Source organism: Vicugna pacos, unplaced genomic scaffold, assembly GCF_048564905.1.
Source record: "Vicugna pacos unplaced genomic scaffold, VicPac4 scaffold_119, whole genome shotgun sequence".
In the NCBI taxonomy this organism is placed as follows: Eukaryota; Metazoa; Chordata; class Mammalia; order Artiodactyla; family Camelidae; genus Vicugna; species Vicugna pacos.
This window is the reverse complement of record NW_027328799.1, coordinates 428223-572401: the sequence shown is the minus strand read 5'-3', so window position 1 is coordinate 572401 and position 144179 is coordinate 428223. Positions and strand designations below refer to the sequence as shown.

At 43.4% G+C, this 144179-nt stretch overlaps 1 protein-coding gene and 2 long non-coding RNA genes across 4 annotated transcripts; all 3 read right to left on the bottom strand.

The window, feature by feature from the left end:
• Window positions 1–28443: 28443 nt before the first annotated feature.
• On the bottom strand, window positions 28444–81988 carry LOC140695008 (trafficking protein particle complex subunit 9-like). The gene is made up of 3 exons (XM_072957984.1): window positions 81930–81988; window positions 42146–42216; window positions 28444–28971 (listed from the first exon to the last, which is right to left on the bottom strand). The coding sequence occupies exons 2-3, from the start codon at window positions 42191–42193 to the stop codon at window positions 28723–28725; spliced, it is 297 nt and encodes a 98-aa protein (XP_072814085.1). The 5' UTR covers window positions 42194–42216; window positions 81930–81988; the 3' UTR covers window positions 28444–28722.
• On the bottom strand, window positions 52494–77549 carry LOC140695011 (uncharacterized). Its single transcript, XR_012070687.1, has 5 exons — window positions 77275–77549; window positions 61708–61795; window positions 55299–55485; window positions 53352–53412; window positions 52494–52821 (listed from the first exon to the last, which is right to left on the bottom strand). It is a non-coding gene; the product is annotated as an uncharacterized lncRNA (long non-coding RNA).
• Window positions 81989–105436: 23448 nt separating the features above from the next.
• Window positions 105437–132218, bottom strand: LOC140695010 (uncharacterized). Of its 2 annotated transcripts, XR_012070685.1 has the most exons (6): window positions 131952–132218; window positions 109070–109255; window positions 108376–108518; window positions 107122–107182; window positions 106369–106593; window positions 105437–105697 (listed from the first exon to the last, which is right to left on the bottom strand). It is a non-coding gene; the product is annotated as an uncharacterized lncRNA (long non-coding RNA). The 2 variants fall into 2 exon arrangements; XR_012070686.1 differs by lacking the exon at window positions 107122–107182 and having other exon boundaries at window positions 105474–105745.
• Window positions 132219–144179: the final 11961 nt, after the last annotated feature.

The window sequence follows — 144179 nt, the reverse complement described above, 5'->3', positions numbered from 1 at the left end:
ACTGAAAAGAAACTTTGTGTTCCCTTCAAGCTAGGTGAAGGACGGCTTTCACACACACTTATATCTCAGAACTGAGCATGTGGAGAGACGTTCATTCATCCAGCACAAAGGGAACGGTTTGCAGGAGAAACCCTTACTCTGGTTTCTCAGTCTGTTTCCTAGTGCCGGTTTGAAGTGCCTGCCGTTTTCACTGTAAAGACGAGTTGGAGCTTGTACCTCCCCATATATATGTATGGAGTGGATTTTGCAACTGAAAAGAAACTTTGTGTTCCCGTCAAGCTAGGTGAAGGACGGCTTTCACACACACTTATCTCTCAGAACTGAGCATGTGGAGAGACGTTCGTTCATCCAGCACAAAGGGAACGGGTTGCAGGAGAAACCCTTACTCTGGTTTCTCAGTCTGTTTCCTAGTGCCGGTTTGAAGTGCCTGCCGTTTTCACTGTAAAGCCGAGTTGGAGCTTGTACCTCCCCATATATATGTATGAAGTGGAGTTGGCAACTGAAAAGAAACTATGTGTTCCCTTCAAGCTAGGTGAAGGACGGCTTTCACACACACTTATCTCTCAGAACTGAGCATGTGGAGAGACGTTCGTTCATCCAGCACAAAGGGAACGGGTTGCAGGAGAAACCCTTACTCTGGTTTCTCAGTCTGTTTCCCAGTGCCGGTTTGAAGTGCCTGCCGTTTTCACTGTAAAGCCGAGTTAGGGCTTGTACCTCCCCATATATATGTATGGAGTGGAGTTTGGAACTGAAAAGAAACTTTGTGTTCCCGTCAAGCTAGGTGAAGGACGGCATTCACACACACTTATCTCTCAGAACTGAGCATGTGGAGAGACGTTCGTTCATCCAGCACAAAGGGAACGGTTTGCAGGAGAAACCCTTACTCTGGTTTCTCAGTCTGTTTCCTAGTGCCGGTTTGAAGTGCCTGCCGTTTTCACTGTAAAACCGAGTTGGAGCTTGTACCTCCCCATATATATGTGTGGAGTGGAGTTTGCAACTGAAAAGAAACTTTGTGTTCCCTTCAAGCTAGGTGAAGGACGGCTTTCACACACACTTATCTCTCAGAACTGAGCATGTGGAGAGACGTTCGTTCATCCAGCACAAAGGGAACGGGTTGCAGGAGAAACCCTTACTCTGGTTTCTCAGTCTGTTTCCTAGTGCCGGTTTGAAGTGCCTGCCGTTTTCACTGTAAAGCCGAGTTGGAGCTTGTACCTCCCCATATATATGTATGGAGTGGAGTTGGCAACTGAAAAGAAACTTTGTGTTCCCGTCAAGCTAGGTGAAGGACGGCTTTCACACACACTTTTCTCTCAGAACTGAGCATGTGGAGAGACGTTCGTTCATCCAGCACAAAGGGAACGGGTTGCAGGAGAAACCCTTACTCTGGTTTCTCAGTCTGTTTCCTAGAGCCGGTTTGAAGTGCCTGCCGTTTTCACTGTAAACCCGAGTTGGAGCTTGTACCTCCCCATATATATGTATGGAGTGGAGTTGGCAACAGAAAAGAAACTTTGTGTTCCCTTCAAGCTAGGTGAAGGACGGCTTTCACACACACTTATCTCTCAGAACTGAGCATGTGGAGAGACGTTCGTTCATCCAGCACAAAGGGAACGGGTTGCAGGAGAAACCCTTACTCTGGTTTCTCAGTCTGTTTCCTAGTGCCGGTTTGAAGTGCCTGCCGTTTTCACTGTAAAGCCGAGTTGGAGCTTGTACCTGCCCATATATATGTATGGAGTGGAGTTTGCAACTGTAAAGAAACTTTGTGTTCCATTCAAGCTAGGTGAAGGACGGCTTTCTCACACACTTATCTCTCAGAACTGAGCATGTGGAGAGACGTTCGTTCATCCAGCACAAAGGGAACGGGTTGCAGAAGAAACCCTTACTCTGGTTTCTCAGTCTGTTTCCTAGTGCCGGTTTGAAGTGCCTGCCGTTTTCACTGTAAAACCGAGTTGGAGCTTGTACCTCCCCATATATATGTATGGAGTGGAGTTGGCAACTGAAAAGAAACTTTGTGTTCCCTTCAAGCTAGGTGAAGGACGGCTTTCACACACACTTATCTCTCAGAACTGAGCATGTGGAGAGACGTTCGTTCATCCAGCACAAAGGGAACGGGTTGCAGGAGAAACCCTTACTCTGGTTTCTCAGTCTGTTTCCTAGTGCCGGTTTGAAGTGCCTGCCGTTTTCACTGTAAAGCCGAGTTGGAGCTTGTACCTCCCCATATATATGTATGAAGTGGAGTTGGCAACTGAAAAGAAACTATGTGTTCCCTTCAAGCTAGGTGAAGGACGGCTTTCACACACACTTATCTCTCAGAACTGAGCATGTGGAGAGACGTTCGTTCATCCAGCACAAAGGGAACGGGTTGCAGGAGAAACCCTTACTCTGGTTTCTCAGTCTGTTTCCCAGTGCCGGTTTGAAGTGCCTGCCGTTTTCACTGTAAAGCCGAGTTAGGGCTTGTACCTCCCCATATATATGTATGGAGTGGAGTTTGGAACTGAAAAGAAACTTTGTGTTCCCGTCAAGCTAGGTGAAGGACGGCATTCACACACACTTATCTCTCAGAACTGAGCATGTGGAGAGACGTTCGTTCATCCAGCACAAAGGGAACGGGTTGCAGGAGAAACCCTTACTCTGGTTTCTCAGTCTGTTTCCTAGTGCCGTTTTGAAGTGCCTGCCGTTTTCACTGTAAAACCGAGTTGGAGCTTGTACCACCCCATATATATGTATGGAGTGGAGTTTGCAACTGAAAAGAAACTTTGTGTTCCCGTCAAGCTAGGTGAAGGACGGCTTTCACACACACTTATCTCTCAGAACTGAGCATGTGGAGAGACGTTCGTTCATCCAGCACAAAGGGAACGGGTTGCAGGAGAAACCCTTACTCTGGTTTCTCAGTCTGTTTCCTAGTGCCGGTTTGAAGTGCCTGCCGTTTTCACTGTAAAGCCGAGTTGGAGCTTGTACCTCCCCATATATATGTATGGATTGGTGTTTGCAACTGAAAAGAAACTTTGTGTTCCCGTCAAACTAGGTGAAGGACGGCTTTCACACACACTTATCTCTCAGAACTGAGCATGTGGAGAGACGTTCGTTCATCCAGCACAAAGGGAACGGGTTGCAGGAGAAACCCTTACTCTGGTTTCTCAGTCTGTTTCCTAGTGCCGGTTTGAAGTGCCTGCCGTTTTCACTGTAAAGCCGAGTTGGAGCTTGTACCTGCCCATATATATGTATGGAGTGGAGTTTGCAACTGTAAAGAAACTTTGTGTTCCATTCAAGCTAGGTGAAGGTCGGCTTTCTCACACACTTATCTCTCAGAACTGAGCATGTGGAGAGACGTTCGTTCATCCAGCACAAAGGGAACGGGTTGCAGAAGAAACCCTTACTCTGGTTTCTCAGTCTGTTTCCTAGTGCCGGTTTGAAGTGCCTGCCGTTTTCACTGTAAAACCGAGTTGGAGCTTGTACCTCCCCATATATATGTATGGAGTGGAGTTGGCAACTGAAAAGAAACTTTGTGTTCCCTTCAAGCTAGGTGAAGGACGGCTTTCACACACACTTATCTCTCAGAACTGAGCATGTGGAGAGACGTTCGTTCATCCAGCACAAAGGGAACGGGTTGCAGGAGAAACCCTTACTCTGGTTTCTCAGTCTGTTTCCTAGTGCCGGTTTGAAGTGCCTGCCGTTTTCACTGTAAAGCCGAGTTGGAGCTTGTACCTCCCCATATATATGTATGAAGTGGAGTTGGCAACTGAAAAGAAACTATGTGTTCCCTTCAAGCTAGGTGAAGGACGGCTTTCACACACACTTATCTCTCAGAACTGAGCATGTGGAGAGACGTTCGTTCATCCAGCACAAAGGGAACGGGTTGCAGGAGAAACCCTTACTCTGGTTTCTCAGTCTGTTTCCCAGTGCCGGTTTGAAGTGCCTGCCGTTTTCACTGTAAAGCCGAGTTAGGGCTTGTACCTCCCCATATATATGTATGGAGTGGAGTTTGGAACTGAAAAGAAACTTTGTGTTCCCGTCAAGCTAGGTGAAGGACGGCATTCACACACACTTATCTCTCAGAACTGAGCATGTGGAGAGACGTTCGTTCATCCAGCACAAAGGGAACGGGTTGCAGGAGAAACCCTTACTCTGGTTTCTCAGTCTGTTTCCTAGTGCCGGTTTGAAGTGCCTGCCGTTTTCACTGTAAAACCGAGTTGGAGCTTGTACCACCCCATATATATGTATGGAGTGGAGTTTGCAACTGAAAAGAAACTTTGTGTTCCCGTCAAGCTAGGTGAAGGACGGCTTTCACACACACTTATCTCTCAGAACTGAGCATGTGGAGAGACGTTCGTTCATCCAGCACAAAGGGAACGGGTTGCAGGAGAAACCCTTACTCTGGTTTCTCAGTCTGTTTCCTAGTGCCGGTTTGAAGTGCCTGCCGTTTTCACTGTAAAGCCGAGTTGGAGATTGTACCACCCCATATATATGTATGGAGTGGAGTTGGCAACTGAAAACAAACTTTGTGTTCCCTTCAAGCTAGGTGAAGGACGGCTTTCACACACACTTTTCTCTCAGAACTGAGCATGTGGTGAGACGTTCATTCATCCAGCCCAAAGGGAAAGGGTTGCACGAGAAACCCTTACTCTGGTTTCTCAGTCTGTTTCCTAGTGCCGGTTTGAAGTGCCTGCCGTTTTCACTGTAAAACCGAGTTGGAGCTTGTACCACCCCATATATATGTATGGAGTGGAGTTTGCAACTGAAAAGAAACTTTGTGTTCCCTTCAAGCTAGGTGAAGGACGGCTTTCACACACACTTATCTCTCAGAACTGAGCATGTGGAGAGACGTTCATTCGTCCAGCACAAAGGGAACGGTTTGCAGGAGAATCCCTTACTCTGGTTTCTCAGTCTGTTTCCTAGTGCCGGTTTGAAGTGCCTGCCGTTTTCACTGTAAAGACGAGTTGGAGCTTGTACCTCCCCATATATATGTATGGAGTGGATTTTGCAACTGAAAAGAAACTTTGTGTTCCCGTCAAGCTAGGTGAAGGACGGCTTTCACACACACTTATCTCTCAGAACTGAGCATGTGGAGAGACGTTCGTTCATCCAGCACAAAGGGAACGGGTTGCAGGAGAAACCCTTACTCTGGTTTCTCAGTCTGTTTCCTAGTGCCGGTTTGAAGTGCCTGCCGTTTTCACTGTAAAGCCGAGTTGGAGCTTGTACCTCCCCATATATATGTATGGAGTGGAGTTTACAACTGAAAAGAAACTTTGTGTTTCCTTCAAGCTAGGTGAAGGACGGCTTTCACACACACTTATCTCTCAGAACTGAGCATGTGGAGAGACGTTCGTTCATCCAGCACAAAGGGAACGGGTTGCAGGAGAAACCCTTACTCTGGTTTCTCAGTCTGTTTCCTAGTGCCGGTTTGAAGTGCCTGCCGTTTTCACTGTAAAGCCGAGTTGGAGCTTGTACATCCCCATATATATGTATGGATTGGTGTTTGCAACTGAAAAGAAACTTTGTGTTCCCGTCAAACTAGGTGAAGGACGGCTTTCACACACACTTATCTCTCAGAACTGAGCATGTGGAGAGACGTTCGTTCATCCAGCACAAAGGGGACGGGTTGCAGGAGAAACCCTTACTCTGGTTTCTCAGTCTGTTTCCTAGTGCCGGTTTGAAGTGCCTGCCGTTTTCACTGTAAAGCCGAGTTGGAGCTTGTACCTGCCCATATATATGTATGGAGTGGAGTTTGCAACTGTAAAGAAACTTTGTGTTCCATTCAAGCTAGGTGAAGGACGGCTTTCTCACACACTTATCTCTCAGAACTGAGCATGTGGAGAGACGTTCGTTCATCCAGCACAAAGGGAACGGGTTGCAGAAGAAACCCTTACTCTGGTTTCTCAGTCTGTTTCCTAGTGCCGGTTTGAAGTGCCTGCCGTTTATACTGTAAAACCGAGTTGGAGCTTGTACCTCCCCATATATATATATGGAGTGGATTTGGCAACTGAAAAGAAACTTTGTGTTCCCTTCAAGCTAGGTGAAGGACGGCTTTCACACACACTTATCTCTCAGAACTGAGCATGTGGAGAGACGTTCGTTCATCCAGCACAAAGGGAACGGGTTGCAGGAGAAACCCTTACTCTGGTTTCTCAGTCTGTTTCCTAGTGCCGGTTTGAAGTGCCTGCCGTTTTCACTGTAAAGCCGAGTTGGAGCTTGTACCTCCCCATATATATGTATGAAGTGGAGTTGGCAACTGAAAAGAAACTATGTGTTCCCTTCAAGCTAGGTGAAGGACGGCTTTCACACACACTTATCTCTCAGAACTGAGCATGTGGAGAGACGTTCGTTCATCCAGCACAAAGGGAACGGGTTGCAGGAGAAACCCTTACTCTGGTTTCTCTGTCTGTTTCCCAGTGCCGGTTTGAAGTGCCTGCCGTTTTCACTGTAAAGCCGAGTTAGGGCTTGTACCTCCCCATATATATGTATGGAGTGGAGTTTGGAACTGAAAAGAAACTTTGTGTTCCCGTCAAGCTAGGTGAAGGACGGCATTCACACACACTTATCTCTCAGAACTGAGCATGTGGAGAGACGTTCGTTCATCCAGCACAAAGGGAACGGTTTGCAGGAGAAACCCTTACTCTGGTTTCTCAGTCTGTTTCCTAGTGCCGGTTTGAAGTGCCTGCCGTTTTCACTGTAAAACCGAGTTGGAGCTTGTACCTCCCCATATATATGTGTGGAGTGGAGTTTGCAACTGAAAAGAAACTTTGTGTTCCCTTCAATCTAGGTGAAGGACGGCTTTCACACACACTTATCTCTCAGAACTGAGCATGTGGAGAGACGTTCGTTCATCCAGCACAAAGGGAACGGGTTGCAGGAGAAACCCTTACTCTGGTTTCTCAGTCTGTTTCCTAGTGCCGGTTTGAAGTGCCTGCCGTTTTCACTGTAAAGCCGAGTTGGAGCTTGTACCTCCCCTTATATATGTATGGAGTGGAGTTTGCAATTGAAAAGAAACTTGGTGTTCCCTTCAAGCTAGGTGAAGGACGGCTTTCACACACACTTATCTCTCAGAACTGAGCATGTGGAGAGACGTTCGTTCATCCAGCACAAAGGGAACAGTTTGCAGGAGAAACCCTTACTCTGGTTTCTCAGTCTGTTTCCTAGTGCCGGTTTGAAGTGCCTGCCGTTTTCACTGTAAAGCCGAGTTGGAGCTTGTACCTCCCCATATATATGTATGGAGTGGATTTTGCAACTGAAAAGAAACTTTGTGTTCCCGTGAAGCTAGGTGAAGGACGGCTTTCACACACACTTATCTCTCAGAACTGAGCATGTGGAGAGGCGTTCGTTCATCCAGCACAAAGGGAACGGGTTGCAGGAGAAACCCTTACTCTGGTTTCTCAGTCTGTTCCCTAGTGCCGGTTTGAAGTGCCTGCCGTTTTCACTGTAAAGCCGAGTTGGAGATTGTACCACCCCATATATATGTATGGAATGGAGTTGGCAACTGAAAACAAACTTTGTGTTCCCTTCAAGCTAGGTGAAGGACGGCTTTCACACACACTTTTCTCTCAGAACTGAGCATGTGGTGAGACGTTCATTCATCCAGCCCAAAGGGAAAGGTTTGCACGAGAAACCCTTACTCTGGTTTCTCAGTCTGTTTCCTAGTGCCGGTTTGAAGTGCCTGCCGTTTTCACTGTAAAGCCGAGTTGGAGCTTGTACCTCCCCATATATATGGTATGGAGTGGAGTTGGCAACTGAAAAGAAACTGTGTTCCCTTCAAGCTAGGTGAAGGACGGCTTTCACACACACTTATCTCTCAGAACTGAGCATGTGGAGAGACGTTCGTTCATCCAGCACAAAGGGAACGGGTTGCAGGAGAAACCCTTACTCTGGTTTCTCAGTCTGTTTCCTAGTGCCGGTTTGAAGTGCCTGCCGTTTTCACTGTAAAGCCGAGTTGGAGCTTGTACCTCCCCATATATATGTATGGGGTGGAGTTTGCAACTGAATAGAAATTTTGTGTTCCCTTCAAGCTAGGTGAAGGACGGCTTTCACACACACTTATCTCTCAGAACTGAGCATGTCGAGAGACGTTCGTTCATCCAGCACAAAGGGAACGGTTTGCAGGAGAAACCCTTACTCTGGTTTCTCAGTCTGTTTCCTAGTGCCGGTTTGAAGTGCCTGCCGTTTTCACTGTAAAACCGAGTTGGAGCTTGTACCTCCCCATATATATGTATGGAGTGGAGTTGGCAACTGAAAAGAAACTTTGAGTTCCCTACAAGCTAGGTGAAGGACGGCATTCACACACACTTATCTCTCAGAACTGAGCATGTGGAGAGACGTTCGTTCATCCAGCACAAAGGGAACGGGTTGCAGGAGAAACCCTTACTCTGGTTTCTCAGTCTGTTTCCTAGTGCCGGTTTGAAGTGCCTGCCGTTTTCACTGTAAAGCCGAGTTGGAGCTTGTACCTGCCCATATATATGTATGGAGTGGAGTTTGCAACTGTAAAGAAACTTTGTGTTCCATTCAAGCTAGGTGAAGGACGGCTTTCTCACACACTTATCTCTCAGAACTGAGCATGTGGAGAGACGTTCGTTCATCCAGCACAAAGGGAACGGGTTGCAGAAGAAACCCTTACTCTGGTTTCTCAGTCTGTTTCCTAGTGCCGGTTTGAAGTGCCTGCCATTTTCACTGTAAAACCGAGTTGGAGCTTGTACCTCCCCATATATATGTATGGAGTGGAGTTGGCAACTGAAAAGAAACTTTGTGTTCCCTTCAAGCTAGGTGAAGGACGGCTTTCACACACACTTATCTCTCAGAACTGAGCATGTGGAGAGACGTTCGTTCATCCAGCAAAAAGGGAACGGGTTGCAGGAGAAACCCTTACTCTGGTTTCTCAGTCTGTTTCCTAGTGCCGGTTTGAAGTGCCTGCCGTTTTCACTGTAAAGCCGAGTTGGATCTTGTACCTCCCCATATATATGTATGAAGTGGAGTTGGCAACTGAAAAGAAACTATGTGTTCCCTTCAAGCTAGGTGAAGGACGGCTTTCACACACACTTATCTCTCAGAACTGAGCATGTGGAGAGACGTTCGTTCATCCAGCACAAAGGGAACGGGTTGCAGGAGAAACCCTTACTCTGGTTTCTCAGTCTGTTTCCCAGTGCCGGTTTGAAGTGCCTGCCGTTTTCACTGTAAAACCGAGTTGGAGCTTGTACCTCCCCATATATATGTGTGGAGTGGAGTTTGCAACTGAAAAGAAACTTTGTGTTCCCTTCAAGCTAGGTGAAGGACGGCTTTCACACACACTTATCTCTCAGAACTGAGCATGTGGAGAGACGTTCGTTCATCCAGCACAAAGGGAACGGGTTGCAGGAGAAACCCTTACTCTGGTTTCTCAGTCTGTTTCCTAGTGCCGGTTTGAAGTGCCTGCCGTTTTCACTGTAAAACCGAGTTGGAGCTTGTACCTCCCCATATATATGTGTGGAGTGGAGTTTGCAACTGAAAAGAAACTTTGTGTTCCCTTCAAGCTAGGTGAAGGACGGCTTTCACACACACTTATCTCTCAGAACTGAGCATGTGGAGAGACGTTCGTTCATCCAGCACAAAGGGAACGGGTTGCAGGAGAAACCCTTACTCTGGTTTCTCAGTCTGTTTCCTAGTGCCGGTTTGAAGTGCCTGCCGTTTTCACTGTAAAGCCGAGTTGGAGCTTGTACCTCCCCATATATATGTATGGAGTGGAGTTTGCAATTGAAAAGAAACTTGGTGTTCCCTTCAAGCTAGGTGAAGGACGGCTTTCACACACACGTATCTCTCAGAACTGAGCATGTGGAGAGACGTTCGTTCATCCAGCACAAAGGGAACAGTTTGCAGGAGAAACCCTTACTCTGGTTTCTCAGTCTGTTTCCTAGTGCCGGTTTGAAGTGCCTGCCGTTTTCACTGTAAAGCCGAGTTGGAGCTTGTACCTCCCCATATATATGTATGGAGTGGAGTTGGCAACTGAAAAGAAACTTTGTGTTCCCGTCAAGCTAGGTGAAGGACGGCTTTCACACACACTTATCTCTCAGAACTGAGCATGTGGAGAGACGTTCGTTCATCCAGCACAAAGGGAACGGGTTGCAGGAGAAACCCTTACTCTGGTTTCTCAGTCTGTTTCCTAGTGCCGGTTTGAAGTGCCTGCCGTTTTCACTGTAAAGCCGAGTTGGAGATTGTACCACCCCATATATATGTATGGAGTGGTGTTGGCAACTGAAAACAAACTTTGTGTTCCCTTCAAGCTAGGTGAAGGAGGCTTTCACACACACTTTTCTCTCAGAACTGAGCATGTGGTGAGACGTTCATTCATCCAGCCCAAAGGGAAAGGGTTGCACGAGAAACCCTTACTCTGGTTTCTCAGTCTGTTTCCTAGTGCCGGTTTGAAGTGCCTGCCGTTTTCACTGTAAAACCGAGTTGGAGCTTGTACCTCCCCATAAATATGTATGGAGTGGAGTTTGCAACTGAAAAGAAACTTTGTGTTCCCTTCAAGCTAGGTGAAGGACGGCTTTCACACACACTTATCTCTCAGAACTGAGCATGTGGAGAGACGTTCATTCATCCAGCACAAAGGGAACGGTTTGCAGGAGAAACCCTTACTCTGGTTTCTCAGTCTGTTTCCTAGTGCCGGTTTGAAGTGCCTGCCGTTTTCACTGTAAAGACGAGTTGGAGCTTGTACCTCCCCATATATATGTATGGAGTGGATTTTGCAACTGAAAAGAAACTTTGTGTTCCCGTCAAGCTAGGTGAAGGACGGCTTTCACACACACTTATCTCTCAGAACTGAGCATGTGGAGAGACGTTCGTTCATCCAGCACAAAGGGAACGGGTTGCAGGAGAAACCCTTACTCTGGTTTCTCAGTCTGTTTCCTAGTGCCGGTTTGAAGTGCCTGCCGTTTTCACTGTAAAGCCGAGTTGGAGCTTGTACCTCCCCATATATATGTATGAAGTGGAGTTGGCAACTGAAAAGAAACTATGTGTTCCCTTCAAGCTAGGTGAAGGACGGCTTTCACACACACTTATCTCTCAGAACTGAGCATGTGGAGAGACGTTCGTTCATCCAGCACAAAGGGAACGGGTTGCAGGAGAAACCCTTACTCTGGTTTCTCAGTCTGTTTCCCAGTGCCGGTTTGAAGTGCCTGCCGTTTTCACTGTAAAGCCGAGTTAGGGCTTGTACCTCCCCATATATATGTATGGAGTGGAGTTTGGAACTGAAAAGAAACTTTGTGTTCCCGTCAAGCTAGGTGAAGGACGGCATTCACACACACTTATCTCTCAGAACTGAGCATGTGGAGAGACGTTCGTTCATCCAGCACAAAGGGAACGGTTTGCAGGAGAAACCCTTACTCTGGTTTCTCAGTCTGTTTCCTAGTGCCGGTTTGAAGTGCCTGCCGTTTTCACTGTAAAACCGAGTTGGAGCTTGTACCTCCCCATATATATGTGTGGAGTGGAGTTTGCAACTGAAAAGAAACTTTGTGTTCCCTTCAAGCTAGGTGAAGGACGGCTTTCACACACACTTATCTCTCAGAACTGAGCATGTGGAGAGACGTTCGTTCATCCAGCACAAAGGGAACGGGTTGCAGGAGAAACCCTTACTCTGGTTTCTCAGTCTGTTTCCTAGTGCCGGTTTGAAGTGCCTGCCGTTTTCACTGTAAAGCCGAGTTGGAGCTTGTACCTCCCCATATATATGTATGGAGTGGAGTTGGCAACTGAAAAGAAACTTTGTGTTCCCGTCAAGCTAGGTGAAGGACGGCTTTCACACACACTTTTCTCTCAGAACTGAGCATGTGGAGAGACGTTCGTTCATCCAGCACAAAGGGAACGGGTTGCAGGAGAAACCCTTACTCTGGTTTCTCAGTCTGTTTCCTAGAGCCGGTTTGAAGTGCCTGCCGTTTTCACTGTAAACCCGAGTTGGAGCTTGTACCTCCCCATATATATGTATGGAGTGGAGTTGGCAACAGAAAAGAAACTTTGTGTTCCCTTCAAGCTAGGTGAAGGACGGCTTCACACACACTTATCTCTCAGAACTGAGCATGTGGAGAGACGTTCGTTCATCCAGCACAAAGGGAACGGGTTGCAGGAGAAACCCTTACTCTGGTTTCTCAGTCTGTTTCCTAGTGCCGGTGTGAAGTGCCTGCCGTTTTCACTGTAAAACCGAGTTGGAGCTTGTACCTGCCCATATATATGTATGGAGTGGAGTTTGCATCTGAAAAGAAACTTGGTGTTCCCTTCAAGCTAGGTGAAGGACGGCATTCACACACACTTATCTCTCAGAACTGAGCATGTGGAGAGACGTTCGTTCATCCAGCACAAAGGGAACAGTTTGCAGGAGAAACCCTTACTCTGGTTTCTCAGTCTGTTTCCTAGTGCCGGTTTGAATTGCCTGCCATTTTCACTGTAAACACGAGTTGGAGCTTGTACCTCCCCATATATATGTATGGAGTGGAGTTGGCAAATGAAAAGAAACTTGGTGTTCCCTTCAAGCTAGGTGAAGGACGGCTTTCACACACACTTATCTCTCAGAAATGAGCATGTGGAGAAACGTTCGTTCATCCAGCACAAAGGGAACGGGTTGCAGGAGAAACCCTTACTCTGGTTTCTCAGTCTGTTTCCTAGTGCCGGTTTGAAGTGCCTGCCGTTTTCACTGTAAAGACGAGTTGGAGCTTGTACCTCCCCATATATATGTATGGAGTGGAGTTGGCAACTGAAAAGAAACTTTGTGTTCCCTTCAAGCTAGGTGAAGGACGGCTTTCACACACACTTATCTCTCAGAACTGAGCATGTGGAGAGACGTTCGTTCATCCAGCACAAAGGGAACGGGTTGCAGGAGAAACCCTTACTCTGGTTTCTCAGTCTGTTTCCTAGTGCCGGTTTGAAGTGCCTGCCGTTTTCACTGTAAAGCCGAGTTGGAGCTTGTACCTCCCCATATATATGTATGGATTGGTGTTTGCAACTGAAAAGAAACTTTGTGTTCCCGTCAAACTAGGTGAAGGACGGCTTTCACACACACTTATCTCTCAGAACTGAGCATGTGGAGAGACGTTCGTTCATCCAGCACAAAGGGAATGGGTTGCAGGAGAAACCCTTACTCTGGTTTCTCAGTCTGTTTCCTAGTGCCGGTTTGAAGTGCCTGCCGTTTTCACTGTAAAACCGAGTTGGAGCTTGTACCTGCCCATTTATATGTATGGAGTGGAGTTTGCAACTGTAAAGAAACTTTGTGTTCCATTCAAGCTAGGTGAAGGACGGCTTTCTCACACACTTATCTCTCAGAACCGAGCATGTGGAGAGACGTTCGTTCATCCAGCACAAAGGGAACGGGTTGCAGAAGAAACCCTTACTCTGGATTCTCAGTCTGTTTCCTAGTGCCGGTTTGAAGTGCCTGCCGTTTTCACTGTAAATTCGAGTTGTAGCTTGTACCTCCCCATATATATGTATGGAGTGGAGTTGGCAACTGAAAAGAAACTTTGTGTTCCCTTCAAGCTAGGTGAAGGACGGCTTTCACACACACTTATCTCTCAGAACTGAGCATGTGGAGAGACGTTCGTTCATCCAGCACAAAGGGAACGGGTTGCAGGAGAAACCCTTACTCTGGTTTCTCAGTCTGTTTCCTAGTGCCGGTTTGAAGTGCCTGCCGTTTTCACTGTAAACCCGAGTTGGAGCTTGTACCTCCCCATATATATGTATGAAGTGGATTTTGCAACTGAAAAGAAACTATGTGTTCCCTTCAAGCTAGGTGAAGGACGGCTTTCACACACACTTATCTCTCAGAACTGAGCATGTGGAGAGACGTTCGTTCATCCAGCACAAAGGGAACGGGTTGCAGGAGAAACACTTACTCTGGTTTCTCAGTCTGTTTCCCAGTGCCGGTTTGTAGTGCCTGCCGTTTTCACTGTAAAGCCGAGTTAGGGCTTGTACCTCCCCATATATATGTATGGAGTGGAGTTTGCAAATGAAATTAAACTTTGTGTTCCCGTCAACCTAGGTGAAGGACGGCTTTCACACACACTTATCTCTCAGAACTCAGCATGTGGAGAGACGTTCGTTCATCCAGCACAAAGGGAACGGTTTGCAGGAGAAACCCTTACTCTGGTTTCTCAGTCTGTTTCCTAGTGTCGGTTTTAAGTGCCTGCCGTTTTCACTGTAAAACCGAGTTGGAGCTTGTACCTCCCCATATATATGTGTGGAGTGGAGTTTGCAACTGAAAAGAAACTTTGTGTTCCCTTCAAGCTAGGTGAAGGACGGCTTTCACACACACTTATCTCTCAGAACTGAGCATGTGGAGAGACGTTCGTTCATCCAGCACAAAGGGAACGGGTTGCAGGAGAAACCCTTACTCTGGTTTCTCACTCTGTTTCCTAGTGCCGGTTTGAAGTGCCTGCCGTTTTCACTGTAAAGCCGAGTTGGAGATTGTACCTCCCCATATATATGTATGGAGTGGAGTTTGCAATTGAAAAGATACTTGGTGTTCCCTTCAAGCTAGGTGAAGGACGGCTTTCACACACACTTATCTCTCAGAACTGAGCATGTGGAGAGACGTTCGTTCATCCAGCACAAAGGGAACAGTTTGCAGGAGAAACACTTACTCTGGTTTCTCAGTCTGTTTCCTAGTGCCGGTTTGAAGTGCCTGCCGTTTTCACTGTAAAGCCGAGTTGGAGCTTGTACCTCCCCATATATATGTATGGAGTGGAGTTGGCAACTGAAAAGAAACTTTGTGTTCCCGTCAAGCTAGGTGAAGGACGGCTTTCACACACACTTATCTCTCAGAACTGAGCATGTGGAGAGACGTTCGTTCATCCAGCACAAAGGGAACGGGTTGCAGGAGAAACCCTTACTCTGGTTTCTCAGTCTGTTTCCTAGAGCCGGTTTGAAGTGCCTGCCGTTTTCACTGTAAACCCGATTTGGAGCTTGTACCTCCACATATATATGAATGGATTGGAGTTGGCAACTGAAAAGAAACTTTGTGTTCCCTTCAAGCTAGGTGAAGGACGGCTTTCACACACACTTATCTCTCAGAACTGAGCATGTGGAGAGACGTTCGTTCATCCAGCACAAAGGGAACGGGTTGCAGGAGAAACCCTTACTCTGGTTTCTCAGTCTGTTTCCTAGTGCCGGTTTGAAGTGCCTGCCGTTTTCACTGTAAAACCGAGTTGGAGCTTGTACCTGCCCATATATATGTATGGAGTGGAGTTTGCATCTGAAAAGAAACTTGGTGTTCCCTTCAAGCTAGGTGAAGGACGGCTTTCACACACACTTATCTCTCAGAACTGAGCATGTGGAGAGACGTTCGTTCATCCAGCACAAAGGGAACAGTTTGCAAGAGAAACCCTTACTATGGTTTCTCAGTCTGTTTCCTAGTGCCGGTTTGAATTGCCTGCCGTTTTCACTGTAAAGCCGAGTTGGAGCTTGTACCTCCCCATATATATGTATGGAGTGGAGTTGGCAAATGAAAAGAAACTTTGTGTTCCCTTCAAGCTAGGTGAAGGACGGCTTTCACACACACTTATCTCTCAGAACTGAGCATGTGGAGAAACGTTCGTTCATCCAGCACAAAGGGAACGGGTTGCAGGAGAAACCCTTACTCTGGTTTCTCAGTCTGTTTCCTAGTGCCGGTTTGAAGTGCCTGCCGTTTTCACTGTAAAACCGAGTTAGAGCTTGTACCTCCCCATATATATGTATGGAGTGGAGTTGGCAACTGAAAAGAAACTTTGTGTTCTCTTCAAGCTAGGTGAAGGATGGCTTTCACACACACTTATGTCTCAGAACTGAGCATGTGGAAAGACGTTCGTTCATCCAGCACAAAGGGAACGGTTTACAGGAGAAACCATTACTCTGGTTTCTCAGTCTGTTTCCTAGTGCCGGTTTGAAGTGCCTGCCGTTTTCACTGTAAAGCCGAGTTAGAGCTTGTACATCCCCATATATATGTATGGAGTGGATTTTGCAACTGAAAAGCTCTTTGTGTTCCCGTCAAGCTAGGTGAAGGACGGCTTTCACACACACTTATCTCTCAGAACTGAGCATGTGGAGAGACGTTGGTTCATCCAGCACAAAGGGAACGGGTTGCAGGAGAAACCCTTACTCTGGTTTCTCAGTCTGTTTCCTAGTGCCGGTTTGAAGTGCCTGCCGTTTTCACTGTAAAGCCGAGTTGGAGCTTGTACCTCCCCATATATATGTATGGAGTGGAGTTTGCAACTGAAAAGAAACTTGGTGTTCCCTTCAAGCTAGGTGAAGGACGGCTTTCACACACACTTATCTCTCAGAACTGAGCATGTGGAGAGACGTTCGTTCATCCAGCACAAAGGGAACGGGTTGCAGGGGAAACCCTTACTCTGGTTTCTCAGTCTGTTTCCTAGTGCCGGTTAGAAGTGCCTGCCGTTTTCACTGTAAAGCCGAGTTGGAGCTTGTACCTCCCCATATATATGTATGGAGTGGAGTTGGCAACTGAAAAGAAACTTTGTGTTCCCTTCAAGCTAGGTGAAGGACGGCTTTCACACACACTTATCTCTCAGAACTGAGCATGTGGAGAGACGTTCGTTCATCCAGCACAAAGGGAACGGGTTGCAGGAGAAACCCTTTCTCTGGTTTCTCAGTCTGTTTCCTACTGCCGGTTTGAAGTGCCTGCCGTTTTCACTGTAAAGCCGAGTTGGAGCTTGTACCAGCCCATATATATGTATGGTGTGGGGTTGGCATCTGAAAAGAAACTTTGTGTTCCCTTCAAGCTAGGTGAAGTACGGCTTTCACACACACTTATCTCTCAGAACTGAGCATCTGGAGAGAATTTCGTTCATCCAGCACAAAGGGAACGGGTTGCAGGAGAAACCCTTACTCTGGTTTCTCAGTCTGTTTCCTAGTGCCGGTTTGAAGTGCCTGCCGTTTTCACTGTAAAACCGAGTTGGAGTTTGTACCTCCCCATATATATGTGTGGAGTGGAGTTGGCAACTGAAAAGAAACTTTGTGTTCCCTTCAAGCTAGGTGAAGGACGGCTTTCACACACCCTTATCTCTCAGAACTGAGCATGTGGAGAGACGTTCGTTCATCCAGCACAAAGGGAACGGGTTGCAGGAGAAACCCTTACTCTGGTTTCTCAGTCTGTTTCCTAGTGCCGGTTTGAAGTGCCTGCCGTTTTCACTGTAAAGCCGAGTTGGAGCTTGTACCTGCCCATATATATGTATGGAGAGGATTTGGCAACTGAAAAGAAACTTTGTGTTCCCTTCAAGCTAGGTGAAGGACGGCTTTCACACACACTTATCTCTCAGAACTGAGCATGTGGAGAGACGTTCTTTCATCCAGCACAAAGGGAACGGGTTGCAGGAGAAACCCTTACTCTGGTTTCTCAGTCTGTTTCCTAGTGCCGGTTTGAAGTGCCTGCCGTTTTCACTGTAAAGACGAGTTGGAGCTTGTACCTCCCCATATATATGTATGGATTGGAGTTTGCAACTGAAAAGAAACTTTGTGTTCCCTTCAAGCTAGGTGAAGGACGGCTTTCACACACACTTATCTCTCAGAACTGAGCATGTGGAGAGGCGTTCGTTCATCCAGCACAAATGGAACGGGTTGCAGGAGAAACCCTTACTCTGGTTTCTCAGTCTGTTTCCTAGTGCCGGTTTGAAGTGCCTGCCGTTTTCACTGTAAAGCTGAGTTGGAGCTTGTACATCCCCATATATATGTATGGAGTGGAGTTGGCAACTGAAAAGAAACTTGGTGTTCCCTTCAAGCTAGGTGAAGGACGGCTTTCACACACACTTATCTCTCAGAACTGAGCATGTGGAGAGACGTTCGTTCATCCAGCACAAAGGGAACGGGTTGCAGGAGAAACCCTTACACTGGTTTCTCAGTCGGTTTCCTACTGCCGGTTTGAAGTGCCTGCCGTTTTCACTGTAAAACCGAGTTGGAGCTTGTACATCCCCATATATATGTGTGGAGTGGAGTTTGTAACTGAAAAGAAACTTTGTGTTCCCTTCAAGCTAGGTGAAGGACGGCTTTCACACACACTTATCTCTCAGAACTGAGCATGTGGAGAGACTTTCGTTCATCCAGCACAAAGTGAACGGGTTGCAGGAGAAACAGTTACTCTGGTTTCTCAGTCTGTTTCCTAGTGCCGGTTTTAATTGCCTGCCGTTTTCACTGTAAAGCCGAGTTGGAGCTTGTACCTCCCCATATATATGTATGGTGTGGAGTTTGCAACTGAAAAGAAACTTTGTGTTCCCTTCAATCTAGGTGAAGTACGGCTTTCACACACACTTATCTCTCAGAACTGAGCATGTGGAGAGACGTTCGTTCATCCAGCACAAAGGGAACGGGTTGCAGGAGAAACCCTTACTCTGGTTTCTCAGTCTGTTTCCTAGTGCCGGTTTGAAGTGCCTGCCGTTTTCACTGTAATGACGAGTTGGAGCTTGTACCTCCCCATATATATGTATGGATTGGAGTTTGCAACTGAAAAGAAACTTTGTGTTCCCTTCAAGCTAGGTGAAGGACGGCTTTCACACACACTTATCTCTCAGAACTGAGCATGTGGAGAGACGTTCGTTCATCCAGCACAAAGGGAAAGGTTTGCAGGAGAATCCCTTACTCTGGTTTCTCAGTCTGTTTCCTAGTGCCGGTTTGAAGTGCCTGCCGTTTTCACTGTAAAGCCGAGTTGGAGCTTGTACCTCCCCATATATATGTATGGAGTGGAGTTTGCAACTGAAAAGAAACTTTGTGTTCCCTTCAAGCTAGGTGAAGGACGGCTTTCACACACACTTCTCTCTCAGAACTGAGCATGTGGAGAGACGTTCATTCATCCAGCCTAAAGGGAACGGGATGCAGGAGAAACCCTTACTCTGGTTTCTCAGTCTGTTTCCTAGTGCCGGTTTGAAGTGCCTGCCGTTTTCACTGTAAAGCCGAGTTGGAGCTTGTACCTCCCCATATATATGTATGGAGTGGAGTTTGCAACTGAAAAGAAACTTTGTGTTCCCTTCAAGCTAGGTGAAGGATGGCTTTCACACACACTTATCTCTCAGAACTGAGCATGTGGAGAGACTTTCGTAAATCCAGCACAAAGGGAACGGGTTGCAGGGGAAACCCTTACTCTTGTTTCTCAGTCTGTTTCCTACTGCCGGTTTGAAGTGCCTGCCGTTTTCACTGTAAAACCGAGTTGGAGCTTGTACCTCCCCATATAAATGTATGAAGTGGAGTTGGCAACTGAAAAGAAACTTTGTGTTCCCTTCAAGCTAGGTGAAGGACGGCTTTCACACACACTTATCTCTCAGAACTGAGCATGTGGAGAGACGTTCGTTCATCCAGCACAAAGGGAACGGTTTGCAGGAGAAACCCTTACTCTGGTTTCTCAGTCTGTTTCCTAGTGCCGGTTTGAAGTGCCTGCCGTTTTCACTGTAAAACCGAGTTGGAGCTTGTACCTCCCCATATATGTGTATGGAGTGGTGTTGGCAACTGAAAAGAAACTTTGTGTTCCCTTCAAGCTAGGTGAAGGACGGCTTTCACACACACTTATCTCTCAGAACTGAGCATGTGGAGAGACGTTCGTTCATCCAGCACAAAGGGAACGGGTTGCAGGAGAAACCCTTACTCTGGTTTCTCAGTCTGTTTCCTAGTGCCGGTTTGAAGTGCCTGCCGTTTTCACTGTAAAACCGAGTTGGAGCTTGTACCTCCCCATATATATGTATGGAGTGGAGTTTGCAACTGAAAAGAAACTTTGTGTTCCCTTCAAGCTAGGTGAGGGACGGCTTTCACACACACTTATCTCTCAGAACTGAGCATGTGGAGAGACGTTCGTTCATCCAGCACAAAGGGAACGGGTTGCAGGGGAAACCCTTACTCTGGTTTCTCAGTCTGTTTCCTAGTGCCGGTTAGAAGTGCCTGCCGTTTTCACTGTAAAACCGAGTTGGAGCTTTTACCTCCCCATATATATGTATGGAGTGGTGTTGGCAACTGAAAAGAACTTGGTGTTCCCTTCAAGCTAGGTGAAGGACGGCTTTCACACACACTTATCTCTCAGAACTGAGCATGTGGAGAGACGTTCGTTCATCCAGCACAAAGGGAACGGGTTGCAGGAGAAACCCTTACACTGGTTTCTCAGTCGGTTTCCTACTGCCGGTTTGAAGTGCCTGCCGTTTTCACTGTAAAACCGAGTTGGAGCTTGTACATCCCCATATATATGTGTGGAGTGGAGTTTGTAACTGAAAAGAAACTTTGTGTTCCCTTCAAGCTAGGTGAAGGACGGCTTTCACACACACTTATCTCTCAGAACTGAGCATGTGGAGAGACTTTCGTTCATCCAGCACAAAGTGAACGGGTTGCAGGAGAAACAGTTACTCTGGTTTCTCAGTCTGTTTCCTAGTGCCGGTTTGAATTGCCTGCCGTTTTCACTGTAAAGCCGAGTTGGAGCTTGTACCTCCCCATATAAATGTATGGTGTGGAGTTTGCAACTGAAAAGAAACTTTGTGTTCCCTTCAATCTAGGTGAAGTACGGCTTTCACACACACTTATCTCTTAGAACTGAGCATGTGGAGAGACGTTCGTTCATCCAGCACAAAGGGAACGGGTTGCAGGAGAAACCCTTACTCTGGTTTCTCAGTCTGTTTCCTAGTGCCGGTTTGAAGTGCCTGCCGTTTTCACTGTAAAGCCGAGTTGGAGCTTGTACCTCCCCATATATATGTATGGAGTGGAGTTTGCAACTGAAAACAAACTTTGTGTTCCCTTCAAGCTAGGTGAAGGACGGCTTTCACACACACTTATCTCTCAGAACTGAGCATGTGGAGAGACGTTCGTTCATCCAGCACAAAGGGAAAGGTTTGCAGGAGAATCCCTTACTCTGGTTTCTCAGTCTGTTTCCTAGTGCCGGTTTGAAGTGCCTGCCGTTTTCACTGTAAAGCCGAGTTGGAGCTTGTACCTCCCCATATATATGTATGGAGTGGAGTTTGCAACTGAAAAGAAACTTTGTGTTCCCTTCAAGCTAGGTGAAGGACGGCTTTCACACACACTTATCTCTCAGAACTGAGCATGTGGAGAGACGTTCATTCATCCAGCCTAAAGGGAACGGGTTGCAGGAGAAACCCTTACTCTGGTTTCTCAGTCTGTTTCCTAGTGCCGGTTTGAAGTGCCTGCCGTTTTCACTGTAAAGCCGAGTTGGAGCTTGTACCTCCCCATATATATGTATGGAGTGGAGTTTGCAACTGAAAAGAAACTTGGTGTTCCCTTCAAGCTAGGTGAAGGACGGCTTTCACACACACATTTCTCTCTGAACTGAGCATGTCGAGAGACTTTCGTAAATCCAGCACAAAGGGAACGGGTTGCAGGGGAAACCCTTACTCTTGTTTCTCAGTCTGTTTCCTAGTGCCGGTTTGAAGTGCCTGCCGTTTTCACTGTAAAGCCGAGTTGGAGCTTGTACCAGCCCATATATATGTATGGAGTGGGGTTGGCATCTGAAAAGAAACTTTGTGTTCCCTTCAAGCTAGGTGAAGGACGGCTTTCACACACACTTATCTCTCAGAACTGAGCATGTGGAGAGACGTTCTTTCATCCAGCACAAAGGGAATGGGTTGCAGGAGAAACCCTTACTCTGGTTTCTCAGTCTGTTTCCTAGTGCCGGTTTGAAGTGCCTGCCGTTTTCACTGTAAACCCGAGTTGGAGCTTGTACCTCCCCATATATATGTATGGAGTGGAGTTGGCAACTGAAAAGAAACTTTGTGTTCCCTTCAAGCTAGGTGAAGGACGGCTTTCACACACACTTATCTCTCAGAACTGAGCATGTGGAGAGACGTTCGTTCATCCAGCACAAAGGGAACGGGTTGCAGGAGAAACCCTTACTCTGGTTTCTCAGTCTGTTTCCTAGTGCCGGTTTGAAGTGCCTGCCGTTTTCACTGTAAAGCCGAGTTGGAGTTTGTACCTGCCCATATATATGTATGGAGTGGAGTTGGCAACTGAAAAGAAACTTTATGTTCCCTTCAAGCTAGGTGAAGGACGGCTTTCACACACACTTATCTCTCAGAACTGAGCATGTGGAGAGACGTTCGTTCATCCAGCACAAAGGGAACGGGTTGCAGGAGAAACCCTTACACTGGTTTCTCAGTCGGTTTCCTACTGCCGGTTTGAAGTGCCTGCCGTTTTCACTGTAAAACCGAGTTGGAGCTTGTACATCCCCATATATATGTGTGGAGTGGAGTTTGTAACTGAAAAGAAACTTTGTGTTCCCTTCAAGCTAGGTGAAGGACGGCTTTCACACACACTTATCTCTCAGAACTGAGCATGTGGAGAGACTTTCGTTCATCCAGCACAAAGTGAACGGGTTGCAGGAGAAACAGTTACTCTGGTTTCTCAGTCTGTTTCCTAGTGCCGGTTTGAATTGCCTGCCGTTTTCACTGTAAAGCCGAGTTGGAGCTTGTACCTCCCCATATATATGTATGGTGTGGAGTTTGCAACTGAAAAGAAACTTTGTGTTCCCTTCAATCTAGGTGAAGTACGGCTTTCACACACACTTATCTCTCAGAACTGAGCATGTGGAGAGACGTTCGTTCATCCAGCACAAAGGGAACGGGTTGTAGGGAAACCCTTACTCTGGTTTCTCAGTCTGTTTCCTAGTGCCTGTTTGATGTGCCTGCCTTTTTCACTGTAAAATCGAGTTGGAGCTTGTACCTCCCCATATATATGTATGGAATGGAGTTGGCAACTGAAAAGAAACTTTGTGTTCCCTTCAAGCTAGGTGAAGGACGGCTTTCACACACAATTATCTCTCAGAACTGAGCATGTGGAGAGACGTTCGTTCATCCAGCACAAAGGGAACGGGTTGCAGGAGAAACCCTTACTCTGGTTTCTCAGTCTGTTTCCTAGTGCCGGTTTGAAGTGCCTGCCGTTTTCACTGTAAAGCAGAGTTGGAGCTTGTACCTCCCCATATATATGTATGGAGTGGAGTTGGCAACTGAAAAGAAACTTTGTGTTCCCTTCAAGCTAGGTGAAGGACGGCTTTCACACACACTTATCTCTCAGAACTTAGCATGTGGAGAGACGTTCGTTCATCCAGCACAAAGGGAACGGGTTGCAGGAGAAACCCTTACTCTGGTTTCTCAGTCTGTTTCCTAGTGCCGGTTTGAAGTGCCTGCCGTTTTCACTGTAAAACCGAGTTGGAGCTTGTACCTCCCCATATATATGTATGGAGTGGAGTTTGCAACTGAAAACAAACTTGGTGTTCCCTTCAAGCTAGGTGAGGGACGGCTTTCACACACACATATCTCTCAGAACTGAGCATGTGGAGAGACGTTCGTTCATCCATCACAAAGGGAACGGGTTGCAGGAGAAACCCTTACTCTGGTTTCTCAGTCTGTTTCCTAGTGCCGGTTTGAAGTGCCTGCCGTTTTCACTTTAAAACCGAGTTGGTGCTTGTACCTCCCCATATATATGTATGGAGTGGAGTTGGCAACTGAAAAGAAACTTTTTGTTCCCTTCAAGCTAGGTGAAGGACGGCTTTCACACACACTTATCTCTCAGAACTGAGCATGTGGAGAGACGTTCGTTCATCCAGCACAAAGGGAACGGGTTGCAGGAGAATCCCTTACTCTTGTTTCTCAGTCTGTTTCCTAGTGCCGGTTTGAAGTGCCTGCCGTTTTCACTGTAAAGACGTGTTGGAGCTTGTACCTCCCCATATATATGTATGGAATGGGGTTTGCAACTGAAAAGAAACTTTGTGTTCCCTTCAAGCTAGATGAAGGACGGCTTTCACACACACTTATCTCTCAGAACTGAGCATGTGGAGAGACGTTCGTTCATCCAGCACAAAGGGAACGGGTTGTAGGAGAAACCCTTACTCTGGTTTCTCAGTCTGTTTCCTAGTGCCGGTTTGAAGTGCCTGCCGTTTTCACTGTAAAAAAGAGTTGGAGCTTGTACCTGCCCATATATATGTATGGAGTAGAGTTTGCAACTGAAAAGAAACTTTGTGTTCCCTTCAAGCTAGGTGAAGGACGGCTTTCACACACACTTATCTCTCAGAACTGAGCATGTCGAGAGACGTTCGTTCATCCAGCACAAAGGGAATGGGTTGCAGGAGAAACCCTTACTCTGGTTTCTCAGTCTGTTTCCTAGTGCCGGTTTGAAGTGCCTGCCGTTTTCACTGTAAAGCCGAGTTGGAGCTTGTACCTCCCCATATATATGTATGGAGTGGAGTTGGCAACTGAAAAGAAACTTTGTGTTCCCTTCAAGCTAGGTGAAGGACGGCTTTCACACACACTTATCTCTCAGAACTGAGCATGTGGAGAGACGTTCGTTCATCCAGCACAAAGGGAACGGGTTGCAGGAGAAACCCTTACTCTGGATTCTCAGTCTGTTTCCTAGTGCCGGTTTGAAGTGCCTGCCGTTTTCACTGTAAAACCGAGTTCGAGTTTGTACCTGCCCATATATATGTATGGAGTGGAGTTGGCAACTGAAAACAAACTTTGTGTTCCCTTCAAGCTAGGTGAAGGACGGCTTTCACACACACTTTTCTCTCAGATCTGAGCATGTGGAGAGACGTTCTTTCATCCAGCACAAAGGGAACGGGTTGCAGGGGAAACCCTTTCTCTGGTTTCTCAGTCTGTTTCCTAGTGCCGGTTTGAAGTGCCTGCCGTTTTCACTGTAAAACCGTGTTGGAGCTTGTACCTCCCCATATAAATGTATGGAGTGGAGTTGGCAACTGAAAAGAAACTTTGTGTTCCCTTCAAGCTAGGTGAAGGACGGCTTTCACACACACTTATCTCTCAGAACTGAGCATGTGGAGAGACGTTCGTTCATCCAGCACAAAGGGAACGGTTTGCAGGAAAAACCCTTACTCTGGTTTCTCAGTCTGTTTCCTAGTGCCGGTTTGAAGTGCCTGCCGTTTTCACTGTAAAACCGAGTTGGAGCTTGTACCTCCCCATATATGTGTATGGAGTGGTGTTGGCAACTGAAAAGAAACTTTGTGTTCCCTTCAAGCTAGGTGAAGGACGGCTTTCACACACACTTATCTCTCAGAACTGAGCATGTGGAGAGACGTTCGTTCATCCAGCACAAAGGGAACGGGTTGCAGGGAAACCCTTACTCTGGTTTCTCAGTCTGTTTCCTAGTGCCGGTTTGAAGTGCCTGCCGTTTTCACTGTAAAACCGAGTTGGAGCTTGTACCTCCCCATATATATGTATGGATTGGAGTTTGCAACTGAAAAGAAACTTTGTGTTCCCTTCAAGCTAGGTGAGGGACGGCTTTCACACACACTTATCTCTCAGAACTGAGCATGTGGAGAGACGTTCGTTCATCCAGCACAAATGGAACGGGTTGCAGGAGAAACCCTTACTCTGGTTTCTCAGTCTGTTTCCTAGTGCCGGTTTGAAGTGCCTGCCGTTTTCACTGTAAAACCGAGTTGGAGCTTGTACCTCCCCATATATATGTGTGGAGTGGAGTTTGCAACTGAAAATAAACTTTGTGTTCCCTTCAAGCTAGGTGAAGGACGGCTTTCACACACACTTATCTCTCAGAACTGAGCATGTGGAGAGACGTTCGTTCATCCAGCACAAAGGGAACGGGTTGCAGGAGAAACCATTACTCTGGTTTCTCAGTCTGTTTCCTAGTGCCGGTTTGAAGTGCCTGCCGTTTTCACTGTAAAACCGAGTTGGAGCTTGTACCTCCCCATATATATGTGTGGAGTGGAGTTTGCAACTGAAAAGAAACTTTGTGTTCCCTTCAAGCTAGGTGAAGGACGGCTTTCACACACACTTATCTCTCAGAACTGAGCATGTGGAGAGACGTTCGTTCATCCAGCACAAAGGGAACGGGTTGCAGGAGAAACCCTTACTCTGGTTTCTCAGTCTGTTTCCTAGTGCCGTTTTGAAGTGCCTGCCGTTTTCACTGTAAAACCGTGTTGGAGCTTGTACCTACCCATATATATGTATGGAGTGGAGTTTGCAACTGAAAGAAACTTTGTGTTCCCTTCAAGCTAGGTGAAGGACTGCTTTCACACACACTTATCTCTCAGAACTGAGCATGTGGAGAGACGTTCGTTCATCCAGCACAAAGGGAACGGGTTGCAGGAGAAACCCTTACTCTGGTTTCTCAGTCTGTTTCCTAGTGCCGGTTTGAAGTTCCTGCGGTTTGCACTGTAAAACCGTGTTGTAGGTTTTTCCTCCCCATATATATATATGGACCATATGCCGACACAAAATAAGAGATTGTTGTAAAATGAAGTGGCTGAAATCAATATCCTGAAAACCTAGCTAAGTTTCCTAAATGTCCCAACTTAACTAACCACAGGTTGCCGCATCAAGAGTGGGGCAAATAGTACCTTGTGGATTTTTTTTTAATAAATTAATAATGATCCACTTCCTACCACCGGCAATTATGATAAGACTGATTATATGTTCTTACAGCAAATAGTGTAGAAATCATAATTTCTACTTGATTCAAACCAATTCTTCTATAAAATTTGAATCTTTTTTCTTCAGACGGATTTTTGCCATTTGACCTAGTGATAAAATTTTCAACTGGCTTTTATTAAAAATATTCACCATAGTGAGAGTTTATTACATCAACTATTCCTTTATGGGAATCCCTTGTGCCTTGTCACTGTCTTTCATAATATTTTCTGTGGAAAATTCAATCCTTCATTCAGGAAAATACTGAGCAATATTTCTCATGGAAATCCGTCCTAAACTGCAACCCAAGAAAATGAAATTGACACTGAGCAGCCCGTGAAGCCGGCAGACACATGCAGTGCACTGTTGTGTTCCCGCCTCGAATTTCTGTAACCAGCAGGGAAATTTGTATCTCAAGAAATAGACATAAACTATTTTCAGGACCTCAGCACACAGTTTCCCTTTCAGGGTTTAGTGGGCTTCCATTTAATTCTATGAGAAATGTTTAAAACAACAGAACAACAGCTGAGATAGGGTTTAAAATAACTTTTATTTCAGTGAAAATATAGCCAACTGACTGTTATCATTTTTACTTTATTTGATCTCACTCTCTTACTTTACCTTCCCAACCTCCTCCACAAAATGATGGTGAACATCCCCTCCTGGGTCAGAAATCTAAGTAGAAATTACCAATCACATTGAGGTGTGCTTTGTTGTTTTATTTTTCAAAACAGCCAAGTTTCATTCATATGATTTAATAATTAAGATCAGAAACAAAGTCTACTCAATAAATGGTAGACAACACATGTCGTCATAGCTGCTCATCAGGTTTGGCCCCACGTTACACACTTTTACATGGACATGTGCCATGTGCTGTCATGGGAAACGGTGAGTGGGGACAGGGCCTCTGCTCTCACAGGGCACACAGCCTGGTGGGGCAGGCGGTGTTCAATCATTGCCCTTTTCTCTTTAATATACTTACAAATTATGGTAAATGCTATTTTAAAAGAACAAAATGAGTCAATGAAAGTGAAAAATACAAGGACAGTATTTAGGCTGAGGGAAGACAGGGAATCTCTTTGAAGATCTGACACTCCACTGAGACCCAAAGGACAACTCTGGCACTGAAGATGAAGGGCAGGGACACACTGATAAAGGGCTGAAATCCAGAATATAACAAAATTTCTTTACACTCAACAAGAAGGATGAATAACCTGATTAAAAAATGAGCAAAATGCCTGAACACACACCTCATCAAAGAAGAAATCTGGATGCCAAAGAAGCCTTTGGAAAGATGCTCCACAGCACCTGTCATCAAGGGGATGCAGACTGAAACAGCGAGATACCACTGCACACCTGTCAGAACTGCCAAAATGCAGAACACTGACAGCACCGAATGCTGGTGAGGATGTGGAGCACCAGAAATTATAATGCATTGTTGGTGGGAATGAAAAATGGCCCAGGTACTTTGGAAGACGGTCTGGCAATTTTTTACAGAGCTAGACGTAATTCTAACATATGATCCGTCAACTGTGCTCCTTGGTGTTTACTCGATGAAATGGAAACTTATGTTCACACACAAATCTGCATACAGATGTTAATAGCAGCTTTATTCATACTCAACAGGATTCAGAAGCAACTAAGCTCTTCTTCAGTAGGTGAATGGATAAATAAACTGTGGTCCCGCCAGAAAATGGACTATTATTTGGTGCTAAAATGAAATGAGTTATCAAGGAATGGAAAGACATGGAGGAACCTTAAATGCATATTACCAAGTGAAAGAAGCCAATCTGGGAAGTTTCAGCAACTGTCTGATTCCAACTGTATGGTGTTCTGGGAAAGGGAAAAACACAGAGACTGAAAGATCAGTGGCTGCCAGAGGCTAGAGGGGAAAGAGCAATGAATGAGGTGCAGCACGGAGCATTTTAAGGTCACTAAGACACACGACTCTGTATGATGCTGTGATGGTGGATACATGTCATTGTACATCTGTCCAAACCCACAGAGTGCACAACACAATGTGTAAATCCTAGTGTCAACTATGGGCTATGGGTGATGATGACATGTCAGTGTAGGTTCACCCATTGTCACAAATGTACACTCTGGTGCAGGTGTCAATATTGAGGAGGCTGTGGGGGCAAACTGCAGTTCATACACCCAATCCAGCCCCAGCCACCGCTGTTAATAAAGCTCTATGGGTGTGTGGACTATCTGGCTGTTCTGGCATCTAAACAGTAGAGCTGAGCAGCTGCACCAGAGATCAGGAGGTTTTCAGACCCTGAAATATTTACCCCCAAGCCCTTGAAAGGAAAAGTCTGCTGAGCCCTGTTCTAAATGAATCAAGATTCACCCTGATGAGGCAGGACAGCAGGGCCCAAACCAGGCATGGTTAATGGGGCTGAAGCAATGTTTTAGTTCCAACACATTTGCTGAAGTCCTGCAAGTCCAGTGACAGACTGTAGCCAGGAAGCGTCTGCAGGAGGAGTCGGGAGCAGGCCTTCCCGCCAGGCTCCGGGATGCCGGGGGCCGCGTGCCGCACGGGGGCCACCCGCTTGAAGAAGGTGGACTTGCATTGGAAGCCGATCAACTCGTAGAGCTCGGAGAGGATGCTGCACGGCTGAATTTTCTCCTCAGAACGCTGAAGCACAGGGAGAAAAGCAACAAGCATCTGAATGAAACACGTAAGTGAAAAAAGACCCATAAAAATGGTTTTCCCTTAAAACAGAGACCCGATGACACAGGAAGAAAGAGGAAGGCTGACTTAGTGCACTGATGGGACCGGATGCAGAAACGCAGGGAAGCAGCACTGTGCAGACACTCCAGACCCCCTCTGGGCCCCACCTCTCCGCAATCCACCTGTCCCTTTACTAGAAAAGCCCGTATTCCCTGAAATAGAGGAATCTGCTACCTAAACATGGGACACAGAGAAGGGAAAGAGGAAGAGGAAGGGAAAGTAAAGGAACAAAAGTTCATCTAGACCCTAGGGTCTGGGCGGGACTTTCACCAAACACACAACTTCTCAAAGCACAGAGCGCACAGGGAGAGGCTGACAGAGTGACTGCGACTTCTGCTCCTAAAGCACCCAGCTACCTGTCAGCACACGCTGCGCCCATTACTGAATCATTACAATCATCTCAGAAACAACTACTACCCCGGCTCACAGGCAAGGAAATCTGAAACTCGGGGAGGAATTATTATCATCCTGGACAAAGTCCCACAGCCCAGTAGTCTCAGAGCCTCCGGCAGACCCTGGGCTAAAATGCTCCTCATCACCACGGGCCCTGAGACTCAGGCTGAGGCCACGTCAGGTCTGCACGGGCCCAGAGCACAGTCTGTGGGACAGGGAATGCTCCCACTCGAAGTGCCAGGTCAAGGCCCTCAGGAACTTGTGTAATGAAACCAAATCCCCAAACTCATTTCCAACCCACTGCCCTGTCCGGGAGGACTGCTCGGCACAACTGCGCTGTCACCTGTGCACAGGCTGAGCAAGGGGCCCAGACAGTGATGTGACATCCCAGTGGAAGTGGCTCGGAGACCACTTCATCACAGGACAGATTCTCCCGGCTTCCAACGTTAACTCTCCATTCCATTTCCAACTGGAAAGTAAGTTTAGACTTGTTTTCCTCTCTTAGAAACAAAGAGAGCGGTAACATCAGAGGGAAACTCAAGACTGAGGAAGATTCTCCTGGTCATTTGCAAGGATAGGCCGGGGAGGGAACAGAGACAGGGATCAGAAAGACCCGTGTTCCAGTCCAAAGTCTGCACGTCACTCGCTTTGACAGTTTCCCTTTTAATACAGGTGATAAAATCTAATTATGATTTTTGGGAAAACTAAATGAAATAACGTATTCCACTAGCATAGGTGTAAAATCCTCCATGAGTGTTCCAGAAATGGACGTGATCGTGGTTAGTTACTGTCTGCCAATTCTTGTGTTCTCAGCTCACATCACCCAACCAGAGATGTGCGAGAGAATGCCTCACCAGCCAGCAGCCTTCTCCAACTTGGAAACTTACAGTGTCCGAAGAGCAGGCAGTGTTGGATGCTTTGCGGCACTCTGGAGGTAGCACTCCAGTGATGACTTTAAAAAGCTGGGGAGAATTTAGGGGACCATACAGTTCAAATACAAAGTACTCATTCCATGTCTACAAATATTCATCTCTAGCCATGATGAGTAAGAGAGGAAATACATATTCAAACATACATCATTTTCCCACATAAGTGCATCAAAACAATTTGGAAAGAGTGTAACTTTCTTCTCTAGATCACACAGCGGGGATTACAAGGTTTGTACTGACAGCCCTACTTGTAAATCATCTGCAAACGTAACTGGGTCCACTATCAGTCATCATAATTTGAAGGGAATGTTAGAAAAGAAAAAAGCCAAGCTAATACTCTCCAATCTTTTGTTTGGTTACGATGTCACAGAGGAGATGGACAGCTCAATAAGGAACCACTCTGCCGTGATCACGGAGCCGGGGAGCGGGATGTGCGGCAAGATGTATGACGCAGCCGCAACTGTGCCCATGATTCTAGGCAGGTACCCAAAGTCACCTTGACAAGGTGTGAAACGTTTATGCCCACGTCCTCATAACCTGACATGTATTAAGGAGAAATGGAAACTTATAAACGGCCAATACCCTTGGTGGATACACCGTCCAAAGAGCAAAGTCACAGTTTGACAACTGGCCATCCCGGTACCTTGGGATTCATTCTTGAAGAACCTTAAAAACCACTCCTCTGTCCTCAAGAAGTGCTGCCTACTAGTCCTATCTTTGGCTCATGGATACCACATGTTGAAGTGAACTTCAATGTCTGCACAGATTTGACTGTCTTTCTCCAGGTTCACTTGCCCATTCTGAAGAGGCCTGAGTTAAGTCCAAATTCCTTAAGATTAATTCCCTCCAGTGATAACTCAACGAGCCTGTAATTACAAGCCAACTGAACAGGACTGTCCTCAGCGAAAAATGTCACCAACCCTTCACTGCTTTCTTAAACTCCTCTCCTGGTTAATTGCAACATACTAACACCACCATCCACCAAGTTCCCCAACTATGTCAAATAGAAAGTAAGGTCCATAAAAGAGGAGACAACTCCATAGTCACCTTTGAATTCCTAGCATAAAGTAATGTCAATAAATAGAACTATGATTATGTCTTCTTTCCTTTAAAACCTTTCTGGTTATTTAAATGAGACCATGGAAGGGAGGTGTTTGAGTCCAGTATCTTGATCCAGAAGACTCTGGAGGCCTTTTTCAGAATGGCTGTCCACTGATTCATTCAAAACACACCTTCTCTTTCTGGGAGGAGCTGTGATTTTCTGCCATGGGTTTGTGGTCACTCTCATGCCAGAACAGCTTTAAACTAAATCCTTACTTTGGATATGTTATTTTTTCCCGCTTCCAAAAAATTTTACTTTCCTTACTTCCTTGCCTTGAGGAATGCTTTTATTCTTTTCTTTCTAATTCAACCTTTTATAAAGCAGGATTCTCAGGATGTGCTTGGCCTTATATAAGAACAGCCATCCAACTCCCAGTGTGAGAGGCCACAGGCTCACCTCCTGCCCTCCTGCCAGGGCAACTGAAACTCAGTTCAGGAGCCAACCGGCACCCCAGGGCTTCTAAGGCTCACGTATCTCCCAGAATCCCTGCTTTCTGGTTTGTCTTGGCTTCTGAGAATTTCCCCTCACTTTCTTGACAATTAGCTGTGCAGCTTGAAAGATGAGGAAGGAAGGTTTTATTTCTTAATCAGAATTTAAAGGAACTTATGTAATGAAGCTTTTCACGAGTTTCTAGAACCCTCCATTGCTGAGACAGAAAACACACAAGATATTTTCTAAATTTAGCTATCATGTGCATTTTTTCTTTGCTTTTGTTTTGTTAACTGCTAATAGACATTTTTTAATTAAAAAATAAAATAAGGTCCCAAATAAGATAGAAAATTGAAGGGGCAAACAAAATTAAAGAGCAAAGACAGAAAAATGATAAGTACTCTACAAAGTTAATAGAATAAATACACTATGGATCAGACCAGCAATTCTCAGTAACAGCTAATTGAAACCTGACCATGAGGTAAAACGTCTCTCCTGTCAGGAGATGAACAACAGAAAATAGAATTAAATCAACAACCTAAAATTCTAAGTCTGGCGAGGTATAGATGTCTACCAGCTAAGTGTGTCTTCTTCTGGAAAAGAGGGAGACTCACCAGCTCTTTTCTGTGGAGCCTGGGCCCAGGGGAGGACAGTGAAGTGTGTTCTGTAAGTACCCAATTAGCAAAGTGAGTGATGAATAAAGAGATGTGAGCTTTGATGAGAGATGATACTACTATTCACTTGTCCTGTAAAGTATGTCTTCGCGTTCAGAGATCAATATCTCAGCAGGAAAATGCACAGCCCGGGACCAGACCACTTCTGTGATTGTGACACTGCACTTAGATGTCTCAAGGGCACCTCCAACTCCACCTGCAAAGAGCTAACTTCACGGTGTTCCTCCCATAGCCATCCTGCCCAGGGCCCTTGGTCGGGGGCAAGGTCTCCCTGCCTCTCCCAGCTCAGGCCAATCACTCACAGATGTGACAAGACCCCTCCTTCAGGGGCAAATTTCCTCAGTCAACGAGATCCACCACCCACACCTGTCCTACCAGGTACTCACTGGCACTCCCTCAGCACTGACTCTGTGCTGGGGACCATGCTGCACACTGTGCACACGTTATCTCACTGGATCTACACAGCAGTCCTGGGAGTTCGGTACATCACTGCTTCTATTGATTAGATAAATTGTTTCACTTCCTTGGGTGTGTCATCCAAAGTGACACGGCTACTGAGCCACAAACCTGGGACTGAAAATCACTTGAAAATTGAACACTGCTACACCTCGCAGCCACCCTACTCTGACTCATCACATCACCTCCTGCCGAGCCTTCTAAATGTTTCTAAGCATTCTACAAGACAAAAGTGATCTACGAGAGCATCGCACTAGCCTACTTAAAATCTGTCAATGACGGTCCACTGCTCTTAGGAGAAAGCCCCACCGGGCCTGAGCACAGCCCAACGGCCCGGCATCCGCTTTCCCTGCGCGGCCGCGCCGCCTCACCCACCACGCAGCTCTACACGTGCAGCATCCAGGACAGGGATGCTGACTCCGTACAACCCGGGGCTCGTCTCACTCAAACAATGATCACCCTCTTCAGTGGTTACCTTCTTCAATACTGAATCTCAGAAAAATATTTTCTCTGGATGAATCAATATCTTTTTCCTTACAACTTCCCATCATTGATAATGAGCTCCCCCCAAAAGAGAGAAGACCTAATCCTCAGTCTCCTTATCTGTAAAGTGCAAATAACAGGGAAATATGAGAGGTTGTATTAGAAGTAATATTCATGTGAGGCTGCGGGACAATTCCCAACATACAGTAAGTACTCAATATGTGCTTACTTAATATTAATAAGAATAGATTACATTCCAGCAACCTTAAATCAATGCTTTATGGCTTTGTCTAAAAGACTACCGACAAACTGTTGGACGAACTGTTTTGAGCAGATCAGCACAAGTGTACTGGGCGAGGTAAGCGCTGACTCCAGTTACAGCTGCAACCAACCAGCACTACGGGGCGGGAGCTGTTTGCTCAAACTCTTTCATGTTGCTTGAGCATTTAGTTGTAGTTATTGAATAAAGACAGGTATTATTTACTCAAAGCTCCTGAAACATAAATCTTCAAAGATTGATGCAAATTATGTTTCAAGTACAACACTCTCACTAGAAATTACTTGAAAATTATAGTCTTAGCTCCTCCGCACATCAAAACAGCATTTTCCTAATGTATCTGACTATGTACTCTGAAAGGATTGTTTAAAAGAAATTAAGATGAAGCCATCCTGAATAAGATCTCAGTATCATCTACACAAACCCCACCCAAAGGTCTCATTTCTCACTTCCACATAGGTGTTCAGATGGCTTAAGCTGGGTCTTGGTTTCTTATGACACGGGGGTGGGAAGAATTGTGGATAGATCAATGTAGCAAATATAAACCTAGGGTATTTGCTATGTAGGAATCCTAGAAATAAATAAATTGATATATATAGTCCCACCCTTATGAAGCTAAGCCGTTCCATTTACAACTGCATAAAAAATAAAATGAGAGATACATTTAACAAAAGTTTACAAGATTTGTACATTGAATATTTTGAAGTATCACCAAAAAAAATTTAAAATATCTTCATATATGGAAGGCATCCCATGATCATGCAATGGTAGAAAATATTGTTAAAAATGTTAAGACTTCCCAAAGTAATCTACATATTTAATGGAATCCCTATCAAAATTCCAGCTGACTTCTTTGCAAAAATTGAAAAACTGATCCCAAAATTCATATTGAAAGCAAGGGACCCAGGTCAGCCAAAACAATCTTGAAAAAGAAGAGCAAATTTGGAGGACTCACTCAAAGGTTACAGCAAATCTATAGCACTCAAGTCATTATGCTTCTGTCATAAGTTTGGATGCAGAAATCTATGAGACACAATAAAAAATCCTGGGGGGAAACTTACATTTACAGTCAGTTTTCCAGAAATGTGCCAACAACACTCCATTGAAAGTATAGTCTATCCAACAAATGGAGCAGAGACACCTGGGTATCTGAAGGCAAAAGAATGAATCTGGAATCTGGACCCCGTATTTTATATAACAAATATTAATTCAAAATGGATCACAGACAAAAACGTAAAAACTAAATATATGAACTTTCTAAAAGAAGACATAGTATGAATCTTTGTGGTCATAGGATAGGCTATGGCTTCCTAGATACAATACCAAGAGCATAAGTGATAAAACAAAATAGATAAAATGGACTTCATCAAATTAAAATCATTTGTTACAAAGGACAACATCAAGAGTGTGAAATGAAAGGGGAAAGGGGTAGCTCAAATGATAGAGTGCGTGCTAAGGAAGAAAAACAAAATGAATAAATCTAATTACCTCCCCTATAAAGAAATTGTTTTAATGTTTAAAAAAATTAAAGTGAAATGACAATCTGCAGAATAGGAGAAAAATCTTGCAAAGCATATATCTAATAAGAGACTAGTATCCAGGATATAAAACAAATGCTTACAACTGAACAATACAAAGAAAATCGACCCAATTTTTTAATTTGCCAAGGATTTAAATAGATACACAATTGGCCAATAAGCATCTGAAAAGATGGTCAGCATCACTAGCGAAATCAAAATCAAAATGAGATCTCATTTTAAACTCACTAGGATGGTTATAATCAAAACATGGACAATAACAAGTGTCAGTCAGGAGGCAGAGAAATGGATACCCTCAATATGCAGCCGTTGGAAAGGGGCAATGGTGCAGCTTCTTTGGAAGAGCCCGATGTTTCCTCAAAAGGTTAGAGTTATGTGGCTGAGCAATTCCACTCCTACATGTAGAGTCATCCTTCAGTGTCCTCGGGGGTTTGGTTTCAGGAACCCCCCACCCTGGATACCATAATCCAAGGATGATCAAGTCCCTTTGCAATCAGCCATCTGGATCCATGAAGTGGAAACTACAGATATGGTGGGCCAACTGTACAGCCAACAGAATGGAAATGTATTCTCACAAAAACTTGCACATCAATATTCATAGCAGTATCATTCAGAGTAGCTAAAAGTCACTAAAAATATCCATCCATCAATGAATGGATAAACAAAATTACCAAGAATAGTCCCACAAACTTTTGGTAATTGAATCTTTGACAAAGGAGGTGAGAACATACAATTGAGCAAAGACAGCCTCTTCAGCAAATGGTGCAGGGAAAACTGCACAGCTGCATGTAAATCAATGAAGTTAGACTACCCCCTCACAACATACAAAAAAATGAATTCAAAATGGCTTAAAGACTTAAAACTGTAGACAAGACACTATAAACCTCTTAGAAGAAGACATAGGCAAAACATCTGACATATATCTGAACAATATTTTCCAAGAGCAGTCTACTCAAGCAATAGAAATACAAGCAAAAATATACAAGTGGGTTCTAATTAAACTTACAAGCTTTTGCACAGAAAAGAAAACAAAAATTAAAGCAAAAAGACAACGTATGGAGTGGGAGAAAATAGTTGCATTAAATGAAAGTGACAAGGGCTTAATTCCCAGAATATGTAAACAGCTTTTACACTTGATAAAAAAGAAAAACAAACAATTCAATCCAAAAATGGGCAGAAGACCTAAAGAAACATTTCTCCAATGAAGACATACAAATGGCCAATAGGCACATGAAAAAATGCTCAATATCATTATCAGAGAAATGCAAATCAAAACTGCAAACAAGTATCACCTTTCACCAGTCAGAATAGCCATCATTCAGAAGTTCATAGACACTAAATGCTGGAGAGGCTGTGGAGAATTGGGAACACTCCTACACTGTGGTGGGAATGCAGTTTGGTGGAGCCATTGTGGAAAACTGTATAGAGGTTCCTCAAAAGACAAAACCTTGGGGGCCCAGATGACACAGCAATCCCATTCCAGGGCATATATCCGAAAGGAAACGTAATTCAAAAAGACACTTTCACCCCAATGTTCACAGCAGCATTATTTACAATATCAAGACATGGAAACAACTTAAATGTCCACTGACAGACGACTGGATAAAGAGGTTGTAGTATATATGTCCAATAGACTACTATTCAGCAATAAAATAATAATAAAATAATGCCATTTGCAGCAATATGAATGGACCAGGAGAATGACATTCTAAGTGAAATAAGCCAGAAAGAGAAAGAAAAATACCATATGAGATCGCTCACATGTGGAATCTAAAACAAAAAAAAACAAAAAACAAAAACAAAGGAACAAAAAGATAAACTTATCTACAGAACAGAAACAGACACAGAGACATAGAAACCAAACTATGGTTACCAGAGGGGAGAGGGTGTGGAATGAATAAATTGGGAGTTCAAGATTTGCAGATGCTGAGTATGTATACAATAAACAGCAAGTATATACTGTATAGCACAGGAGAATATATTTAATAACTTATAGTAACTTATGTTTAAAAAGAATATGAAAATGAATGCAGGTATGTTCCTATTTAACTGAAGTTTTGTGCTGTACACAAGAAACTGATGCAACACTACAAACTGACTAGACTTCAATGAAAATATTTTTAAATAGACCAAAAACGAAAAAAAAGGAAAAGAATATTATCAAACAAAAAGAATAATGTACTGATTCAGGCTACAATATGAATGAACTTTGAAAATTTATGCTAAAATAAGCCCGTCACAAAAGGGCAAATAGTGCCCTTTAAGGTGAACTGTATCTAAGCATTTATTGTACTACTCCTGTAAATTTTCCGGAGTTTTGAAGTCTATCAATATCAAAATAAAATGTATTATTCATTACAAACTTAAAACCCTTCCTCACAGGAGGGCTGTAATTATTAAATGCAGAAAAGCATGTAAAACTCTTGGAACAACAATTTTCACGTCCACACACAGTCACTGCTGTCACTGCCACTCAGAGTGTGGTGCCAGCGCTGATGAGAGCTGCCTCCACTCGCTCCCCTGCAGACAGGAGTGAAGGCCTGAGCTTTGACAGGCAGGGTTTGCGTGAACCTGGGTCAGCCACAGCCACGTCCCAGACTCTGCGTTACCCAAATTTCTTATACAAACTGCAACATGTAATGTAAACACTCTAGAGGGATGTATCTTACAACACAGGGAATACAGACAATGTTTTACAGTAACTATAAATGGAGCATCTATTGTACACCTGAAACATATATTTTAAATCAGCTATGTCTTTATAAAAAATTAAAAAATAATTTAAAAATGTTATCCCTTTAATATTCAATTTGGTTTTTAATTAACTACTAAACAGCTTAGAATATATAAAAGCATTTAAGTGTGATGTTTGTTTACATATTTATTTACTTCAGCCTCCTGCTAAAAGAGAAATTAAACAATTTTTTAAACACAGCTTAACAACCATAACAACAAATAGGCAAAACTGAGAGTGAAGAGAAAATGGAGATTCAATACTTAAATGAAACCAGGGGGAGGTAAACTCATAAAAATGGATTCCATGAAGTCAGGGCAAGTGTTAAAGGCCGACTAGAAATTCAGCTGTAAGATTCTTGGCAGCTAAAGCAAAAAGAAAAAGATGATGGGGCAGGTGGTAGAGCGTGTGCTTAGTGTGCACAGGGTCCTGGGTTCAAGCCCCAGGGCCTCCACTAACAGATAAATATACCTAATTTCCTACCCCCCAAAAGAGCCCCAAAGAAAAGAAAAAGAGAAATTTCTTTCCAAAAAAATCCTGATATTAAATTTGGATTAAATACTTTAAAAATAAAAGGAAAATAGAAAAGATGAGTGACACTGTGAACAAAAACCCCAGCTGGGCTAACAAGCTAAGTCACAAATCTAAGTGTGATAAGTGTCGGTTTACTGATCTAAGTTTTGCTGGGCTAACTCGTAAATCTGAAGTTCAGTGTCAGTTTACTGGGCTAACAAGCTAACTCGTAAATCCAAGGTCAACAATTGTCAGTAACGTGATCTGTTCCAAATTGATAAGCTTCAGTGTACTGATTCCTTGCTTTTTGTTGTTTGAGCCTTATTGGCTAAAAGCCCCATACTTGTAATTAACCCTATAAAACCTCATGTGCACGTCTTGGATGTGCTCAGGGCTTGGGAACAGAAGCCCCTCTGAGCCCGCTGGCATAATAAATCTCAGTACTCCCACCCTCTGAGTGCTGCTTATTTCTTGGCTGGCCTGTTGTTTCCGTAACAACACAAGCGATAATGCCCGTGAGATAAATCTGCGATGGCTGCTGGCAGGTCCCCATGTCTCATGTGGGAAAATCTGAAACATATTTCTCACCACTCAGAGTCATCCTCAGCCCACCCCACATCTCCCGCTGTTAAATGCAGGAATACACGCAGGGCCCGGCCTTTGCTCTCTCTGTGTCATCACAGTGAGACAGGATGGAAGGGGGCAGAGCAAGCCATTCAAGAAAGACCACAGCAATTAACATCAAAATGGTGAAGAATTCAACCCCCAATAGGTCTTGAGGCTCAGGATGATGAGATTTAACTTCTAGTAGATCCTGAGCTTCATTATACACCCATTGTAATAGTAACATGGTGAATAACACGGCCCCAGGCACCATGGCAGTCACAAGGCTAGCCACAAAAGGTCAAAGGGTGGAAAATGGCCAACTCCCTGGAATCCCAGCCCCTTGCCCTAAGGCTGGTCCTTCTACTTATTAGCATATGAAACCACGAAGCCCAAGAAAAGGAGCAACACAGAGCCACATCCCAGGAACCCCTCTCTCTACCTCTTCGGAGAAGGCCCACACTATTTCTGTGGAGTGTGTGCCTACTTTTAATCTGAGCATCAAACCCCCATACTTCGTGACGTTTCTCATGCCTGTCAATGTATCTCTCTGAATAAATCTACCTTTACTCAACACTGGCTTGTTCTTGAATTCTTTACTGCATGAAGCCAAGGAACAAAATCTGGTGGGGCACATCCCAGGGGCTCAACGGAAGCCTGGGACACAGCCCTTCTCATGCCCCACATATTTTTTCTTGTATCAACAGGACTGGGATGTGAAGTGAGGTCTGAGACCCCAGCTAAGGGACAGAAGCAGCCTCCAGGTCTCCAATTGGTGGGCAGCCTCTCCCCCATCAGGGGCCATGGGGTCTGCCTGGTTCTCTGTGTTTTTTTGTTGTGCTGACTCCCCAGTCAGAGAGATTTCTCCTTAGGCCTGGCTCCACAAAACCCTTCTCTCCAAAATACAAGCACATCATGTCACAATCCTCTTGTTCAACCATGAATTGTTCAGCCAACTTTTTCCTTCCCCAGTTAAGTACCTAAATGTCTTCCCTGCCATCCCACCACTTCTTTCTTTTTGAGAACTCTGCACTCCCCACACACCATCCTGAACGCAGGTTCCTTGCTGGCTGGGACCGAGATGTTTCAGTCTCAAACATCCTGAGTCCTTTCTCTTTCCACTTTCTAACTTAAAAAGGCCTTCCTGTGTCTCCCACCGCTCTGATTCTGAACGTCAAAAAATGCTCAGGTTACATTCACTCTGTGAATACCTCCCAGGTTTTGGCTAGGTTTCCTTCCCAAGATCTTCATTAAGGAGCTGCATCAAGAAGTTTAAAGGGGCTATTCTTACATTTGAGTGGAGGAGCCTGCAAGAAATTTAAATGGCTTTGAAGAGAGAGTTAACCAGGGACAGAGAGGTCGCAGGTCCTAGTCAACAGTGTCATGAGGCAAAATGTTCTTCAAAGGCTCAGAGTGGCTTCTGAACACGGAGTCGGCAGGGAGGAGGTGACAGGCAGTGAGTGGGGTGAGAGACACAGGGTACGGTCCCCCAGCAGGGGAAGAATTGGTTATTTTCTAGTTTTCCAATTTCTTACTACCTTTTTCTCTTATTGCCACATACCATTTCCTACGAATTAAGCATATCAATGTCAGTCATTTGGGCCACTTGGGAGAAGCTGCACGATGCCATTCACAGGGCTGGGACATGACAGCCACACCAGTCTAGGTTGAAAGACCAGTGGGGGTATTTCCATGGTAATCACGGGCATGCAGCAAACTCCCCAGCTTCAATGACCTCCTCTCAAAGTTGGCGCCAATAAAACTACCAAGCAAAATGCGTGATGATTCTGGCCAACGTCTGTTTATTAGTTAAGTGCCTGTGACACCTGCCACTTAATAGGGAATGAGTACGATCAACGAGGCCCTGTCTACCTGGCCACACGCGCCCTGCCTTCCTGCCTTGGTGCAGCAGCACAGCTTGTTTAGCTGAGATGAGCGCCCCCAGAGCAGCCCCGACGGGAAAGCTCCCAGCTCTGCACGGCCAGACGTGTTCCTTTCCTTCTCAGAGCTGATCACAATTTGCTGTCGTCTGTTTTTATGTTTATCCCTTTTGTAACTGCCTCTCCTCCGGAGATTTTGCTCAAGCAGCACAGGACCAGGTGTGTCTTGTGGCCTGCCGGATATTCTGGGCTGGGAAACAGCCGAGCCCACATCTGGCTCTGGTGCTGAACGGAGAGAGCAGAAGGCCCAGGAGCCCATGCTGAAACGAGGCCCCTGCACCCAAAATTATGGTCTGACTTTGGGCAAATTACACAGTCTTTTTTACCCTGAGATTCCTCATCTGTCCATAAAAATAACTGCCCATGGCACACAGAGTTACAAGTATTAAAGGAAATCACCAAATTCACAAAGTGGCCAAGGGGCTACCAGTGCATCCTAAACAGACACATGCTGCCTTTAAGGCTCTGACACACACCAAGCGTGGTGGTCGAACAAAGTGTACACTGCTAAGTGTCAGTGTGTTAAGTGCTTCATGTGTGCTATAATAATCTTCAGAACTTACAACAAGCCCAGGAAGTAACGAATATTATCATGCCCATTTCACAGACTCACCATCAGTTTAAGAGAGGTTACATTCAAGTCCAAGGCGCTATGGTGAGTAAATGGCGATTTCAACCTGAATATGGGCCCAGGCCTGGGCTCCATCTCTGTCCCATCCACCTGACCACTGCCTATGAATTCCACCTGTCCAATACCCAAGTTGAAGCCAGCCAGCTCTTAAATGCAATGTGTGTCACCGTTTGTCAATGATGGTTCATTACCATAAACAGTTCTCAGAAAGCACTTCAGAAAGGAAAGTTGGACTCACATACCTGCCCACAAAGAAGAAGAATTCTGCCTTGCCTTCTTCTGTAACGTGCAGAAACCCTTCCCATTCACCACCGAATCCTTTTGTATGCTTCCTCTGTGTTCATGTTTACACATGGCTTATTAAAGTAGAAGTTACCTGCAGTAATTCCATCTCGGTTCCATTCCAAGCTTCCAGATTATCCATAATCAGGGTAATACCATAATTTTCTGTGAATGAAAACACTACAAATTGAATGAAAATATTGCAACCATGTCACTAAACAAAGAATGCTGAAAACAAGTCATCAGCGGCTGCCGCCACCCCCCAGTGAAGACAGGCCTGCAGCCATTCACAATGGTGCCCTCTGAGCAGACTCAGAATAAGAAAGGAAGATTACTGGCCCTAGATAGCTAGGTGCTTGTCTAAAGTATATATTCAGTCAGCCCAAATGTTGGCTTCCTCCCATATATTGAAAAGCATTAAATTCATGAACTTGAGATACCTGGCTTTCTTTAGATAACAAGCAATGTTTTATTGTCCTGACTACCTGGTCTTTGTTGTAAAGCTCCTATATAATCCTAGCTTCTCCCCTACTCTTGCGAGCAGTCCCTCAGAGTGTTCTGAGAGGCGGTCATCCTGGCTCGAGTCCTTCTGACAAATAAAACATAACTCTTAATATTCAGGCTGCACGTTTATTTCAATCAAGTCCCAGAATAGACACAACTCATCAATTGTGTAATGGGACACACTGGATCAGGAACCAAAAGAGTGTAGTAGTCCCTAAGAACTACGGCTCCCTCTTTCTTCCTGTCATTATACAATCCCACCAGAACTCATTACTTTGCTGTCTGCTCCTCTGGCAACCAAACTCAGAGAAGAGTCAACTCAGCAGAGCGTCCTGCTGGGGAGAACCCCCGCAGCAGCACTGCAGGCTGCCTGCCCTCCTGCACGCTCTGACGACTGCTAGTGTCCTCCGTGGAAACCAGGCCAACAGAGCTGTTCCCTACAGCTACAAAGTCCCAAATATTAAATAAAACCTTTCATTTTATACTATATGTTACATATATACCCATCTCTGAAAACAGCTTTGCCAGAAGCCCAAATCTTCAACATTAATCTGCAAAGGCAAATCAGGTCCCCAAGGGAAAACAAGTCTTAAGACGATGCTAAGACCTCCAAAGTCCTCTCCACGACCATAAACCAAACTGCCTGTAGGTCTGCAGCTGCAGGAGGCTACATGTCTGCTTTTAAAGCAACCCCTTCCTGCCCTCGGGTGCTACAATGTCCTTCTACGCCCTCCCATCTCAGGGTAAGAGCACCCACTGCAGAACCTTGCAGGGCAGCACTGACAGGACTGGACAATGAGGATCAGAGCTAAACTAAGCCTTCTGATGACACGAGTTGTCACTCTGTCACTTTACAGATGAAGATATATATAGAGAGAGGTGGGGTGTTATTGTTCAAAGTCACACAGATAAAAAGTGACAAAGTCTATAACTCTGCTCCTCCCTCTGGTGTGACGCCCCAACTGGGACAACCACAGGGTTCTTTCGTGCCTGCCTGACCAGTTCTTTCCTATCACTCATGACCCACCACAGGGTCTGAAATTAGCCTGCATTTGCAGCATCTTTTCCCTCCAGTTTCTCAGGAACAAGGCTGTTCGGGCCACTTTATGACTTCCAGGTCCCCGAAATCTCCGTGCTCAGGCTGCTCTTGCCTGTGCATCCGGCCCGCTGCTCAGAGGCTCTTCCTCCCCTGCAGGAGGACGTTTCTACTCTTCACAGGGACACCCCCTTAGGGGATCCCTCCTCTCGCCCTCAGCATGGCAGGTGTCCCAGGCCACATCGCGAGATGCCCCAATAGGACTGCATCTGCCCAGGTCTGCTAGTCAGACCAGCAGCCTCAGAGCCAGGGATTATGCCCAGGTCACACTGCAAACCTACTGCCCGCCTCACAGACCCCAGCCAGCAGGTCACCTGGAAGTCACAGCAAGTGCCCCACCCAATCCAGAAGCCTCTTCATTTCCCAGCACCACTGATGACTGGTTTCCAAACTTTGGTCAGTTTCGCACAAAACAACACCTTCTAATGTGTAGCGGGTGGTTTTTGCTTCTGCACCCCATTCTTACTGAAAACGTTAAGGGAAACCAAAAAGCCTCTTCTCAACCCTTTTCTGATGATACCCTCCCACCCACAATACACATATGCTCAAGAGATTTGGATCCACGTGATTTTGTTTCCCTTACGATAAGTGGCTCAAAACACTGCGGGATTATTTTTCCTTTGAGGGTATTAGGACTCAGTTTCTCGGCTTTAATCTGTTTTTGTCTTTGTCTTCTTTGTTCCTAGCAGTTGCCACCTCTTACTCCCTTCAGCAGCCTCCCTCCCAACTTCTAGTCTAGGAAATCAGCTGTGATGAGGGGCACGGGGGCATTCACAGAAGATGCAACAAAGGCAAAGAGAGGCTATATAATTTGCCAAAGATATCACCTTCAACCCCCAACAGAGTGTGTCATGTCCCTGTGTTTAACTCTTATTCTAAGCAAGTTAACTTTTTGTAGATTATGTTTATAAAGATGAGAAATCAAAATACATACAAGGACACACATCAACTCTAAGATATTCATTAACTCCACTATTTTGTTTCTATTTATTTTATTTGTATTAAAAAATTAAGAACCCCTGCAACCAATATAGCAAAATGTTACTGGGGTTTAAATACAGAATATAGAGGGGTTAAGTGTGTCATTACTCATCCTTATATGTATGTTCACAAGATAAAATTATTTGAAAGTCTCTCTCCCCTCTCCCTACTCACTACTGGCTCTCACCTGAGATCCCAGACCACACATCTAACAACCTTTCACTTTACCCACAGCTGAACTCATCAGTTTTCCCCCAGAAATCCCTCTGCAGCTTTCCCTCCTCAGAACACAGCAGGACCATCATTTAACTCATTAATCCACCCAGAAACCTGGGCCTTACTCCATCCTACCTTCACAGACAGCTTTAAATCTTTCTTTTTACCATCTAAACATGCCTTCAATCTGTTCGCTTTTACCCACTATCCTACCGCTCAAGTGGAAGCCACCAACACTGCCCACCTGGACTCACGAGTCTCCCAAGTGGCCCCACAGCCACTCTCCCCTACTTGAGACAAATGGGATTGTGTCACTCCCATGCTTTTTGGGCTCTTTTCAGACCCACTGTTCATAGAAGAAACTCCAATTTCTTCACCTTGTGAAGGTGTTTGCCATGAAACTGTCAGCTCATGGAGGGCAGGGCACGCCCTCTCCCCTCAACCCCACTCTCTGGCAGAGCATCAGCTTGGGAGGACCCGCTGAGCTACATCAGCCTGTATCCTAAACCTGGTCTTGGGTTCTTAGCAAACTGCTTCACTTATCCATACATATCCAAGGTAGATAAGAAAGATTTTAGATGTTGAGCTAGACTATTCATTTGGGGATTTTGCACTGGCAACCTGCAAGTATATGTTCTAATGTTTGTGTCTTGTTAAAACCACACCCAGATTAAAGGAGTATTTGTGGAATGTCTTCGGAGTAAAAGGGTTCTGTACTTTTACAGATTTTATGTTTTATAACATGAATAACCCGGACAGGGTCACAAATGGAACCGCCTCACAAGTGACAGAAGACAGGTGAGATGCATATAGCAACAGGTCACAAAGATGGTAAGAGCAAAGTTGTTTCTCCAAACCCCAAAAAAATTCCTCCAAGAACAGAAAACTCAGAATTTTGAAAGTAAAATACTATCATATAAGGAAAGAAAATAAATAATCCTCTTCATCAGGGTTTCAAGATCTGACTGCAGAGTTATTAGCAGGCTATACTGAATCCTAGCACAGAAAATTCAGATGGACTAGTGGTGAGTAAGTTCCAGGAAAACGGCAGTAATTCCTCCACTTGAAAGAGGACACACACTCACTTGTTCAAGGTGATTGCAAACAACATTCTGCAGAAATTCAGAATATTCAGGCACCGCTTCTAGATGGTGATGACACGGAAGGATGGCTTGGATGCATGCTTCTAACTGAGTCACCGGCATTCTTACACTGCAGGGGGAAACGGAGGCCCTCAGCCAAGAGCAGAGATGTTCCTGTCATGTATCCCAGGCAGTGCCTCGGGGACTCAGTGTCCTGTAGCAGTCCGGCCCCAGGCGAGGACCAGCAGCGTGGCCCACCCAAGCAGGAAGGGCACTGTGCTTGAGAAAGCCCACACCAGATGGGAGCAAGAGTGGCTGGTGGGGTTTTGTGAACCTATGAATGCTCATAGAAAAACACCTGCATACATTCAAGTGATACAATTAACAGTAGCATTCTTTTTAACAAAATTTCAAATGTCAGTGGTAATTTTACCATTCCTTTTCTCTTGTCCCCTGCACTCTGAGACAGGCTTAGGTTCTCTCACACTTGCAGCTCTGATGAAATAGTTGTGAAGTTATTTTACTTTACTGCAAGTGTCTTCGCTCCACGTGTCACTGTGACTGTCGTCTCTTAACACAGTCAGATATCTTCCTGGATCTCTCCATGAGTTCCTTGCTCCTGCTTCTCAGATCCTGAGATAAAGAACAGGTGAAGGCACATGACTGGAAAAGTCAATGTGGACTTGAGCAAAGTCCTCAGTGACCCCCTAGGTGAGTGTTGACCACCCCTTAGCTTCGATTCTCAAAGTTCTGCCCAGGGTGACATCCAGACAGGAGGGAGTCCTGGGCCCAATTAAAAGCTGTGTGGCTTGGGTGCGGGGAAAGGTGCAGGAGCTAGTTCCGTAGCCGGGACCCTCCACACCTCTGCTCCTCTCTCTCCCGAGGCCCCGCTGCCAAGTCCCCACGCTCCCTGATATTCTGTCCTTCTCTTCTACTCTACTTCAAGCGCTTTTCCTCTTCCTTTATTCCCTGATTATCTGCAGCTGGAGAGATTTTTCCATCACAAAATCTGAAAAAATTTCCTGCAGCTGAAAAACAGGTCTCCAGAGGTCAATGCCCATATGGTGGTTCCTGAAGAGAGCCCCTGGTTAGGGGGACCCTCACCAACACTCACGGGACATCCGGTATGTTACAGGGTCGACCACCCCCAACAAGAGTTTGCTGTGACCCCAAGGCACGCACAGCATCCCTGCTCACTAAAGTGCAGTTGTAATCCGTTATTAAGAAGCAAAAATAAAAAAAATTTCTCATGTTTCTTACTAAAATTATTTATGAGTTAGAAAAAGAAATTGTAAAAGAAAAGAACAAATTTGACTCCATGTTAGATGTGTTCGTTTGGCTTTAAACCTGTACCTTGTTTTCTAGGCTCCGACTTGCTATCTCTGCACCTTTTGTGAAAAAAAGTTGCCTTTAGCCTGAAATATCCAGGACAGCCTATTCTCCGGGCTCTAATCTTTAAGGATATTAGCTCTTCTACACTTATGTACAGATGGCAAGTGGCAAAATAGATAATAACCTTTCTTTTATTTGGAGGTTTTACGGGGGCACCTTAATTTGACCCACCATGGACAGCTGCAGGAACAAAGGATTCCAAGGACAAACAATTCGTACAGCGAGAAGTTTGCAACAACCAACCACATCCCCGCCGCTTTTTAGTATAAAAGGAGACTGAATTCTGCTTTGGGGAAGAGAGTTCTACTGGATATCAATATGCCATTTTCTGGGTCTGCCAGATTTTCAAATGAAGTCACTATTCCTTACTCCAACATCTCATCTCCCCATTTATTGGCCTGTCATGCAGCAAGCAGAACGAGTTTGGACTTGGTAACAAAATGACTGCATTAGAGGTAGTATGTCTCCACTGTTTCCTCATTTCCAGTATGTCACAACCTATCAATTTTATATGCTGTTTAACAACATGACAAAGACCTATTATACGGAATTGATTCCACAGAAATAAAATTATTTCTACTCCCTCAAGACTTTTTTCTTTTCTATTTTATTTTGTTTTGCTTATTGAAAAGAAAATAAAAGTCAAATCATTTTATTTCATGTATTTTTATAGCTACATAATGTAAATACTACAAAAATATTTAAATTGCAATAAAAATTGTTAATATATTTGTATAAAGATATATAAACAATCAATGCAGATTAGGAAAGGAGTAGATATTTACTAAAAATCTACTGCACATCCAGTCTTTTACAAGCATATCCTGGAATATAAGCTCTATTATCCAGGAGTCCCCCACCCCCATTCTCACTGCCGATTCCCTTAGTAATCAACTACCAAGGCACCAGCATAGAACCATGCGATCGCTATTTTAGGTATAAATGAATGAATTAGCTCATTCAATTCTAAAACAGAAACCTTAAAATAAATACTGAACTTATTTACAGATAAACAAATTTGGACACAAAAAAGTACAGTTTCTCCCCCAAGACACAAAGATAATAATTGGTAAAGGCAAGATTTGAACTAATCTGCCTGATTATAAAGCTAAGGTGGAAATCCCCTTCGACTGTGTAGGTCCAGCAGCACAGCCCATCACCCTATCTTTGTTCAGATCTGGCTTTAGACAGCCTGAGACAGCACCCCATTCCTATGGAACTCGAGGGGAAACGATAACAGTAAGGATTTTATATTCAGTAGTTTCTTAGGTCTCAATTATATAAAGTGTCAGCAGGTCAGCAGAAAACTCTGGGAAATATGAGTGGGTCCAGAGCTTTTCGCTGATAAGAAACTCAATCTATCAGGACAGAGTGACCTTCCCATGAGTGGCCTCATGAACATAAACTAAAGGCAGCTGAAATGAAAACTAGCAAGAACATGGAAGTGAAGCAGGAAGGATCCCTACTATCCCCTGCCCAGTTGCCTCTTCACCCGTGTGGACAAGATGGCAGAAGACCCAGGTTCTTGTCTAAGTTACAACATCATGGATTCTCACCCATAAAATGTTGCGACTCTATGCTGTCTTAAGTCCTTTACAACTAAAATATGATGACACCAATATCTCAGCGGAATGTCTATGTCTCCACTTTCTCTCTTCTATTAGGAGACTATATCTATGGCCACAAACAGAAATTCAATTAAAAACACCATGCACGAAGCCTGGTGAAAGTCTGTGTAAGAGACATTGTTCTCACTCTCTGTGAATGAAAACTCAGAAAAAGTGGACCTTCTCCCTCTGTAAGTGGGAGGTAGACTGATTTTGTGTGTGTGTGTGTTTGCTCGCACATGTGTGTGTGTAAATCATATAAAATATATTCTGGGATTTGCACAGTTTTTTTTATGATACTATCATTTCATGAGGATGAGCCAACCTTTAAAGTAATTTGAATCTATTTTTCTGAGAGGCTCTTTTGGTGGAGGATGGGAAAGGGGAAAGGAAAGGAGGAAAGAAGTAAATGAAGCAAAGCTGTAAGAATACTGCTAGGGAAAGGCAAGACATTAATTTTGTTCCTACTTGCATCACACACAAATTAGGGACTGGCTTTCCCCCATGTCTTGTCAAGCACTGAGCTGCAGAAGAACAGGCGACAGCCCATTTCTCACTGAGCTTGTGACTGTATGTGACATCTTATAGACACAAATTATTTAACCTGATCAAACACTCTAGCAGCAGGATGTAATTCTCCTAATTTGAGAGACAAGAAAACAGGAAGTGAAAGACGGTATATAGCTTGACAAAAGTCAGAGGACAAGAAAACTAAAGAGGATGAATTCAAACTCAGATCTGAATGCAGAGTCTGATATTCCCACTCCCAGGGCTGGAAAATCCTTAACACAAGTTTCCCCAGCTCCTCTGCATTGTTCCTGGCACCAAGCATTTCCCATGGCGATGGTCTCCAATTCTCAGACACAGTGCTCTGTGCAGCCAATAACCTCCATTCGACCTTGATCATCTACCTGCCACGCCTACCAGGCTTCACCATACAGGCAGGAAAGCTGGATTTCAAGTGCATACAAAGCCACCCTGGTTTAAGCTGGACTGTTTATCAGCTTTTCCAGCATAAAGGCAGCCATGAAAGTGCTCACAGTTTGTACATGAGCCACACTACCTCTCTCCATCTGTCTCCCCACCTATACTACTTAGCTATGACCATTTTGAGAATCTTGGAAACAAATTTTTAAAAACAGAAAAGAAAGGATTCTGTAACAAGTACTTAATACTTACAATTTTAAATGAGAAGTTACAAAGTGAGTATTTACAAACCGAATCTGCCTTCCTAGGTGTCAGTTTTAACAGTTAAAAAATATAATAGCAAAAATTTCTCACTTAAAAAATTAACAAAAACATCAAAAATAATCTGGAAATAACTCAAAAACAATGCCCATGTTGTACATGGAGAAAGTACAGGACTGTACTGAGGGGTAAAGTAAAAGTGTGAAAGTAGAGACATCAACCTTTTGTATGGAGGAAAGCAGTTTTAAAGATGTACGTTCTCCTAAAGATAATTCAAAATTACTAAAAAATCCCATGACAACACTTATCTGTTTTTTTTTAACTTGAAAAAATTATATTAGAATTCTTCAGGAATAATAAAGTCATAATACAAGCCAAGAAATTTAGGGATCGAAAAAAGAATCAAAAAATTCGCACTGTAATATATTAAATAAATTTTTACAATATGTAAGATATAGTGCTAGAGTAAGAAAGTAAGATTGACAGAAATAAATCATGAGCTCAAAAAGAGACTCTAGTATACATAAGTGTTTTTTACAGGTGGGATTTCAAATTAAAAAGCAAAGTATGAATTTAATAATTGTCTTGTTACAATCAGAGAATACCTGGAAAAAACAAATTCTATTCCCGTCAAAATGACCACAAGAAAAATTACAGAAAATATGTAAATATTAGAAAGTACTAATAAGAGCAAATACAACTCTTTGCTCATATCAATTCAGCTTCTCCTCACTGTAACAAGTACCATTATCATCTCCATCTTAGAGATTAAAAAAACCTACAGAAGAAATTTATACCATTATAAGAAAGCATTTCTAAGAATAAAACCCAAAAAGAAGACATTTACTATCTTAAGATTATTTTGGGCCACAACAATAATGAACCTACTGAACAAAATGAAAGGCAAGAAATGACAAGTAAAAGCTCTCTGATACATGTTGATGAAGACAAGGGGTTAATGTTCATAATACACATTGAGCTGTCACAAAGCAGCAAGAAGCTCCCCCACTTAAATGTTTGCAAAGGACAAAAGGGATCATTCACTTTTTAAAAGTCAGATGGCTAATGAGTGAAAAATGCTCAAAACCTCACTGGTCATCAAGTGCAAACTAAAATAATGAAAATCAATTTGCTCGTCATATTGGCAAATATGTTTAAAAGATATTATGGCTAGTGTCCATCTTTGAGACAACAAACTGTGAGCGATCTTTTGGAGGATGACATGTCAATGGATATGTAAACTCTGAAAAACGTGTGTGCACACAGGCTGAACTCCACTTTTAGGAATCGTTACATTTAGAAAAAATCAGTTCAAAAAGATGTACTCATCAGAACATTTGCACAGCACTGTTTACAATGGTGGGAAGAAATGCTGAAGTGAAATCATATCCAGCGATAGAGAATTGGTTACATAAGTTATTCTACATCTTTTCATTCCCCACAGGAGAAGGAATTTCAAGATTCACTTGAAAGCATCCTGTGATGTATGAAGTTGTCACATCCAAGGACTAAATTTCCAGAAACCTTAGCTAAAGGAATACTCATACAAGATCACAGGAATGTTTGTACAAGAAGGATGCCAGTCAAACACCCTTTCTGACAGTGGAAAATGGAGAAAACTTAAGTGTTCACCATCAAGACAATGATGCGGTAAATCACGGAGAGCTGTGGGCACTAAAGTTGCAGCGTTTCAGCGTGGTCCAAGGCCTTGTCCACAGTACTCTCCCACGAAATGTGTCGTTACACAAGAGACCAAACCTGCACATCAGGAGACCCCTTTACTCTATCTGAAAGGACCGGGTGAGTCTGGAGTGGGAGGAGGTCTATGATATATACGTTAGTGAATAAACCGAGCTGCAGAAAACATATAGTATGGCCTTATTTTTCAATAAAGCATATATACACACACATAGACATAGATTTCTCATATACGTGTATGTATGTGTGTATATATATATGACAAAGGCATAAAGGTCATGAAATATATACTCCACATTGTCAGCAGCTTTTACTCTCAGGAAAAAAGGGGAAGGGAAGTAGGGGACTTTCGGTACCACCACAGTTCTCTTTTCAGAATTTCAATTAAGTATACTTGGAATTTAAAAGTTTACTTAAGTACAAAGTAAAATGGACGATGCCTCCACAAAACAGAATGCTATACTGGTCATTAAAAATCATGTCAGGGGAGATAGAATATTGTAGAAAAATGTGTAATAAGCCGAATGGAAAATGGAGGTCTCCACACAGTAAACAGGCACACAGTGCTCGCTGGTTTTTATGACAGAGCTGATACACACTGATGAAAAGAACAGAAAATAGATGTTAAAGTGTTAATTATTATCTTTGAGTACTGGGACCAGGATAGACACTTTTGACTCTTTTTTCAGACTTTTATATTAAATACACATTATTTTTCATCTGAAAAATGCATTTTTAGATGTCTAGTACCACACATTGGAAAAAATACATGAGTAGTTACAGAAACAAATAACTAGGAGACACCGCAGCACCGTCAAACAGTGTAGAAAGGGCGATCCTGAATAACACCACGCAGTTACATAAGGACCCACAAAGTGAGAGCACCCGCTGTAACAGGACGCGGCTCCCTTCCATTTGTCAGTTGTGTCTTCAGGGCTGAGGCATTTCTGAGCACGGCCAGTGTCAGTGCTGGTGTCTGGATGGATGCCACTGGAGGTGAGGGCACCTGCAAGCCGAGAGGAAGAACAGAAATCATCCTCTGCTTTTTCTGTCTTGTTTCTTTGTTACTTTTAAAGAGAGGCGTAAATAAGATAAACTGAATCTTCCTTACTGAAATTTCAGTAATGAAGCCATTTTTAAAGTGTTCACAACTTATATTCTGCCTATAACTGTCTTTTCAAAAAAGTCTCATATTTATTAAATGTTAATTAACTCAGTTAATTAACTACATGTTGAAACCTTTTAAAAAACATGAAATGCACTACGTGAAAGCACCACACATGCAGTGACTAGCTCAGCTGTCTTTACGGCAGTGCAGTCAGCCCCCACCATCCCGAGACCCTGAACTCCTGATGCTGGGAAGAGAGCACGCTGCTTCCTCAGATGGAGAGAAACGGTAAAAGCATTTTCTGAAATCTACAGCACTGACAAAACATAACTGCTTAATCCCAGGCTCCTTTGAGGCTGTCATTTTCCGTTTCTGGCCAACACCCGTCAATGAGCAGAACCACCCCATTCCCGAGTCATGGGACTCACGTGGGCAGCAGTTTTGGAGAAATTTCCAGGTATAGAATGTTAACCAACTATACATAAAACTCTGAAAAAGAAAAGATGCAATACTCAGATTTTGGAAGACACTCAAAATATTCTCCTAAGTCTTAGTATTTGGAAAGGCTGGGCTTCTCCTAAGCCACTTATTTATTTCACAGCCAGTGAGCATCTCCCACAAACCCTGCTTCCCTGGGTGTGCTGGGAGCCTCAGGCACATTGATGCTGTCTATCTTATAAGTCACAAGGCAGAGGCGTGTGTCTCACGCCTGCAACTCTCACACAGGCTCAATTCCGAGCCTCAATTTGTGAACTTGGCCCCATTTTCTCACCTGTTTATTTGGTATCTGTTCTTCTGTAAGCTGCCTGAAGTGCTTCTTGGAACAAGTCAGAAGAATGAGTGGGTAGAGAAATGGACAGATGGACAGGTGAGAGATGGGCAGACAAACAGGGAGACTCCAAGAGAAGGAGAGCAAACAAAATTTCCTATGCAAAACCCTCTTCTAGTCAAGGAAGAAAACCATCACGAAGAAGTGTGAAGAGGCAGGTGGCTTAGGACTGTTTCCTGGATTCCATCAAAAGTCACACCACGTGATGAGAGGGTAGAAGTATAAATAATAAAAGAAAAAAAGCATGCATGTTTGAAAAATATATCTATATTATGTACTTTCTAAAGAATAGATTTATATCAGCAAGGCTCAATAACACAATCTTTGGGTATTTACAGAAGTGAGAATCCCATCTCCAATCCGCAAGACATCCCTTCGGAGCACTGAGGGTCTACACGGTGCGATCATAAAGCCGTAACCGCAAAAGCTGTGCTATCCTGCACTTACGAGGAACGAGCAGCTGTGCTTGGCCTGCCCACGCGCGTCGTTTACAACCCACAGCACCTCTACGGGGGAGGGATGACTAGCGAGCCCTGTCTCTGCAGGAAAGAAAAAAGTCCGGGAGAGGCTAAGCCGACCTACAAGTTCTCCATTTCACAGGACTTGTCACTCCAGAGCAGGACTCGAACTCGGTCCACGTTTGTAACCACAGTACTACCGTAATTTATGTGCTTTTTGTGTGTATAATACATTTGTTTCTGGCATGAAAGTGTATTTAATAAATGATCGGTTGTCTTGTATATTTCATTAGCTCACAATCTTTATATTTTTGAATTGTACTCTTCCCCTGGAGAAATGAACGGAAAGAGCAGTAATCAGAATGAGGTGGGGCTTCATTCTTTATCTGTTACCTCATCTCATCCAAGTCCCCAAGCAGGGAGAAGGAGCAAATGTTCTCTTCATCTTTTAAAGAGAGGGCTCCAGTGATGGTGATTTATTCAACTCCAAAACTAAGTATGGGGGAAGGGCACATGCAGCAACGAGAACAGTATCACCTGTAGGAAGGCGAAAAGAGCTCAGGGGATGGCTCAATGGGTCAGCCTGATTTAATTTCAATTGATAATTCAATAACACACTCTAAAAATACTAGCATGCAATGGATTTGCTCTTTCTTGACATCTAGCAAGTTTCCACAGCCGACATGTAACATTATCATGAACTAGTGAAAAGAAGAGTCCACAGACAAGGAAAATCAATGCCACAGGCAGGCTGAAACCCAGGCTGGAGAAAGGAAGAGAAAGGGCATATTTAAGAAGAGGGGAAAGTCTGGCAAAAAGACATCATCACAAGGACTCTCAAGCGTCATCCAGCAATCATATAATCATTCTTTCAAGAGAGAGTTACTTAGGTCCTATTTTGTGCGAGATTTTACAAAGGGCAAAGAGAGACCACAGCGTCCATGGTGGCAGCAAGTTGCGGGGCTATAATACAATTCTAATCTTGGTACCTTGCACAATTGTCCTCAGTATAAATGCAAAAATTAAAGTAAAATAATACTATGTAAACCATACACATTGCTGAAATAAATTAAAGAAGACCTAAATACCTGGAAAGACAAACCACGCAAATTCCTGGATCACATGACAATATTCTTGGGATGGCAGTGCTCCCCAGAGTGAAGCACACATACAACGTGGTCTTGATCACAATCCCAGCGGGCTCCTCAGCAATAATTGACTAGCTTCTGCTACAATTCATATGGGAATTCGAGGGTCTCAGTAACCAAAACGTACCTGAAAGAGTAGAACAAAGTGAGAGGACTTGTAATTCTCAATTTCAAACATTACAACTGTATCTACAAGTGAGATTAGAGGCCATTTTTAAGGTATTATTGTGTTTATCCTTATTTTCTAAATTCTGTACAACGAATATACCTGTTAGAATAAGAAAAATAAAAACTAAAGTATCTTTTAAAACATGCACACCGATTCATTCATTGGGGAAAATTATTTTAACTATAAAGAGGTAAACAAATATCTAGTGAAAAAGGACTACTTAAAAACAAGTCTGCATTTACAATTTTCATAAATTGAAAACTGAAAAGCACAAACACATCAAATTTCTAGGGAGACTGGTGAAACATATTAATAATTATTTTCAAAGATTCTAATTGCACAATGAAAACACAAGAAAGAGAAAATCGTGATTGACAGGAAACTGCGAACACGTGGAGAGCAAAGGCCTTGAAATCACTGTTCCTTTAACTCTGCTACTAGCTCAATAGGAGAGGAAATTCCTCACTGAGGGGACAGTGGAATCCCATGCATAAGATAGGATACACAGTACAAACTGCAGTAGTATCGGGAGTGAATATGTTAGAAGAATTCTGAAGTTACAACATTGCTGAAAAACTATAAAAACACTGACAGACAGATTAAAACACACAGTCATACATATTATATAGAAACATGAACTCTGCTCCCATGTTGCATAGAAATACAAACATATTTGTTCATTTATGGGCACTGATTACTTTATCCCAGGTAGAATATTTCAACTAAAACAAATAATCAATATTACACTCCTATTGTCAAATGTACTTGATAACTTACTCTGCTATGTAACCATATGTGTCTAAGATAGATCTAAAATTAGTGAAAAAGAGCTTTGTATGGTTTCTTGAATTCTTCTCAAAATTCCAAGCTTAATTTTAAAATAGATCTGAGCAGTATTTCTATATTATCTTTTCCCTTGTGAAATGAACAACACAGTCTGCTGTCAAAATTCTGTGCTTACAATGATTCACGAGCACCATATCCTCACAAAACTGCTGGACAGCAAGTCACTATCCAGACACTGTGACCAAATAAATGAAACAGAAGGAAGACAGTGATCCTATTCTGGAGGGCTTATAGTCTGTGTCAACACTGGGGTTTTTACTTGATTGGTTTGATTGGGTAGCAAAATAAAATCAATCAAGTACTTTCTTTGAGCATTCTATAAGTCATGACTGTTTTTAGTGTCATTAGCAGGAAAGACTTAAGCATGACTTGGTTAGGTCAACTAGCAACAATCATCACTGGAGAGTGAGTAATAAAGAAGTTAACTGATAGCAATGCTTCTGCCTACATGAGACCTAAAATAAATCTACACTGATATCCGAAAGGAAAATAAGGAGATGAGGTCCCCAATGAGAAAACAAACTAACAAGAAATCAAAAAATGAAAGTCATTTTCATTAACGATTCCAGGCAGTAGTGGAGCATGGTGGTGAAGATCACAAATGCTGGGGACAAACATGAGGGTCTGAAATCCCACAGCACTAGGTAGATGTGACACTGACATTTCAGTGAAATTTTCTGTATCTCAGTCTCCTATCCATAGACTGGGGACAACAACTGCACCCATCTCCTATAACGGTCCTAAGAATTAAGTTATTTTATATATAAAAGCTTAAATAAAATACCTCAGAGTTTAAATAATACCCCAAAAGCACAAGAAACAAAGAAAACAGAGACAAATTGCAGTTCATCAAAATTTAGAACTTTGCTTCAAAGGGCACCATCCAGAAAGTGAAACAACAACACAGAGGAGAAAATTTTTTCAAATCACTTATCTGGTAAGGAATTTGTATCTCAAAATGAAGAAAAAAAACCCCTACAACTCAACAATAAAAAGGCAACTCAATTAAAAGGTTAATAAAGTATCTGAAAAGGTATTTTTCAAGGAAAATATACAAATGTCCATAAAGCACAATGTAATGATGTTCAATACCATTAGCTGTAAGGGAAATCAAGTCAAAACCACTAGGAGAAACCGCTTCACACTCACTACAATAGGGTATAATAAAAAAAAAAGCGTAACAAGCACTAAAGAGGACACAGAGGAAGCGGAGCACGCAGCCCTTGCTGGTGAGGATGTAACACAGCGTGGCCACTTTGGAAAACAGCCTGGCAGGGCCTCAGAGAGTTGAACATTTCGTTTCTGACTTACCCAGCAATTCTGCTCTCTGGGCACACACGTAAGAGAACTGAAAACAAATATCCACATAAATAATACCACATGAGTGTTCACGGCGACATTACTCATCACAGCCAAAAACAGAAACAACCCAAATGCGTATCACCTGATGAATGGGTAAACAGTGGGGCCCAGCCATAGAGTGGAATGTTATTCAGCAATAGCATAGCATAGAATAGTGACTAAGGCCACAACATGAGCAAATATTGAAAACGTTACTCAGTGTGAAAGAAGTCAGTCACAATAGACGTTTCCACTTATATGAAGTGACTCGATTTACATGAAATGTCCAGCACAGGCAAATCCACAGAGAGAAAAGTGGCTCCTTGGGGCTGGGGGAGGATGGGGAAGATGGGAATGTCTGTTTATGCATACAGGGCTTCCTGTTGGGGGGATGAAAATATTCTAAGATTGAATGGGATGCACAATTCTGGGCATAGAGTAAAAACCGATGTACATTTTAATGGGTGAATTGTATTAAAACTCTTAAGAACAAAAGGACCTTGGGCCAGTATCTTCCATAGTAAATGCAAATTGCTAACTTTTATTAGAGGAAAAAGAAACTGCTCTCAGCATGAAAGCAGGAGATCAGCAAATGTGAGTTAACCGAAATTGGACAAGAGCATTTCACTTGAAACAGTTGCTGAGTGTACACGAAATATTCAGAAATAGGAAAATCACCTTGACATCACGAGGAAGCATTCTGTTTCAAATACAGATCAAGGATTCGGCAAGCCCAGCTGCCAGAAATGACCAGAGAAGAAACCTGGTTTATAAAACTAGCACCAGAGACAACAAGGAATGGTGATGAGGAAAGCAGGCGGCAAATATCTGGAACAGTTCACTACAAATAATTTCTCCACCAAAAATTGAAAAATAAAATGAAAGTGATGAAATGCTCTGTTGACATCTCGAGAATGGGCTTCCTTCGGTGCTCGACTGTTCTGTAACCCCGATTGAGAGACTAAGGAGAATCAGCATGGCTCCTGGGGGTCCCCAAAGGACTGCCCACCAGCACGCTGACCACCATCACATCTGCCAGGTTTGAATTGCAGAGAAGAGACCAAGTTCTGAAAGGCACAGGAAATATTGACAAGGGAAGAAAACGCTGAGGTCAGTCCTGGGACAGAGGCCCTCTGAGCAGAGGCCAGAAGGCTGCAGGTGAACTGCAGTAGACCTGGGGCAGGAAGGGATCACGGGGGAGCATATCTCAATTCTCTTCTGTCTCTGCCTCCGGTAGGAGAGATAAAGCCTGCATCCTTCTCACCTGGAACTGTGGGTTCTGGCTGGAAGAAGTCTTACCGACAAGGAATGATTATTCAAGGCTCTGTGGAAAAAGTCAAGAAATCGAGAGGGATTAGGGAGCCATCTCCATGAGCATCTCAAATGCTCCCATATTTATAGGGTATAATCAAAGGAAAACTTCGTTAACAGTTGTGAGATAGTAAGGAGGAAATTCGGGAAAGACAGGATGAGGCAGAGATTGTAGAATACACAATGAGTACAAAGGATTAGTGTATCTTTAGGGAAGTCATGGGGTGAGGGGAACAAGATACATTTTTAGATATGTTCATTAAAAAGCAGACCACCAGACCAGCCAGGTCCTTGTTTTGGGGATAATACATTATCTAACAACACACAAGCCCAGCGTTTATAGCTGAGGGTCTCGGTCCTTGCTTTACAACCAGCAGAGTGCTATCTAAAACCTCAACTACACAAGCAAAGCATTGTCTCTGCTTTTTAAGGCAAGGAGTCTGGAGTGAGGATGCACAGGAACTTGCTTGTAAAGCAGTATCAAAGCATATTTTTTCTTCTTAAAATTCAGAGGCGACTGGGGTGTGTTACAATTTGTTAACCCAATCATCTGCTTCCACATGGAACCATTATGGAGGACACCCTAGGATGAAAATCCTGGATGTGGGTCTCTTCCTGCCATCTTCAGCCACTCTATCAGGGTCTAGGCACATCCGTGAATAACGATCCTACAGTACCACTCACTCTCTTAACTCCTGGTGATTGAAACTTAATTTTAGCTCTACACAACTTAACGTAGAAAAGTTTCAGCAATAAAAGATATAATATTCCATTTATATCTCATCATATTACTGATTTTCTGATTGCTCTAAGCTGCTTCTACTTGGTAAAGCACCTCATTCTGAAGCTGAATTCAGTAATTTCCATTGTGCATTTCTAGCCAGTTTGGGCTCGCTAACTTCTTTTGGTCAAATATCGATATACTTATTTGATTTCTTTGTTTATCAATTTCAACCAGGAGGAGAGGGAGTGTCACTCTTTTCCTCAGCCCACCCTCAACTCTTTTCCCATCAACTCAGGCCTCCTGAAAACAAAACAAAGTATTTTTTTCCCTTCTACTCTTTCCACAAACACAACAGGAAACATCAGCCTGGAGAAAGAATTCAACACAAATGTTAAAACAAAAATCTATAAACCTGAAACAATACCATCTCCGAATCATGATACACAATGACATGAGATTAAGTGTGTCAGGCACAAAGCATGAGGGAGCCTGACTACCTGATTTCTATTCTTCAAAGGAAGGAAGGTTTTCGTATTTTTTATTATCATTCTTGGTCATTGTTTCTGATTATGCCAAAAAATAATTTATGAAATATTTATGCACTGCAATAACTGATTTTTATTGTATCAATTTTAGAAGGCATTCAGAGGGGATAGGAAAACCCACCTCTGTAAAAAATGCAAAATTTCTTCCCCTGTTAAGAACACGTATACAAAATGCAACAGAGAATTCAAATTCTTGTGGAGAGGAGCAAAAGACACAGAATCAAATCAAAGTCATTACAATGAGTCAATTTAAAATTCACTGGACAAACATGCTCAATGCATACAAATAATTTTAAAGGCACACTGCAAACCATTCACTTAATGATCTGCAGGCTAGAGGAAGAATTTCACTCTTTAACAGACAACAGAAATCAATAGGGTGCCCCACCAAACAAGGAGCAGTGAACAATCAGGTTTTTAACAGTTCTGAGAAATCAGCATATACTAAAGATCAAAATCCAGAAATTTTAAACATTCATTCAAACCACAATGAAAAAAGCACTTAAAGAAAAAAAAAAAAAAGAAAGTAAGCACATAGATCATTGCAACAGAACAATGAGAATTTCTTGTACCGCTAGAAGAAAGAACAGGATATAGCCTTTTACTTGAAAAGAGACTACTTTTAAAAATAACTGCTAAAACACATTTCATCATTCATGTTACATTTAAAAATCTGAGGTACATGTATCTGATCAGAAAAGCAATTCTGAGTAATAGTATGTTACAATTCAGTGCCAGTTTGCTTTAGAAGAAAAGAGAAAAGTTACTGTTTCTAATTCTGCACAAAGTTTAAAGAACCTCCCTGCCTCTATCTCCTCCCATTTCCTAAGCTCATGCTCCCTAATCTTTCTGAAACAAGTATGAGAAAGTCTTATTCCCAATATGCCAAATGACAACTGAATATCACTTTATTAGTGTAAATATATGCCAACACCTTGAAATGGAGGAGAAAGGTATCAGAAGTCTATATGGAATTTCTTTCTACCTTCCTGAAATCACACACACCAACGTTCACACAGACACAGACACATACCCCCTGGATTACTGGGCACTTCACAAGCTTAGTACTTAACAACTTGTAGAAGGTAACTTTGTAGTTACTTTAAAATACAAAACTGTCAGCTTTTGAAAGCCTTCATCATCTGCTAAACCATCTAAATATCAAAGAGACCCAATTAGCCTTCTCTGTAGAATGTAATTTCCCTTGATGGCAAAACAGTCTCTAAGAAGTACTGGATCAAAGATTCGTGTTTATCACTACCTATGATCGTTTTTAAGCACATTAACAGATTCAGAAATGTATGTCTCAAAAACATTTATTCCTATTGAAATAGAATCCGTGTTCAATTGTCTATACAGTGACTAGGTCCCATGATGGTGTTTAAGAGCTATTTTGTGTATAGCAATATTTACCTTCAAGTGCAGAAAAGGAGGGTGTGTATTACTCAGTTGTAGAGCACCTGCTTAGCATGCACAATGTCCTGGCTTCAGTCCCCAGTACCTCCAAAAAAAATAAATAAAAATAAGTGCATATTTAAAAATAAGAATAAAGTTATAAAAAATGCAGTCTAAAAACCACTGCAATCTAGGTGCTACAATTATACTAAAAAAACAAGTATTTCTATCAAATATTAACTATATGCCAATCACAGAGACAACCAAAAGTCACACCTGAAGCATCACGTGTGATTCTCAGCAACCCTACTAAGTAGACACGGATGAGAAACCCGGCTCTGCGGATGAGGAGACGGAGCTCGGAGGAGCCGGGGACGCTGACTGTCCTGCTCCCCGTGACACCGCGTCAGCCCAGGGCAAGCGCTGACAGAGCTGCACTGAGGGGACACCCAGCTGCATGGAACCTTGGGGCACTGGGGAGTCCCAGAAAACACTAAAAACTTTTCAGTGAAAAACCAGCTAAAATATATTACACTGTGCTGCATCCTTTAAACAGGGAAAGTGACTGAGACCTTTTTGATGCCTCCGTGTCCTTTCTGCCATTATCAGTTACTTGCCCTCACAGTGCGACCAGTGATGATCTGGACCCCATATGAAGTGCACTCAGATGGAAGAGCTTTTAAAGCTGGTTTATGAAGTTTGTAAGACTGTCTATGACTCACAAAGGCGGTCATTCATCACTTCTCACCGGTGTGGACGTACCACCTGAAATCACTCCTTTCTGCTTTTTAAAATCCCTTCATCTACTCCAGACTTTTCAACAGCAAAGAAGTAGCTCAACCACAGACAGTGGACAGCTTTTCACCAAATGGACTCGAACAGCCCATCTGACAACCTGGAAGCCCTTGTCTTCTATTAAACCCACTTCCAGGTACTTCATCATTTTCTGATTGGTGGGCTCGGCCTCTGACTGGCCTACTCAGAGAGCTCCCAACCTCACATCCAGGGGTGGGAGAGGACCATGCTGTTGGGGGAAATCAGTGAGGAAGCTGGACATCCTCCAGCCACGTCTGCACGGGTAGAAGTGCCTCAACGTGCTCAGAAATTATACCGTCATCATCCCTGGGCTCCCATGGACTGGTTTCACATTAACCAAGCTCATGAGACACTGATGCAAGAAAACCAGAAACTTAAATTTTTAATGTAACAGAAGATGTGAATCTATGAACCAGACTGAAATATCAGAGTTCAACCATGAGTACATTTTCTCCTCCACGGCCCAATCACGGGCAGGCAGTCACATGGCAAGCATGGACAGAAACGGAGCAGGAAGGGTTTCTAGATTAATTCAATGGAATATATTTCTATTATACGAACAGATCTACTGCCCAGAAGTCAATTAACGCCAATCACGGTGCACTCTCCGTGGACAGCGGCCAAGAAATGACTATGAGCTCCTGTGTAACACTCCTTTCCCTGTCCTTTCTAGGCTAACTGATGCACAGAGGTATAAAGATTCAGGGATGTCGATAATGCTAAACACCCAAAGCCCATCTCTGGGAACCTCAAAACCAGACAGCCAGGGTTTAAATACCAGCTCTGCCAATTACTAGTTCTGTGATTTTGCCAACTTAATTACCCTCTGTGTGCCTCAATTTCCACACTGTAAAACTGGGATAACAATCAAACCTTCCTTACTCGCTTGTTGAGAAGATTGAAGGATTCATTTCTGTAAAATGCTCAGAAAAGAATGTAGCACATTTTGGGTGTTCAACAAATGTCAACTTAATATCAAATTGTTTTACAAGTCTCCCCTCTAATCATCTTATCTGTTTCCTGGCTAGCCTAAGTCCCAAATAAAATCCTTATTTCTCCTTTTACACACTCTTGGGGAGCACCCTTATGTTCCATCCAACCACCTGTTTAAACTGAGGGAGTGGATGTCTCCTAACCACTCCTCTGGGCCATGGAGGGTGCTTCTCCCTTCACACCCCTGGCCCCTGGCCCACAGATAGCACTCATTACACTAACAGAGTGAGGTGTGAGTCCGGGGAGACAAGCAGGGCATGTGAAACCCTTCCTTTCACTCCAGTGTTGGTCACCATTGGGAAGCACGTGGGATGCTCAGCTCCATGTCAGGAAAGCCCTGTGCATGAAAGGGCAGGTCTTCTCAAGGGAAGGCTCGCTGTGGCCCAGAGCTACATGGGACAGGGTGAGTCTGTATTTCTGGGACACAGTATCATGACACGCATTTTCCCACAGCCTTGAAGTTCATGGAGAACGTGGCTTCATCAGTAACAAAGAAGACATTTATTGCCTGTATACTCTTTTGTGTCATCTCTCAGTAGGCTGCTGGAGACAACATATGTATAAGTATTGGATCTCCTTAAACCCCAAAATATATGAAGTAACAAATAATTCTGTGGCTTAACGTTGGTTTAGGGCGACTGTGTAACAGTTCTGACTCTGCTGATGCTAAATTATGGGTATAGGAACTATGGAACCTCCTCAAATATCTTTCATCATAAAACCACCTCTTCTTATTTTCCTGTTTCTTAGTAATTGCCAAAGACTCTCAAATGATGGCTTCACACAAAACAGCAGCTAAAGTTTAAGAGCCCTCTTGACATACACACTGTGGTAAACACTGCACATATTTTCTAATTCTCACAATTCTACAAATCAGATACGAATGTCCCCATCTCACAGACGAGGGAAAAACTCAAAACGAACTGACTCAGGCTCAAGTGGCTCAGTGGCAGCGCGTGCAGGCAAACCATATCAAAAACTACACCCCTTCGTATATGTACCAAATCTCCTACCACCAATTAACACACAGCGGCGGGGTCAAAACTCAGGGAACTCAATACACTTTTCACCTTTAAGGTCCTCCAGATGCCGCTTCTAGCTGTTTTATAAAATCCCGGCTCACTGGTTTCTAACACTAGAAGAAAAGCCCGATTTTGCTATTGTTTGCACAGCAAGTCTGAAATGTTCACAGTGAGATGACAGAATAAATCTAAGATATAAGCAGAATAACTTTTCCAGTTAGACAGACATAATGGACATTGGGCTATTCTGAAGCATTAAGTAAAGTAATCAAAATAAAATAACGTTGTTTAAGCCTCCTTTTACAAACAGGAAAGTTAAGACTGTAAGTAGGTGCAACAGTGCCACCTATGGGTAAAATGACCTTCCAGGTTACCAGGAAAGATGCAACACAAAAATTGCCTGTAGGATCAGTAACGAGAATCAGATAAATAAAACTTATATAGCACATGCTGCACTTTGATTCGGGGAAAAGGAGGGATATTCAGTATTTAATCTGATATTGCTAATACTCCTGAATATAAACAGAAGATATAGGCTCATGGAAACTCATCTTAGAAGAGGAAAGAATCCAGTTCAGCCACTTCATTTTACAGGAGGGGAAACGGAGACATGGGATCTGTCCTCCTGGCAATCAGCAGCAAACTTCTCCTATGCCTCATGTCTTGCACTGTAGCAAAAACCAACAGATCTGTACTAGGCCTATATTCATAAAATTCACGTTTGTATTTTTCCAACAGTAGGTTATCTAAGTATCTTGCAAAATACTAAAAGAGCCAGGATATCATACAATTTTGTTGCCATACAAAAACATTTATTTACATAATAAAACAGCATGAGCTTTATTCTCTCTATTAAAAAAGTGACATGTCAAATCAATGTTTTGATATTTTAAACCTGTTAAGAATGTAGAAAAAAATCAAAATTTTCTTTAATCACAAAATAGAGGAGCTTATTCCCTGAAAATGATCAATATGGATTTTACTAAACTTAACGGATCTGGTCAGAATCCCACGAATTTAAATGTCTGAGTGGATGGTTACACGGCAACATAAATTCTGATTTGTAACAATACATATTCTGTGTAAATAATCTTCAAGGTCATCTGATTAAGGCAATTTAACTAGTCCCTGTCTCACTAGAATGATACAGATTTCATTAAAACTTCATACTACACCAAAAAAAAAATGAATCCTTGTTACTTTAAACCATATTCAAATATATCATACAAATACATATTGAATATGTATCAGAAATAAGCGACACTCTTTAGTATTCAGAGTTGATCCTTCTAAAATATCTGTCATTGTGACAGCACACTTTTATTAAGCACCTCTTGGGTTCTTTGTATACAAGGCATCTACCTCTCACAGTCAGACAAATTAAACGATATTACTCAAATTTCACAAATGAGGAAATGTACTTAAGCCATGAAAATAAAGTACATATTCATCAACAGGAAAGAAAAGAGTAAAGACTTTTCTTACAATATTCACTGACAATCTTTTCTTCCATATTAAAACTACATAAAACCAATTCAGTCTTTGTAAGTATTTCTGTCAAAAAGGGCCACAAGAGAAAAACAAGCAACATCATTAGCAGTGGTTGGACTTTAAGAGCTCACTTCTCTTTTGCACTATAATTATTTTTAATGTTTTGTTTTTAGTGCTTACAGAGCACTAAAATAAAAAAAATAACTTTTTATGTAATTACCTGAGAATTAAAAATTTGTGAAAATGAACAATTTTAATTTCTGCCACTCTGTCTCAACTTCTCAATGGTGTCTCTCCTTTCAAGGCCTCATCAGTCTGAGATCACTAAACTCGGCCGTTTATGGAGTCACAGGTGTTCGGGTAACCACTTAACGGGAGGCTGATAAGAGGAGCAATTAAGAATGCATTCTGTGCAGCCTGGGTTCCAGCACCGAGCTAGCCACAGCCTGCTGCGTGTAATTTGGGACAAGCTGCTCCATCTCTCAATCCCTCAGCTGCAAAAAAGGAGACACTGATACCTACAATCAAACACCTGCTATGAATTAAAACATGAGGAAAACATTTTAGCCTTAGGTAGGTGTCCACTCACAGTGAGTTTGGTCATTATGATGATGAGGATGGCTGTTAACAAATTAAGCTAGACCAAACAGGAGAAATCCCCTTAAAGGAGAAACATTTTAAGTCAATGAGCATTTCTTTATGGATGAATTGCAGAATATTCTAATGATTTTTTAATAAACCAAATTTTGTCCATTAGTTATAGATTTACAGGTTCATGGACAAGTCTCCAGAAAAAGAATTAGAGGCCTCTTACCTCTGTAAACTAAGAAAGTAAATTTTAACAAAAATCACGGAGGAGATTATACCTCATTTGGGAGAGTAAGTGCTTAACATGCATGAGGCACTCAGTTCAGTCCCCATTAACTCCATTTAAAAACATGGTTTTTTAGGAAATGGAAAATTAAAGCAAAAAGATGGAGGAATACAGAATTTTTTAGAGACTCATCTCAGATTAAAGATGGGGAAGAAACCATCCATTTCTCAGAAGAAATCTTGAGGACTATGTAAACTGGATCTGAGATGTCTAGTCCTTTAACATTATTCAAGAATTCATATTACCAAGTCTTAAAATTACCTGATAACGCACAGTGGTGATACTGATCATAACAGCTTCCATCACGGATCGAGCTCCGGCTAGGACTGCTCTGTTCTGACATCTCTGCCCCTCAGGCCTCACCAGGCTGAGAGCACTAAATTCGGTCATTCAAGAGCATCTTTTGTAAGTCCTCCATTTGTGCTTCTGACTCTCCCCTCACCAGCTCCTCTGAGGGAAGCACTGTTATCATCTTTCCCACTCACAGATAAGGCCACTGAGGCACAGAGACTAAACTCGTTCCAGGTCACATTGGCATTAAAGGAATTCTGTATTTCTGCTGTTTGCTTTTGACAAAGGAATCTGAGATATCAATTCAAGGCAGACTGTTAAATAATCAAGTCTGTCAGGTCTTCACCTCAAAGAGCAGATACTATAAATTCCTGATGTAGGATGAGGCTGCCGCCACAAACTGACTCAGCTTGAAATTAATATCCAAGATGAAGCAGCGGATACATGTAAATATTCACGATTGTCAACTCTGCTCACGGGTCTGGGCCCTTCACTGCCTGAACGGGGGTGCAATCCCCACCCGTGTCTGGGAGAGAAGCGCGGCTCTTCCCCGGCTCACCCAGGCTTCACGGGTTATTTCCCCCCACAGACTGGCCTCAATGATTAAAAGATCTCAAGATTTTTACACCATGCAAATCTAAAAGACATTTCTGCAGATGGAGCACTTTCTCAGGCTTAAATCTTTTTTGCCTACACTCAGCCAGGGGGAAAAAAGAAACATGACTCTACAAAGTCTCTGACCCTCACCACTCACAGGAGTAGAATGGCCAGAGCAGAAGATGATTCTTCACATTGCAGGATGAGAAAAAAATAAAGATGCCCCGACAACAGGCACTCCCAGAGACAGTGCTCAGCAGTCTTCTGCACACTCACGGTTGTGCAGCCCTCATCACCTTCTATTTCCAGAACACTTCATCACCCCAAAAGAATCCCCCTGTCACTAGCAGTCACTCCCTAATCCCCCTCCAACCAGCTCCTTCCAACCATCACCTGCTCTCTGCCTCTGCATGTGCCTATTCTGGGCTTTTCATATCACTGAAATCAACAATATGTGGGCATTTGTGTCTGCTTCCTTTCAATTAACATGCTGTTATCAAGTCTTGTACATTTTGAAGTGGTATCAGCATCTCTTTCTTTTTTTTTTTTTTTTGAAAACGTTAAAGATTATTAGAAGGTGGTAAGTACTATCAAAAAGAGTAGAGTGGAGCATAAGTGATTGGGTTTCAAAGGGAAAAGTGTGGGTTGAACAGTCAAAGTGGACTTCCCAAAACAGGTGGCATTTTTCATTTTCCTCTTCTTTTTTGTCTTTTTTATTCACTCTTACGTGTGAATAATGTTCCACTAGATGGAGATACTACATTCTGTTCATCCATTCAGCAGGTATTTATGGACGAGGCCAGAAAAATGAGTGTAAGAGGTGACTAGCATGTATGGCATTGAAGCAAAGGGCAAAATGTGCTTTCAAAAAAATCCAACAAAGAGAGGCACAAGGAAATTCAGTCTGTTTCTGAGCAAAGTGCTTGCTTGCTTCGGCAGGACTACCGTGCAGGGCTGGGGTGGATATTGGCAGGAGTCACGGTGAGGGAGTCAACTAAGACTCCCCACTGCAAGCAGCTCAGCCAATCCTCCTCCCTCATGCTGTATTGTTAGAGAAATGTTTCTAGGTTACTCTTATTTCAAGTAATAGCATTTTAACTGCACATCTGATCATCTCCATCAGACCACATTATCTCCAAGCCACAGAAAATCATTCACTGACCGGAGCAGCTCCAGGACATAAAGGTGAATGATCAGGGAGTCCTGCAGCATTCCAGCCTGCAGGCACAAACCCCACATGTGCCCTGGTGATGTCCAGAAAATAAAATGCATGGAAATTTCTCACTGCTGGCACACGACATCTGCCCTCAAATTGCCCCAAAATCATGCTGGCAAAGCACTACTCAACCCTCTCACTATAAAAAAACCAAAAAGCTAAGAAGGCAAATTTAGGCTCTCCCATTGAAAACCAGCAACCATCACTGCCAGTATCTGAGCAGGAATGCTCCTGACTTCGAAAACCACTGCGCAGATACTTTTCAAACGTGAAACTCATATATGTATTCCAAATAGATGATATTGCAGTAGGGTTTTTCTTTTCAAAATTTCCACTTGCAACATTAGCACAAGAAAATTTATGTTTAGGCTTTAAAAAAATCATTTATCCTCCACTTTCTTAGTTTTGAACTTATTATTATTTTATAAATGGAGTTATGCTGTGTATTATAAACCGTTTGATTTCTGAAAACAAGACCTTTATGACCTCATTATTTCAGAGCAAACTTTAACGATTCTTTGAGAGGTGGGACCTGGGGCGCTCACTAACAGCTCTTTAAATACTGACAAGGATGTGCTATTAAGTAATGCAAAGGCTCTAACTTCACATTAGCTCAGAAAGCAAAGAAACCACACCAAAGACTTCCTTAAATATTTTATATATTCGTATTCTTTTGAATATTAAAATTCTTAAAAGAGGATTTTTTGAAAAAGACAACAGCTGTTTTAAATTTCCTCTCACCAAGAAAGCAATCTTTATCAAGAATAAAAACCCCTATGGAAATCGAAATGACAGGACGTTTCTAGCTAAGTGAACATCCAGATCTGAACACAAACCTAAATCCAATCAGATCTCACTCGAACGAGCTCAACAAAGTCCTGGGCAACCCTGGAAATTAGCTCTTTTGTTCCAAATGTTGGCTGAGCTAAGATCATCAAACAAGGAAGGGAAAGAGAGAAGACGAAAGTCCACCTGGCAGCCTCCATCAGTTTTCTTACAGCCACAAGGTGCCTCAAGGGCGGCCCCGCTAACAAGCCCCCCATAAAGAAAGCCGGCATCCACACTGCCCCTGCTGTCCCCAAGTAGCCCCGATGCCCATATTCCAGACTGTGAATGGTATTCTTATGATCCCCCAGTTGGTGGCACCCACCCCCTCATCCCCGCTACACACACAGAGCCACGGCAGCCTTCCCAAATCACAAATTTGATTACATCAACCCCACTTTGAATGCTTCAGAGGATCCCTGTTAGAGTTCTAGCCCCACCCCAGACCCTGCTTGCCCAGCCTCACCTCAGTACACAGGTTCCCAGTGACCTCAGGGGTCCCCTGACATGCTCCTACCTCTCACTTGCCTCCAGGCTCATTTTGACTGTTTCCCAAGGAAGCCTTCCCTCCCTCCAACCTCCACAATTTGTTCCTCTCTTCCTAGAGCTTTCTAGGCTAAGTCAACTTCTGACAATGCTAAGCTCTCAAGAAGCAAATACATTTTGCTTATTATCGTGGCTACACCCTCTCTCCCCTATACTCACAGAAGTGCACGTGTTATGAATAAATGAATGACAGGTTGGATCTCAAAGGGACAGACATACCTGCTCTCGCCCATCCCGATCCTTCTGTCTGTAGAATATCAGAAGCAAAACCTGAAGTACCTTTCCTGAGGGTCACTTTCTGTTGACACCCTTCACTGCCTACTGTGTCAGTTCTAGTAAAACTCAACTTCTTCCAAAGCCCTACACCACGGACTGTCTCCAGTGTCCTCCCGAGCAGGGGCTCCCTCCACCCTGGACTGCACAGGGCACTCTCCCCGGGTCCCCACGCCAAAAGCCTCCAGGCCTCTGCCCGGGCTGCACCTGCGACCTGAGCCACATTCTTGACTCCTTCTCCTGGCTGACTCTTACTCTGTCCTCACAACTGAATGTAGAGCCCATTTCTTCCAGGAAGTCCTCTCTGATAATGTCCTTAAGTCTTGTCTGGGCTCTATCTATAGCGGCAATATATGGAGACCAACTGGGTGCCTGCTCCTAATAAGACCACGAACCCTTGGGGGCCACGTGGGAAGGAGTGAGAGATTACAAGACGGGTGGGGGAATCAAAAAGCAAAAATCACAGCCCAAGTCCCAAATTCAAGGATACTTTCTCAGAAAAAAGTATAAACTATTTCACACGGGTCCAATTTGGCTACTATTTTTGTGGCTTGTGGACAGCAAGAACTTGGTGTTCTAGTCCAAAACCTAGGTTACATGCAAAGAAATGTATATATTCATATCCAAAGGAAACAAGAGCTGCTCAACAACAGTTTGCAGTTAGAACTGAAAGGAAATTTGATAAAGGCAATCTCTCTCTCTCTCTTCTTTCTTTTCTGGAATCATATAATTTTAGAAGTATTTGCATGACTAACAGACGGCTACAGCCCGTGATTTTGCACAGGAGTGTTTGGGGCTTAGGAAGCCCAGATTAGATTCACTCTGTAAATGAAATCACACCAACACACTGATAGGTGCCGTGGTGGTGAAGCTGATGTTCCAAAGCAGGCAACCTTATTCTGTAAGAGAACTCTAAATAGAAAGCAAGAAATGCAATGTCCTATACTGAATTCCATTTGCTATATGGGTCATTAATTTATAGTATATCTTGACTAATGGAACCCAAAAATAAATTGTCAACGTCGGTTTTCTTCATCTGACCGTTTTATGCTAACTTTGGATATTAAATACTCACTCCATACGGAAAGCTCAGGTTTACGCTGCAGCACAGTTACATCCCGCGGAAGAAAGCTGACCAAGGGAGAACTGGAGAGTTTCCGTTCAGAAGCTGCAGAGTCTGGTTTTGCACCTGTACATCATTTGCAACCACGTCATCTTCAAAGGAGTTAGACGTTACCTCTGTGGGGCGAAAAGCACTGCGTGCTTCAGAATCATCAAAGAACGCTGAGCTTTGTGAAACAGTCCTGAGGCACTTAAATCATACTTTTTCTGAAAGGCACCAAAACTGACCCACTTCACCATTCCAGGTATAACAGGGAAGTACTGGAAACAGTAGAGAGAACATGACCTTGAAGTCTGACAAGGCCCTGCTTGAATCCTGCTACAGCATTTACTAGCCGCTAAACAGACCAATTCCTTAACCCCTCTGAGAAGGCTTCCCAATCTGCAAAAGGGGGCTGCCACTGCCCACCTGGGAGGCATGGATGTGAATGCAACACGCAAGTAGGGCGGCCGACTGCTACCTGACACGGGGCCTGGCTAGTTTCCCTCCGCTGCCCTTCTGCCCCTTTAAACTTGCACTGTTCCCCCGGTAACGATCAAGCCCCCGGAACAGACTGCCCGTATCTTCTGTGTATCCCTGGATACATGCCTTACCCTTAGGAGGCCAGAAAAACAACTGCCTCCTCCCAAGTCACTAACAATGTTCTTAAGAGTCTGGGTATATTTAACTCTATTTTTCAGGGAGACTACTCCAGAACTTTCCAAGCACCATTCTCCAGGTTGGCTCCCCTCCCAGTGCCCATCCCTTCTCACCTCAGATCCTCTGTCTGACTGCCTTCTGTTCATGGGAAAGTGAGTCCGGTAAGGTGGGGACTCCCTAGGCCTCCCTCCCTCCCTCACAGGTGACTGTGACTACATTCTCCCCACTCCCCACTCCAACTTCAGCTTCTGAGGACTCTACCCTCCCAGACCCTGCAGCCTCTGCACCTTCCCAAGACGCACATGTGGCCACGACCCTCCCTGCAGATTTCTTCCTGGTTGGCCCTGCCCACCCCCTGGCCCCTTAAGGATAAATAGCATTGCTCTGAAAATGGCAAATGCAGCTAACTGACACACCAAAGCTGCATGGTCTGGGCTTTCCTCCAACCCAGGCACAGCCCTGCCACCCCTCAGCCTCAGTCTGCAGCCCTTGAGAAGATCTAATTCACATGCAAGGCTGTGAACACCAGCTAAGAATGACGACTCCCAACGTGTATCTCTAGTCCGGCTCCTTCACTTGAGCCCCAGGCTCATCGAACCGAGTGCCTCTTTGAAGTCCTAACTTGGATGAAAAATGGCATCTTAAAAATGCCTCATGTCCACCATTTACTCTGGAATTCGATTCCTGGCAGGTATCTCCCAGACTCCCCATTTTAGTAACAGCCCCAGCACCCACCTAGTTGTCTGAGGTCACATTCAATTTCCACTCTTCCCTCCCCCCGGCCCTGCCCTGCAATCAGTCCTGTTATTTATGACAATAAGTCCATCTCAAGTGTGGTTCTGCAGGGACCATGGTCGGAACCCCACAAGCTCACAGCATGGTGCACTGAATAACAGTCCTCCGTAGGGTGCTCCCCGGTGGGGGAGGCATCTCCTGCCACTGGACACCTCAGAAGGCACTGGATTCTCACACAGGAGGCCCAGGAGAAGGGACTCAAGGTTCTCCCGTGGTCTGAGCTTTGAAGGGCCCGAGGTCTGGGGGAGCTCCTAATTAACAGACACACTTGAAAGTGAGAAGATGAGGATGTGGGAACCCAGGCAAGGCTGTTCTCACTCCAACTCCTGGGCTCATGGGAGCCACGGGAAAGGCCTGTGTCCAGGGTACAGCCCGGCCATCACAGATCCCAGCCTGCAATTGCCAACCCGGACAGCCTAGACTCCATCTACTTGCGACACTTACTTCTGTTCTGTTCCCCACCCAGAATGTGATGGACTCATTCAGATATTCTGGCCTGTCTCAAGCGAGACAAATTCAGTGAAAAATGAAGTGTCCACATTTGGACCAGAGCATGAAAGGAGAAACAAGGCCTCATGGTCAGCATGATGGTGGTGGCCACACCCTTCCACCGGGTGAGATGAACCATGGTGAGGGTGAGAATCCAAGGTCCTAGGTCGGCCAAATCATCTTCCTTCATGGTTGTCTGGGGTGTTGGAGACTGACTACCACAAACTAATGACACGGCCGTCAGTGGTGAACGTCAGCTGCAACAGAAACGGATTCAGCTATTTACTACCAACATGGGTTAAAAGTAAATCCCTGGGTAGGAAGGTCTGCACGGCTGCTGAGGCAAACCACAGACCCAGCTCTGAATGCCCACTGGCTGAAGCAGAGAGGAAGCTATGGCCCTTTTAGCTGTCCCTGTGTCCAACAGATCCAGGTGAGCCAGCTACTTAGGAGAAGGCCATGTTGTCCTGATACTCAGAAAAACCAGCCTCGTAAAGGGAACAAAATAGTGGCATTGATTTTAGACCCAATTCGGCCCCTTTATGAAGGCAAAGTAAAGTAAATGGCACGGGGTAGTTGAATGCAAAAAAAAAAAAAATTAAAGAACCAAACGGTGACTGCTTCCTCCAACAACGTCCCCTGCAGATGCTCACCCCCGAGCCGGCCACTTCCTCACCAGTGACCACCGGCCAGGAAGCGCCGTCACGCACGTCACACAGCAACAGCCAGGAACCTCGTGCCGAGCACGTTTGTATAAAAGCAGGAATCGTGCAAGTTGCCGCAGAATTTGACTTTACAAGTTTAAATACTCCATGAAAAGAATCCCTCAGCAGCCGCCTAAATCAATTCGCATCTCACTTCTTCAAAACAATGAAACAAATTTAATAAGGGCGCATTTGTCACCAAATAAAAAGAGGACCAAACAGGTTCCTCAAAGCAAGGATTTTAACAGGTATCAAAAACCAGTGGGTAATGTGCAAACAAAGTAAATATTCCAAAAATTAAGAAAATACAAAATGACGAGGATAATACATGGATCAAGACAGCTGTTAAGTTTTTGCTTTTTAAAATGATTGAGACAGCACGGATGGCAATCTGGCTATTTCCAATGCAGGATGTGCACAGCCCACATTTTCAGATGCAACAACATGCTCACTGGGCAGTACAAGTGAAAAAGGAATAAAGAAAAAGGAAAAGATGAAGACGAGAAAATTAGAAACACACAAGAACAAAAATGATTTTGACAGCATGTACAAGAATTTACGTGAGTGTCTGAGGCCAGGGACGCGGGGATGGTGAAACCCACCCTCACCTCTTGCTCCAGGGAAAGCAGGGGCCTGAGGGGAGCGGTGCTGCTGGACGACCCCAACGTGGTCAGCGCCCCTAACCCAAATTCCACCTACAAGCGTCTAGGCAGATTTTGAGCTACAAATTGTGGTCGCATTTCATTCTGGACCGTTTTACTCACTTCCACCAAGAGTAGCAGGAGAGAATTAGGCTCTGCTCCTTCACCAAAGCATTGTTTAAAAAACTAATGACTGTAGAATACTAAAAGCAACAATGTGGTAAAAGTGACTGGAGGAGAATGTGCTTGACCTGAGCTCACTGGCCGCGTTATCTCACTGACGTTCAGAAGCTGGCTGAGCTCTTATGGTACCAGGACAGACAGACCCACAAGGAGGGAGATTTAATGCGCTGCTGTATTTTGATGCCGGGAGCCATGCCTGGTACATGAGGTTCTGGGTAATCAATGGTGACAGTGTCAAACACTGTGGGCTAAGTACACATTCGGCTACTCCGCCAAGTCCCAAGGGCAGACTTCAAAAGACAAAAACAAGCTGGCATTCTTTGGTGGCTCTGCAGACTCAGAGACAAGCATTTGTTGAGTAAAAATGTCACCAGTGACTCCTATGACAAAAGAGGAGGCACTGGCGTGGGGGCTGGGGCAGGGCTCAAGGCTTCAACTGCTCACTCACCAGTCTGTCCAGGGGGAGAAGGTGGTCCCTGCTTACGTTGCACCGATGCACCTACCTTGACTAATGCCTGGGGCCTCAGCAGGTGTTGACAGGTGAGGTGAACAGAGCCAGACTCGGTGTAGCACGGTGCTGGCAGCTATGCCCTCAGCAGTGCCCAGGCTCCTAAACATACCAGCACATCCCCAAGAAGCAGAAGGGGAGTGCGGGCATGTAGATCACAGGGCCCTGTGAGGACAAGCACAGATCATGGCCACGACAAGCCTCTCCCCTTCCTTAAGCCATACAGGTATATCTGGGAGGAACAGAAAATTCATCCAGAGACCGCTAGGTGGGCTCTCGCAGGTGGGACTCGGGTCCACTTCTCTTCTCACTCACAGGGCTGGTCTAGATATTCTTTTTATCAATTCTCTAGCATCTTCTCCTCCAACTTACCAACAACCAGAAAGTAGGATCTGATCTTAGCTAAGTTCAAGACTCACAGAGCACTGCCTTCACGGCGGGCCCAGCAGCATGTGCCAGGTTCTCGGACCGTCACCTGTGGGACCACCATGAGCCCTCTCCAGACTCAAGGACCGAGGCCGTAGGCCGGGGGGACACAGCTTCCCTTACTCTCCCCAGCAAAGGGGGACCACTTCTCGGCAAAGACATCTCACCCTCTTCTGCCCGAGGCACAGCACGATAGATACACCGGGAAACAGAGCAGAAGGTGGGGGGGTAGGCAGCCCAAAAGAGCTCGTCTGTACTTCCGAGGCAAAATGGGGACTTTGACTTAATCACAGGGACAAACTGAGAATGAACATTTCCCTGCTCTGTCCCATACACCGTGATACGCCTTTCCCTGCATAAGGAGTTCATTCGGGAGTCCCTGGCGGTGTTTCTGATGTCCTAACTTGGCATGGTGGCTGTCGGGCAAGAAGAGAGGGCCTGAGCTGAACAGGTGCTGGGCCTGAGAGGCAGGAGACACCGGCTCCAGCCCCAGCCCAACCAGTGCCCCGTTCCGCCTCTCGGGGTTAAGCATCTCATCCAAAAGCAAAGGAATGAGACTGTCCCAGGACAGGCTGCCCAACAGAAATGAAATGAGAGCCAAGTAAAGAAAGTTTCCCAGTTGCCACGTATAAAATAGTAAACAAAAAAACAAACCAACAAACAAAAAACAAATACTAGAAACTGATTTTAAGAACAGATCTTACTTAATCAACTGTATGTAAAATACTATCATTTTGACATGTAATCAATGTAGGAAGTAAAGAGATAGTTTATATACATTTGCTAGACAAGCCTCAGTGTCTGATGTGCATTTGACCTACAGCATATCTCAGCTCAGTCCAGCCTCCTCCCCAGTGCTCCTAGCATCAGTGGCTTTGGCTAATTTATTGGACAGCAACTCCAGGGTTCCCACCATGGTCCTGGCTGTAAAGCAGGAGTAAGTGTCCACACTAACCCTAAAAGGATCTCTCTGAAACAAAGGCGGATTCACTTTGAAATGTCTGTAAACCAGCGGGCTGCACCTCCCTCCCCCCTTGGCTACAAGACAGACTTCTTCCTTGCTGATCCCTTTCTGGATGTAGGGAAGCAATCCGGCACAAAGCCAGGGTGGGCTGGCCTCCAGGTAAACTTACCTGCTGTCTGTGTCCAGTCCCATGAAGTCCTCCTTCTCAAACAGGATGCAGAGGAGGGGAATCTTGCCCCAAAATTCTTGTGGCCACCATCCAGCCACTTGGACTTGAGCAAGATGAAGAGTGACTCAGTGAAGTCCTCGATCCTCTTCTCCACCACCCTGCAGTCCTCGTAGATTGAAGGACACGTCGGTGAACGGCTGCTCGGCTACCTCCCCATGCAGCACAAAGACAAAGAGCTGAGAGTCATTAAGCGCGGTGCCATACAGCCCCTCTGCACGTGCAGCTTCTCCAAGGCCTTGGCAGATAGACAGTTGGTAATGGTGACAAGGCCCACGACTTTGCGGTGTGTCTGGAAGACGCTCCACCCATTCTCGGGCACATAGTGGTGCCTGTAGTGGATACAGAATGTCCACTGGGAGCCGCATGGGCTGATATGGCTCACCGAGGTGAGTAGCTGATAGATGCAAAAGAAATTCTCCTCTGAGATGATCTCCATTGGTTGGACCACAACGGGACGAGTCTGGCGGTCCTCAGCACACTGCACGTAGTCAGGGATGCTCATGTTGCTGGCCCTGCCGAGAGGGGCGAGGAGATCGAGGTACATACTCTGCTGTGTGCTACGGGCCCATCTGGGTTGCTGTGACCTGGTGTGTACCAGCCAGAAGGCAAGGGAAGCCAAAGCAAATCCGGGGGTACAGTTTGTCCTCAGAGTCTGCACATGGCTAATGTATCTCGGATCATATTACCCAGCTTTTGGTCTAGGCTTCCTGCCTCTGCAGAGAAGGGTCATTTCTTATTTTCTATTTCCAAGCACCTAGCAAGGCCCTGATGCAAAGTCACTGCTCAAAAATGCTGAATAAAAAATGAACAAAGAAAATGCTTTCCCCAAACCCCTTCAGCAGAATATAAAGAAAAGGACCACAGTAGGATTAAAAGATCTGGATTTGTATCCAAATTATTTGATCCCCTAAGCTTCATAATAATGGATAAGAAAACTTGCCTAGGGGAAGAGGATACAGTTCAGTGGTACAGCACATTTTTACCATGTACGAGGTCCTGGGTTCAAAACCCAGTAACTCATTTTAAAAAATGAAACAAATAAATACACGTAATTACCCTCCTGAAAAAGTATTTTTTAATTCAAAAGTCAAAAAACACCTTGCAATTGACACAACATTGTAAACTTGACTATACTTCAATTAAAAAAAAAATCCTTGCCTTACAAGAATATATCTGAATTACGGATGTTTGCAAATGTAAAATGTCTAGGGTACCACCTGCATAAAAAGAGGTGACTGTACAAATGTACTATCCCTCCTTAATGAGCTATACTTCCTTTCGGAGGGTTATAACCTCTCAGAGCTAATTTTCTCAGATTAAAAAATATAAACATTGCCTGATTCTCAGTAGTGATGAATAATCAGATAAGCCAAAGAAAGCATATGACCCACAGAGTTTACTCAATAAATGTTTGTTGAATGAATGAATAAACAAGCAAGTGAATGCTGCTCCCTGCCACAGACCATCATAATGGCACTGCCTGGAAATCCCAAGCCCACGTTCACCCGACTCTGCACTAACAAAGTGGGTGACCTGGGTAGGCCTGTGTGCTTCTCTAAGCCCCAGTTTAATCATGAATAGAAATGAGGGCAATAACACAAACCTCAAATTGTTAGTGAGTCAGTAATGAATTGTACCTCACCATTGCAAGATGGAACCATGAAGGAAAACTGGGCAAAAGGATCCATAAGCCCTCTCCATATAATCTCTTACTACCACATGGGAATCAACATTACATCTCAAAATAAAAAGTCTAATTTTTTAAAGAGGTTATTGAGGTTAGGTGAGCTCACTGTCTCAAATTAGGAACACACAGTACAAATAGGTCAATGCCCAGCCAATGAGATACACTCAGTTAACATTCCCACTGGACCCACTGGTACCTCCAACTTCAAAGCAAGAGAATGGGTCCTCGTGGCAACAGGCCACAGCACCTGAAGCTAACAAAGCTAATGGTGTCCATTTCAAAGAGCCCCTGAAACCACCCTTGTTCTAATTTTCTATTTGTAATTTTTATTCCTTTTCATTAAATAGAAACTCCCAATTCCATAGAATTCTTACCAGATATCATGATGGCAGCCCTTCAAAGCCTGACCAAAGAGATCATGATGGCAGAACTTCTTGGTGAAACAATAAAATGAAAAGCTATTTCCACAAGACCTCTGAGAAAATCTACAAGGGAACTTCATCCTGGACTGAGGAAGAGGACTGGGGAGGAGGGGGTAAACTGGGGCACAGAGAACTATGGCCCACCTGTCCCACAATGGGCTTCAGACTCACCCTCACCCTCCAGGAACTTAAAATACACACAGACAGTCTGCTATGGACAAGATTTTTTTTAAACAAATCCCTGAATCCCTAGCAGGTCTTGTTTCTACCGAGACACAAATGGCTTATGTGCATAATGTTTCACAAAAGCCTTAAAATATTATCACCCCAACTTGACACATCAAGAAACTGAGGTAGAGAAGTTTATCACATTCTACAAGATTAGAGAGAGGCCACGTCAGTCACCATATTTAAATCCAAGCCCCTGCTCCAGTGCTCACACTAGAAAGTGTGACATACTGCCCCTTTCCTGCCCTCTCCCTGCAATCAATCTCTGAAGAGTCTTTTCTGTTTCACCTGGGATCACAATCACATTCATATTCCACAAAGAGCTATGTCACTCCTTGGAGGACTTATCAAAATCTAAAGGGTTGGGCTGAGAGGAGAGATTTTCATTTTCTGTTTCTCAAAGGAAACATGGCTTTAAAAGAAACTGAAAAGTACTTATCAAGTCTAAGCCCTCATTGTGCAGAGAAAGAACCGGAGGCTCAGATGAGTAGAGGAAAGGGCCTTATTAACAAATATTGCCTCAGCGCAGCACCAAGCCAGCCCTGGGCCCTTCTGGGGGAGGATCTGGGAGGCCCAGGAGAATGAGTGTAATAAAACAGAAAGAGAAGAAGCATACAATTCCCTGTCTCTACACCACCATACCATGAATTTCCACCAAATTACCCAGTATGGGTGCAGCCAATATTAAGGTTGTCTAAACAGGTTATAGAACCCTGGAATTCTCAACCATAGTTGAAATTCCAAAATTTACTGTGCCTTTTTCCCAGTTCAAGCATCAATTCAGTGGGCACTCTGTACCAGGGACTACAGAGGCCTGAATTTGTCCCAAATACAGATCTCTATTACCACGTGTGCAAACCACATAAAGGCCACCAGAATAAAAGCACCCACAGATAAGATGAAATTACTGAAACTGAAAGCAGCCAAAGAGCATATATTACTAGGAAAAACGGTGCTCCTATAAATGGACTCATGAACATAGAAAGTAAACTGTGTTTAGCAGGCAGGGAAGGGGGGATTAACAGATACAAATTAGTAAATATAAAATAAATGACAAGGACCTGCTGTATAACACAGGGAACTATATTCAATTTCTTGTAATGATTTATACTAAAAACAATCTAAAACATATATATACATATGCATATGTTTATAACTGAATCTCTTCTGTACACCTGAAACTAACATTGTAAATTGACTACACTTAAATAAAAAAGAATTTAAAAAAATAAGTAAAAATAAAAGCAACGCCATTAAGAAAAAATAAAAGAACACTCTAATCCCCTTAACTGTATGTGGTGGAGAATTCTGGTTGCAAGCACCAAGTCCACTGGATCACTCCAGCACTGGCTGTCACTCTTTCTGACCATCAGAGAGTCACTTGCTTCACTGAGGTTACTTTTCTCTTCTGTGAAAGGCTACAGTTGCAACTAACAATGTATAGAATCTCATCATTCACAAGTACAACAAGTAGTGAGGACTTCCCATGGGCCAGTCACTGGACAGATGAAAAGATATGGTCCCAGATATATTCATGGGTAGAAGAAGTTTATGCCATAAAGACATTAATTCTTCCAGTTTTGATAGACAGATTCATTGCAATTCTGATTAGAATTCCTACCAGATTTTTCTTGGAATGTAACAAGTTAATTTATGATCAGGAATAGCCAAGAAATTTCTTTAGAACCACCACTTGGGAGGGGTGGATAGGTCATTCATTTCCACTGGTCTTTCTGAAGTGATGAAAACGTTCTGGAATAATAATGGTTGCACAACTGTGAATATGCTAAAAGCTGCTGAATTGTACCATTTAAATGGATGGAATTCATGGTGTGTGAACTATATCACAATAACACTGTTACATGAAGAAATATTTCTTGACAATTATTTTTCTGTTTATACCACTAGTCTATCACACAATTTAAGAAAAACAAAAAACCAAAACAAACCAAACTGTGCCAGGAGCTCTTTAGGACTGCAATATCCCTGGGTCTCCAAGGCCTCTGGTGGTGCTGTTCCTCTTAACACACACTAGCTGGGCTGTGCTAGTTAGGGACTGTAACTATCTTTTGAAAATCGAGGATCACTCCTTTCACCCTGGGAGAGGGAAGGAAGGAGGATGTCACAGCCTCATGCCTTCAGCTCATTTTTAACAGAACCAAGCCCTGCTTTCACCACTGTAATCACTCTCACTATAAAAACACGTGACATCAACAAGCACAGCCATGATAACACCTGAAAGTGTTAAAAGTACTTACCTGCAGCAGAAAAACTGAGGGAGGAGACAGAAGCTCGCTCAGCACTGAGGCTCCCTTTTTCCGATTCCAACTGGAGAAGCAGGGCGTTACAGCCGGAGGTTCTCAGCCCAGGGAGCAGTGCCCAGGCCACTGAGCTGGTCCTCCGGGAGCGGGAAAGGGAGAGGAGGGCTGCCCCGGGGGGGAGGGAAAGGGGAGGGACGCGGGCTGCAGCCCTGCTCGGAGGTCAGCCCCAGCCCCAGCCCCCCGCCCCGTCCGGGTCCGCAGTCCCCGCCCGCCCGGACACATCCCTCCCAGGGGCGTGAACGGGCCTGCGGCCAAGGAGAGGAAGCCAGGGAGGAGAGGACTCGCGGGCGGGAGAGGGGAAGGGGACGCCAGCCGCGGACTGAGGGGATCCCGGCTGGGTGAGAGGTGGCAGGGGCACACCTGGCCCTTGGCAGCTGTGGCCGGGGCGCCGGGGCAGGTGGCGCGGGTAGAGGGGTCTGGCCTGAGCAATTCATCTGAACACGGGCTGCCTGGCGCCCTTGGGGACTGTGACAGGCGGACCGCCCTCCCGCAACCGCCTGACCACTTTCCCGGGAGCCCCCCACCTTGCACTTCCACAGCCAGAGGCCCCGGCCCCAGACAGGAACCAAAGTCCTACCGGGCGACAGAGTTGAGAAACCTTTGGGCCCGATCCCCGGCTAGGATATAGAGCTTCCAACCAGCGGACCACTTGGCACTGACTGCGCATGCGCAGGAGGGCCAGCGATCCTCTCTGGGTTCTGTGAGAGAAGGTGGGACAGGGAGGGAGGGAGGGAGAAGATGGGAGCGGGTGGAGAGGACGGGAAAATTGGAGAGATACAGATGGACACGATGAGCATAGAGTAGGGAGGGATCTGGAGAGGGGAGGGTCTTAGCGGAGTTGGAGAGAAAAAGCTTTACCTCTGGGGCACCCCTAGGCGGCAGACCTGCCTCTGTACCCTTCTGTAACCCTTCAAGTTCCGCAGCTCAAATTTTACCTCCCTGATCCAGCCCTCCATGGGATGCTTCTGCAGAAACTCTATGGGGATCACACCCATTGCCCCCACGCGGACCTGGGTTTTCTCTTGCTCTGAGAACCAAGCACCCGCAGGTGTTGTCGCTCAGAACTACCTTGGAAAGGTACATAATCCCCTTTTACACGCTGGGAAACAGGCAGGCAGGATCACTGCCTTAGCTCCACTGTCCCAGGTGTTGGGCTGGCGGGGAGCGGGATGGTACAAGATCAGAGCCCCAGACAGAGCAGACTGCCTGAGTGTTGGTGCATAGTCCCCATCCCTCCTGGGTAAACCATACCCACCCTAGTGGAAACATCAAGGGCTCACAGTAGTTCCCTGGGTGTGGGAGAGCTGTCCTCATGTGAAGGAAAAGTCCAGCTGGGCTAACAAGCTAAGTCACAAATCTAAGTGTGATAAGTGTCGGTTTAATGATCTAAATTCTGCTGGGCTATCTCATATATCTGAAGTTTAGTGTCAGTTTATTGGGCTAACAACCTAACTCGTAATTCCAAGCTCAACAAGTGTCAGTAATGTGATCTGCTACAAATTGATAAGCTCCAGTGTACTGATTCCTTGCTTTTTGTTCTTTGAGCCTTATTGGCTAATTCCCCCTTACTTGTAATTAAGCCTTTAAAACCTCATGTGCACGTCTTGGAGGTGCTCAGAACTTCAGAGCAGGAGCCCCACTGAGCCCACCGGCATAATACTTCTGAGTACACCAACACCCCGATTGGTGCTTTTCTTGGTTGGCCTGTTTCCATAACACTCAGCTCCAGTGCCCAGCTTTCTAGGTAGATAGGAGTGTTACCAAGTCGAAATTCTTTCTCCTCAGTGCAGGACAGGACAATAAGTTGGGAGACCAGATGTTGGGGCATGGAATAGCAAGTTTCTGTAGACCTAGATGGCAAACTAATGTCCTGGAAAACCATCTCACCAAGTCACAATTCAGGATCCTTTCCTATGTGCTTGGCTGTTGCAAACTTCTTAGTGTAGGAATTCCTTCTTGTTAGAATCCTTTGTTCTTGCAGCTATCTGCGTGGGTCAGATCCCTGCAAACCTCCAACAAAACAAACGTTATTTTCTATTCTGCAATTTGCTATCTTTAAATGAATGAAAAAGTGTTAAATATCCTTAAAGGTCAGAGGCTTCAGAATAGGCTCTCCTGTATATTTCAGACTCCAGGCGACATTGATTACAAGCAAGATGAAGCCTAGGAGACAGAGCATAGGGTTAAATTCAAAGGAACAGATCTAATATGGAGTCAGATTTGTTCTGTTCTATTACCCGGCCAGAAGCCACTTGAGGATTTAAATCCGTTTAAGTTAAAAATAACTAAAATTTTAAAGGAATTTACATACATAGGTGGGAATGTGCAAAGCATATCTGGAACAGCACCCAAAGGATAGCAAACAGTGGCATCTCCAGAGAGGGCTGAAAGAACAGAAGATGAGGGAAAACTTCTTTCACTTGTGTATTTTTGTGCTCTGTTTGAGTTTTTTTTTTAACCATTTGCTTGTATTTCTTTTTCAGTTAAAAAACCTGTGTAATGGAACAAAGGAGTAACTAGCATAGCAAATACAGCAGCCATGGAATCACTGAGTCATCACATTTGATTTAAGCCAGAAAGCATTTATTGACTCTCTCCAATGTGCAGTCGTGTTTTAAGAATTCTTTTAATATAATTATTACTATTATTATTACTACTACTACTACTGCTACTACTATTAATATTACTATTATTACTATTATTTTATGAAATAATAACATGGTTTATCTCACCCCTGCCCATGGCTGGTGAAAAACCAACTGAGTTTTTCTTGAGTTGTTTTCCAAGGAGTAGAGATGAGTTTATAAACAGAACACATCTTCAGGGTAAAACAGGCAGAGTGCTTTTCCAGCAGGCCAGACAGCTATGAAGGGTTTTCAACAGAGGCGCCCAGAAGCTGAGAGAGAAAGCCTCCAGGACACTACAAAAAGCTGCCCAAACTGCCTTCTCCATGGCACTACTGAAATAGGAAAGAACAAATCTGACTCCATATTTGATCTGTACCTTTGACTTTAACAAAGCCAAGTTAATATGCTCCGGTCTTTTCATGGGTTATGATGTCACAGAGGAGATGGACAGGTCAACAAGGAACCACTCTGCCGTGATTACAGAGCAGGAGAAAGGGATGGGCTGCAAGATGTATGACGCAGCCGCAACTGTGCCCGTGCTTCTAGGCAGGTATCCAAAATCGCCTCGACAAGGTGTCAAACACTTGTGCCCACGTCCTCATCAAAAGACATGTATTAAAGACAAATGGAACCATATAAAAGGCCAATACCCTTGCTGGGTACACCGTCCAAAGAACAAAGTCTCAATTTGACAACTGGCCATCTCGGTTCCCTGGGATTCATTCTTGAAGAACCTTAAAAACCACTCCTCTGCCCTCAAGAAGTGCTCCATATTTGTCCTATCTTTGGCTCAGGGATGGAACACGTTCAAGTGAACTTTAATGTCTGCACAGATTTGACTGTCTTTCTCCAGGTTCACTTGTCCATTCCAAAGAGGCCTGAGCTAAGCCCATCCTCCGTAAGATCTATTCCCTCCAGTGACAGCTCATTGAGCCTGCAATTAAAAGCCAAGTGAACAAGACTGTCCTCAGCTAAAAAGTTCACCCACCCTTCACTGTTTTCTTAATCTCCTCTCCTGGCTAATAGCAACAGACTAACACCTCCCTCCACCAAGATACCCAACTATGTCATTTTGTCTCCCCAAAGAGAAAGTAAGGTCCATAAAAGAGGAGACAACTCCATAGTCACCTCTGAATTCTTAGCATATAGTAATGTCAATAAATAGAACTCAGATTATTGCTACTTTCCTTTAAAACCTTTCTGGTTATTTGAATGAGACCTTGGAAGAGAGGTGTTTGCTGTCCAGTATATTGATCCACAAGACTCTGGAGGCCTTTTTCGGAATAGCTGTTCACTGATTCATTCAAAACACAACTTATCAATCAAGGAGTAGCTGTGCTTTTCTGCCAGGAGTTTGTGGTCACTCTCATGCCAGAACAGCTTTAAACTATATCCTTAATTTGGATTTGTTATTTTCCCCCTCTTCCAAAAAATTGACTTTCCTTACTTTCTTGTCTTGAGGAATTTTCTTTTTCCTCTTTCACCCTTTAGTAAACCAAGATTCTCAGGATGGGCAAGGCCCATTATATGATCACCCATCCAACTCCTAGTGTGAGAGGCCTGGGGCTAAACTCCTGCCCTCCTGTCAAGGCAACTGAAAATCAGTTCAGGAGCCAACCAGCACACCACGGATTCTAACGCTCACTTATCTCCCAGAATCCCTGTTTTCTCGTTTGTCTTGGCTTCTGAGGATTTCCCCTTTCTTGACAATGAGTTGTGCAGCTTGAAAGATGAGGAAGGAAGGTTTTATTTCTCAATCAGCATTTTAAGAAACTTGTCTAATGAAGGTTTCCAAGAGGTTATACAACCCTCCATTGCCGAGACAGAAAACACACTAGACATTTTCTAAATTTAGCTCTCATGTGCATTTTTTCTTTGCTTTTGTTTTCTTAACTGCTAACAGACATTATTTAATTAAAAAAAATAAGGCCCCAAAAAGGATAGAACACTGAAGGGGCAAACAAAATTAAAGGGCAAAGACAGAAAAATGATAACTACTCTACAAAGTTAATATAATACATACACTATGTATCAGATCAGCAATTCTCAGTAACAGCTAATTGAAACATGACCATGAGGTAAAATTTCTCTCCTGTCAGGACATGGCCAACAGAAAATACAATTAAACCAACAAACTAATATCCTAAGTCTGGCAAGGAACAGAAGGCTACAAGCTAAATGTGTCTTCTTCTGGAAAAGAAGGAGACACACAAGCTCTTCTCTGTGGAGCCGGAGCCCACGGGAGGACGGTGAAGTGAGCTCTGTAAGTACCCAATTAGCAAAGTGAGTGATGAATAAATAGACGTGAGCTTTGTTGACAGTGATGATACTACTATTCATTTGTCCTTTAAAGTATGACTTCACTTTCAGTGATCAATACATCGGTGTCCTCAGGAGTTGAGATTTTAGGAAAATGCACAGCCTGGGCCCAGACCTCCTCTTTAAGCTCGTGACTCTGCGTAGATATCTCAAGGGCACTCCCAACTCAACCTGCAAAGAGCTGACTTCACGGTGCTCCTCCCATAGCCGTCCTTACCAGGGCCCCTGGTCGGAGGGTAAGGTCTCCCTGCGTCTCCCAACTCAGGCCCATTACTCACAGATGTGAATGGACCCCTCCTTCAGGGACCAGATATCCTCAGTCACAGAGTACCACCACCCTCAACTGACCTACCAGATACTCACTGGCACTCACTCAGCACTGGCTCTGTGCTGGAGACCACGCTGCACACTGCACAGTGTATCTCACTGGATCTCCACAACAGTCCTGGGAATTGGGTACATCACTGCTTCAATTGATTAGATAAATTGTTTCAATTCCTTGTGTGTGTCATTCAAACTGACACGGCTACTAAGCCACAAGCCTGGGCCTGAAAACAACTTGAAAACTGAACACTCCTACACCTCGCAGCCACCCTACTCTGACTCAGCACATCACCTCCTGCCAAGCCTTCTAAACTTTTCCAAGCATTCTACAAGACAAATCTGAACTACGAGAGCAGCCTATTCTCCTACTTAAAATCTGTCAATGATGGTGCACTGCCCTTAGGAGAAAGCCCCACCGGGCTTGAGCACAGCCTAAGACCCCAGCATCCGCGTTCCCTGCGTGGCCGCGCTGCCTCACCCAGCACGCAGCTCTACACGTGCCGTGTCCAGGACAGGGATGCTGACTCCACACAACCCAGGGCTTGTCTCACTCGAACAATGATCACATTCTTCAGTGTTCATCTTCATTGCTGACTCTCACAAAAATGTTTTCTCATGATGAATCAATATCTTTTTCCTTACAACTTCCCATCATTGATAATGAGCTCCCCCCAAAAGAGAGAAGACCTAATTCTCAGTCTCCTTATCTGTAAAGTGAGAATAACAAGGAAATATATGAGGTTTTAAGAGAAATAATATTCATGTGAGGCTGAGGGACAATTCCATCATACAGTAAGCACTCAATGTGTGCTTACTTAATATTAGTAAGAATATACTGCATTCTAGCAATCTTCAATCAATGTTTTATGACTTTGTCCAACAGGCTACTGACAAACTGTTGGATGAACCACTTTGAGCAGATCAGCACTAGCGTACTGGGAGAGGTAAGCACTGACTCCAGTTAGAGCTGCAGCCACCCAGCACTACGGGGTGGGGGCAGTTTGCTCAAACTCTTACATGTTGCTTGAGCATTTAGTCCTCGTTATAGAATAAAGATAGGTGTTCTTTAGTCAAATCTCCTGAAACATAATTCTTCAAAGATTGATGCAAATTAGGTTTCAAGTACAACACTCTCACTAGAATTTATTTGAAAATTATAGTCTTAGCTACTCCACACATCAAAAGGACATAAGCTTAATGTATCTGACTAAATACACTGAAAGGGTTGTTTAAAAGTAATTAAGAAGAAGCCATTCTGAATAAGCTCTCAGTATCATCTGCACAAAGCCCCAACCATGGGTCTCATTTCTCACTTCCACATAGGTGTTTTCAAGTAGCTTACCTTGGGTCTTGGTTTCTTATAACACGGGGCGGGGAATAGTTGTGGATAGATTTATGTAGCAAATATATACCTAGGGTATTTGCTGTGAAGGAATTCTAGAAATAAGAAGATTGATATATAGTACCACCCATAAGAAACTCAGCCTTTCCTTTTACAACAGCATTAAGAATAAAGTGAGAGATACATTTAACAAAAATTTACAAGATTTGTACATTGAACTTTTTGAAGTATCAACAAAATAAATTTTAAAAGATCTACATATATGGAAGACATTCCATTTTCATGGAATGATTGACAATATTATTAAAAATGTTAAGACTCCTCAAAGTGATCTATATATTCAGTGGAATCCCTATCAAAATTCCAGCCAACTTCATTGCAAAAATTGAAAAACTGAACCCAAAATTCATATGGACGTGCAAGGGGCCCAGGACAGCAAAAACAACCTTGAAAAAGAAGAGTAAAGTTGGAGGACTCACTTTAAAGTGTACTAAAATGCTATAGCACTAAGTCAGTATGAAACTGGCATAAGTTTGGATAAATAAATTTAAGAGACACAATAAAAACCCACGGGGAAAACTTTCATTTACAGACAGTTTTCCACCTGGGGGCCAAAAACACTCCATTGAAAGAATAGCCTGTTCAACAAATGGTGCAGGGACAGCTGGGTATCTGCAGGCAAAAGAATCAATCTGGAATCTGAACACCCATATTTTATATAACAAATAAAATTAATTCAAAATAGATCACAGACAGAAATGTAAAAATTAAACTTATAAAATTTCTAAAAGAAGACACAGTATAAATCTTTGTGGGCCTAGGATAGGCTTTGGTTTCCTAGATACAAAACCAAGAGCAAAAGTGATAGAAGAAAAAAGCAGATAAACTGGACTTCACCAAAATTAAAATCTTTTTATTACAAAGGACATCATCAAGAAAGTGAAATGACAGGGGAAATGGTTATCTCAAGTCAGAGAGGGCGTGCTTAGCAAGAAAAATAAAATAAATCATTTCATCTATCTACCTCCCCTGTAAAGAAATTGTTTTAATGTTTAAAAAAATATAGTGAAAAGACAGTTTGCAGAATAGAAGAAAAATTTTGCAAAGCATGTATCTAATAAGAGAGTAGTATCCAGGATATATAACGAATGCTTTCATCTGAGCAATACAAGAAAATAGACACAATTTTTAAATTTACCATGAATTTAAATAGATATACAAATGGCCAATAAGCATATGAAACGATGCTCAGCATCACTAGCGAAATCAAGAACAAAATGAGATCTCATTTTACACCCACTAGGATAGTTATAACCAAAACATGGACAATAACAAATGTCATTCAGGAGGCAGAGAAACCTCATATGCGGCCAGGAGAAAGGGACAATGCTGCAGCTTCTTTGGAGAAGTCTGGTATTTCCTCAAAAGCTTAGAGTTGTATGGCTCAGCAATTCCACTCCTATATGTAGAGTCATCCCTCAATACCCTTGGGTGGTTGGTTTCAGGAACCCCACACCCTGGATACCATAATCCAAGGATGTTCGAGTCCCTTTACAATCAGCCATCTAGATCCATGTAGTGGAAACTACAGATATGGCGGGCCAAATGTACAGCCAAAAGAATGAAAACATATTCTCATAAAAAATTTCACATCAATATTCATAGCAGTATCATTCAGAGTAGCCAAAAGTTACTAACAATATCCATCCATCAATGAACGGATAAACAAAATTACCAAGAATAGGCCCACAAACTTTTGGTCATTGAAACTTTGACAAAGGAGGTGACAACATACAATGGAGTAAAGACAGCCTCTTCAGCAAATGGTGTAGGGAAAACTGAACAGCTGCATGTTAATCATTGAAGCTAGACTACTGCCACACAGCATACACAAAAAAGAATTAAAATCTGTTAAAGACTTAAACATGTAAACAAGACACAATAAACCTCTTAGAAGCAACCATAGGCAAAACATCTGACATATATCTCAGCAATGTTCTCCTAGATCAGTCTACTGAAGCAATAGAAAAATAACCAAAAATATACAAGAGGGATCTAATTAAACTTACAAGCTTTTGCACAGCTATGGAAACAGTAAGCAAAACAAAAAGACAACCAACCTATGGAATGGGAGAAAATATTTGCAATAAATGAAACGGCTAGGGGCTTAATTCCCAGAATATGTAAGCAGCTTTTACAGTTAATATGAAAAAAAACAAACAATCAATTCAAAAATTGGCAGAAGTCCTAAAGAAACATTTCTCCAATGAAGACGTACAAATGGCCAGTAGCCACATGAAAAAATGTTCAATATCATTATCAGAGAAATGCAAATCAAAACTGCAATCAAGTATCACCTCTCACCAGTCAGAATAGGCATCATTCAGAAGTTCACTGACAATAAATACTGGAGAGGCTGCGGAGAATTGGGAACACTCCTACACTGTGGAGGGAATTCAGTTTGGTGGAGCCATTGTGGAAAAGTGTATAGATGTTCCTCTAAAGACAAAAAATTGACCTCCCAGATGACCCAGCAATGCCACTCCTGGGCATATATCCAGAAGGAACCCTAATTCAAAAAGACACCTACACCCCAATGTTCACAGCAGCACTATTTACAATAGCAAGACATGGAAACAACCGAAATGTCCACTGAGAGATGACTGGATAAAAAGGTTGTAGCATATTTGTCCAATAGACTACTATTCAGCCATAAAATAATAATAAAATAATGCAATTTGTAGCAACATCAATGGACGTGGAGAATGTCATTCTAAGTGAAGTAAGCTATAAAGAGAAAGGAAAATACCATATGAGATTGCTCACAGGTGGAATCTAAAAAAAAAAGAAAGAAACAAAAAGATAAACTTATCTACAGAACAGAAACAGACACAGAGTCATAGAAACCAAACTATGGTTACCAGAGGGGAGAGGGTGTGGGAAGGAATAAATTGGGAGTTCAAGATTTGCAGATACTGAGTATGTAACAAATAAACAGCAAGTTTATACTGTATAGCACAGGAGAATATATTTAATATCTCATAGTATCTTGTGTTTAAAAAGAGTATGAAAATGAATACAGGTATGTTCCTAATTAACTGAAATATTGTGCTGCAAACAAGAAACTGACACAAAATTATAAACTGACTAGACTTCAATGAAAATATTTTTAAATAGACCAAAAACGAAAAAAAGGAAAATGATATTATCAAACAAAAAGAATAAAGTACTAATTCAGGCTACAATATGGATGAACCTTGAAACTTTATGCTAAAAAGCCAGACACAAAAAGTCAAATAGTGCCCTTTAAGGTGAACTGTATTTAAGGTTTTATTTTACTACTCCTTTAAATTTTCTGGTGGTTTGAAATCTATCAATATCAAAATAAGATGTATTATACATTAAAAGCTTAAAACGCTTCCTCACAGGAGGGCTTTTATTATTAAATTCAGAAACGCATATAAAGCTCTTGGAAAAACACTTTGCACGTCCACACACAGTGACTGCTGTCACTGCCACTTAGAGGGTGGTGCCAGCACTGATGAGAGCTGCCTCCACTCGCTCCCCTGCAGAAAGGAGTGAAGGCCTGAGCTCTGACAGGCAGGGTGAGCGTGAACCTGGGTCAGACACAGCCACGTCCCAGACTCTGCATTACCCAACTTTCTTACACAAACTGCAACATGTAATGTAAACACGCTAGAGGGATGTACCTTACAACACAGGGAATACAGACAATCTTTTACAGTAACTATAAGTGGAGCATCTATTGTACACCTGAAAATAATATCATATTTTAAATCAGCTATATCTTTCTAAAAAATTAAAAAATATTTCTAAAATGTTATCACTTTAATATTCAATTCGGTTTTTAAGTAACTACTAAATAGTTTAGAATGTATAAAAGCATTTAATTGTGCTGTTTGTTTACATATTTATTCACATTCAGCCTCTTGCTAAAGAGAATTTAAACAATTCTTTTAAAAACAGCTTAACAACCTTAACAACAAAAAGGCAAACCTGAGAATGAAGAGAAAATGGAGATTCAATAATTAAATGAAACCAGGGGGAGATAAACTCATAAAAATGGATTCCATGAAGTCAGAGCAAGTGTTAAAGGCTGACTAGAAATTCAGCTGTAGGATTCTTGGCAGCTAAACCAAAAAGAAAAGATGATGGGGCGGGTGGTAGAGCGTGTGCTTAGCGTGCACGGGGTCCTGGGTTCAAGCCCCAGGGCTTCCACTAACAGATAAATACGTCTAATTACCTGCCCCCATAAAAGATCACCAAAGAAAAGAAAAAGAGAAATTTCTTTCCCAAAAAACCCTGATATTAAATTCGGATTAAATACTTAAAAAAAGCAAAAAAGAAAAATAGAAAAGATAAGTGACACTGTGAAGGAAAACCACAGCTGGTCTAACAAGCTAAGTCACAAATCTAAGTGTGATAAGTGTCGGTTTACTGATCTAAGTTTTGCTGGGATACCTGGTAAATCTGAAGTTTAGTGTCAGTTTACTGGGCTAATAAGCTAACCCGAAAATCCAAGGTGAACAATTGTCAGTAACGGGATCTGTTCCAAATTGATAAGCTTCAGTGTACTGATTCCTTGCTTTTTGTTGTTTGAGCCTTATTGGCTAATAGTCCCATACTTGTAATTAACCGTATAAAACATCATGTGCACATCTTGGAGGGGCTCAGAGCTTTGGAAAAGAAGCCCCTCTGAGCCCGCCAACGTAATAAATCTCAATACTCCAACCCTCTGAGTGATTCTTGTTTCTTGGCTGGCCTGTTGTTTCCATAACAACACAAGGGATAATGCCCGTGGGATAAATCTGCAGTGGCTGCTGGCAGGTCCCCATGTCTCACGTGGGAAAATCTGAAACATCCTTCTCAACACTCAGAGTCATCATAAGCCCACCCCAAACCTGCAGCCTTTAAATGCAGGAGCACAGGTAGGGCCTGGACTTTGCTGTCTCTGTGTCATCACAGTGAGACAGGATGGAAGGGGGAAGAGCACAGCCATTCAAGGAAGGCCACCGCAATTAACATAGAAATGGTGAAGGATTCAAACCCCAATAGGTCTTGAGGCTCAGGATGAAGAGATTTAACTTCTAGCAGATCTTGAGATTCAGTAAACACCCTTGTAATAGTAACGTGGTGAATAACATGCCCCAGGCACCATGGCAGTCCCAATGATAGCCACAAAAGGTCAAAAGGTGGGAAATGGCCAACTCCTTGGAAATCCCAGCCCCTTGCCCTAAGGCTGGTCCTTCTACTTATTAGCATATGAAACCACCAAGCCCAAGAAAACAAGCAACACAGCGCCACCTCGCGGTCACCACTCTTTCCCTCTTTGGTGAAGGCCCACACTCTGTCTGTGAAGTGTGTACCTACTTCTAATCTGAGCATCAAACCCCCACACCTCGTGAAGTTTCTCTTGCCTATCAATGTATCTCTCTGAATAAATATACCTTTACTCAACACTGGCTTGCTCTTGAATTCTTTACTGCATGAAGTCAAGGAACAAAATCTGGTGGGGCACATCCCAGGGACTCAACAAAAGCCTGGGACACAGCCCTTCTCATGCCCAACGTTTTTTATTCTTCTATCAACAGGACTGGTCTGTGAAGGGAGGTCTGAGACCCCAGCTAAGGGACAGAAGCAGCCTCCAGGGCTCCAGCTTGCAGGCAGCCTCTCCCCCAGCATGGGTCTTGGGGTCTGCCCGGTTCTCTGTGTTTCCCTGTTGTGCTGACTCCCCAGCCAGACAGCGTACTCCTAGGCCTGTCCCCACAAAACCCTTCTCTCCAAAATACAAGCACATCATGTCACAATCCTCTTGTTCAACCAGGAAATGTTCAGCCCACTTTTTTCCTCCCCAATAAAGTACCCAACTGTCCTCCCTCCCTTCACATCAGTTCTTTTTTTGTGAGAACTCTGCACTCGCCACACCCCATCCTGAACACAGGTGTCTTGCTGGCTGTGACCGAGATGTTTCTTTCTCACATAGCCTGCGTCCTTTCTCTTTCCCTTTATTACCTTAAAAAAGCCTTTCCTGAGTCACCCACCCCACTGATTCTGAACTCACAAAGTGCTGTGGTTGCAGTCACTATGTGCATACCTCCCAGGTTTTGGCTAGGTTTCCATCGCAAGATCTTCATTAAGGAGCTGCATCAAGAAGTTTAAAGAGGCTATTCTTACATCTGAGTGGAGGAGCCTGCAAAAAATTTACATGGCTTTGAAGAGAGAGTTAACCAGGGACAGAGAAGTCACGGGTCCTAGTCAAAAGTTTCATGAGGCAAAATGTTCTCCCAAGGCTCAGAGTGGCTTCTGAACATGGAGTCGGCAGGAAGGAGGTGACAGGCAGTGATTAGGGTGGGTGATACAGGGTACGCTCCCCCAGCTGGGAAAGAATAGGTATTTTTCTAGTTTTCCAAACAATTTCTTACTGCCTTTTTTCCCTTATTACCACATACCATTTCCTACGAATTAAGCATATCAATGTAAGTTATTTGGGGCAATTGGGAGAAGCTACACGATGCCATTCACAGGGCCGGGACATGACAGCCACACCAGTCTAGGTTGAAAGACCAGTGGGAATATTTCCATGGTAATCACGGGCATGCAGCAAACTCCCCAGCTTCAATGACCTCCTCTCAAAGTTGGCGCCAATAAAGCTACCAGTCAAAATGCGTGACGATTATGGCCAACATCTGTTTATTAGTTAAGTGCCCGTGAGAGCTGTCGCTTAATGGGGAATGAGTACGATCAATGAGGCCCAGTCTACCTGGCCACACGCGCCCTGCCTTCCTGCCTTGGTGCAGCAGCAGAGTTTGTTAAGCTGAGATGAACGCCCCCAGAGCAGCCCGACGGGAAAGCTCCCAGCTCTGCACGGCCAGACGTGTTCCTTTCCTTCTCAGAGCTGATCACAGTTTGCTGTCGTCTGTTTTTATGTTTATCCCTTTTGTAACTGCCTCTCCTCCGGAGATTTTGCTCAAGCAGCACGGGGCCAGTTGTGTCTTGTGGCCTGCCGGATATTTTGGGCAGGGAAACAGCCGAGCCCACATCTGGCTCTGGTGCTGAACGGAGAAGGCACAAGTCCCAGGGGCCCATGCTGAACCGAGGCCCCTGCACCCAAAATTATGGTCTGACTTTGGGCAAATTACAGTCTTTTTTACCCTGAGATTCCTCATCTGTCTATGAAAATAACTGCCCATGGAACACAGAGTTACAAGTATTAAAGGAAATCACCAAATTCACAACCTAGCCAAGGGGCTACCAGTGCATCCTCAACAGATAAATACTGCCTTTACGGCTCTGACACACGCCAAGCTTGGTGGCCGCACAAAGTGTAAACTGCTAAGTGCCAGTGTGTTAAGTGTTTCATGTGTGCTATAATACCCTTTAGAACTTACAACAATCCCAGAAAGTAACGAATATTATCATGCCCATTTCACAGATTCACCAACAGGTTAAGAGTGGTTACATTCTAGTCCAAGGTGCTATGGTGAGGTAATGGCGATTTCAACGTGAATATGGCCCCAGGCCTGGGCTCCATCTCTGTCCCATCCACCTGACCACTTGCCTATGAAATCCACCTGTCCAATACCCAAGTTTGAAACCGGCCAGCTCTTAAATGCAATGTGTGCCACCGTTTGTCTATGTTCCTTAATTACCATAAACTGTTCTCAGAAAGCACTTCAGAAAGGAAAGTTGGACTCACGTCCCTGCCCACAAAGAAGAGGAATTCTGCCTTGCCTTCTCCTGTAACGTGCAGAAACCCTTCCCATTCACCACCGAATCCTTTTGTATGCTTCCTCCGTGTTCATGTTTGCACACGGCTTATTAAAGTAGAAGTTACCTGCAGTAATTCCATCTCGGTTCCTTTCCAAGGTTCCAGATTATCCATAATCAGGGTAATATCATAATTTTCTGTGAACGAAAATACTACAATGTGAATGAAAATACTGCAACCATGTCACTAAACAAAGAATGCTGAAAACAAGTCATCAGCGACTGCTGCCGCACCCCAGTGAAAACAGGCCTGCAGCCACTCACAACGGTGCCCTCTGAACAGACTCAGAATAAGAAAGGACAGATTACTGGCCCTAGATAGCTAGGTGCTTGTCTAAAGAATATATTCAGTGAGCCCAAATGTTGGCTTCCTCCCATATATTGAAAAGCACTAAATTCTTGAACGTGAGATACCTGGCTTTCTTTAGATAACAAGCAATGTTTTATTGTTCTAACTACCTGGTCTTTGTTGTAAAGCTCCTATATAATCCTAGCTTCTCCCCTACTCTTGCGAGCAGTCCCTCAGAGTGTTCCGAGAGGCGGTCATCCTGGCTCGAGTCCTCCTGACAAATAAAACATAACTCTTAACATTCAGGCTGCACGTTTATTTCAATCAAGTCCCAAAATAGACACAACTCATCAATTGTGTAATGGGACACACTGGATCAGGAACCAAAAGAGTGTAGTAGTCCCGAAGAACTACGGCTCCCTCTTTCTTCCTGTCATTATACAATCCCACCAGAACTCATTACTATGCTGTCTGCTCCTCTGGCAACCAAACTCATAGAAGAGTGAACTCAGCAGAGCACCATGCTGGGGAGAACCCCCCGCAGCAGCACTGCAGGCCGCCTTCCCTCCCGCACGCTCTGCCGACCGCTAGTGTCCTCCGTGGAGACCAGGTCAAAAGAGCTGTTCCCAAAAACTGCAAAGTCCCACATATTAAATAAAAACGTTTTATTTTATACGATATGTTACGTATATACCCATCTGTGAAAACAGCTTTGCCAGAAGCCCAAACCTTCAATATTAATATGCAAAGGCAAACTCGGTCCCCAAGGGAAAACAAGTCTTAAGACGACACTAAGGCCTCCAAAGTCCACTCCACGACAATGAACCAAACTGCCTGCAGGTCTTCAGCTGCAGGAGGCTACATGTCTGCTTTTAAAGCAGCCCCTTCCTGCCCTCGTGTGCTACAATGCCCTTTTATGCCCTCCCATCGCAGGGCAAGAGCAGCTGCTGCAGAAACTTGCAGGGGCCTCAGAGCCAGGGATTATTCCCAGGTCACAGTGCAAACCTACTGCCCGCCTCACAGCCCCCAGCCAGCAGGTCACCTGGAAGTCACAGCAAGTGCCCCAATCCAGAAGTCTCTTCATTTGCCAGCACAACTGATCACTGGTCTCCAACCTTCGTCAGTTTTGCACAAAACAGCACCTTTTACTGTGAAGCGGGTGGTTTTCGCTTCTGTGCCCCATCCTTACTGGAAACGTTAAGGGAAACCAAAAGGCCTCTTTCAACCCTTTTCTGATAACACCCTCCCACCCACAATACTCATATGCTCAAGAGTTTGGATCCACGTGATTTTGTTTCCCTTATGCTAAGGGGCTCAAAACACTGCGGGATTCTTTCTCCTTTGAGTGTATTAGCACTCAGTTTCTTGGCTTTAATCTGTTTTTGTCTCTCTCTTCAGTGTCCCTAGCAGTTGCCACCTCTTACTCCCTTCAGCAGCCTCCCTCCCAACATCTATTCTAGGGAATCAGCTGTGATGAGGGGCCCGGGGGCAGTCACAGAAGATGCAACTATGGCACAGAGAGGCTACATAATTTGCCCAAGAAATCACCTTGAGCCACCAACAGAGTGTGTCACGTCCCTCTATTTAACAGTTATGCTAAGCAAGTTAACTTTTTGTAGATTATGTTTATAAACAGATGAGAAATCAAAATACATACAAGGACACACATCAACTCTAAGATGTTCATTAACTCCACTGTTTTGTTTCAATTTATTTTATTTCTATTAAAAAATTAAGAACCCCTGCAGCCTATATAGCAAAATGTTACTGGGTTTTAAATCCAGAATATAGAGGGGTTATGTCATTACTCATTCTTATATGTATGTTCAGAAGACAAAATGATTTGAAAGTCTCTCTCCCCGCCCCCTACTCACTACTGGCTCTCACCAGAGCTCCCAGATCACACATCTAATACCTTTTCACTTTACCCACAGCTGAACTCATCAGTTTTCCCCCAGAACTCCCTCTGCAGCTTTCCGTGCTCAGAACACAGCAGGACCATTATTTAACTCATTAATCCACCCAGAAACCTGGGCCTTACTCCATCCTACCTTCACAGACAGCATTGATCCTTTCATTTTAACCATCAAAACATGCCTTCAATCTGTTCGCTTTTACCCACTGACTGTCCTACCACTCAAGTGGAAGCCACCAACACTACGCACCTGGACTCATGAGTCTCCCAAGTGGCCCCACAGCCACTCTTCCCTACTTTAGACAAATGGGATTGTGTCACTCCCGCGCTTTTTGGACTCTTCAGACCCAATTTTCTTAGAAGAAACTTCAATTTCTTCACCTGGTGAAGGTCTTTGCCATGAAACTGTCAGCTCAGGGAGGGCAGGACCCGCCCTCTCCCCTTGGCCCCGCCCTCTGGCAGAGCTTCAGCTTGGGAGGACCTGCTGAGCTAAATCAGCCTGTATTATAAAACTGGTCTTGAGTTCTTAGCAAACAACTTCACTTATCCATACAAATCCAACGTAGATTAGAAAGATTTTAGATGTTGAGCTAGACAATTGATTTGGGGATTTTGCACTGGCAACCTGCAAGTATATGTTCTAATGATTGTGTCTTGTTAAAACCACACCCAGATTAAAGGAGTATTTGTGGAATGTCTTCGGAGTAAAAGGGACTGTACTTTTACAGATTTTATGTTTTATTACATGAACAACCAGGACAGGGTCACAAATGGAACCGCCTCACAAGTGACAGAAGACAGGTGAGACGCATATAGCAACAGGTCACAAAGATGGTAAGAGCAAAGTTGTTTATCCAACCCCCGAAAAAATTCCTCCAAGAACAGAAAACTCACAATTTTGAAAATAAAATTCTATCATCTAAAGAAAGAAAATAAATAATCCTCTTCATCAGGGTTTCTAGATCTGACTGCAGAGTTATTAGCAGGCCATACTGAATCCTAGCACAGAAAAATCAGATGGACTAGTGGTGAGTAAGTTCCAGGAAAACGGCAGTAATTCCTCCACTTGAAAGAGGACACACACTCACTTGTTGAAGGTGACTGTAAACCGCATTCTGCAGAAATTCAGAAGATTCCGACACTGCTTCTACATGGTGATGACACGGAAGGACGGCTTGTATGCATGCTTCTAACTGAGTCACCGGCATTCTTACACAGCAGGGTGAAACGGAGGCCCTCAGCCAAGAGCACAGATGTTCCTGTCATGTATCCCAGATCGTGCCTCGGGGACTCAGTGTCCTGTAGCAGTGCGGCCCCAGGCGAGGACCCGCAGCGTGGTCCACGCAAGCAGGAGGGGCACTGTGCTTGAGAAATCCCATCCCCGATGGGGGCAAGACGGGCTGGTGGGTTTGTGTGAACCTATAAATGCTCATAGAAATAAACCTGCATACATTCACGTGATAAAATTAACTGTAGCAGGCTATTTAACAAAATTTCAATTATCAGTGTTAATTTTACCATTCCTTTCCTCTTGTCCCCTGCACTCTGAGACAGGCTTAGGCTCTCTCACACATGCAGCTCTGATGCAATAGTTGTGAAGTTATTTTATTTTGCTACAAGTGTTTTCACTCCCAGTGTCGCTGTGACTGTCGTCTCTTAACACAGTCACATGTCTTCCTGGATCTCTCCCTGTGTTCCTTGCTCCTGCTTCTCAGATCCTGAGATAAAGAACAGGTGAAGGCATATGACTGGGAATGTCAATGTGGACTTGATCAAAGTCCTCAGTGACTCGCTAGGTGAGTGCTGCCCACCCCTTACCTTCGATTCTCAAGGTTCTGCCCAGGGTGACATCCAGACAGGAGAGATTCCTGGGTCCAATTAAGAGCTGTGTGTCTTGGGTGCGGGGAAAGGTGCAGGAGCTGGTTCCGTAGACGGTCACTTCCATTTCTCTGCTACTCTCTCTCCCGAGGCCCCGCTGCCAAGCCCCCAGGCTCCCTGACATTCTGTCTTTCTCTTCTACTCTAATTCAAGCCCTTTTCCTCTTCCTTTATTCCCTGATTATCCCCAGCTGGAGTGATTTTCCCATCACAGATTCTGAAAAATTTTCCTGCAGCTGAAAAACAGGTCTCCAGAGGTCAATGCCCATATGGTGGTTCCTGAAGAGAGCCCCTGGTTAGGGGGACCCTCACCAACACTCACGGGGCATCAGACATGTTGCAGGGTCGAGCACCCCCAACAAGAGTTTGCTGTGACCCCAAAGCACGCACAGCATCCCTGCTCACTAAAGTGTAGTTGTAGTCCTTTATTAAGAAGCAAAAATAAAAAAATTGCTCATGTTTCTTACTAAAATTATTTATGAGGTAGAAAAAGTAATTCTAATAGAAAAGAACAAATTTCACTCCATGTTAGATGTGTTCGTCTGACTTTAAACCTGTACCTTGTTTTCTAGGCTCAGACTTGCTGTTTCTGCACCTTTTGTAAAAGAATGTTGCCTTTAGCCTGAAATACCCAGGAGGGCCTATTCTCCGGGCTCTGATCTTTAAGGATATTAGCTCTTCTACACTTATGTACAGATGGCAAGTTGCAAAAAAATTCTTTTTTTTGGAGGTTATACGGGGGCACCATAATTTGACCCACATGAACAGCTGCAGGAACAAAGGGTTTCAAATAGAAACAATTCGTACAGCAAGAAGTTTGCAACAACCAGCCACATCCCCGCCGCTTTTTAGTATAAAAGGAGACTGAATTCTGCCTTGGGGAAGAGAGTTCTACTGGATATCAATATGCCATTTTCTGGGTCTGCCGTCTTTTCAAATAAAGTCACTATTCCTTACTCCAACATCTCATCTCCCGATTTATTGGCCTGTCATGCAGCAAGCAGAACGAGTTTGGACTTGGTAACAAAGTGACTGCATTAGAGGTAGTATGTCTCCACTGTTTCCTCATTTCCAGAATGTCACAACTTATCAGTTTTATATGCTGTTTAACAACACGAACAAAAAACCTATTATACGGAACTGATTCCAAGAAATAAAATTATTTCTACTCCTTCAAACATTTTCTTCTTTTTATTTTGTTTTGTTATGCTTATTGAAAAGAAAATAAAAGTCAAATCATTTTATTTCACGTATTTTTTAAAGCTACATATTGTAAGTACTACAAAGATATTTAAATTGCAATAAAAATTGTTCATATATTAGTATAAAGATATATACACAATCAATGCAGATTAGGAAAGGAGTAGATATTTACTAAAAATCCACTGCACATCCAGTCTTTTACAAGCATATCCTGGAATATAAGCTCTATTACCCCGGAGTCCCCCACCCCCATTCTCACTGCGGAGTCCCTTAGTAATCAACTACCAAGGCACCAGCATAGAACCATGCAATCACTATTTTAGGTATAAATGAGAGTATTAGCTCATTCAATTCTGAAACAGAAACCTTAAAATAAATACTGAACTTATTTACAGATAAACAAATTTGGACACAAAAAAGTACAGTTTCTCCCCCAAGACACAAAGATAATAATTGGTAAAGGCAAGATTTGAACTAATCTGCCTGATTCTAAAAGCTAAGGTGGAAATCCCCTTTGACTTTGGAGGTAAAGCAGCACAACCTATCACCCTATCATTGTTCAGATCTAACTTTAGACAGCCTGAGACAGCACCTCATTCCTATGGAACTCGAGGGCAAACAATAACAATAAGGATTTTATATTCAGTATTTTCTTAAGTCTCAATTATATAAAGTGTCAGCAGATCAGCAGAAAATTCTGGGAAATATGAGTGGGTCCAGAGCTTTTTGCTGATAAGAAACTCATTCTATCAGGACAGAGTGACCTTCCCATGTGAGGCCTCATGTACATAAACTAAAGGCAGCTGAGCAATGAAAACTAGCAAGAACATGGAACTCAAGCAAGAAGGATGCCTGCCATCCCCTGCCCAGTTGCCTCTTCACCCACGTGGACAAGATGGCAGAAGATCCAGGTTCTTGTCCAAGTGACAACATAATGGATTCTCACCCATGAAATGTTATGACTCTATGCTGTCTTAAGTCCGTTCCAACTAAAATATGATAACACCAATATCTCAGCAGAATGTCTATGTCTCCACTTTCTCTCTTCTATTAGGAGACTATATCTATGGCCACAAACATAAATTCAATTAAAAACACCATGCACGAAGCCTGGTGAAAGTCTGTGTAAGAGATATTGTTCTCACGCTCAGTGAGTGAAAACTCAGAAAAAGTGGTCCTTCTCCCTCTGCAAGTGGGAGGTAGCCTGATTGTGTGTGTGTGTGTGTGTGTGTGCACACGTGTGTGTGTGTAAATCAAATACAACGTATTCTGGGATGTGCACAGATTTTTTTTTCTGTTTCTATTATTTCGTGAGAATGAGCCTACCTTTAAATTAATTTGAATCTATTATTCTGAGAGAGTCTCAGGCTCTTTTGGTGGAGGATGGGAAAGAGGAAAGGAAAGGAGGAAAGATGTAAATGAAGCAAAGCTGTAAGAGTACTGCTAGGGAAAGGCAAGACATTATTTTTGTTCCTACTTGCATCACACACAAATTACGGACTGGCTTTCCCCCATGTCTTGTCAAGCACTGAGTTGCAGAAGAACAGGCAACAGCCCTTTTCTCACTGAGCTTGTGACTGTACGTGACATCTTATAGACACAAATTATTTAACCTGATCAAACACTCTAGCAGCAGGATGTAATTCTCCTACTTTGAGAGACAAGGAAACAGGAAGTGAAAGAGGGTATATAGCTTGACCAAAGTCAGAGGACAAGTAAACTAAAGAGGATGAATTCAAACTCAGATCTGAATGCAGAGTCTGAACTTCCGACTCCGAGGGCTGGAAAATCCTTAACACACAGGGTCCACAGCTCCTCTGCATTGTTCCTGGCACCAAGCATTTCCCATGGCGATGGTCTCCAGTTCTCAGACACAGCACTCTGTGCAGCCAATAACCTCCATTCGAACCTTGATCATCTACCTGCCACGCCCACCAGGCTTCACCATACAGGCAGGAAAGCTGGATTTCAAGTGCATACAAAGCCACCCCTGGTCTAACCTGGACTCTTCAGCAGCTTTTCCAGCATAAAGGCAGCCATGAAAGTGCTCACAGTTTGTACATGAGCCACACTACCTCTCTCCATCTCTCTCCCCACCTATACTACTTAGCTATGACCATTTTGAGAATCTTGGAAACAAATTTTTAAAAACAGAAAAGAAAGGATTCTGTATCGAGTACTTAATACTTACAATTTTAAATGAGAAGTTACAAAGTGAGTATCTACAAACCGAATCTGCCTTCCTAGGTGTCAGTTTTAACAGTTAAAAAATATAATAGCAAAAATTTCTCACTTAAAAAATTAACAAAAACATCAACAATAATCTGGAATAAACTCAAAAACAATGCCCATGTTGTATATGGAGGAAGTACAGGACTGTACTGAGGGGTAAAGTAAGAAGTGTGAAAGTAGAGACATCAACCTTTGTATGGAGGAAAACAGTTTTGTAAAGATGTACGTTCTCCTAAAGATAATTCAAAATTACTAAAAAATCCCATGACAACACTTATCCTTTTTTTTAACTTGAAAAAATTTTATTAGAATTCTTCAGGAAAAATGAAGTCATAATACTAGCAAAGAAAAATAGGGATCGAAAAGCAAATCAAAAAATTTGCACTGTCAGATATTAAATAAATTTTTACAATATGTAAGATATAGTGCTAGTGTAGGAAAGTAAGATTGACAGAAATAAATCATGAGCTCAAAAAGAGACTCTAGTGTACATAAGTATTTTTACAGCTGGGATTTCAAATTAAAGAGCAAAGTAGGAATTCAATAATTGTCTTGGGACAATCACAGAATCCCCTGGAAAAAACAAATTCTATTCCGGTCAAAATGACCGCAAGAAAAATTACAGAAAGTGATGTAAATATTAGAAAGTACTAATAAGAGCAAATACAACTCTTTGCTCATATCAATTCAGCTTCTCCTCACTATGACAAGCACTATAATCATCTCCATCTTAGAGATTAAGAAAACCTACAGAAGAAATTTATACCATTATAAGAAAGCATTTCTAAGAATAATATCAAGAATAAAACCGAAAAAGAGGACATTTACTATCTAAAGTTTATTTTGGGCCATAACAAAAATGAACCTACTGAACAAAATGAAAGGCAAAAAATGACAAGGGAAAGCTCTGTGATACATGTTGATGAAGACAAGGGGCTAATGTTCATAATATACATAGAGCTGTCACAAAGCAACAAGAAGCTCCCTCACTTAAATATTTGCAAAGGACAAAAGGGATCATTCACTTTTTAAAAGTCAGATGGCTAATGAGTGAAAAATGCTCAATACCACACTGGTCATAAAGTGCAAACTAAAACAATGAAAATCATTTTGCTCATCATATTGGCAAATATTTTTAAAAGATATTCTAACTAGTGTCCATCTTTGAGACAACAAACTGTGAGCGATCTTTTGGAGGACGACATGTCAATGGATATGTAAACCCTGGAAAACGTGTGTACACACAGGCTGAACTTCACTTTTAGGAATCGTTTCATTTGCAAAAAGAATCAGTTCAAATAGATGTACTCATCAGAGAATTTACACAGCACTGTTTACATTGGTGGGAAGAAAAGCTGAAGTGGAATCATACCCACGGATAGAGAATTGGTTACATAAGTTATTCTACATCTTTTCATTCCCCACAGGAGAAGGAATTTCTAGATTCACTTGAAAGGAGCCTGTGATTTATGTAGTTGTCACATCCAAGGACTAAATTTCCAGAAACCTTAACTAAAGGAATACTTATACAAGATCACAGGAATGTTTGTACAAGAAGGATGCCAGTCAGACACCCTTTCTGACAGTGGAAAATGGAGAAAACTTAAGTGTCCACCATCAAGACAATGATGCGGTAAATCACGGTGAGCTGTGGCCACTAAAGTTCCGGTGTTTTGGCGTGGTCCAAGGCCTTGTCCACAGTTCTCTCCCACGAAAGGTGTCCTTACACAAGAGACCAAACCTGCACATCAGGAGACCACTCTACTCTATCTGAAAGGACCGGGTGAGTCTGGAAGGAGAGGACGTCTGTGATATATACCTGAGTGAATAAACCGAGCTGCAGAAAACATATAGTATGGCCTTATTTTTCAATAAAGCATATATACACACACATATACATAGATTTCTCATATACGTTTATGTATGTGTATATATATATGACATAGGCATAAAGGTCATGAAATATATACTCCACATTGTCAGCAGTTTTTACTCTCAGGAAAAAAGGGGAAGGGAAGTAGGGGACTTTCGGTACCACAACAGATCTCTTTTCAGAATTTCAGTTAAGTATACTTGGAATTTAAAAGTTTACTTAAGTCCAAAGTAAAATGGACGAGGACTCCACAAGACAGAATGCTATAATGGTCATTAAAAATCATGCCAGCGGAGATAGAATACTGTAAAAAAAATTGTCATAAGCTGAATGGAAAATGGAGGTCTCCACACAGCAAACAGGCACACAGTGCTTGCTGGTTTTTATGACAGAGGTAATACACACTGATGAAAAGAACAGAAAATAGATTTTAAAGTGTTAATTATTATCTCTGAATACTGGGAACAGGATAGACCCTTTTGACCCTTTTTTCAGAATTTTATATTAAATACACATTATTTTTCATCTGAAAAATGCATTTTTAGATGTCTAGTAACACACATTGGAAAAAATACATGAGTACTTACAGAAATAAATAACTAGGAGACACCGAAGCACCGTCACACAGTGCAGAATGGGTGATCCTGAATAACACCGCGCAGTTACATAAGGACTCAAAAATTGAAAGCACCCGCTGTAACAGGGCGCGTCCCCCTTCCATTTGTCTGTTGTGTCTTCAGGGCTGAGGCAGTTCTGAGCACGGCCAGTGTCAGTGCTGGTGTCTGGATGGATGCCACTGGAGGTGAAGGCACCTGCAAGCCGAGAGGAAGAACAGAAATCATCCTCTGCTTTTTCTGTCTTGTTTCTTTTCTCTTTTAAAGAGAGGCGGAAATAAGATAAACTGAATCTTCCCTACTGAAATTTCAGTATTGAAACAGTTTTTATATTGTTCACAACTTATATTCTGCCTATAACTGTCTTTTCAACAAAGCATTATATTTATTAAATGTTAATTAACTCAGTTAATTAACTACCTGTTGAAACCTATTAAAGAACATGAAATGCACTACGTGAAAGCACCACACCTGCAGTGACTAGCACAGCTGTTTTGACGGCAGTGCAGTCAGCCCCACCATCACGTGGCCCTGAGCTCCTGATGCTGGGAAGAGAGCACGCTGCTTCCTCAGGCGGAGAGAAATGGTAAAAGTATTTTCTGAAATCTACAGCACTGACAAAACATAACTGCTTAATCCCAGGCTCCTTTGAGGCTGTCATTTTCCGTTTCTGGCCAACACCCGTCAATGAGCAGAACCACCCCATTCCCGAGTCATGGGACTCACGTGGGCAGCAGTTTTGGAGAAATTTCCAGGTATAGAATGTAAACCAACTATACATAAAACTCTGAAAAAGAAAAGATGCAATAATCTGATTTTGGAAGACACTCAATATATTCTCCTAAGCCTTAGTAGTTGGAAAGTCTGGGCTTCTCCTAAGCCACTTATTTATTTCACAGACAGTAAGCATCTCCCACAAACCCTGTTTCCCTGTGTCTGCTGGGAGCCTCAGGCATATTGATGCTGTCTATCTTATAAGGCACAAGGCAGAGGCGTGTGTCTCACGCCTGCAAATCTCACACAGGCTCAACTGCAAGCCTCACTGTCTGAAATTGGCCCCATTTTCTCACCTGTTTATTTGGTATCTGTTCTTCTGTAAGCTGCCTGAAATGCTTCTTGGAACAAGTCAGAAGAATGAGTGGGTAGAGAAATGGACAGATGGACAGGTGAGAGATGGGCAGACAAACAGGGAGACTCCAAGAGAAGGGGAGCAAACAAAATTTCCTATGCACAACCCTCTTCTAGTCAGGGAAGAAAACCACCACAAAGAAGTGTGAAGAGGCAGGTGGCTTAGGACTGTTTCCTGGATTCCATGAAATGTCACACCAAGAGATGAGAGGGGAGAAGTATAAATAATAAAAGATAAAAAGCATGCATGTTTGAAAAATATATCTACATTATGTACTTTCTAAAGAATAGATTCAAATCAGCAAAGCCCAATAACCCAATTCTTGGGTATTTACAGAAGTGAGAATCCCATCTCCAATCCACAAGGCATCCCTTCGGAGCACTGAGAGTCTACACGGTGTGGTCATAAATGCATCACCGCAAAAGCTGTGCTATCCTGCACTTACGAGGAACGAGCATGTGTGCTCGGGCTGCCCACTCACGTCATTTACACCCCACAGCACCTCTACGGGGTAGGGATGCCTAGCGAACCCCATCTCTGCAGGACAGAAAACAAGTCCAAGAGAGGCTAAGCCGATCTACCATTTCTCCATCTCACAGGACTTGTCACTCCAGAGCAGGAATCGAACTCAGACCCACGTTTGTAACCACAGTACTACCGTAATTTATGTGCTTTTTGTGTGTATAATACATTTGTTTCTGGCATGAAAGGATATTTAATAAATGATCGGTTGTCTTGTCTATCTCATTAGCTCACAATCTTTATATTTTTGAATTGTACCCTTCCCCTGGAGAAATGAACGGAAAGAGCGGTGGTCAGAATGAGGTGGGGCTCCATTCTTTATCTGTTACCTCATCTCATCCAAGTCCCCAACCAGGGAGAAGGAGCAAAGGTTTTCTTCATTTTTAATGAGAGGGCTCCAGTGATGGTGACTTACTCAACTCCAAAACCGAGTCTGGGGGAAGGGCACATGCAGCAACGAGAGCAGTATCACCTGTAGGAAGGCGAAAAGAGCTCAGGGGATGGCTCAATGGGTCAGCCTGATTTCATTTCAATCGATAATACAATAACACACTCTAAAATATCTAGCATGCAATGGATTTGCTCTTTCTTGACATCTAGCAAGTTTCCACAGCCCACATGTAACATTATCATGAACTAGTGAAAGGATGAGTCCACAGACAAGAAAAATCAATGCCACAGGCAGGCTGAAACCCAGGCTGGAAGAAAGGAAGGGAAAGGGCATAGTTAAGAAGAGAGGAAAGTCTGGGAAAAAGACATCATCACAAGGACTCTCAAGCATCATCCAGCAATCATATAATCATTCTTTCAAGAGAGAGTTACTTAGGTCCTATTTTGTGCGAGATTTTACAAAGGGCAAAGAGAGACCGCAGCGTCCATGGTGGCAGCAAGTTGCGGGGCTATAATACAATTCTAATCCTGGTACCTTGCACACTTGTCCTCAGTATAAAGGCAAAAAATAAATAAAATAATACTATGTAAACCATACACATTGCTGAAAAAAATTAAAGAATACCTAAATACCTGGAAAGACACACCACGCAGATTCCTGGATCAGATGACAGCATTCTTGGGATGGCAGTGCTCTCCAGAGCGATGCATACATACAACGTGGTCTCGATCACAAGCCCAGCGGGCTCTTCTGCAGTAACTGACTAGCTGCTGCTACAATTCATATGGGAATTCGAGGGTCTCAGTAACCAAAACGTACTTGAAAGAGAAGTACAACGTGAGAGGACTTGTAATTCTCAATTTCAAACCTTACATCTGTATCTCCAAGTGAGATTAGAGGCCATTTTTAAGTTATTATTTTGTTTATCCTTATTTTCTAAATTCTGTACAACAAATATACCTGTTAGAATAAGAAAAATAAAAAGTAAGTTATCTTTTAAAACATGAACACCGATTCATTCATTGGGAAAAAATTATTTTAACTCTAAAGAAGTAAACAAATATCTAGTGAAAAAGGACTACTTAAAAACAAGTGTGCATTTACAATTTTCATAAATTGAAAACTGAAAAGCACAAACACATCAAGTTTCTAGGGAGACTGGTGAAACATATTAACAATTATTTTAAAAATTCTTATTGAAAAATGAAAACTCAAGAAAGGGAAATTCGTGATTTACAGCCAACTGCAAACACATGGAAAGCAAAGGCCTAGAAATCACAGTTCCTTTAACTCTGCTACTAACGGAATAGGAGAGGAAATTCCTCACTGAGGGGACAGTGGAATCCCATCCATAACATAGAATACACAGTACAAACTGCAGTAATATCGGGAGTGAATAACTTAGAAGAATTCTGAAGTTATAACATTGCTGAAAAACTATAAAAAACACTGACAGGCAGATTAAAACACACAGTCATATATATTATATAGAAACATATGTAGTCTGCTCCCATGTTGCATAGAAATACAAACATATTTGTTCATTTATGGGCACTTATGACTTTATCCCTGGTAGAATATTTCAACTAAATCAAATAATCAATATAACACTCCTCTTGTCAAATCTACTTGATAAGTGACTCTGCTATGTAACCATAAAGTGTCTAAGATAGATCTAAAATTAGTGAAAAAGAGCTTTGTATGGCTTCTTGAATTCTTCTCAAATTTCCAAGCTTAATTTTAAAATAGATCTGAGCAGTATTTCTATATTATCTTTTCCCTTGTGAAATGAACAACACAGTCTGTTGTCAAAATTCTGTGCTTACAAATATTCACGAGCACAGTATCCTCACAAAACTGCTGGACAGCAAAGCACTATCCAGACACTGTGACCAAATAAATGAAACACAAGGAAGACAGTGACCCTATTCTGGAGGGCTTATAGTCTGTGTCAACACTAGGGTTTTTACTTGATTGGTTTGATTGGGTAGCAAAATAAAATCAATCAAGTACTTTCTTCTTTGAGCGTTCTGTAAGTCATGACTGTTTTTAGTGTCATGAGCAGGAAAGACTTAAGCATGACTTGATTAGGTCAACTAGCAACAATCATCACTGGAGAGTGAGTAATATAGAAGTTAACTGATAGCAATGCTTCTGCCTACATGAGCCCTATAATAAATCTACACTGACATCCGAAAGGAAAATAAGGAGATGAGGTCCCTAATGAGAAAACAAACTAACAAGAAATCAAAAAAGGAAAGATGTTTTCATTAATGATTCCAGGCAGTAGTGGAGCATGTTGGTGAAGATCACATATTCTGGGGAAAAACATGAGGGGTCTGAACTCCCACAGCACTGGGTAGCTGTGACACTGATATTTCAGTGAAATTTTCTGCACCTCAGTCTCCTATCCAAAGACGGGGGAAAACAACCGCACCCATCTCCTAGACTGTTTCTACAAATTTAGATATTTTATACATAAAAGCTTAAATAAAATACTTCAGATTTAAAATAATACCCCAAAACACATGGAACAAAGAAAACAGAGATAAATTGGAGTTCATCAAAATTTAAAACTTTGCTTCAAAGGGCACCATTCAGAAAGTGAAAAAACAACACACTAGAGAAAATTTTTTCAAATCATTTATCTCATAAGGAATTTGTATCTCCAAATGAAGAAAAAAACCCCCTACAACTCAACAATAAAAAGGCAACTCAATTAAAAAATTAATAAATGTTCTGAAAAGGTATTTTTCAAGAAAAACATAGAAATGTCCAATAAGCACAATGAAATGATGTTCAATAGCATTAGCTGTAAGGAAAATCAAGTCAAAACCACTAGGAGAAGCCACTTCACACTCACAACAATAGGTTATAATAAAAAAAATGGTAACAAGCACTAATGAGGACACAGAGGAAGTGGAGCGCACAGCCCTTGCTGGTTAGGACGTAACACAGCTTGGCCACTTTGGAAAACAGCCTGGCAGGGCCTCAGAGAGTTGAACATTTCGTTTCTGACTTACCCAGCAATTCTGCTCTCTGGGCACACACGAAAGAGAAGTGAAAACAGATATCCACATAAAAAATCCCACATGAGTGTCCACGGCGACATTACTCATCACAGCCAAAAAGCAGAAACAACCCAAATGCCTATCACCTGGTGAATGGGTAAACAGACGGGCCCAGCCATACAGTGGAAAGTTATTCAGCAATAGCAAAGAATAGAATAGTGACTCAGGCCACAACATGGACAAACATTGAAAACGTTACTCAGTGTGAAAGTAGTCGGTCACAATAGACGGTTCCACTTACATGAAGTGACTCGATTTACATTAAATGTCCAGCACAGGCAAATCCACAGAGAGAAAAGTGGCTCCTTGGGGCTGGGGGAGGATGGGGAAGATGGGAATGTCTGCTTATGCATACGGGGCATCCTGTTGGGGGGATGAAAATGTTCTAAGATTGAATGGGATGCACATTTCTGGGCATAGAGTAAAAACCGATGTACATTTTAATGGGTGAATTGTATTAAAACTGTTAGGAACAAAAGCATCTCGGGGCAGTACCTTCCAGAGTAAATGCAAATTGCTAACTTTTATTAGAGGAAAAAGAAACTGCCCTCAGCATGAAAGCAGGAGATCAGCAAATGTGAGTTAACCGAAATTGGACAAGAGCATTTCACTTGAAACAGTTGCTGAGTGTACACGAAATATTCAGAAATAGGAGAATCACCTTGACATCACGAAGAAGCATTCTGCTTCAAATGCAGATCAAGGATTCGGCAAGCCCTGCTGCCAGAAATGAGCAGAGAAGAATCCTGATTCATAAAACTAGCACCAGAGCCAACAAGGAAATGGTGGTGAGGAAAGCAGGCGGCGAATATCTGGAAGAGTTTGCTACAAATATTTTCTCCACCGAAAATTTAAAAATAAAGTGAAAGTGATGAAATGCTGTGTTGACATCACATGAATGGGCTTCCTTCGGTGCTCGACTGTTCTGTAACCCAGATTGATAGACTCAGGAGAATCAGCATGGCTCCTGGGGGTCCCCAAAGGACTGCCCACCAGCACGCTGACCACCATCACATCTGCCAGGGTTGAATTGCAGGGAAGAGACCAAGTTCTGAAAGGTACCGGAAATGTTGACAAGGGAAGAAAAGGATGAGTTTAGTCCTGGGACAGAGGCAGTGTGAGCAGAGGCCAGAAGGCTGCAGGTGAACTGCAGTAGACCTGGGGCAGGAAGGGATCACGGGGGAGCATATCTCAATTCTCTTCTGTCTCTGCCTCCGGTAGGAGAGATAAAGCCTGCATCCTTCTCACCTGGAACTGTGGGTTCTGGCTGGCAGAAGTCTTACCGACACGGAATGATTATTCAAGACTCTGTGGAAAAAGTCAAGAAATCGAGAGGGAGTAGGGAGCCATCTCCATGAGCCTCTCAAATGTTCCCATATTTATTGTGTATAATCAAAGGAAAAATTCATTAACAGTTGTGAGATAGTAAGGAGGAAATTCGGGAAAGACAGGATGAGGCAGAGATTGTAGAATATACAATGAGTACAAAGGATTAGTGTATGTTTAGGGAAGTCATGGGGTGAGGGGAACAAGATACACTTTTAGATATGTTCATTACAAAGCACACCACCAGACCAGCCAGGTCTTTGTTTTGGGGATAATAGACTAACAACACACAAGCCCAGCGTTTATAGCTGAGGGTCTCGGTCCTTGCTTTGCAACCAGCAGAGTGCTACCTAAAACCTCAACTACACAAGCAAAGCATTGTCTCTGATTTTAAGGAAAGGAGACTGGAGTGAAGATGCACAGGAACTTGCTTGCAAAGCAGTACCAAAGCATATTTTTTCTTCTTAAAGTTCAGAGGCGACTGTGCTGTGTTATAATTTGTTAACCCAATCATGGGCTCCCACATGGAACCATTATGGAGGACACCCTAGGATGACTAATCCTGGATGTGGGTCTCTTCCTGCCATCTTCAGCCACTCTAGCAGGGTCTACGCACATCCGAGAATAACGATCCTACGGAACCACCCACTCTCTTAACTCCTGATGCTTGAAACTTAATTTTAGCTCTACACAACTTTCCGTAGAAAAGTTTCAGAAATAAAAGATATAATATTCCTTTTATATCTCATCATATTACTGATTTTTCTGATTGCTCTCTGCTGCTTCTACTTGGTAAAGCACCTCATTCTGCAGCTGAATTCAGTAATTTCCGTTGTGCATTTCTAGCCAGTTTGGGCTCGCTAAATTCTATTGGTCAAATATCGATATACTTAATTGATTTCTTTGTTCATCAATTTCAGCCAGGAGGAGAGGGAGTGTCACTCTTTTCCTCAGCCCACCCTCAACTCTTTTCCCATCAACTCAGGCCTCCTGAAAACAAAACAAAGTATTTTTTCCCTTCTACTCTTTCTACAAACACAACAGGAAACATCAGTCTGGAGAAAGTATTCAACACAAATTTTAAAACAAAAATCTATATACCTGAAGCAACTCCATCTCCGAATCATGATACACAATGACATGAGAGTAATTGTGTCAGGCACAAAGCATGAGGGAGCCTGACTACCTGATTTCTATTCTTCAAAGGAAGGAAGATTTTCGTATTTTTTATTATCATTCTTGGTCATTGTTTCTGATTATGCCAAAAAATAGTTTATGAAATAATTATGCACTGCAATAACAGATTTTTAATGTATCAATTTTAGAAGGCATTCAGAGGGGATAGGAAAACCCACCTCTGTAAAAAATGTAAAATTTCTTCCCCTGTTAAGAACACGTATACAAAATGCAACAGAGAATTCAAATTCTTGTGGAGAGGAGCAAAACCACAGAATCAAAGCAAAGTCATTACAATGAGTCAATTTAAATTTCACTGGACAAACATGCTCAATGCATACAAATAATTTTAAAGGCACACTGCAAACCATTCACTTAATGATCTGCAGGCTAGAGGAAGAATTTCCCTCTTGAACAGACAACAGAAATCAGTAGGTTGTCCCACCAAACCAGGAGCAGAGAACAATCAGGTTTTTAACAGTTTTGATAAATCAGCATGTTCTAAAGATCAAAATCCAGAAGTTTTAAACATTCATTCAAACCACAATGAAACAAGCACTTAAAGAAAAAAAAAACACAAAGAATCTAAGCACAGAGGTCATTTAGATAGATCAATGAGAATTTCTTGTACCGCTGGAAGAAAGAACAGGCTATAACCTTTTACTTGAAAAATAAAACTTCTTTTAAAGATAAATGCTAAAACATATTTCATCTTTCATGTTGCCTTAAAAAATCTGAGGTACTTGTATCTGATCAGAAAAGCAATTCTGAGTAATATTATGTTACAATTCAGTGCCAGTTTGCTCTAGAAGAAAAGAGAAAAGTTACTATTTCTCATTCTGATCAGTTTAAAGAACCTCCCTGTCTCTATATCCTCCCATTTCCTAAGCTCAACCTCCCTAACCCTTCTGAAACAAGTATGAGAAAGTCTTATTCCCAACATGCCAAATGACAAAAGAATATCAATTTATTTATGCAAATATATGCCTACACCTTGAAATGGAGGAGAAAGTTATCAGAAGTCTATATGGAACTTCTTTCTATCTTCCTGATATCACACACACAAACGTTCACACAGACACAGACACATACCCCCTGGATTACTGAGCACTTCACAAGCTTAGTACTTACAACTTGTAGAAGATAACTTTGTAGTTAATTTAAAATACAAAACTTTCAGCTTTTGAAAGTCTTCATCATCTGCTAAACCATCCAAATATCAAAGAGACCCAATTAGCCTTCTCTGTAGAATGTAATTTCCCTTGATGGCAAAACAGACCCTAAGAAGTACTGGATCAAAGATTCATGTTTATCACTACCTATGATCGTTTTTAAGCACATTAACAGATTCAGAAATGTATGTCTCATCAACATTTATTCCTATTGAAATAGCATACGTGTTCAATTGTCTATACAGTGACTAGGTCCCATGATGGTGTTTAAGAGCTATTTTGTGTATAGCAATATTTATATTCAAGTGCAGAAAAGGAGGGTGTGTTTTACTCAGTTGTAGAGCACCTGCATAGCATGCACAATGTCCTGGCTTCAGTCCCCAGTACCTCCAAAAAAATAAATAAACTAAGTGCATATTTAAAAATAAGAATAGTGCAGCCACTATGGAAGACAGTGTGGAGATTCCTCAAAAGACTAGGAATAGACTTACCATATGACCCAGGAATCCCACTCCTGGGCTTGTACCCAGAAGGAAAACTACTTCAGGATGACACCTGCACCCCAATGTTCATAGCAGCACTATTTACAATAGCCAAAACATGGAAACTACCTAAATGTCCATCAACAGGTGACTGGATAAAGAAGATGTGGTATATTTATACAATGGAATACTTCTCAGCCATAAAAACCGACAACATAATGCCATTTGCAGCAACATGGATGTTCCTAGAGAATGTCATTCTAAGTGAAGTAAGCCAGAAAGAGAAATAAAAATACCATATGAGATCGCTCATATGCGGAATCTGAAAAACAAAAACAAACAAAAACAAAGCATAAATACAGGACAGAAATAGACTCATGGACCGAGAATACAGACTTGTGGTTACCGGGGGGGGGGGGTAGAGGGTGGGAAGGGATAGACTGGGATTTCAAAATTGTAGAATAAATAAACAAGATTACACTGTATAGCACTGGGAAATATACACAAAATGTTATGATAAATCACAGAGAAAAAATGTGACAATGAGTGTGTATATGTCCATGAATGACTGAAAAATTGTGCTGAACACTGGAATTTGACACAGCACTGTAAAATGATTATGAATCAATAAAAAATGTAAAAAAAAGAATAAACACAGGGAAATATACACAAAATGTTATGATAAATCACAGAGAAAAAAATGTGACAATGAGTGTGTATATTTCCATGAATGACTGAAAAATTGTGCTGAACACTGGAATTTGACACAACACTGTAAAATGATTATAAATCAATAAAAAATGTTAAAAAATAAAAATAAAAATAAATAAACAAAGTTGCAAAACAAAAAAATAAGAATAAAGTTATAAAAAAACGCAGACTAAAAACCACTGCAACCTAGGTACTACAATTATACTAAAAAATCAAGTGTTTCTATCAAATATTCACTATATGCCAATCACGGAGACAACCACAAGTCACCCCTGAAGCTTCACGTGTGATTCTCAACAACCCTACTAAGTAGACACGGATGAGAAACCCGGCTCTGCGGATGAGGAGACGGAGCTCAGAGGAGCCGGGGACGCGGACCCTCCTACTCCGTGTGACACCGCGTCAGCCCAGGGCAAGCGCTGACAGTGCTGCACTGAGGGGACACCCAGCTGCATGGACCCTTGGGGTACTGGGGAGTCCCAGAAAACACTAAAAATTTTTCAGTGAAAAACCAGCTCAAATATATTACACTGTGCCGCATCCCTTAAACAGGGAACGTGAACGAGACCTTTTTGATGCGTCCATGTTCTTTCTGCCATCATCAGTTACTTGCCCTCACTGCGTCACCAGTGATGATCTGGACCCCATATGAAGTGCACTCAGATGGCAGAGCTTTTAATGCTGTTTTATGAAGTTTGTAAGACTCTGTCTATGCCTCACACTGGTGGTCATCCATCACTTCTCACCAGTGTGGACGTACCACCTGAAATCATTCCTTTCTGCTTTTTAAAATCCCTTCATCTACTCCAGACTTTTCAATAGCAAAGAAGCAGCTAAACCACAGACAGTGGACAGCTTTTCACCAAATGGACTCGAACAGCCCATCTGACTACCTGGAAGCCCTTTTCTTCTATTAAACCCACTTCCAGGTACTTCATCATTTTCTGATTGGTTAACTGGGCCTCTGACTGGCCTACTCAGAGAGCTCCCAACCTCACATCCAGGGGTGGGAGAGGACCCTGCTGTTGGGGGAAATCAGTGAGGAAGGTGGACATCCTTCAGCCACGTCTGCATGGGTAGAAGTGCCACAGCGTGCTCAGAAATTATACCGTCATCACCCCTGGGCTCCCATGGACTGGTTTCACATTAACCAAAGTCATGAGACACTGATGCAAGAAAACCAGAAACTTAGCTTATTAATGTAACAGAAGACGTGAATCTATGAACCAGACTGAAATATCAGAGTTCAACCATGAGTACATTTTCTCCTCCACGGCCCAATCACGGGCAGGCAGTCACATGGCAAGCATGGACAGAAACGGAGCAGGAAGGGTTTCTAGATTAACTCAATGAACTAAATTTCTATTATACGAACAGATCTACTGCCCAGAAGACAATTAACGCCAATCACGGTGCACTCTCCGTGGACAGCGGCAAGACATGACTATGAGCACCCATGTAACTCTCCTTTCCCTGTCCTTTATAGGCTAACTGATGCACAGAGGTACAAAGATTCAGGGATGCTGATAACGCTAAACACAAAAAGCCCATCTCTGGGAGCCTCAAAACCAGACAGCCAGGGTTTAAATACCAGCTCTGCCAATTACTAGTTCTGTGATTTTGCCAACTTAATTACCCTCTGTGTGCCTCAATTTCCACACTGTAAAACTGGGATAACAATCAAACCTTCCTTACTCGCTTGTAGAGAAGATTGAAGGATTCATTTCTGTAAAATGCTCAGAAAAGAATGTAGCACATTTTGGGTGTTCAACAAATGTCAACTTAATATTAAAGTGATTTACAAGTCTCCCCTCTAATCATCTTATGTGTTTTCTGGCTAGCCTAAGTCCCAAAGAACATCCTTATTTCTCCTTTTATAAACAATTGGGGAGTACCCTTATGTTCCACCCCACCACCTGTTTAAACTGAGGGAGGGGATGCCTCCTAACCACTCTTTTGGGCCATGGAGAGTGCTTCTCCCTTCACACCCCTGGCCCCTGGCCCACAGCTAGCACTCATCACACTAACAGAGTGAGGTGTGAGTCCGGGGAGACAAGCGGGGCATGTGAAACCCTTCCTTTCACTCCAGTGTTGGTCACCATTGGGAAGCACCTGGGATGCTCAGCTCCATGGCAGGAAAGCCCTGTGCATGAAGGGGCAGGTCCTCTCAAGGGAAGGCTCGCTGTGGCCCAGAGCTACATGGGACAGGGTGAGTCTGTATTTCTGGGACACAGTATCATGACACGCATTTTCCCACAGCCTTGAAGTTCATGAAGAACGTGGCTTCATCAGTAACAAAGAAGACATTTATCGCCTGTCTACTCTTTTGTGTCATCTCTCAGTTGGCTGCTGGAGACAACATGTGTATAAGTATTGGATCTCCTTAAGCCCCAAAATATATGAAGCAACAAATAATTCTGTGGCTTAACATTGGTTCAGGGCGACTGTGTAACTGTCCTGACTCTGCTGATGCTAAATTATGGGTATAGGAACTATGGAACCTCCTCAAATATCTTTCATCATAAAAACAGCTCTTCTTATTTTCCTGTTTCTTAGTAATTGCCAAAGACTCCCAAATGATGGCTTCACACAAAACAGCAGCTAAAGTTTAAGAGCCCTCTTGACATACTCACTGTGGTAAACACTGCACATAATTTCTAATTCTCACAATTCTACAATTCATATATGAATGTCCCCATCTCACAGACGAGGGAAAAACTCAAAACGAACTGTCTCAGGCTCACGTGGCTCAGTGGCAGCACGTGCAACCAAACCCAAGTCAAAAAACTACACCCCTTCGTATATGTACCAAATCTCCTACCACCAATTAACACACAGCGGCGGGGTCAAAACTCAGGGAACTCAATACACTTTTCACCTTTAAGGTCGTCCAGATGCCGCTTCTAGCTGTTTTATAAAATCCCGGCTCACTGGTTTCTAACACTAGAAGAAAAGCCCGATTTTCCCATTGCTTGCACAGCAAGTCTGAAATGTTCACAGTGAGATGACAGAATAAATCTAAAATATAAGCAGAATAACTTTTCCAGGTAGACACACATAAAAGACATTGGGCTCTTCTGAAGCATTAAGTAAAGAAATCAAAATAAAATAAAGTTATTTAAGCCTTCTTTTACAAACAGGAATGTTAAGACTGTAAGAAGGTGCAACAGTGCCACCTATGGCTAAAATGACCTTCCAGGTTGCCGGGAAAGATGCAACACAAAAATTGCCTGTAGGATCAGAAAGGAGAATCAGATAACTAAAAGCTTATGTAGCATATACTGCACTTTGATTCGGGGGAAGGGAGGGATATTCAGTATTTAATTTGATACTGCTAATACTCCTGAATATAAACAGAAGACATAGGCTCATGGAAACTCATCTTAGAAGAGGAAAGAATCCAGTTCAGCCACTTCATTTTACAGGAGGGGAAACTGAGACATGGAATGTGTCCTCCTTGCAATCGGCAGCAAAGGCATCCTAGGCCTCATGTCTTGCACTGTAGCAAAAACCAACAGATCTGTACTACGCCTATGTTCATAAAAGTCACGTTTGTATTTTTCCAACAGTAGGTTATCTAATATCTTGCAAAATACTTCTCAAATATCCAGGATATCATACAAGTTTGTCGACATACAAAAATATTTATTTACATAATAAAACAGCATGAGCTTTATTCTCTCTATTAAAAAAGTAATGTGTCAAATCAATGTTTTGATATTTTAAACCTGTTAAGAGTGTAGAAAAAAATCAAAATTTTCTTTAATCACAAAAGAGAGGAGCTTATTCCCTGAAAATGATCAATGCGGATTCTACTAAACTTATTTGATCTGGTCAGAATCCCACGAATTTAAATATCTGAGTGGATGGTTACACGGCAACATAAATTCTGATTTGTAACAATACATATTCTGTGTAAATAATCTTCAAGGTCATCTGATTAAGGCAATTTAACTAGTCTCTGTCTCACTAGAATGATACAGATTTCATTAAAACTTCATACTACACCAAAAAAAAAATGAATCCTTGTTACTTTAAACCATATTCAAATATATCATACATATACTTATTAAATATGCATCAGAAATAAGCGACACTCTTTAGTATTCAGAGTTGATCAATCTAAAATATCTGTCATTGTGACAGCACTTTTATTAAGCACCTCTTGTGTTCTTTGTATACAAGGCGTCTAACTCTCACAGTCAGACAAATTAAACAATATTACTAAAATTTCACAAATGAGGAAATGTACTTAAGCCATGAAAACAACTTACATATTCATCAACAGGAAAGAAAAGAGTAAAGACTTTACTTACAATATTCACTGACAATCTTTTCTTCCATATTAAGACTACATAAAACCAATTCAGTCTTTTTAAGTATTTCTGTCAATAAGGGCCACTAGAGAAAAACAAGTAACATCAATAGCAGTGGTTGGACTTTCAGAGCCCACTTCTCTTTTGCACTATAATTATTTTTAATGTTATGTTTTTACTGCTTACAGAGCACTAAAATATAAAATTAACTTTTTAAGTAATTACCTGAGAATTATAAATTTGTGAAAATAAACAATTGTAATTTCTGCCACTCTGTCTCACCTTCTCAATGGTGTCTCTCCTTTGAAGGCATCATCAAGCTGAGATCACTAAACTCGGCCATTTATGGAGTCACAGGTGTTTGGGTAACCACTTAACGGGAGGCTGATTAGAGGAGCAATTAAGAAAGCATCCTGTGCAGCCTGGGTTCCAGCACCGAGCTAGCCACAGCCTGCTGCGTGTAATTTGGGACAAGCTGCTCCATCTCTCAATCCCTCAGCTGCAAAAAAGGAGACACTGATACCTACAATCAAACACCTGCTATGAACTAAAACATGAGGAAAGCATTTTAGCCTTAGGTAGGTGTCCACTCACAGCGAGTTTGGTCATTATGATGATGAGGATGACTGTTAATAAATTAAGCTAGACCACAAAGGAGAAATCACCTTAAAGGAGAAACATTTTAAGTCAATGAGCATTTCTTTTTGGATGGAATGCACAATATTCTATTGATTTTTTTAATAAACCAAATTTTGTCCATTAATTATAGATTTACAGGTTCATGGACAAGTCTCCAGAAAAAGAATTAGAGGCCTCTAAACTCCGTAAATTAAGAAAGTAAATTAAAAAAAAATCAGGGAGGAGGTTATACCTCATGTGGGAGAGTATGTGCTTAGCATGCATGAGGCACTCAGTTCAGTCCCCAGTAACTCCATTTAAAAACTTTGTTTTTAAAGAAATGGGGAATTAAAGCAAAAAGATGGAGGAATACAGACTTTTTTAGAGACTCATCTCAGATTTAAGATGGGGAAGATACCATCTATTTCTCAGAGGAAATTTTGAAGACTATGTAAACTGGATCTGAGATATCTAGTTCTTTAACATTATTCATGAATTCATATTACCAAGTCATAAACTACCTGATAATCAACAGTGGTGATACTGATCATAACAGCTGCCATCACGGATCGAGCTCCGGCTAGGACTGCTCTGTTCTGACATCTCTGCCCCTGAGGCCTCACCAGACTGACAGCACTAAACTAGGTCATTCATGAGCACCTCGTGTAAGTCCTCCATTTGTGCTTCTGACTCTCCCCTCACCAGCTCCTCTGAGGGAAGCACTGTTATCATCTTACCCACTCACAGATAAGGCGACTGAGGCACAGAGGCTAATCCCGTTCCAGGTCACATTGGCATTAAAGGACGTCTGTATTTCTGCTGTTTTGCTTTTGACAAAGGAATCTGAGATATCAATTCAAGGCAGACTGTTAAATAATCAAGTCTGTCAGGTCTTCACCTCAAAGAGCAGATACTATAAATTCCTGATGTAGGATGAGGCTGCCGCCACAAACTGACTCAGCTTGAAATTAATATCCAAGATGAAGCAGCGGATACACGTAAATATTCACGATTGTCAAGTCTGCTCATGGGTCTGGGCCCTTCACTGCCTGAACGGGGGTGAAATCCCCACCCGTGTCTGGGAGAGATGCACGGTGCTTCCCGGGCTCAAACAGGCTTCACGGGCTATTTCCTCCCACAGACTGGCCTCAACGATTAAAAGCTCTCAAGGTTTTTACACCATGCAAAACAAAAAGACATTTCTGCAGATGGAGCACTTTCTTAGGCTTAAATCTTTTTTTGCCTACACTCACCCAGGGGGAAAAAAGAAACATGACTCTGCAAAGTCTCTGATCCTCACCACTCACAGGAGTAGAACAGCCACAGCAGAAGATGGCTCTTCACATTGCAGGATGAGAACAAAATAAAGATGCCCCAACAACAGGCACTCCCAGACACAGCGCTCAGCAGTCTTCTGCACAATCACGGTTGTGTAGCACCCATCACCTTCTATTTCCAGAACACTTCATCACCCCTAAAGAATCCGCCTATCACTAGCAGTCACTCCCTAATCCCCCTCCAACCAGCCCCTTCCAGCCATCACCTGCTCTCTGTCTCTGCATGTGCCTTTTCTGGGCATTTCAGATCACTGAAATCAACAATATTTGACCGTTTGTGTCTGCTTCCTTTCAATTAACAAGCTGTTATCAAGGCTTGTATATTTTGAAGTGGTATCAGCATCTCTTTCTTTTTTTTTTTTTTGAAAACGTTAAAGATTATTAGAAGGTGGTAAGCACTATCAAAAAGAGTAGAATGGAGCATAAGTGATTGGGTTTCAAAGGGAAAAGTGTGGGTTGAACAGTCAGGGTGGACTTCCAAAAACAGGTGGCCTTTTTCATTTTCCTCTTTTTTTTTTTTCTTTTTTATTCACTCTTACGTGTGAATAATCTTCCACTACATGGAGATACTACATTCTGTTCATCCATTCAGCAGCTATTTATGGACGAGTTCCAGAAAAATGAGTGTAAGAGTTGACTAGCATGGATGGCATTTAAGCAAAGGGCAAAATGTGCTTTCAAAAAAAAGCCAACAAACAGAGGCACAAGGAAATTCAGTGCGTTTCTGAGCAAAGTGCTTGCTTGCTTCGGCAGGACTACCGTGCAGGACTGTGGCGGATATTGGCAGGAGTCACCGTGTGGGAGAAACATGAGAAGACTCCCCACTGCAAGTAGCTCAGACAATTCTCCTCCCTCATCCTGTATTGTTAGAGCAATGTTTCTAGGTTACTCTTATTTCAAGTAATAGCACTTTAACTGCACATCTGATCATCTCCATCAGACCACCTTTCCTCCAAGCAACAGAAAAGCATTCAATGACCTGAGCAGCTCCAGGACATAATGGTGATGGATTAGGGAGTCCTGCAGCATTCCAGCCTGCAGGCACAAACCCCACATGTGCCCTGGTGATGTCCAGAAAATAAAATGCATGGAAATATCTCACTGTTTTTACACGACATCTGCCCTCAATTTGCCCCTAAATCATGCTCGCAAAGCACTAATCAACCCTCTCAATACAAAAATAAAAAAGCTAAGAAGGCAAATTTAGGCTCTTTCATTGAAAACCAGCAACCATCACTGCCAGTATCTGAGCTGGAATGCTCCTGACTTTGAAAACCACTGCGCAGTTACTTTTCAAGCGTAAAACTCATATATGTATTCCATGTAGATGATATTGCAGTAGGATTTTTCTTTTCAAAATTTCCAGTTGCAACATTAGCACAAGAAAGTTTATGTATAGGCTTTAAAAAAATCAATTATCCTCCACTTTCTTAATTTTGAACTAATTATTATTTTATAAATGTGGCTATGCTGCGTATTATAAACCGTTTGATTTCTGAAAACAAGACCTTTATGACCTCACTATTTCAGAGAAAACTTTAACGATTCTTTGAGAGGTGGGGCCTGGGGCGCCCACTATCAGCTCTTTAAATACTGACAAGGATGTGCTATTAAGTAATGCAAAGGCTCTAACTCCACATTAGCTCAGAAAGCAAAGAAACTTAACCAAAGACTTCCTTAAATATTTTATATATTTCTATTCTTTTGAATATTAAAGTTCTTAAATGATATGATTTTTTTGAAAAAGACAACAGCTGTATTAAATTTCCTCTCACCAAGAAAGCAATCTTTATGAAGTAAAAAACCCCTATGGAAATCGAAATGACAGGACGTTTCTAGCTAAGTGAACATCCAGATCTGAACACAAACCTAAATCCTATCAGATCTCACTCGAAGGAGCTCTACAAAGTCCTGGGCAACCCTGGAAATTAGCTCTTTTGTTCCAAATGTTGGCTGAGCTAAGATCATCACACTAGGCAGGGAAGGAGAGAAGAGGAAAATCCACCTGGCGGCCTCCATCAGTTTTCTTCCAGCCACAAAATGCCTCTAGGTCGGCCCGCTAACAAGTCCCCCAATAAGGAAAGCCGGCATCCACACTGCCCCTGCCATCCCCAAGTAGCCCCGATGCCCATATCCCAGCCTGTGAATGGTCTTCTAATGATCCCCCAGTTGGTGGCACCCACCCCCTCTTCCCCGCTATACAAACACAGAGAGCCACGGCAGCCTTCCCAAATCACAAATTTGATTACATCAACCCCCACTTCAAACCCTTTAGAGGCTCCCTGTTAGAGTTCTAGCCCCACCCCAGACCCTGCTCGCCCATCCTCACCTAAGTACACAGGTCCCCAGTGACCACAGGGGCCCCTGACCTGCTCCTACTTCCCACTTGCTCCAGTCTCATTTTGACTGTTTCCCAAGGAAGCCTTCCCTTCCTCCAACCTCCACAAATTGTTCCTCTCTTCCTAGAACATTCTAGGCTAAGTCAACTTCTGACAATGCTAAGCTCTCAAGAAGCAAATACATTTTGCTTACTAAAGTGGCTACACGCTCTCTCCCCTAGACTCACAGAAGTGCACGTGTAATGTATAAATGAATGACCGGTTGGGTCTCAAAGGGACAGACATAACTGCTCTCGCCCGTCCCGATCCTTCGGTCTGTAGAATATCAGAAGCAATACCAGAAGTACCTTTCCTGAGGGTCACTTCTGTTGACACCCTTCACTGCCTACTGTGTCAGTTCTAGTAAAGCTCAACTTCTTCCAAAGCCCTACATCCCGGACTCTCTCCAGTGTCCTCCCCAGCAGGGGCTCCCTCCACCCTGGACCGCACAGGGCACTCTCCACGGGTCCCCACGCCAAAAGCCTCCAGGCCTCTGCCCGGGCTGCACCTGCGATCTGAGACACATTCTTGACTCCTTCTCCTGGCTGACTCTTACTCTGTCCTCACAACTGAATGTAGAGCCCATTTCTTCCAGGAATTCCTCTCCGATAATGTCCTTTAGGTCTTGTCTGGTCTCTATCTATAGCAGCAGTATATGGTGACCAACTGGGTGTTTGCCCGCTCCTTTGAGACCACGAACACTTGGGAACCAGGTGGGAAGGAGTGAGAGATTACAAGACGGTTGAGGGAAGCAAAAAGCAGAAATCACAGTCCAAGTCCCAAATTCAAGGATACTTTCTCAGAAAAAAGTATAAACTATTTCACACATGTGCAATTTGGCTACTATTTTTGTGGCTTGGGGACAGCAAGAACTTGGTGTTCTAGTCCAAAACCTAGGTTACATGCAAAGAAATGTATATATTCATATCCAAAGGAAACCAGAGCTGCTCAACAACAGTTTGCAGTTAGAACTGAAAGGAACTTTGATAAAGGCAATCTCTCTCTCTCTCTCTTCTTTCTTTTCTGGCATCATATAATTTTAGAAGTATTTGCGTGACTAACAGATGGCTAAAGCCTGTGATTCTGCACTGGAGTGTTTGGGGCTGAGGAAGACCAGATTAGATTCACTCTGTAAATGCAATCACACCAACACACTGATAGGTGCCGTGGTGGTGAAACTGATGTTCCAAAGCAGGCAACCTTATTCGGTAAGAGAACTCTAAATAGAAAGGAAGAAATGCAATGTCCTATACTGAATTTCATTTGCAATATGGGCCATTAACTGATAGTATATCTTGACTAATGAAACCCAAAAATAAATTGTCAATGTCAGTTTTCTTCATCTGACCATTTTATGCTAACATCGGATATTAAATCCTCACTCCATACGGAAGCTCAGGCCTATGCTGCAGCACAGTTACACCCCGTGGAAGAAAGCCGACCAAGGGAGAATTGGAGAGTTTCCCTTTAGAAGCTGCGAAGTGTGGTTTTACACCTGTATATCATTTGCAACCACATCATCGACAATGGAGTTAGACGTTACCTCTGTGGGGCGAAAAGCACTGCATGCTTCAGAACAATCAAAGAACGCTGAGCTTTGTGAAACAGTCCTGAGGCACTTAAATCATACTTTTTCTGAAAGGCTCCAAATCTGACCCACTTCACCATTCCAGGTATAACAGGGAAGTACTGGAAACAGTAGAGAGAACATGCCCTTGAAGTCTGACAAGGCTCTGCTTGAATCCTGCTACAGCATTTATCAACCGCTAAACAAACCAATTCCTTAACCCCTCTGAGAAGGCTTCCCAATCCCCAAAAGGGGGCTGTCAGCGCCCACCTGGGAGTCATGGATGTGAATGAAACACGCAAGTAGGGCGGCCGACTGCTACCTGACACGGGGCCTGGCTAGTTTCCCTCCGCTGCCCTTCTGCCCCTTTAAACTTGCACTGATCCCCCTGGTAAGGATCAAGTCCCCGGAACAGACTGCCCGTATCTTCGGTGTATCCCTGAATACATGACTTACACTTAGGAGGCCAGAAAAACAACTGCCTCCTCCCAAGTCACTAACAATATTCTTAAGAGTCTGGGTATTTTTAACTCTATTTTTCAGGGAGACTATTCCAGAACTTTCCAAGCACCATTCTCCAGGTTGGCTTCCCTCCCAGTGCCCATCCTTCTTACCTCAGATCCTCTGTCTGACTGCCTCCTGTTCATGGGAAAGCGAGTCCGGTAGGGTGGGGACTCCCTAGGCCTCCCTCCCTCCCTCACAGGTGACTGTGAATACCTTCTCCCCACTCCAACTCCAGCTTCTGAGGATTCTAACCTTCCGTATCCTGCAGCCTCTGCACCTTCCTAAGACGCACACGTGGCCAAGACTCTCCCTTTGGATTTCTTTCTGGCTGGCCCTGCTGAACCCCAGGCCCCTTAAGGATAAATGGGATTGCTCTGAAAATGACAAACGCCGCTGGCTGACACACCAAAGCTGCATGGTCTGGGCTTTCCTCCAACCGAGGCACATCCCTCCCCTCCCTCAGCCTCAGTCTGCAGCTCTCGAGATGATCTAATTCACATGCAAGGCTGTGAACACCAGCTAAGAATGACGACTCCCAACGTGTATCTCTAGTCCAGCTCCTTCACGTGAGCCCCAGTCTCATAGAGCCGAGTGCCTCTTTGAAGTCCTAACTTGGATGAAAAATGGCATCTTAAAAATGCCTCATGTCCACCATTTACTCTGGAATTCGATTCCTGGCAGGTACCTCCCAGACTCCCCATTTTAGTAACAGCCTCAGCACCCACCTAGTTGTCTCAGGTCACATTCAATTTCCACTGTTCCCTCCCCCAGGCCCTGCCCTGGAATCAGTCCTGTTATTTTCGCCAATAAGCTGATCTCAAGTGTGGTTTTGCAGGGACCATGGCCGGAAACACACAAGCTCACAGCATGGTGCACTAACAGTCCGCCGTAGGGTGCTCCCTGGAGGGGGAGGCATCTCCTGCCGCTGGTCACCTCAGAAGGCACTGGATTCTCACACAGGAGGCCCAGGAGAAGGGACTCAAGATTTTCCCGTGGTCTGAGCTTTGAAGGGCCCGAGGTCTGGGGGAGCTCCTAATTAGCAGACACACTTGCCAGTGAGCAAATGAGGATGGGGGAACCCACGCAAGGCTGTTATCACTCCAACTCCTGGGCTCTTGGGAGCCACGGGAAAGACCTGTGTCCAGTGTACATCCCAGCCATCACAGATCCCAGCCTGCATTTGCCAACCCGGACAGCCTAGACTCCATCTACTTGCGACACTTACTTCTGTTCTGTTCCCCACCCAGAATGTGATGGACTCATTCAGATATTCTGGCCTGTCTCAAGCGAGACAAATTCAGTGAAAAATGAAGTGTCCACATTTGGACCAGAGCATGAAAGGAGAAACAAGGCCTCATGGTCAGCATGATGGTGGTGGCCAAACCCTTCCACCGGGTGAGATGAACCATGGTGAGGGTGAGAATCCAGGGTCCTAGGTCGGCCAAATCATTTTCCTTCACGGTTGTCTGGGGTTTTGGAGAATGACTACCACAAACTAACGACACGGCTGTCAGTGGTGGATGTCAGCTGCAACAGAAACGGATTCAACTCTTTACTGCCAACATGGGTTAAAAGTAAAGGCCGGGGCAGGGAGGTCTGCACGGCTGCTGAGGCAAACCACAGACCCAGCTCTGAATGCCCACTGGCTGGAGCAGAGAGGAAGCTACGGCCCTTTTAGCTGTCCCTGTGTCCAACAGATCCAGGTGAGCCAGCTACTTAGGAGAAGGTCATGTTGTCCTGATACCCAGAAAAACCAGCCTCGTAAAGGGAACAAATAGTGTCATGGATTTTAGACCCAATTCTGCCCCTTTATGAAGGCAAAGTAAAGTAAATGGCACGGGGAAGTTGAATGCAAAAAAAAAATTTAAAGAACCAAACGGTGACCGCTTCCTCCAACAGCGTCCCCTGCAGCTGTCACCTCCGTGGCGGCCACTTCCTCACCAGTGACCGCCGGCCATGAAGCGCCGTCACGCACGTCACACAGCGACAGCCAGGAACCGCGTGCCGAGCACGTTTGTGTAAAAGCAGGAATCGAGCAAAATGCTGCAGAGTTTGACCTTACAAGTTTAAATACTCCATGAAAAGAATCCCTGAGCAGCCGACTAAATCAATTCGCATCTCACTTCTTCAAAACAATCAAACAAATTTAATAAGGGTGCATTTGTCACCAAATAAAAGGAGGACCAAACAGGTCCCTCAAAGCAAGGATTTTAACAGGTATCTAACACCAGTGGGTAATGTGCTAACAAAGCAAATATTCCAAAACATTAGAAAATACAAAATGACTAGGATAATACATGGATCAAGACAGATATTAAGATTTTGCTTTTTAAAGTGATGGAGACAGTATGGAGGGCAATCTGGCTATTTCCAATGCAGGGTGTGCACAGCCCACATTTTCAGATGCAACAACATGCTCACTGGGCAGTACAATTGAAAAAGGAATAAAGAAAAAGGAAAAGAGGAACAAGAGAAAATTAGAAACACACAAGAACAAAAATGATTTTGACAGCATGTACAAAAATTTACGTGAGTGTGTGAGGCCAGGGATGAGGGGATGGTGAGACCCACCCTCACCCCCTGCTCCAGGGAAAGCAGGGACCTGAGGGGAGCGGCGCTGCCGGGGGACCCCAACGTGGTCAGCGCCCCTAACCAAAATTCCACCTACAAGCTTCAAGGCAGCTTTTGAGCTACAAATTGTGGTCGCATTTCAGTCTGGACCGTTTTACTCACTTCCACCAAGAGTAGCAGGAGAGAATTAGGCTCTGCTCCTGTACCAAAGAATTGTTTAAATAATTAATGACTGTGGAATACTAAAAGCAACAATGGGGTAAAAGTGACTGGAGGAGAATGTGCTTGACCCGAGCTCACTGGCCGTGTTATCTCACTGACGTTCAGAAGCTGGCTGAGCCCTTATGGTACCAGAACAGACAGACCCAAAAGGAGGGAGGTTTAATGTGCTGCTGTATTTCGATACTGGGAGCCATGCCTGGTACACGAGGTTCTGGGTAAACAATGGGGACAGTGTCAACCACTGTGGGCTAATTACACATCCGGATACTCCGCCAAGTCCCAAGGGCAGACTTCAAAAGACAAAAACAATCTGGCATTCTCTGGTGGGGCTGCAGACTCAGAGACAAGCATTTGTTGAGCAAAAATATCACCAGTGCCTCCTATGACAAAAGAGGAGGCACTGGCGTGGGGGCTGGGGCAGGGCTCAAGGCTTCCACTGCTCACTCACCAGTCTGTCCAGGGTGAGAAGTGGTCCCTGCTTATGTTGCACCGATGCACCTACCTTGACTAATGCCTGGGGCCTCAGCAGGTGTTGACAGGAGAGGTGAACGGAGCCAGACTTGGTGTAGCATGGTGCTGGCAGCTATGCCCTCAGCAGTGCCCAGGCTCCTATACATGCCAGCTCATCTTAAGAAGCAGATGGGGAGTGCGGGCATGTAGATCACAGGGCCCTGAGAGGACAAGTACAGATCATGGCTACAGCATGCCTCCCCCTTCCTTAAGTCATAGAGGTATGTCTGGGAGGAACAGAAAATTCATCCAGAGCCCGCTACATTGTCTCTCGCAGGTGGGACTCGTGTCCCCTGTGCTTCTCACTCACAGGGCTGGTCTAGACATTCTTTTTATCAATTCTCTAGCATCTTCTCCTCCAACTTACCAACAACCAGAGAGTAGGATCTGATCTTAGCTAAGTTCAAGAGTCACAGAGCACTTCCTTCACAGCGGGCCCAGAAACATGTGCCAGGTTCTCCGACCGTCACCTGTGGGAACACCATGAGCCCTCTCCAGACTCAAGGACAGAGGCCGTAGGCCTGGGGAACACAGCTTCCCTCACTCTCCCCAGCAAAGGTTTCCACGTCTCGGAAAAGGCATCTCACCCTCTTCTGCCCGAGGGACAACACAACAGATACACCGGGAAACAGAGCTGAAGTTGGGGGGGTAGGCAGCCCAGAAGAGCTCGTCTGTACTTCCGAGGCAATGTGGGGCCGTTGACTTAATCACAGGGAAAAAGTGAGAATGAACATTTCCCTGCTCTGTCCCATACACCGTGATACGCCTTTCCCTGCATAAGGAGTTCATTCGGAAGTCCCCGGCGGTGTTTCTGATGTCCTAACTTGGCACGGAGGCTGTCGGGCAAGAAGAGAGGGCCTGAGCAGAATAGGTGCTGGGCCTGGGAGGCAGGAGACACCGGCTCCAGCCCCAGCTCAACCAGCTCCTCGTTCCGCCTCTCGGGGTTAAGCATCTCATCTGTAAGCAAAGGGATTGGACTGTCCCAGGACAGGCTGCCCAACAGAAATGAAATGAGAGCCATGTAAATAACGTTTCCCATTTGCCACGTTTAAAATGGTAAACAAAGAAACAAACCAACAAACAAAACACAAATACTAGAAACTGATTTTAAGAACAGATCTTACTTAATCTACTGTATGTAAAATACTATCATTTTGACATGTAAGCAATATAGGAAGTAAAGAGAGAGTTTATATACTTTTACTAGACAAGCCTCAGTGTCTGATGTGCATTTGACCTACAGCACATCTCAGCTCAGTCCAGCCTCCTCCCCAGTGCTCCTAGCATCAGTGGCTTTGACTACTTTATTGGACAGCAACCCCAGGGGTCCCACCATGGTCATGGCTGTAAAGCGGGAGTAAGTGTCCACACTAACCCTAAAAGGATCTCTCTGAAACAAAGGCGGATTCACTTTGAAATGTCTGGAAACCGGCGGGCTGCATCTCCATCCCCCCTTGGCTACAAGACAGACTTCTTCCTTGCTGATCCCTTTCTGGATGTAGGGAAGCAATCCGGCACAAAGCCAGGGTGGACTGGCCTCCAGGTAAACTTACCTGCTGTCTGTGTCCAGTCCCATGAAGTCCTCCTTCTCAAACAGGATGCAGAGGAGGGGAATCTTGTCCCCAGAATTCTTGGGGCCACCATCCAGCCACTTGGACTTGAGCAAGATGAAGAGTGACTCAGTGAAGTCCTCGATCCTCTTCTCCACCACCCTGCAGTCCTCTAAATTTGAAGGCAACGTCGGTGCGCGGCTGCTCGACTTCCTTCACATGCAGTACAAAGACAAAGAGCTGAGAGTCATTATCGAGGTGCCATACAGCTCCTCTGCACGTGGAGCTTCTCCAAGGCCTTGGCAGAGAGACAGTCGGTAATGGTGACAAGGCCCACGACCTTGCAGTGTTTCTGGAAGACGCTCCACCCATTCTCGGGCACATAGCGGTGCCTGTAGTGGATACAGAGTGTCCACTGGGAGCCACATGGGCTGATATGGCTCACCGAGGTGAGTAGCTGATAGATGCAAAAGATATTCTCCTCTGAGATGATCTCCATGGTTTGGACAACAACGGGAAGAGTCTGGTGGTCCTCAGCACACTGCACGTAGTCAGGGATGCTCATGTTGCAGGCCCTGCCGAGACAGGAGAGGAGATCGAGGTACATACTCTGCTGTGTGCTATGGGCCCATCTGGGTTGCGGTGACCTGGTGTGTACCAGACAGAAGGCAAGGGAAGCCAAAGCAAATCCGGGGGTACAGTTTGTCCTCATAGTCTGCACATGGCTACTGTAGCTCGGATCACATTACCCAGTTTTTGGTCTAGGCTTCCTGCCCCTGCAGAGAAATGTCATTTCTTATTTTATATTTCCAAGCACCTAGCAAGGCTCTGATATGAAGTCACTACTCAAAAATGCTGAATAAAGAAATGAACAAAGGATATGCTTTCCCCAAACCCCTTCAGCAGAATATAAAGAAAAGGACCACAGTAGGATCAAAAGATCTGGAATTCTATTCAATTGATTTGAACCCCTTAGCTTCATAGTAATGGATAAGAAAACTTGCCTTGGGGTAGAGGGTACTGTTCATTGGTGGAGCACATGCTTAGCATGTACGAGGTCCTGGGTTCAAACCCCAGTACCTCATTTTAAAAAATCAAACAAATAAATACACCTAATTTCCCTCCTGAAAAAGTATTTTTTAATTCAAAAGTCAAAAAACACCTTGCAATTGACACAACATTGTAAACTTGACTATACATCAATTAAAAAAAATCCTTGCCTTGCAAGAATATATCTGGATTATGGATGTTTGCAAATGTAAAATGCCTAGGGTACCACCTGCATAAAAAGTGGTGACTGTACAAATGTACTATCCCCCCTTTATGAGCTATTCTTCCTTTGGGGGAGTTATAACCTCTCAGAGCTAATTTTCTCAGTTTAAAAAATATAAACATTACCTGGTTCTCAGTACTGCTGAAGAATCATATAACCCTAAGAAAGCATCTGACCCACAGAATTTACTCAATAAATGTTTTTTGAATGAATGAATAAACAAGCAAAGTGAATGCTGCTCCCTGCCAAAGAACATCATAATGATACTTCCTGGAAATCCCAAGCCCACGTTCACCAGACTCTGCACTAACAATGTGGGTGACCTGGGCAGGCCTGTGTGCTTCTCTAAGCCCCAATTTAATCGTGGATAGAAATGAGGGCAATAACACAAACCTCAAATTGTTAGTGAGTCAGTAATGGATTGTACCCCAATATTGCAAGATGGAACCATTAAGGAAAACTGGGCAAAGTGTCCATAGGCTCTCTCCATATTATCTCTTACTACCACATGGGAATCTACATTACATCTCAAAATAAAAAGTCTAATTTTTTAAAGAGGTTTTCGAGGTTAGGTGAGCTCACTGTCTCAAATAAGGAACACACAGTACAAATAGGACAATGCCCAGCCCATGAGATACACTCAGTTAACATTCCCACTGAGCCCACTAGTCCCTCCAACTTCTAATGGTGTCCACTTCCAAGAGCCCATGTGACCATCCTTGTTCTAATTTTCTATTTGTAATTTTTTTTTTTCATTAAATAGAAACACCCAATTCCATAGAATTCTTACCAGATATCATGATGGCAGCCCTTCAAAACCTGACCACAGAGATCATGATGGCAGCCCTTCTTGGTGAAACAATAAAATGAATAGCCATTTTCACAAGACCTCTGAGTAAATCTACTAGGGAACTTCATCCTGGACTGAGGAAGAGGACTGGGGAGGAGGGGGCATTCAGGGGCACAGAGAATCATGGGCCACCTGTCCCACGATGGACTTTAGACTCACCCTCACCCTTCAGGAACTACTAAATACACACAGACAGAGTGCTATGGACAAGATTTTTTTTTTTAAACAAATCCCTGAATCCCTAGCAGGTCTTGTTTCTACCCATACACAAATGGCTTATTTGCATAATGTTTCACAAAAGCCTTAAAATATTATCACCCCAACTTGACACATCAAGAAACTGAGGTAGAGTAGTTTATCACATTCTACAAGATTAGAGAGAGGCCACGTCAGACACCGTATTTAAATCCAAGCCCCTGCTCCAGTGCTCACACTAGAAAGTGTGACATACTGCCCCTTTCCTGCCCTCTCCCTGCAATCAATCTCTGAATAGTCTTTTCTGTGTCACCTGGAATCACAATCACATTCATTTTCCACAAAGAGCTATGTCACTCCTTGGAGGATTTTTCAAAATCTAAAGGGTTGGTTTGAGAGGAGAGATTTGCATTTTCTGTTTCTCAAAGGAAACATGGCTTTAAAAGAAACTGAAAAGTAGTTATCTAGTCTAAGCCCTCATTGTGCAGAGAAAGAACTGGAGGCTCAGAAGAGATGAGGAAAGGGCCTTATTAACAAATATTGCCTCAGCGCAGCACCAAGCCAGACCTGGCACTTCTAGGGGAGGATCTGAAAGGCCCAGGAGAATGAGTGTTAGAAAACAGAAAGAGAAGAAGCATACAAGGCCCCGTCTCTTCACCACCATAACATGAATTTCCACCAAATTACCCAGAATGGGTGCAGCCAATATTAAGTTTGTCAAAAGAGGTTATAGAATTCTCAACCATAGTGGAAATTCCAACATTTACTGTGCTTTTTTCCCAGTTCAAGCATCAATTCAGTGGGCACTCTGTACCAGGGACTACACGAGGCCTGGGGTTCTCCCAAATACAGATCTCTATTACCACGTGTGCAAACCACATTAAGGCCACCAGAAGAAAAGCGCCCACAGATAAGATGGAATTACTGAAACTGAAAGCAGCAAAAGAGCATATATTACTAGGAAAAACGGTGCTCCTAGTAATGGACTCATGGACATAGAAAGCAAACTGTGTTTAGCAGGCAGGAAAGGGGGGATTAACAGATACAAATTAGTAAATATAAAATAAATGACAAGGACCTGCTACATAACACAGGGAACTATATTCAATTTCTTGTAGTGATTTATACTAAAAACAATCTAAAACATATATATATATACATATGCATATGTTTATAACTGAATCTCTGCTGTACACTTGAAACTAACATTGTAAATTGACTACACTTAAATAAAAAATAATTTTAAAAAATAAGTAAAAATAAATGCAATGCCATTAAGAAAAAAATAAAAGAACTCTCTAATCCCCTTAACTGTAGGTGGTCGAGAAATCTAGCTGCAAACACCAAGTCCACTGGATCACTCCAGCACTGGCTGTCACTCTTTCTGACCATCAGAGAGTCACTTGCTTCACTGAGGTTACTTTTCTCTTCTGTGAAAGGCTACAGTTGCAACTAACGATGTATAGAATCTCATCATTCACAAGCCCAAAAAGTAGTGAGGACTTCACATGGGCCAGGCTCTGGTCAGATGAAAAGATAGGGTCCCAGATATATTCATGGGTAGAAGAAGTTTATGCCATAAAGGTATAAATTCTTCCTGTTTTGATAGACAGATTCATTTCAATTCTGGTTAGAATTCCTACCAGATTTTTCTTGGAATATAACAAGTTAATTTATGGTCAGGAATAGCCAAGAAATTTCTTTAGAACCACCACTTGGGAGGGGTGGATAGGTCATTCATTTCCACTGCTCTTTCTGAAGTGATGAAAACGTTCTGGAATAATAATGCATGCACCACTGTGAATATGCAAAAAGCTGCTGAATTGTACCATTTAAATGGATGGAATTCATGGTGTGTGAACTATATCACAATAAAACTGTCCTATGAAAATTATTTCTTGACAAATATTTTTCAGTTTATACACTAGTCTGTCCCACAATTTAAGAAAAACAAAAAACCTAAACAAGCCAAACTATGCCAGGAGCACTTTAGGACTGCAATATCCCTGGGTCTCCAAGGCCTCTGGTGGTGCTGTTCCTGTTAACACACACTAGCTGGGCTGAGCTAGTTAGGGACTGTAACTATCTTTTGAAAATCGAGGATCACTCCTTTCACCCTGGGAGAGGGAAGGAAGGAGGATGTCACAGCCTCATGCCTTCAGCACATTTTTAACAGAACCAAGCCCTGCTTTCACCACTGCAATCCCTCTCACTATAAAAACACGTGACATCAACAAGCACCTCCATCATAACACCTGAAAGTGTTCAAGGTACTTACCTGCGGCAGAAACATGGAGGGGGGAGACAGAACCTCGCTTAACAGTGACGCTCCCTTTTCCCAACACCACCAGGAGAAGCTGGGCGTTAGAGCCGGAGGCTTTCAGCCCAGGTAGCAGCGCCCACGCCACAGAGCTGGTCCTCAGGCAGCGGGAAAGGGAGAGCAGGGCAGCCCCGGGGTCGCGGGGCAGGGAAAGCGGGGAGGGGGACGCGGGCTGCAGCCTCGCTCGGAGGACAGCCCCAGCCCCAGTCCCAGGCGCCCGCCCCCGTCCGGGTCCGCAGACCCCGCCCGCCCGGGACACAGCCCGCCCAGGGGCGGGGACGGGCCGGCGGACGAGGAGAGGAAGCCCGGGAGGAGAGGACGAGCGGGAGGGAGAGGGGAAGGGGACGCCAGCCGCGGACTGAGGGGATCCCGGCTGGGTGAGAGGTGGTAGGTGCACACCAGGCCCTGGACTCTGTGGCCGGGGCGCCGGGGCAGGTGGCGCTGGCAGAGGTGTCTGGCCTGAGCAATTCATCTGAACACGGGCTGACTAGCGCCCTTGGGGTCTGTGACAGGCGGACCGCCCTCCCGCAGCCGCCTGACCCCTTTCCTGGGAGCCCCCCACCTTGCACTTCCACAGTCAGAGGCCCCGGCAACAGGCAGGAACCAAAGGCCTACCGGGCGACGTAGTTGAGAAGCCTTTGGGCCCGATCCCCGGCTCGGATATGGAGCTCCCAACCAGCGGACCACTTGGCACTGACTGTGCATGCGCAGGAGGGCCAGCGATCCTCTGGGTTCTGTGAGAGAAGGTGGGACAGCGAGGGAGGGAGAAGATGGGAGCGGGTGGAGAGGACGGGAAAATTGGAGGGATACAGATGGACAGGATGAGCAGAGAGAAGGAAGGGCTCTGGAGGAAGGAGGGTCTTAGCGGAGTTGGAGAAAAAAAGCTTTACCTCTGGGGCACCCCTAGGCGGCAGACCTGCCTCTGTACCTTCTGTTACCCTTCAAGCCCCGCAGCTCAATTTTACCACCGTGATCCAACCCTCCGTCCGATGCTTCTGCAGAAACCCTAGGGAGATCACACCCGTTGCCCCCACGCGGAGCTGGGTTTTCTGTTGCTCTGAGAACCAAGCACCCGCAGGTGTTGTCGCTCAGAACTACCTTGGGAAGAGCACATATTCCCCTTTTACACGCTGGGAAACAGGCAGGCAGGATCTCTGCCTTAGCTCCACTGTCCCAGGTGTTGGGCTGGCGGGGAGCGGGATGGTACAAGATCAGAGCCCCAGACAGAGCAGACTGCCTGAGTGTTGGTGCATAGTCCCCATCCCTCCTGGGTAAACCATACCCACCCTAGTGGAAACATCAAGGGCTCACAGTAGTTCCCTGGGTGTGGGAGAGCTGTCCTCATGTGAAGGAAAAGTCCAGCTGGGCTAACAAGCTAAGTCACAAATCTAAGTGTGATAAGTGTCAGTTTACTGATCTAAATTCTGCTGGGCTATCTCGTAAATCTGAAGTTTAGTGTCAGTTTATTGGCCTAACAACCTAACTCGTAATTCCAAGCTCAACAAGTGTCAGTAATGTGATCTGTTACAAATTGATAAGCTCCAGTGTACTTATTCCTTGCTTTTTGTTCTTTGAGCCTTATTGGCTAATCCCCCCTTACTTGTAATTAAGCCTTTAAAACCTCATGTGCACGTCTTGGAGGTACTCAAAACTTCGGAGCCGAAGCCCCTCTGAGCCCACCGGCATAATAATTCTGAGTACTCCAACACTCCGATTGGTGCTTTTTTCTTGGCTGGCCTGTTTCCATAACACTCAGCTCCAGTGCCCAGCTTTCTAGGTAGATAGGAGTGTTACCAAGTCCAAATTCATTCTCCTCAGTGCAGGACAGGCCAATAAGTTGGGAGACCAGATGTTGGGGCATGGAATAGCAAGTTTCTGTAGACCTAGATGGCAAACTAATGTCCTGGAAAACCATCTCCCCAAGTCACAATTCAGGCTCCTTTCCTATGTGCTTGGTTAGTGCAAACTTCTTAGTGTAGGAATTCCTTCTTGTTAGAATCCTTTGTTCTTGCAGCTATCTGCGTGGGTCAGATCCCTGTAAACCTCCAACAAAAGAAACGTTATTTTCTATTCTGCAATTTGCTATCTTCTAATGAATGAAAAAGTGTTAAATATCCTTAAAGGTCAGAGGCTTCAGAATAGGCTCTCCTGTTTATTTCAGGCTCTAGGCAACATTGTTTTACAAGCAAGATGAAGCCTAGGTGACAGAGCACAGGGTTAAATTCAAAGGAACAAATCTAATATGGAGTCAGATTTGTTCTGTTATATTACCCGGCCAGAAGCCACTTGAGGATTTAAATCCCTTTAAGTTAAAAATAACTAAAATTTTAAAGGAATTTACATACATAGGTGGGAATGTGCAAAGCATATCTGGAAAAGCACCCAAAGGATAGTAAACAGAGGCATCTCCAGAGAGGGCTGAAAGAACAGAGGATGAGGGAAAACTTCTTTCACTTGTGTATTTTTGTGCTCTGTTTGGGTTTTTTTTAAACCATTTCCTTGTATTTCTTTTTCAGATAAAAGAAATGTGTAATGGAGCAAAGGAGTAATTAGCTTAGCAAATACAGCAGCCATGGAATCACTAGTCATCACTTTTGATTTAAGCCAGAAAGCATTTTTTGACTCTCTCCAATGTGCTCTGTCCTGTTTTAAGACTTCTATTAATATTATTATTATTATTATTATTATTATTATTACTATTACTACAAGTACTACTACTATGACTATTACTATTATTACTATTATTTTATGAAATAATAACACGGTTTACCTCACCCCTGCCCATGGCTGGTGGAAAACCTACTGAGTTTTTCTTGAGATGTTTTCCAAGGAGTAGAGATGAGTTTATAAACAGAACACATCTTCAGGGCAAAACAGGCAGTGTGCATTACCAGCAGGCCAGACAGCAATGAAGGGTTTTCAATAGAGGCACCCAGAAGCTGAGAGAGAAAGCCTCCAGGACACTACAAAAAGCTGCCCAAACTGCCATCTCCATGGTACTACTGAAATAGGAAAGAACAAATCTGACTCCATATTTGATCTGTTTCTTTGACTTTAACAAATCCAAGTTAATATGCTCCGGTCTTTTCATGGGTTATGATGTCACAGAGGAAACGGACAGGTCAACAAGGACCCACTCTGCCGTGATCACGGAGCCGGGGAAAGGGATGGGCTGCAAGATGTATGAAGCAGCCACAACTGTGCCCGTGCTTCTAGGCAGGTATCCAAAATCGCCTCGACAAGGTGTCAAAAATTTGTGCCCATGTCCTCATCAACAGACATGTATTAAAGACAAATGAAACATATAAAAGGCCAATACCCTTGCTGGGTACACCGTCCAAAGAACAAAGTCTCAGTTTGACAACTGGCCATCTCGGTTCCATGGGATTCATTCTTGGAGAACCTTAAAAACCACTCTTCTGTCCTCAAGAATTGCTGCATATTTGTCCTATCTTTGGCTCAGGGATGCAGCACGTTCAAGTGAACTTTAATGTCTGCACAGATTTGACTGTCTTTTTCCAGGTTCACTTGTCCATTCAAAAGAGGCCTGAGCTAAGTCCATCCTCCGTAAGATCTATTCCCTCCAGTGACAGCTCATTGAGCCTGCAATTAAAAGCCAAGTGAACAAGACTGTCCTCAGCTAAAAATTTCACCGATCTTTCACTGTTTTCTTAATCTCCTCTCCTGGCTAATTGCAACAGACTAACACCTCCCTCCACCAAGATTACCAACTATGTCATTTTTCTCCCCAAAGAGAAAATAAGGTCCATAAAATAGGAGACAACTCCATAGTCACCTCTGAATTCTTAGCATATAGTAATGTCAATAAATACAACTCAGATTATTGTTAGTTTCCTTTAAAACCTTTCTGGTTATTTGAATGAGACCTTGGAAGAGAGGTGTTTGCTGTCCAGTATCTTGATCCACAAGACTCTGGAGGCCTTTTTCGGAATAGCTGTTCACTGATTCATTCAAAATACAACTTATCAATCAAGGAGTAGCTGTGCTTTTCTGCCAGGAGTTTGTGGTCACTCTCATGCCAGAACAGCTTTAAACTATATCCTTACTTTGGATTTGTTATTTTTCCCCTCTTCCAACAAAATTGTCTTTTCTTACTTTCTTGTCTTGAGGAATTTTTTTTCCTATTTCACCCTTTAGTAAAGCAAGATTCTCAGGATGGGCTTGGCCCATTATATGATCACCCATCCAACTCCTAGTGTGAGAGGTCTGGGGCTCACATCCTTCCCTCCTGTCAAGGCAACTGAAAATCAGTTCAGGAGCCAACCAGCACACCACGGCTTCTAACGCTCACGTATCTCTCAGAAACCCTGCTTTCTCGTTTGTCTTGGCTTCTGAGAATTTTCCCTCACTTTCTTGACAATGAGTTGTGCAGCTTGAAAGATGAGGAAGGAAGGTTTTATTTCTCAATCAGCATTTTAAGGAACTTGTGTAATGAAGGTTTTCAGGAGTTTCTAGTACCCTCCATTGCCGAGACAGAAAACACACTAGACATTTTCTAAATTTAGCTCTCATGTGCATTTTTTCTTTGCTTTTTTTTCTTAACTGCTAACAGACATTTTTTAATTAAAAAAAATAAGGCCCCAAAAAGAATAGAACACTGAAGGGGCAAACAAAATTAAAGGGCAAAGACAGAAAAATGATAACTACTCTACAAAGTTAATGTAATACATACACTATGTATCAGATCAGCAATTCTCAGTAACAGCTAATTGAAACATGACCATGAGGTAAAATTTCTCTCCTGTCAGGACATGGCCAACAGAAAATACAATTAAACCAACAAACTAATTTCCTAAGTCTGGCGAGGTACAGAAATCTACAAGCTAAATGTGTCTTATTCTAGAAAAGAGGGAGTCTCACCAGCTCTTTTCTGTGGAGCCTGAGCCCACGGGAGGACGGTGAAGTGAGCTCTGTAAGTACCCAATTAGCAAAGTGAGTGATGAATAAATAGACGTGAGCTTTGATGACAGAGATAATACTACTATTCGTTTGTCCTTTAAAGTATGACTTCACGTTCAGTGATCAATACTTCGGCGTCCTTAGGAGTTGAGATTTTAGGAAAATGCACAACCTGGGCCCAGATCTCCTCTTTAAGCTCGTGACACTGCAGTTAGTTGTCTCAAAGGCAGCTCCAACTCCACATGCAAAGAGCTGACTTCACGGTGTTCCTCCCATAACCGTCCTTACCAGGGCCCCTGGTCGGAGGGTAAGGTCTCCCTGCGTCTCCCAACTCAGGCCCATCACTCACAGATGTGAATGGACCCCTCCTTCAGGGCCCAGATATCCTCAGACACCGAGTCCCACCACCCACACCTGACCTACCAGATACTCACTGTCACTCACTCAGCACTGACTCTGTGCTGGGACCATGCTGCACACTGCAAACGTTATCTCACTGGATCTCCACAACAGTCCTGGGAATTGGGTACATCACTGCTTCAATTGATTAGATAAATTGTTTCACTTCCTTGCGTGCGTCATTCAAACTGACACGGCTACTAAGCCACAAGCCTGGGCCTGAAAACCACTTGAAAATTGGACACTGCTACACCTCGCAGCCACCCTACTCTGACTCATCACATCATCTCCTGCCAAGCCTTCTAAATGTTTCCAAACATTCTAGAAGACAAATATGAACTATGAGAGCACCCCACTCTCCTACTTAAAATCTGTCAATGATGGTTCACTCCCCTTAGGAGAAAGCCCAACCAGGCCTGAGCACAGCCTAAGGCCCCAGCATCCGCTTTCCCTGCACGGCCGCGCCGCCTCACCCACCAGGCAGCTCTACACGTGCCGTGTCTAGGACAGGGATGCTGACTCCGCACAACCCAGGGCTTGTCTCACTCGAACAATGATCACCTTCTTCAGTGTTCATCTTCTTCATTGCTGACTCTCACAAAAATGTTTTCTCATGATGAATCAATATCTTTTTCCTTACAACTGCCCATCATTAATAATGAGCTCCCCCCAAAAGAGAGAAGACCTAATTCTCAGTCTCCTTATCTGTAAAGTGAGAATAACAAGGAAATATGTGAGGTTTCAAGAGAAATAATATTCATGTGAGGCTGGGGGCAATTCCATCATACAGTAAGCATTCAATATGTGCTTACTTAATATTAATAAGAATATATTGCATTCTAGCAACCTTCAATCAATGTTTTATGACTTTGTCCAACAGACTACTGACAAACTGTTGGACGAACCACTTTGAGCAGATCAGCACAAGCATACTGGGAGAGGTAAGTGCTGACTCCAGTTACAGCTGCAGCCACCCAGCACTACGGGGCGGGGGCAGTTTGCTCAAACTCTTACATGTTGCTTGAGTATTTAGTTCTCATTATAGAATAAAGACAGTTGTTCTTTAGTCAAAGCTCCTGAAACATAAATCTTCAAAGATTGATGCAAATTAGGTTTCAAGTACAACACTCTCACTAGAATTTATTTGAAAATTATAGTCTTAGCTACTCCGCACATCAAAAGGGCATAATCTTAATGTATCTGACTAAATACACTGAAAGGGTTGTTTAAAAGTAATTAAGAAGAAGCCATTCAGAATAAGCTCTCAGTATCATCTGCACAAAGACCCACCCAAGGGTCTCATTTCTCACTTCCACATAGGTGTTTTCAAGTAGCTTACCTTGGGTCTTGGTTTCTTATAACACGGGGCGGGGAATAGTTGTGGATAGATTTATGTAGCAAATATATACCTAGGGTATTTGTTGTGAAGGAATTCTACAAATAAGAAGATTGATACATAGTCCCACCCATAAGAAATTCAGCCTTTCCATTTACAACAGCATTAAAAATAAAGTGAGAGATACATTTAACAAAAATTTACAAGATTTGTACATTGAACTTTTTGAAGTATCACCAGAATAAATTTTAAAAGATCTACATATATGGAAGACATCCCATTTTCATGGAATGATTGACAATATTATTAAAAATGTTAAGAATCCTCAAAGTGAACTATATATTCAGTGGAATCCCTATCAAAATTCCAGCTGACTTCTATGCAAAATTGAAAAACTGATCCCAAAATTCACATGGACTTGCAAGGGGCCCAGGACAGCAAAACAACCTTGAAAAAGAAGAGTAAAGTTGGAGGACTCACTTTAAAGTGTACTAAAATGCTATAGTACTAAGTCAGTATGATACTGGCATAAGTTTGGATAAATAAATCTAAAAGACACAATAAAAACCCACGGGGAAAAACTTACATTTACAGACACTTTTCCACTAGGGGGCCAAAAACACTCCATTGAAAGAATAGTCTATTCAACTAATGGTTCAGGGACATCTGGGTATCTGCAGGCAAAAGAATCAATCTGGAATCTGAACACCCATATTTTATATAACAAATAAAATTAATTGAAAATAGATCACAGACAGAAATGTAAAAATTAAACCTATTAACTTTCTAAAAGAAGACACAGTATAAATCTTTGTGGGCCTAGGATAGGCTTTGGTTTCCTAGATACAAAACCAAGAGCACAAGTGATAGAAGGAAAAAGCAGATAAACTGGACTTCATCAAAACTAAAACCTTTTTCTTACAAAGGACATCATCAAG

Coding starts and splice junctions, on each gene's coding strand:
- LOC140695008 (XM_072957984.1), bottom strand. CDS start 42,193: ATGGATAATCTGGAAGCTTGGAATGGAACCGAGATGGAATTACTGCAG. Junction 28,972..42,145: donor CCGAGATGGAATTACTGCAG/GTAACTTCTACT, acceptor CCTGTGCTTCAG/CGTTCTGAGGAGAAAATTCA.